Below are 131695 nucleotides of genomic sequence, written 5' to 3' on the forward strand. Positions count from 1 at the left end.
GATAACCAAAGTAAACAAGATGCATAAGTAATTAGATACCTAAATTTTTTGCTACCTAAGTAAATTATATTGGGTATAAAAACGCGGTTTGTAAGTCAAAAGGGGATGACTTTTATTAGCTCACAATTCTGAACAAGTTTTCTTCTGTAAATTTTGGAAAGCAAATCTGTACCGCGCATATTACTAACTAAAAACTTAAATATTTAGTTTAAATTTTAAATGAATTATATTTAAAAAAATAAACGACGTTTGGTGTCGGCATTTTGTATGTGGAACTATTTCATAGCTCGCCAGTGTATGTATGGCGTTAAGTAGTTAATTATAGGTCTGTACTCGTACTATTTTAGTTTAGGTTCACAATCACTGTTGCATTTAAAAAATACCATCCTTTAGTAGTTAACTAAGTAAAATATGAAAATTTGAATCATCTCATTAATTTAAATTTTGTTAAACACAGTGCATAATTTACAGTATAAAAGCTATAAACATATAACGTAACAAATTAACCTACCTAAAATTATCACAAATTCAAAAAAGCATTCAACTTAGCAGATTTCATAACTTCAATAATTTGCATGTTAATAAGTAATTCAATACAAAGTTCGGTAAGTACCTATGTATATTATACATTTGCACGTAAGCTATAGATTACAAATTGAAATGGATAGGTACAGCAGTAATTTTTAAAACATAAAACTTTAATGGATTTAACTGACATTAAATTAATGAGGGGTAACTTTTGTAGTCTCTCATACCATGTAACCCATGTTATATGTTGTAGGAAGTATTATCACATCAATACTTGTGTACTTATCTATTATTTAAAACTCATAAATTCATGAACGCTTTTTTTTATAAATTGTTTTTGTATCTAAGAATGCAACAATATAACCAATCATGCGGATATCGGTAGGGAATCTAACTGGCTAATCTAAATGTAGATATCTACTAATAATTAGAATTTAACAGCACTTTGTATACAGGATGTCGAGTGATTAACTGTAAAGATCAAGGTTCGAACTATAGTGGTCTTATCTTATGCGACTGCCTCTGTATATGTAGGTACTACATTTGTCATTGACCATCCATTACGTTAGTCAAATTATTAAATTCATTTAAGAATACCTATGGCAACTGTACATACCAAACCAAACAATACAAAACAGATTTTTTTATGGCAATGGCACAACCTATTTAAATGAAAAATTCGATAAAGTGTCCCGAAAAATTCCCTAAGGTTTCAAAGCTAGGTGGACACAAATAGATAAGTAGGTACATCACTACTTCAAACTTATAAGTACATATCATTAGGCCATTGGTGGTTAAAAAAGTCTAACCTACCGCAGTCTCCACTATGTAAGATCTGGCTAGCTCGCTAGGAAGTGACCTCTAGTCAATCAGATTAGCGCAGACAATGATGGGTGAATGTATAAGACCTTGACCCGTGCGGTTCGGGTCTCGTGCTGTCTGACCACTTGCCGTTTTTTTTTTTAATTTACCTGCATGTTATGTAGCTGCTAGGTACTCAGCACTCAGAGTCAAAATCATTCATTAACTATAGTTTAGCTTCAGTAAATATTTTAAAAATAAGTAAGTAGGTAACTCTTTCAGTTATTTACTACCAGAAACGTTATTTAAGCTAAGGAAGCCGCGCGTATGTGAGTGTGTGCGACGCAAAACTTTTGTCACATATTGGTGTGCGCTCCGTGCTAGGCCTTCAGGGGTAGGTACTTACTCAGTATACACTCGCGAGCAATACAAAAGTTCCAGTTACAAAAGGCCGACTCTAATAAAGGCCTCATTTGTTTTTAATTTGCTCTCGACGTTTATGTTTTTATTTCAGATGTCGTCATTATTAAGCTAGCCTTTTCAATATATGAGTTATTTAATTTTCTCACTGGAACTTTTTCATTGCTTGTGAGTGAGTGTAATTATTAAAACCCACATCTATGCTCTAAACGTGATTATCACCCGAAAATTTTCTTATTGGGTAATCCCTTCACTTTACAATATTAACTGTGGATGTGGATGTAGATTGTCGAGTGTGAAGCCATACCACTGAACGCTGAACTACGATATTTGACATAACACGATGAATACTTATTGCGTGCGCGAAGTTTAAAATTATGGTAGGTACTGTACCTACTATTAATGTCCAAATAATGATGATAGATGGGACTTGTCTATGAAATTGAGACTAAGATATAGGCAGGTAGGTAGTTACAAAATGCTCATAAACTATTTATGCGCCCACTCTTGTAAAGGGGTAACTAGGTAAGTATATTATTTTGTAGGTAAACTTCGTTACAATTTCGATCCAATATTATCTTTTCAAGTACTTACCTACACAATACTAAGTAACAATAGCTACACGTTACTAGCTAGATACTTATAGTTAACGTGTTCCTGAAAGCTGTAATAAATTAACCCTCCAGACATTAGAAGGCCCAGATTCTTTACGGGCTGTGTGTGTATAAAATTTTCACACTATTACTAACACCACCTAAACAATACTTATAATGTTTTTTAATCTTGTCCATTGATTAATAGATTAATCCATGATAAAGGCTTATAAAGGTAGGCAGGTATAATTAAATTTGAGTCACGTTATGATACCGCATGGTGGTCGAAGGTAACATTTTACTATTGTGCCTGACACTTGACCTTTATTAAACAAAAAGCGGTTTATTACTTTGACGAATTGTATTATTGGCACTGGAACACCCGAGTCCACGTTGCCGTTGTTCTATGAGCACTGGCAGTAGCTACACGAACTATGTTACTATCTGAGTGTGTGTGGTAGCGGTTGCAAATAAAAGGCTATGTCTATTGTCTAGGTCAGTAGACTACCACATGAATATGCATGCTCATAAATATGTATCCATAAAGAATGATTTTATAGCTGTAGGTAACTAAAGCTCATTCTGTACTCTCTACGAGATATTTTAAAATATAACTCGTCTAAACTATACTTAAAACTACTGGCCTTACCTACCGAATAGGGCAGTTCAGGCAGCGCGGAGGTACATAGTTTAGGATAGGAACTGTAGGTATGATATGAGTGGATGAATATCAAACTGCCATATGTCACGTCCACGCAAAATTTGGGAAATGGAGGTTTTTGTTTTCTCTATTATTTAATGGTCATAGAACTTGCCCCGTGATTTAATTAGTTGACTTGTGACCTTAAGAATGTATTTTAATAAACAAATCCATTATAACAGTCATAGAAAGGCGTAAAAGTTAATAAACAGTTTGGACTTATAGCAGTTTGATATGCCCATACAAGACTTATGCTGTTTTGATATGAGACATAAGGACTTATAGTTGTTTGAAAAATACTAATATCATGGGCCGGACTCAGTAAGACTAATATAGTCTATATTCTATTAAATACAATGAAGTTAATCAACCAAAATTTATCGGTAGAAAAGTACCTACCTATCGTATTATATTCTTCCCGATACGGCCCTGTGTTTACTACGAAAATGCTTTGTGATTGACACGTGGGTTGGAAAAAAGGGGTTTTAAACTTACTTCGCCATAGTTTTTTGTCGTTTTTTTGCTACACACTTCAATCTGTTCCTTTTCCGAGCTTTATCAGGGTCCACAATCACAATTTCCTCAACATTTTCATTCATATTCGTTATAAAACACTGGGAGCACACACCACAGGCTCGAAATTCTCACCAAGACTGACGCCATGTTGAAAAAATTATGCTCTGTGATTGGCCGGAATGGACTTGTGAAAATTTGTAATGCGAAACGGTTAGACTTAAAAGGATTTGAAAAAAACTTACTTTTTTAACGGCTTTTTTCTCATGGATGCCTTGCACTTATTGGAACTTGAAGGGCATAGGCAAACTGACATTTTAACGGGGAACACGACCAAATCAAAAAGTCAATTTTTCGGGTAGGTGGACATATGGCAGTTTGATATTCATCCACTCAGAGTGGATGAATATCAAACTGCCATATGTCACGTCCACGCAAAATTTGGGAAATGGAGGTTTTTGTTTTCTCTATTATTTAATGGTCATAGAACTTGCCCCGTGATTTAATTAGTTGACTTGTGACCTTAAGAATGTATTTTAATAAACAAATCCATTATAACAGTCATAGAAAGGCGTAAAAGTTAATAAACAGTTTGGACTTATAGCAGTTTGATATGCCCATACAAGACTTATGCTGTTTTGATATGAGACATAAGGACTTATAGTTGTTTGAAAAATACTAATATCATGGGCCGGACTCAGTAAGACTAATATAGTCTATATTCTATTAAATACAATGAAGTTAATCAACCAAAATTTATCGGTAGAAAAGTACCTACCTATCGTATTATATTCTTCCCGATACGGCCCTGTGTTTACTACGAAAATGCTTTGTGATTGACACGTGGGTTGGAAAAAAGGGGTTTTAAACTTACTTCGCCATAGTTTTTTGTCGTTTTTTTGCTACACACTTCAATCTGTTCCTTTTCCGAGCTTTATCAGGGTCCACAATCACAATTTCCTCAACATTTTCATTCATATTCGTTATAAAACACTGGGAGCACACACCACAGGCTCGAAATTCTCACCAAGACTGACGCCATGTTGAAAAAATTATGCTCTGTGATTGGCCGGAATGGACTTGTGAAAATTTGTAATGCGAAACGGTTAGACTTAAAAGGATTTGAAAAAAACTTACTTTTTTAACGGCTTTTTTCTCATGGATGCCTTGCACTTATTGGAACTTGAAGGGCATAGGCAAACTGACATTTTAACGGGGAACACGACCAAATCAAAAAGTCAATTTTTCGGGTAGGTGGACATATGGCAGTTTGATATTCATCCACTCATATAAACCATAGAATAACGAGACTAGTTGTACTTGTTATTCTATGATACAAACACAACACACGAACCTATCCCGTTTAATCGAAAATAGTATAGGTAGGTACCTCCTAACCTACATACCGATTGCGCCAATGAAATTATATCACACGTCCCCTAGACGCCTCGACGTTGAGTAATAAGAAAGCGATGTCCTTAGGTGGACTTAGCTGGACATGAGTCGAATTGATAAGGATAGATGTGTGTAATTGAGTGGCATTAGGTATTAGCAGGTAATGTCTATTGCGATGCCGCTAACTTGGCAACGAGTAAAAGATCTTTGATTTTTTCCGTAATTAATGAACCTAGTATGTGAATGAAGAGGAGAAATTACAAAGTATAACAATATTAGTTACTTATAAGTCCAACCACAATAGCTTAACAACAGAAATACTTAATTTTACAGCCCAAAAATGGCTCAACTATGCGAGCTAAGCTTAACTAACTTAGTTTAGCTGGCTATAATTGTTTCTGTTGCCTAGCTGTTGTGGCCGGACCTATATTATACTTACTTATTTTGTGCAGGGAAATAAAATAATTTGTTGCTGCCGTGTTTTATTTACATAAAAGATGAAACAAAAAAGTTGTTAAAGTTCTAAAAATAATAGTTAAGTCTAGGGAATGCTTACGTTTAAATTAAAATAAATAAAGTACAGTTACTGGTTAATCTCAGACTATAATAATATTAATATGATTATTTAATACAATCTCGATCTGCTGTTACACTCACTTACTCTCAAACTATAACCAATTTATGAAATTAATTAATTACAGTACTGTTTTAACAAACTTTTAGTTCATAATAAGTATTCATTAGTTGAGCAAATGTGTTGCACCTACAAACATTTCTAATTCATGCTGAAACTTATGTATAATTAGGTAGGTGTGTACATAGTTTGAATGGTTTCTGAAGTTAACATACATTGTACCTAATAACAAAGTAATCATACTGGACAGGGTTTGTCTGAACTTAAATGATAAAAACTGCAAGAGTGTATAATTTAACTAATGTATCAAATAGTGACAAGTTGCCATTCAGCAACAAACAAGCAATGCTATCTAGAAGGCTGTCATTTACCCTTATTCATTATTTTATACTTATTACACTACCTTACTTAGACCTATGATGACCTAGTAGAGAAACTTTGATATAAACTTTTACATGTCCCGCCAGCAGATTTAAACGCAATAACGGCAGTTGCTACAAGCACAATGTAACTCGGTACTATTGTGGCCACATAAACTTCTTTGCGGTTCAAAAGACTAAGACCAGAGACAAAGAAGTGTGAACCAATAACCCAAGTGATTTTTAATGAGTTCCTTTCATCTAGACCACTGAAGAAAATGATACTCCAAAAGGTGTTGAGCAGTATCATGCAAAGGGTCATCGCTGCACTACTGACAAAGAAGTATTCTGTACCAGACTGTAAGCCTAAAGATCCAGGTCCAACCTGAAAATATAGAAAAGGTTTAGATTATTAGTAAGAAAAGAGTCTATTACAGGTAAAATCTATATGAAATTTTATGAAACCAAAAGAATCTTATCAACAGTGACAAGAAAACATTACATTTATTTGCTGGTACAGAAATTCTTAGCATGTAAAAAAAAACATTTATTTCTAAAAAAAATAAAAAATTACCGAGTCAGCAAGCACATTGATGAGTGCAAATGCACCGCTCATAGCTCCAAACCCAAGTCCAGAAACGTAAGCCATCTCCATCTTGTTGCTGCCAATATCATGGTTTTCTGAGATCTCTTTTAATCCAGCTTCAGTGTTACGTAGAAGAAGATACATCCCATATCTAAATAGTTCCTGTAAAATGAAGAAAAGTGTCAGGTTATTTACCTATAAAATTGTGTAATAGTTAGTTTTTTAAATAGAACATGATTGTAGAGGATGATTTGCCATGTCTAGACTTGTAGAGTAGGTCAACAACAACAAGATAGGCTACAGTAAACAACAATACACAATATGAATGTGTTGAATGAAAGTGATTATCATCATTAGCCAACATTTAGAACAAAATGCAATGGTGGGTTAGTATTTTGGAAGGTTAGATGTTTAAAAACAATAACATCAAGGGTAGTTACCTGAAATATGATAGCAAATACCATCCCAAATGCTAAATAGGACCTCAAAGGCACAACAGCAAACCAAACCAGGGATGAGAGTAGAAATGCTAGTAGCCAGCCAAACGCAGCCGCTATCATGATGATGATGCGGACTGGGTCATGAGCTATCGTCAGAGCGAACATGATAACCGGCGCTCCGAAGGCCAGCAGTGAACAGCTGAAGAATTCTGCTAAAGTCATCTTGGTTTCACTATATTTGGCTTACTCCTGGATAACTGCCACTTTTCAGCTCCGAAATCCAGTCTATTAGCTAGATCGGTCTATAAAATCTCTTGCTTAATTTGGATAAACAATCTTTGCTAATTAATCATTGTAAATCGAAAAGAAATGATTCACAATAATCACAATTCACTCTCACTATACTTTTATGTAGGGATGGCGAAATAATATCGATGTATCGATATATCGATATATTTTTATAAATATATCGATATTTTCCGACGATATATTGTAAACCGATATATCGATACATCGATATAAATAATCAAGTATCGAAAAAGTATCAAAATCGATATTTTTTCATTAACAATACCCTTTTGTTGGCGTCACAACGTAATGCGGCGATACTAGCTCGCAACCGTGTACCGAGCGAGAGTGTAAATACACGACATTGGCACAAAGTGACAGTAAAAAAATAGTGTTTTTTAATAATTCCATATTATTTGATTTCATAAGAATTTATTCCTATAAAGCTACCGATATATCGATATATCGATATTTTTTTTTCGATATATCGATTTCAGTAACGATATAAAATAAAATATCGATATATCGAAATATCGATATTTTTTTGCACTCTCGACATCCCTACTTTTATGTTTTGTATATTATTAGTTACCTAACTAAAGATGCGATGTACAATGGCTGGCGTTGTATTTTGTTCTCTATCGCACCTCTTAAGTCTGGACAAGTGAAAGTGAAATAGAAATAGAATAATCACCATTTGGCCGATGACATCTTTATTTGACGGTATAGTATATTATTGACAGGAGAGCAGTCAGCACCATCACAGAATACTATAATCCTGACAGTGACAGTGATAGAGCAAACTATCTGAAAAAACTACTCTGTTTTGAAGCGGGTATGTATCCGCTTTACCCTCCAAGACACTGACTTCTTTATTAAGGTGCCGACACATTTGCGGACGCGGCTTACGGACCTAGGCTGTCAGCCGCAACTTAAAGGTTGCAACTTAAGGGTAAGTCGTGGACATAACCTTGGACTGACCTTCAGCTTTCAGACGTCCGAGAGCGATGGCATGAACTGTCCCAAAAGACAGTGCACACTATCAGTCGCGGCTGACAGCCGCGTCCGTAAGCCGCGTTCGCTAGTGGGTCGGCGCCTTCAGTGTGAGAACTGTCAGATGTCACACACACAATCATGTCATGTTCCAAAAGTCAAAACAAAAGGAAGCGTGAAAAATAACCTTAAAATTAAATCTTCTGATTGAGTTTTTTAAACTTTTTGCACCTATTTGATTCGGTCTATAGGCAATAATCATAACATTGTGCCTACATGTGATATGCTAAACTAAACATGCCACCGAAAACAAAGAAATGGGTAGAGTGTGAGGTGTGTAAATGTAGTGTTCTGGATTTGCAGCTTCACAAAGAGTTAAACTGCACTAATGATCAATCAAAATGTCCGTACATCAAGGATGGCGAGTTCTTTACTTGCGTGGAGACTATTCCCTACCCCATGGATGGTGTGCCAAGGGATTCCATTGTCATACACCCAGGGGCTAGTGGGGTTATAAATGCAGTTATAGGAGGACCCATAGAGATAAAAAAACACGGTGCTCCGCCGCTATTGAAACGAATGTGGCCATCAAGGACCCTTGCTCCTACAGCTGTTGTGTTGCCACTTAGCCGTAAGTTGAAAAATATCAGAAAATATAGGGTTAGCCATTTTATACTATGTAATATTCAATAATTTTGTTATTTATTGTTTTCAGATTTAACTGGGCTTTGGTGTGATGAAAGTGACAACAAAATTTCAGTTTCGGTTTACAATGGACCAATAACTACAGCAGCCATAGTAAAAGTAAAAATTCTAAACCACAAAGGAAAAGCAGATATTGCCCAACTTCTACAAGAACACTTCCTCAACACATTTGTTTCTGCTCAAAGCATCTTACCATACTACTACTTTGGTAAGCGATTAGAAATTGAAGTACTGGAGGTAATATCAGATAACACGGATGATCAAAGGTCTGGATGGTACAGCACTAATGATGAAACGAAATGGGATGTAGCTTCAAACAATGAAATTAAAGTTCCAAAAAAGAAACAAAGTCCTCTTGGTGGTGTGGATGACATATTGGAGGAAATTAATACTTTTATAAAGCTCTCTTTTAATAAAGATACATCAAATTTTCAACCTACAAGAGGTGTTTTACTGTATGGGTCATCTGGGGCAGGAAAAACAGCATTGTGCAAATATATAACAGAAACTACCAATTGCTACAGCACTGAAATCAATGGATCATCTATTTTCAGCAAATATATGGGAGAAACGGAATCTAGTGTGAAGGATGTGTTCATCAAAGCAAAAGAAAATGCTCCAAGCATCATAGTTGTTGATGAAATAGAGACAGTCTGCCCAAAAAGAACAGCAAACAGCCTGGAACAAGAAAAGAGGATATCATCTGCTTTTGTCAACCTCATTGATGAACTACACCAAGAAAATTGTAGAGTTTTTATATTGGCAACCACAAGAAAACCAGAAGCAGTTGAGCCATCTTTAAGAAGATTTGGGCGCTTGGATAAAGAGATTGAAATCCCAATACCAGATAGAATAAGACGAAGGGAAATTTTGTATTCCTTACTGAAAAAATTACCACACAGGATACCGGAAAAAGAAATAGAATCGGTTTCACAGTTAGCTCATGGCTATGTGGCTGCAGACCTTGTGAACTTATGCACTCAGGCATCTATGAAATGTATCAAAAGATCAGGAGAAATGATAGAGACAGAAGATATAGTTGCTGCCCTAACTGTTGTAAGGCCAAGTGCTATGAGAGAATTACTCATAGAAATTCCAAATGTCCGATGGTCAGATATTGGAGGTCAGGATAACCTAAAGTTAAAACTTCGACAGGCTGTGGAATGGCCTCTGAAGCATGCAGATAGTTTCCAGCGTTTAGGCATAAGACCACCAAGTGGTGTATTATTGTATGGCCCGCCAGGTTGTAGTAAAACCATGATAGCCAAAGCTTTGGCGACCGAAAGTGGACTCAATTTCCTATCGATTAAAGGTCCTGAGTTGCTTTCCAAGTATGTTGGCGAGTCTGAGAGAGCTGTGAGGAATTTGTTTACAAAAGCGCGTCAAGTGGCTCCATCTGTTATATTTTTTGATGAGGTTGACGCTTTGGGTGGGGAAAGAGGTGGGAAGCAAAGTAATAGTGAGATGGTGTTAGCACAACTGCTTACAGAGTTGGATGGAGTGGTTCCTCTGAATTCTGTAACTATTTTGGCGGCGACGAATCGACCTGACCGAATAGACCGTGCATTACTGCGGCCAGGACGGCTGGACCGACTGATCTATGTTCCGCTGCCGGATTTTGAAACGAGGTTGCAGATTGTCGAGCTGAAATTGAGCAAGATGAGCGTCAGTGATGACGTGAATTCCCACGTGATCGCCACTAAAACTGATGGGTTTTCTGGTGCTGAGCTGGAGGCAGTGTGTCACGAAGCCGCGCTGAATGCTCTAGAGACAGATATAAATTGTAAGGAAGTCACTATGCAATATTTTGAGAATGTCTTAAAAGATTTCAAGCCTAGAACACCTCATGATTTGCTAAAGATCTATGACGAATTTGCTTTAGGGCAGAAGTCAGGTTAGAGTTACTGATGACTTATGAATAAACGGAAAGCTAGCAGAGCTAGCACGGGGCGCAATTAAGACGTGACAAAAGTTCCGCGCTCGCTCACTCACATCGCGCAGTCACAAGAGCGAGCGCGACGCGACAGAGAACTTTTGTTACGTCTTAAGTGCGCCCCGTGCTTGCCCTTCTGCTGCAGGTAAGGTGAGCAATAAAATAGTAAAATTACAGAGGAATGTTACGTGAATATAACATTACTATTGATAAACTTTACCTACATAGTTTTAAGGGATTTATAAATCTATTCAAAATAAAACAAATATTTTATCACTATTTATACTGATATTTATTTTATTAAATACGTAAGAAACCTTATATACTCAGTGTGCGTAAACTATTTATATATCAGAGTTTAAGGAGATACCATCGCGTAACTGTACCTTCACTACCGTTGAATACTAAACGAATAGATAACTGCCCCGTACCAAACTACAAGAGTGTCTTTGCTAGACGACACTATACCTACACCTCACCTCGCATCTATAATAAACTAAATTTAAAATATAAAACCAAGAAATTAAGTAATTATCAAATTAAAACCAAAATAATTGAGTGGCTAAATAAGTTCGACTACGACACTACAGAAGATCTCTTAAAAGTAATAAAATAAATAACAAAAGGCATTATTTGGCTGCAATTCTTTAAAAAGTTAACAAGTTTAAAATCGTTTAAACAGATCGTCACATATCTCACACACAATACCTACATGGCTCGTATTTTTACTTTAATCAAAATTTATATCTATACCTAATTAAAATATTCAGTGCACTTTTCACTTAGTTAAGTATACCTATTCACTTTTATTCTTACTAACCAAATTAATATATTTTGTTTATCTAGTTATCACTATAAGCAGTTGAATATTTAACTATTGCAATTTTTGCCCTGACTGTACCACATACTGTTTAAGAAACTGTTCCATTTTATTTTACTACTACCTGCCATTCGAATTTCTTATAAATAAGTGATATGTTTATAGATTTTTGATAAGTAACTACATAACGTTAAGTAATTTTATTTTTTAATGTTTATACCTACTGTAACTCAATGTGAATTATCCACCAAATGGAAGGAACTGGTTCCTGACACACAGGTTACCCTAGTTTAGGAACCAGGGCTACATTAGATTAGATTGTACTATTTGTGTTGCAATAAAGAAATGTTTATGTTTATGTTTATGTTTATACTTAACTAATGTTTAAATAATAAATTATGCTAATTATTCTCTTATAAACAATCACATTTTGCGAGACAAAGTCATCTTGTCTTCGATCTTTCAATGTACAGTGATGGATAGTTTACACAGTGCAATCTGCTGAAAGCAGGCAGCATGGAAGTATCTAGAATATTTAAAGATCCATTGAAAGTAGTTTTCTTGCTCGTTCTAATGTACTGTCCAAAGCAGACCAGCTGTTGGCGGCTCGTTCTTATGCACTGTCAAAAGCATTTTATGTAACCAGTGAAGCCATACAATAAATAAAAGCAGACCAGTTGTTTGAAGTATGCAAGCGTCCTCGCCTCGCACATACACACATTTACTGTTCTACTCGCTTCCAGCGCAAGCACAGTTGCATTTTTGGTGTCTCTTGTCATATCCTCATAAGATGGCTCCTGACATTGTTAATATCTGCCTGCAACTACTTACACTGTGTAAACTAGCCATAAGGTTTTTGTTTAATGCAATTGGGTTTTGTATTACTATTGCTACACTATAGAGTGTATTTTTAATTAGTCACATTTGCACGCTACAGGGTTTGAAACACTCCTACAAACGGGGTCATTAGGGTAAATGCAGAGTATGCTATTATCGTACATAAATTATTGATATAAATAAGAAAGTTCCCAATCACATTACTTAAACTTCTACATCAGGGGTGGCCAACTGGATTAGACCGAAGATCGACTTTTTATTGATGCAACCCAATCATTATAAAAATCATAGATAAACAGATCAGCATAGATTAGTAAAAATAATGGTTCCTATGATCAACTGGACTAAACCCAGCGGTCAATCGGTTAGCCACCCTGTTCTAAATAATATTTGAGACTTCAATAAATTTAAATACACATCAAATTATTTATATTCAGGGTCCTCGCCTCCATAATATGAGAAAACAAATCAGTCAAACAACATTTTTTTACCGCTTTAACAGCATAGCATTATCTCCATTCTTAACTATCTTGCTGTTTGGTTTACAGACTTATTTTGTATGGGTTACCAAATAATGAAATCCATTTATCTGACCTGTTAGATCAGTTAAATAATATGGGAAATGCCGTTTTAATATAAATTTTCAGTCTTCCACAAAATATATACTTTTAAATTACACACAAGATTGTGTTTGTTTCCATAAATTTGCATTAGCTAGAAGATGAACGCAATAAGCGAACATATTTCTGCTATTTAGGTACAGAATAAAATTATGTTTCACCAGAGTTATGAAGTATGGTACAAATAACAAATCTCTACTTTGTGTTTGTAGTTTAGCTACAGATTACAAAAAATAAGTTACTAAGTTTGGCCATCTAATAGAAAACTTGGTAAAGAACAGAACAATCTATTCATTATGATACTCCTACGCAAAGAAAAGTGGTGTGACTACAGTATTCGTCCTATAAAAAAGAACAGATCAGTATGCAACTGTTTCGGCCAATGAGATGCTAGTCAAATAAATCTAGTCCAATTATGAGCCATAACAGCCAACAACTAAGCTAAGGAGTGCACTTATCTTAAAATTCATTCATTTATATATTTTTTCAGTTTTGAATGATGTCAACTACCAACTCAGTGAAAATTTAAACGTCCAATCGAATAAATTCGCTGAAGTCCAAATGTGAAAACGAAAAAATGGGGAGGAAACGCAAAGCTAATTCCAGATGTCGCCACTGTCGAGTGGGCCCAATTCCCCAGTTCTAATTGGTTGGTTCAGTCGCCATTTTTTCTTCCCTACAATGTAATTGGTCAGAACCTGAAAGGCCCACTCGATAGTGCTGCCAAAGTTTGGTTTTCTTCCCCATTTAAACCCTCAATATCTCCGTGTGCCTATTATAGCAGATCGCGATCCAGTCGGGCTGTGTAGCCCCCCACTGGATCTGGTTGACCTCGCCCTCGGCCGCGGTGTACGCCAGGATGGGGTCCTCGATGGCGCGCGGCATCTGCTGGATGTCCCAGATGAGGGCCTGGTGGTCGTCGCCGGCTGTGCAGATGTGGCATGAACTGGAATGGGGAGGTTTTGTTTGGTAGGTTGTTGTTGAAGGAAAGGTTGGATGTGAAGTGTGGTCATTAGTAGGTGTAATATTGTTTGTGGAGATCGGAGTGTTGATCGGAGATTCAATGGAAGGAGTAAATTTTATTAATGCATCTTCATAATATGGATTTATGGCTATCTAGAAATGGATAGGGCTTTAGCGTCTCCTTCTAGGCAACCTATTATGTACTTGATTAACAGTAACAAGTTCTATCACATCACACTTTACACTTATACAATGAAGGCGAAAGTTTGTGAGAAGGTGTGTGTATGTTTACTATTCTGTTACTCTCGTTTGAACTACCTAGGGATGACCTAAAAAAAACGAAAATCGGCTCGGCCGTTTGGTTTTTCAGATTTTTCAGTCGCCAGTTATCAACCCACCTGTGAAGTGCCCACGCGATGCCGTTAACGCAGGCGCGGTGGTTGTTGAGCCGCTTCTGGCGCGTCACGACACGACGTAAATATGTTTCTGCCTTTATTCTGTGTTGGGCGCATTCTCCTCAACATAATTATGACCAGCTAACCAAGATATATGAGTACCTATGATCGCTACTGTGGCCAGGTAGTCAGTAACAAACCTGTGCGGCGCCCAGGCGATGCCGTTGACGCAGGCGCGGTGGTTGTTGAGGCGCGCGACCGGCGTGCACGGCACGCGCACGTCCAGGATGATCACCTCGCACGCGTCCATCGCCACTGTCGCCAGGTAGTTGGGGTCTTGCTTGTTCCACGCGAGTCGGAGGAGCGGCGTGTGGGCTGGGTCCTGGAATGAGGTTAGGGAATGATTATTACGTATACCTAGTATACTTATGATACTAACATAACATAAAGTTTCGTTTTCAAAGCATCTGTTTTACAGGATACGGTAGGTATATTGTTAGAACTCCTTAATAAGGTATATACTCAATATATAATACGATAAAATTTATGCTATGTGAATGAACCGTAACATAATCCGGAAGCATGTAATAGTGGCTCTGTTATATTTATATTTATCAGAGAATGGGTAACGGTAGGGGTGGTGGACGAGTTCTCGAGTAGAAACTAATAATAGGCGCCACCCGCTGTACTAGGAGCCTTAGACAGAGAGCTGGATGATGAATTGAAGACCGATGACAGAGAGTTTGGAAGTTTCTTGGGAGAGCCTTATGTCCAGCAGTCGACTAGCTTACTAACTTATTTTGAAGATTTGGACTATCTAGTTGCTTTCACATTTTGTAGATAGTAGCAGTTACATTCAGAACTTTCGACTGGCATCAGACAACCTTTCCATAACAAAACTATAGGTGCAAAGAACTCACCTCATAAATGATGGTAGAGTGCTCCAGATGTCTCAGGTCGAACATGCGTACGGAACCATCGGCGCCCACCGACGCGAACATGTCGCGCCCGCCGCCCGCGCGGCTGAACGCAATGTCGTACACCTCCTGTAGACATAAAGAACTGTGTGTAAATAACTACACAGGTATAATAACTACACCCTACTGCAGATAGGTATAAAGTACCGAGTGTAAAGAACAAAAGACAACACAGAGTATGCGATAGTCTTATTGGTGGACGTAGGTCTAACACGCGCCTGCCGCCCGTGCGGTTGAACGCAATGTCGTACACCTCCTGTAGATACAACCAACCGAGTGTAAAGAACTACATCCCATGCCAATATACAGAAGTGTAAAGAACAAAACACAACACAGAGTATGCGATAGTCTTATTGTTGGGCGTCTCAACGCTATGTCGTACACCTCCTGAAGATATTTATTTTGGCTTCATACAGTCATAAATTATGAAGGTTATGAAAATACAAGTTTCGAGACTAAAATAAAGAACCTAGTGTAAATAACTTCACCTCATGCGAATATACAGAACTTGGTCCGATTTCGCTGATTGGCTGTCGTTTTACAGCCCGAGAAAGATCTAATAAGTGTTGTTAGCAAGATTAAAAAATAACAATGAATTACTCTTAATTTCCTAATAACTTCTCATTATAAGAGCTTAGTATAGTTGTAGTTACACCATGAGTTTACAACATAACAAAAATTACTGAGACCATACGAGGTTCGGCAAATTGGTATAAATCAAAAACCCACCTTATCATGAGCAATAAGCTGCGTCTTTACATGGCCAGACACTTCGTTGGCGCGCCCCAACACCTGCCCGGTCTCGAGGCCCCATATAGTGCACGTTGTGTCAATACTGGACGTCCCGATGAGGTTGGGGTCCACTTCGTTCCAGTCGAAGGAGGTTAGAGGAGCACAGAAGTCACTGTTCTTGTTGTTGTTTAGGACGCACTCGAAGAGAGTGTATGGCTCGCCTGCACGCCAGATTCTTAGGTAGTCACCTGGAAAATGAAGGCGTAAAGTCAGTGCTAGAAAACTCCACATGTAGGGTGTCCAGAGATGTGACTAAGTACAGTCAGCCACATAAGTAGATAAACAGTTTTGTACCGTGCCAAACTCACGATCTGCCTAGGTACAAAAGTGTTTAGTTATGAAGCTGTACTACATGAGGTAGAAATAGAGTGATTAGAGTGTTTGAGAGAGTTTTCTTGGGAAATTATTTGATTCAGCAGTGAAACTAAGAAATATTTTTTTTGGTCTAATCAACTTGATAGTTCTGAATTTGTAACTATTTATTGGCATATCCATCTACTATAAACGTGATTTTCTTTTCCCCGCTCCATACTTGCTGCTTCAATTCACATTTTTTTTAATATGATTTTGCAGACATGCGATCAGTACGTGTACTATGAGTAGTTGTGTTGAGAGATTTTGGCTTGGTAAGGTAGCCCTCCCACTGTCAGGCACCCTTTATTATTTGCTTCCCCTTTTTATAGGTTATCCCATGTGTGCAGCCTCTTCAGGTGTCTGGTCTTAGGTGTACATAATCACTAGAAGCAGGCTAAGAAATGCACAATGGTGTCCACTCAAAGAAGCCAAAGTGGAGAGCAACATTTCGTCCCCTAAAAATAGAATAATGCAAAATATACCACTAGTAGCGAGCAGGTCTGGGTACACCCCCTTGTTGTCAGGGATCCACATGATCTTGGTGGTGGGGTACGGGTGGTCGAAGGTGCTCTTGGCACTGAACTCGCTTGTCTCTTCATCTAAAGATATGATTTGAACCTGGAAATGTTATAATTTTAGTTTTCTACAACTCAAAAATAAATTATGGCTGAACTATGAACTGAATAAGTGTCATTATTATTTAAGTACAGTTCTCCCATATTAATAATGCGCATGCAAATCTTCGCAAACTGTCGTATTCCCGGAAACACCCGAATCAGTGCCTTAAACAAAGCACTTGCATTTTGATCCTTGTTCGAAAGAAATAGTAGTCAATATCATGTGACACATAATCGAAAACAATTTGGGCGGTCGGTGGCTGTCACCGATCAGTCAAGGGTCTCAAGGTCAAGATCAATATTACTTTTGTGGAATTATAAAGAGCTGCAATTACACATCGTTCTTGTTATTTTTTTCAAATGTGAATTTAATTTCAACTTTAATTATTTTTGACGATGCCATATCATGAGGCACATTTAAGAATAAAATATGCGTCACATTGATAGACTTCACTTTGCCAATAAAGCCACACCCAAAAGACCAAGTTTGTAATTGTAATATTATTGTGAATGATCAGCGCTGTAAATACTTTTGAACTGAGATTTTAATGTAAACATTTTTATTAATGTGAAATAATCAGTGCTGTAAATACTTTTGAACTGAGATTTCAATTTTTTTATATAAAGCTGTGTTTGAAATCCATTTCTCCTTATAATATAAACCTTGTGTTATTCAAACCTTCTTTCATCCATCTTTACATCAGCTTCAGTAAGACACTTGAAAAGTACCTACTGTAACATTTTCGAAGTAAATTTGAATATTATGGAATATTATGAATTATCGAATCAAATTTCGTTACTGATAAATCAATTATCTCTTTTAGCACCAATTACATAATTCTACTAAAATTTCATGAAGAAAATGCACTTAACCACTCTAAATACATAATAGTTTTCTAACGCTCGGGAATACGACCGTTGCCGAACAATGACGAAGATTTCTATGTGCATTATCAATTTTGGGGAACTGTACTTCCCTTCTTATTTTATTTTCCTTTATTAAAAGGATTTTTTTTGAGAAGTTAAAGAAGTGTATCCTTTATTTACCTTATTATTGTATTCTTCAACAAAACTGCCCAGAGCAAGACGAAATCTCTTATCAGGTCTCACAGACCAGTTCATGGAATAGAGCGGCCATGGCGCTTGATACCTGTTAACAAATATTTGTTTTCTAATAAAAATCAACATCTAAAAATATCAAGGGGTCATTCTGATTATTTATCATATCCACTACCTCTACAATAAGGGATGGGGGCTTCCCGGTTGTGGGTATGCATACTGGCTTATCTACAATGGCTGAGGGAACTAACACTTTAAGGTAAGCATTCACCTTTGGGCGTCATAATATGAAACAGACGCATCAAATTCTAGGTATAGAGATTCACACAAGTAAGCCCACTTCATTGGCATTGCGGTCACCGATACCCCACATTTTTGAAAGGCTGTTTCATCTAATACGAGAGGTGGTCACTTTCTTTTTATCTGCTCTATCTTTAGTCTGCTCAGTTAAAAATCTGTTGTACTCCAAAATTGCTCAAGTAATGTGTTTTATGAAATGCTACACTGTATGAGTAGAGTAATATCCAAATAGTAAGTTGCATCAAGCATACTATTATTATGTATTATTATGTGTAACATAACAACACTCTCATTAAGCCCTTTTTCCGCATGTTGATGCATCTTCAGGACTTGCCATATACAAAACACAGGCTTGCCGTAGACATACTAATCAGATCAAATTAGTGATACTTACTTGTATATTTCCTTCCTCTTGGTACTGGAGCTGGTTGTACTAGAGCTGCTGTGAGGCATCGACATCTTGTTGACTTTATAAATTTCAGCTTTTAGATGAAGAGTAGCTATAAAAAAATTAAGGCATTTTTTACAATTTATGTTTATAATTTAGTCCAAACTATTGGATTACACAATTTATCGGTTTAAAATTGTATTTTATACAAAGAAAGTAACATTTTAGATGTAAAATACCACTAAATAGGTGAAAAAATGCGTGCGTCCTTTTGTACCGAAATAACCTCAACTGACAAAAAATACATGAAAAGGCGTAAATTCTTATTCATTGAATGCATTTACTAATTATAAGAACGATATTACCTTGCTTTCTACTGTATCATTGGATAAAATAATTCACACGTAAAAATAAACACAGCTTTGACACAAACTTCTCTCGGTCTCGTAATTTGTCAATTTTCGTTGACAAATGACAACAAAATCAATGCTGTGCGTTCGGAACACGCTATCGTGGTAGATTTTCGCGTTGTTCTTAAGTACAAATAAATATTATAAGATACATTAAATTTGTGTTTTCAACGTATTATCAGTAAAATTTAATTTTAGTAATGAATGAATTTAAATTAATGCTTTCTTTCTTTTTAATATACTAAAACTAATCGTATCGTACTCGGGTTGCATCTATTGCATCTATGGATGCAATAAAAGATTGAGTACCTATTGAGTATTGAGTTGTACCTATACCTGGATCATTTATTCGACGGAATTCTGACTTTTCAAAAGTGATGCTACTTAAAAAGCTCTTAACCGAAAAAAGGAAAAATTTGGATCCATTTCTGGGCAATAAAAAAATAAAATGACAGATAATGTATAGAATTCATATTAATTACTTTATTTTATTCTTTAGCTGGCATCACTTCCTACTAAATACAGGGATAGTAAACCTTTTTAATCGATTTCAAAAAAAAATTCTTTATTCGGTACATACTTATGTAAGATTATTGGGACTGCACAACAAACAAATATACTTGCAAAATTTTATAGATGTATGTATGTTTATAAGTATTTACATACAGTGAAACAAATAGAACAAATAGACTCATTTCCATACAATTTACAGTTAATAAATACAAAACATAACTAAAACTAACAGGCAAAATAAAAATAACTAAGCTTACATACCTACTAAGTCAATAAACCGCCCCGAGACATAACCGACGAAAATGTGCCCATGATGCTAGCGGCATTACCTCGCTGCACAGCCAGGGAGATCCTCTGCATCAGGTATGCCCCGGAGCGGTTGTCATAGCCCCGACTCCTCAAGCGACGACCGATCGCCCTAACAAAGTCCCTTCCCTGTTCACCCCAGACCCCCGCCGTCTCCAACGCCAACGGGACAAAGATGTAGGTAGCCATCAACTGCCCATACTTAATGCACTTCTGCCTTGCAGCTGCCTCTGCAGCGGAACCAGCGGTTACTGCAGTTAGGCCTACATGGGATGGGGCAAATGTACAAACGCACGTCGCATCCCACAGCACGGACCGGCCCCGCTCCCACGGAATCAAAGTGAGACCGTCCGGGCGCTTCCCGTCACTACGGCATAAACCCGGCGGTTCTAAAACCGCTGGAACGCCAGCCGTGACGAGAGCTCTACGGACGATGTCATTAATTGCTTGATGCCGAGAGAGCCTCCCCGCGCTGCGAACACAATGAAGGCCATGTCGGCCTAGTCGGTCCACCATCGCTCCACAAACGCATGAGTGTAGCTCACAGATATCACAGCCGAGGCGCAGCGCCACCGCCACACGCAGGGAATCGTCATCCAGTAACGTCCCCATTTGCGGCGATGGCAATGCTTGCAGCCAAAGACCCGACTCCGGCTGCGACACCGCTCGCAGACGTGCGAGCTCCGCGCCTGTATTCTGTGCCAGAAGCGCAGCTACCGTGACCCGGCACATCTCCTCATCCCAATCCCGTTGGCGCTGCGGCAGCTCCGGCACCGTGCCGCTAGGACAACGTGCCCGCCACAATTCCAAGGCCTCGTCTGCGTAAGGAATGCATAGCTTGTCACCATTAAATGGTAGGATACGAGTGACTAGCTGTAACACTCCCGACGAAGAGGCCAAAAAAGCCGGCAACTCAGTGTCCTGCAAACGGCGGATGCCCAGACCACCGTGCCTAATTGGAAGCGCTGCCTGAGACCACTGAAGCTCTGTCATACTACTATTAATGATACCCCCCAAGAGATCATTCAGTGCTTCATCATACATCGCTGCCTCCACGCCACATAGCCATACAGGTGATGTTCGAAGGGTATAAGTTAGTCGTGGAATGGACAAACACGACCGCAGAATCGTCAGAGCCACATGCGCCGAGAGTTGACCTAGGAGTGGTTTAGTGTCCGCCAGTGCCGTCATTTTGGACAACAAGACACTCGGCACCCCCTCTGGGAACACGGGTGCACCCAAAAGGGTAAAATGGGCCTTGTCCAGTTGCACAAAACCCGGCACTAAAGCGTTGAAACGTCCACTCACATTTTGCGACAACTGCCCAGAACATGAGAACAGCTCACACTTTTGCGGATTTAATCTTAGGCCCAAAGCATTCAAATTCCGTATCAGAATCTCAATATCCTCCAAAACCTCCTCGGGACGCCCCCCCAAACAGCCATCATCCAAATACCAAGTATTTAGAGGGGAGCGCAACGATGACACGACATCCTGGATGGCCAGACTGAAAAGTAAAGGGCCCAAGGGATCCCCCTGTTGCACTCCCACCTGAGACTCTAAAAGGCTGCTCCTGTAAAAGAGGTTGCTGGGCATGGAGTAACATTGGTGTAGAAATGGATATAGCGAAGGCACTTGCTCTTTAACCTTGCGTAAAATCACATCTCTCTCGACCATGTTAAACGCGTTTTCAAGATCAACCTTAAAAATGACAGTCTCAGATCCATCCCTGTCAAAAGCAAAAGCCCGAGTAGCATGTATGGCGGCTTCGCAACCCAGCGGCACGCCAAAACCCAGCTGTCGCGGCTGTAATTGGGCGGACATTACGCCCCTTACCGCATTGCAACCAAGCTTGGCTACCAGACGACGAAGCGCGCTGCCCACAGCGATAGGCCGAATACCACCGTCCTTTTTCATCAATGCGCACAGAGATGCACCATACAAGAATGGCGTTACCTCCCTGTTCACCATTCCTTTGAGCATAAAGTTTGCCAAGCTACATATTGAGCCCAATAGAACGGCGCCATTATCCCCCGCCCCCGCCGACGTCTATAATGCCGACGCCGATGTTTATAATGTTTGTCCACGCATATCTCCGAAACGATTGAACCAATTGCCACTATTTTTTTTTAATGGCTTATATTGAACAGTCTAAGTATCATCATAATCGGTTAGTTTTAATAATGATTAGATATTCTATTCTATTCTCTTTGGGGATGTAAGTACCGGCACCTGGCTCTCTCGAGTGGAACCTTTGTGCATATCCCCAAGGTCTAAACTGCCTTCCTAAGCTTGGACCATTTCCCACCACGCTGGTCCACTGCGGGTTGGTGGGTTCACATATCTAGATGTGCTAAATCTAGATATGCAGGTTTCCTCACGATGTTTTCCTTCACCGTAAGAGCGATGGTATATATTGTACTTAAAGTTAAAAGAACTCATTGGTACATGTCAGCGCCTGGATTCGAACCCGCATCTCTTGCGTGAGAAGCGGGCGCTTACCCGACAGAGCTACCACCGCTCTTATTATTATTTAATAATCGATTAGATATTTTAATAATCAATTATATTTTTTCTTTATTTATTAATTTATACTTTAATTAAGTATATTATTTTTGTGATGTAAAGGGACGTAATTATTACTCAGCGTAGGTATATCCCCTTTTAATTTGGAGCGCCGCACTTAATGAAATGGATAGGTACATTCACTAACAAATAAAATGTATAGAGTAGTTTAGACTTAGTAGCTCAGGGGGGTCACTCTCTAAATCGACGAACGAACGAACAAGAATTGTCACGCAATCGGCACGCTTAATACAACGAGATAGAGCCGAGCTCTTGTTCGTTCGTTCGTTTGATTTTGGTAGTGGCCCTCCAGACTCGTATTGAAAAAAGGGCTCAGCTAAAAAAGGTTTGTGATCTCTGACATGTCAAAAGTAGATAACTGTCAGAATTCCGTCGAATAAAAGATCCAGGTATAGCTGCATCATTTTAAAGCATAGCAAATTTATGACAAATATTTCTATAATATTACGGTTGAATATTCCTTGCCATGCCGTCCCGGTCTGCGCAGACCAAAAAGCCATGAGTTGGATGGAACCCGGTCAGCCCCCGTATTATGTAACTCCGAGTGGGGTTGGTTGGTATAAAATGGCTGACAACTTAGAACATTATTAATTAATAACTTTTTACTGACTTATCTGATTTCACAAACGTTTATGTTGAATGAAGGATATATTGGTAGGCTTCTTGCATATTTCTTTCACTAAGATTTTTGGTGTTTTTGGTTAATAAGTCTCTAAGTTGATACCAATTATCACCGGTCGCTGAGCAGAAAGAGGCAATAGTGTCAGGAGCGGTGATAGCTCAGTCGGGGAAGCGCCTGCTTCTCACGCCAGAGATGCGGGTTCGAATCCCGGCGCTGACATGTAGCATCTAGATTTAGCATTATCTAGATAATGTGAACCCACTAATCCGCAGTTGTCCAGCGTGGTGGGAAATGGTCCAAGTTTAGGAAGGTAGTTAAGACCAAGGAGAATATCTCTCAGGTACAGGTGCAGGAGAGCCAGGTGCAGGTGCAGGAGAGCCAGGTGCAGGTACTTACACCCACAAAGAATAGAATAGAATAGAACTAGGACTAAACTAGCGAGGACTCGATCATCGATCGTGAAACCGAGCCGAATGGAGGAAGATACTGCTGCGAGCCCCAACGAATAACATCGAGCCCTAAGTCCCAGATTAGGGATAAGAGGATTAAAGCAGTACCTGGAACTAGTTATTATTCTGTGGTAGTACTTAGAAGGTAAGATTATATTAAGTACTTAACTATAAGTAATTAAAATTGTATTTAATTTAATCAAGGGAAAACCTAATCCTATGTGTATTAGGTATTTGATTAATTATTAGGTACTTACTTCTTTCCAAATTCAAATAGGTACCTATGTACCTATATGCATGTATGGTACCTAGTAGTAGAGGTGATGTCCTCTTCGTCGTATCCGACAACAGCGACTCTTGCTACACTCTGTTATGTGCTCTTATGTGGCTGGCAAGTCCGAACTTCGTCTTGAACACCATGCCACAAGCAACGAGGTGACGCTTGAGCACGTCTTTGTAGCGCAGGTACTGCCCGCCACGGTTCCGTTTCCCGCGACTGAGCCCTGAGTAGAGCACGGCTTTAGGTAGTCTGCAATCTTCCATACGCCTGACGTGTCCACACCATCTGAGCTGGCTTCATCAACATGGCCTCCATGCCAGGTATGTTAGTACGACAGAAAGAGCCCCCCCTTATCCGAACGGAGAGTAATTTGTAAAAATTGACGTTCATCAGAAAATTTTATATTTATACGATGAATAAATTTTTTTGACTTTGACGAAGAATGTCGGTATTCGGGATCTTGTCTTGACACTTGATGCGCAGAATACAGCGCAGACATCTCATATGGAATGTATTGGAATGTATCCAGTTTTCTTATGTCTGGTTTGTAGAGGCACCGTTTCTGCAGCGTTCAGTAAGATGGGAAGAATAAGCGCTTTGTACACTAAAAGTTTCGTCTGCAGTTTAAGGTCATGTGACTTCTAAACACGACCATTTAATTAGTAGAGATATGCGTAGACCTCACTCAATACTTAGGTTAGAATTTCAACTCGGTATTTCCACGCGCTCCCTAGACAAAGACTAATCTTGACACAGAGACTGAGCCATGAACAGACGGACAACAAAGTGATCTTAGGTATATGGGTTCCGTATACTTTTAAAGGCATGGAACCCAAACAATAGTTATGCGAGAGATGTCTCTCAAATAATTACACTTACTTATATGGAGCGGTGGTAGCTCAGTCAGGTAAGCTCCCGCTTCTCACGCCAGAGAGACGCGGCCGGGTTCGATTCCAGATTCCAGACCCTGTACCATTGAATTCTTTAAAATTTATGTGTGTGTTTACCATCGCTTTTACGGTACTTAAAAGAAAAACGTGAGGGATCCTACACATCTAAATGTATGAACCCACCATCCCGTAGTAGATCAACGTGGTGGCAAATGGTCCAAGCTTAGGATGGGAGTTTAAGCCTTGGGGATATACACAAACGTTCCATTCGACAGAGCCAGGAGCAGGTACTTACACTCCGACAGAGAATTCAATAGAATATACATATACCTACACACTTTGACACCATACCCTCTCTATCTAATCTCAATGAGATTGACTACCTAGAAAAGTTCATACCTAAGTACAGGAAGGAAATCCCTAATACCTTTGGTTGATAAGATACTTATGGTTTTTCCGATCCCAAGTTGATAAAGTTAATTCATAATTGGTATAAAATGGCACTACCCTTTCTAAATTGATCATTGTTCAGATTTTCTAACATAACAATGAAGTGCGCCATCATATTAACGGTGATCAGCGTCGCTTTTGGTAAGTGAGAAACTAGTCACGAACATAGTTAATTATATAAGTGAAAACTTGTAATTGGCTATCTATCACTATTTCAAAATTCTTATGTAAAACAAATTAGCTGTAAGTTTTCCTATAATAAATAAATAAATAAATATATCCCATAATCCAAAACCATTCAACTATCTACATAATAGGTATATTTATAAATTTATACACTTTATTGCATACCTAAAACACAAAAATATTTTACAAATAATAGATACAGAACATTAAAATGAGTTTGGGCAGAAAGGCAAACCTATCGCCTAAACGCAATTTCTTCCAGTCAACCTAAAAAAATGGAAGTCATAAAGAAAAAAATAGATACACGACAAAGCGAGTCCAACTACTAAAAGTGGCTTGCACGAAACATTTAAACGCATTTAAATCTATTGCTCGCTTGCTTTGTAGCATAGTGTCAGAGCAAAACAATGATAGATTTAAACATAGAACAACTCGGACTCGGATTAAATAATATATAGGTATTAGTTATGTTTAAATGTTTTGTGCAAGTCAGCCCTAATTAGTCACAAGTTCACAACCTTTTGTTTTAATTTCAGCGGCGTCAGTGCCGCAGCCGACGCAGCAGCGTATCATCGGCGGCAGCGCCACCACCATCAACAAGTACCCGTTTGCTGCGCACTTCCAACTACTCGACGGTTTAATTTGGGATCCCCATTGTGGTGGATCCTTGCTCAGTAATACTGTGGTGCTGTCCGCTGCGCATTGCTTCGATTTTGGGTAAATTACTTCTCTAGTATAGTATAGTAATAAGCTGGATACATCTGTCGTAGAACCGATAACCGATGGGGTAAACGTGTTCTGGAGTGGAGACCACTACTAGGCAAACGTAGTGTAGGACGCCCTCCGGCTAGATGGGTTGACGAATTGCGAAAGGTGGCTGGTTATGATTGGATGCGGAAAGCTATTAGATCGTATTCAGTGGCGTGCTTTGGATGCTGATGATGATGACTTCTATAGTAAATGCACCTTAATTATTGTGAGACACACTCACATGTTGTACTTTTATTTACTTACTGATTTACAACCTCGAAGTTCTGTTTATAATATTATTTTTACTGTTTTTCTAGTTTTGCGACGAGTCTCTATCGCGTAAGGCTTGGCAGCTCCTCCTCAATCAGCGGAGGAACCCTCTTCAGTGTAGCCTCTTACGTGAACCACCCTGAATACAATGAACTAGACAAAGATGTTGCAATTGTGCGGCTCGCAACACCGGCCGTCTACAGTGAAGTCATCAGAGCTGCTCGCATCCCATCCAATGCGTTCCCGATTGCAGATGACACTAAATTAACTGTGATTGGTTGGGGCGCTCTGTATGTAAGTATATTTTGTGAGTTTTCAACTGTGTGTTTTTTTTGTAAGTACCTACCAGGCTTATAGATATTCAATATCTTATTCCTTTTTACTTCGGACCCTGTCAGCGCCTTACCTTCTCCGTCAGTTGCCTTCACGCTACGTCTTTCTGTTTCCTAACTTCTTATATCAGGCTCAACTCAACGTAAATACTTAACTCTGTTACTTTCTGCAGGTTGGCGGTCCAGCTGCGGAGATCCTACAAGAAGTCCAGGTGAACAAAATCAACCAGGATATTTGCGCCGAACGCTACAGGCTCCTCAACGAGCAGCGGCCACCATGGTTCCAGTTGCCTGACGTCACCGACAACATGTTCTGCAGTGGAATCCTCGACGTGGGAGGCAAGGACGGTTGTCAAGGAGACTCCGGTGGTCCCGTCATATTGGATAACGACATCGTAGTTGGAATCACCTCGTGGGGAGAAGGGTGTGCAGAGGCTCTGTACCCTGGAGTGAACGCGGATGTCAGGGCCGTTAGCGACTGGATTGTTGCAAGTGCTAATTAATAACATGAGTGGTGTAATATTATACTCCATCTTCTGCAGAGATAATAAATATGATATTTATAAACTTTAACTGCGGTTTTTTATTCATAATGAGACATAATTTACCAATCAGCGAAGGTCGAGATACTTAATTAAGATAGACTTACACATGACACTCAATTTTTATACCTAATGCTCCTTATTGTATTTACTGGTTTAAATATGACCGTCATTGAAGTAACTGATTTAAAGTGGTTGTTTTCTGGTCGCTTCCGTGCTTCGTACAGCACGTTAAAACGTGGGTCCCGGTTGCTGTTTCGGCAGCAGTCGTTAAGCCTAATCACAGGCCTTCGGGCAGCTTGAGAATATCTGACAGTCGGGTTGCCTCTACAACCCACACAAGGCGTGCTGGACTAGGCCTAGAAACCCTTCCTTCATTGTTGGTTCATTACATTAAATTAAATTCAATTCAAATTCAAATTCAAATCATTTATTTCAGTTAAGTTTGATGGCTGGTATGTCATGTAGAAAGTTACCTCGGGCCTGAAACACCATGCATTCACTTTTTAACCGACTTCAAAAAAAGGAGGAGGTTCTCAATTCGTCGGGATCTTTTTTTTTTTTTTTTTATTTTTTTTTTATGTATGTTCACCGATTACTCCGCCGTTTATGGACCGATTTTAAAAATTCTTTTTTTGTTGTATTGCATTGAGCTCCCAGGTGGTCCCATTTTTTTTTCAGAATTTTATCTCACCCCCAAGGGTGGGTAAAGGGGTAAAAACAGGGTATGAATTTCCATTTTGGGCACATGTTAACCGATTCTAATGAAATGAAGAACGTAAATATAGTTCTTATAACAAAAAAATATGATGGTGACCTTGAGCTGATCTGATGATGGAAACGGAAGGCAGTCAGTGGAACTCCTCAACAGTATATAGCAACTACTTCGTGTTTAGGCTTGAATGATTCGTATTGATTAGTAGGACTTTTTGGTATCATTTGCACCTTACTTTTGATTGAAAATTATTGCAAATAAACTAAAAACTATAAAATAAAATAATAATTTAAAAAAATAAAAAACCGACTTCAAAAAACCACTATATATGCCATATTGGTGCACTATTGGTGCCATATTTCTTCAGATTACTTTGTCACTGCACCAACATCAAAAAAGAACAGTTCCTCCTTAGGTATATTTGTACTGTCACATACGAGTAGAATTTGTGTAAACCTTAAATTATTTCTTACATTTTAGTGGTTTTTTGAAGTCGGTTTTTTATTAACATTATAAAGTAAGCCGTGTTCGTGCGCGTACTGTTCGCAGATGCCAATCAGCTCCGACAACCCGCCCACTGAGGCGCTCAACAGTGCCATGTCGTCTGCGTAACTAATGTTGTTAAGGCAAACTCCGCCAATTTGGCAGCCAACTTGAGTACTGCTGAGCCTCTCAATCAGCGCGTTCATGTACAGGTTGAAGAGCTTTTGTGAGGTCAGCCCCCCTGCCCCACCCCGCACTCCAACCTGTACGGATTCGAGTAAGCGCCTGACCACCGGACGACGTTAACCTGGTTCAGGTACCAATATTTGAAAATGCTTATGAGTGCCTCTGGCATTGATGTTTTATGAAGCTTTTTCCATAGTGTGTAGTAATGAACCAGGTAAAATGCCTTCGACAGGTCAAGGAAACAAGCAAAAACAGGCGCTATCTGTCAGTGTAGTACTTAACAGTTTGCTTTAAATACAATGGTCTAATGGCGTAGTGGTTAGTGGCCCTGACTGCTATGCCGAAGGTCCCGGGTTCGATTCCCGGCTGGGGCAGATATTTGTTTAAAGACAAATATTTGTACTCGGGTCTTGGGTGTTGATATTTATATTTAATATCTATCTATCTATGTATTTGTGTAGATATATCAGCTGTCCGATACCCATAACACAGGCTCTGCCTAGCTTGGGGTCGGATGGCCGTGTGTGAGATGTCCCCACATATTATATTATATTATTATTAATGATCCAATGATCGCTGTTTCAGTGGATATACCTGACTTAAAATCATAGACATTAATATACTACGCTAGTATATTAATTAATGTCTATGCTTAAAACCAAACTGGTTGTCATGTTTTTGTAGGTATTTGTCCAGCTGAGTATTAAGCAAACTGTCAAGCACCTTAGCACTGATCGTGGCTAATGAGATAGGCCTATAATTGCCCTTATCACTTTTGTCGCAGTCTTGTTTTTCACAATCGGCACCACCACAGTCTTCATCATAGGCGATGGCAAGTACGAGTGCCCGACACACAAGGTGTAGAACATTGCCAGCACTCTGGGCAGATCTGGACCCGCGTACTTGAGGTGATCTATGCTCAGGTCGTCGTGGCCAGGTGACCTACCCCTCGACATTGATTTTATCACTTTTCGTATATCTATTGCCGAGAATCGGACACTATAGCCTCCTGGCCCCCACTACCCTCACATGAGTCCCACTGTGATGGTCCCAAATGTGAGTTTACAGTGAACTGCTCCTTAAAAATTTCCGCAATACCGGTTAAGTCACTGATGCCGTTGACACTCACAGGCAGTCCCGGCTAGCTATTCAGTTTATTGGTTGCCTTCCAAAAACCACGAAAGGCATTTGTAGAATGCAGCGACTCCAGATTATAATTAAAATTTTGTTTCATTTTATCAAGGAAAAACCTAATCTTATGTGAATTAGGCAATGATTTCAAAAGGAAGGATACGCCCTTCAGAACATTTTACTCAAACCTTCTTCATATAAGCAAAATAACTGCCATCTGTCATAATTTGTTGGAACTATGTCAGAGCCGAGCTACTTATCCTGACGACGCAACCTTGTACGTGCGTTCATATTTTACCGTCACCGGACAGTAGGTACATAATAATATGAGTGAGTTGCATGCGGACGTCCGTACAAGGTTACGTCGTGCGGCCATTGTAGACTTTGGTAGTAAAATAATTATCGCTTTAAAATGTGTTTATTTATTTATTAAGGATGGTAAGTATTCCATATTCCTTTTTGACTTTCGTATCATAGTTTTTGTAGCCTTTCACAACAAAAATAGGCATATTTTCACAAGAAACAAAGACTCTCTCTCCGTCACAGACAACTGTCGACTGAGAACCGTTGGCCCTAAAATGTCTATTTTAGGGCCAACGCGCGGGTGCCATTTTCTTCAGTGGTTGGGCCTGTCCTTACGCAGTAATATATATGTCAATGGAATTAGGTAAGTATTTTATTAATTATTAGGTATTTCCAAATTCAAATAGGTAGGTACTTACCTACCTATGTACATGTATGGTACGTAGTAGTAGAGATACGCGTAGACCTTACTCAATACTTAGGTTAGAATTAGTTACAACTCGGTATTTCCATGAACAGACGGCTTAGACATAGACGGACATCAAAGTGATCTTAGGTAATGGGTTCCGTATACTTTTAAAGGCACGGAACCCAAACATTAGTTATGCGAGAGATGTCTCTGAAATAATTACACTTAAGTATACCTACTTACAGAGTTTTTATTTTAATTATTTTAATTTTATAGGAAAACTTAAGGGTTATTCGTAAAAGTACACCTGATCCTTTCAGGAGGTGATAGAGGAAATCATTTCCACTTGATTGAACCCTATAATATAATGCATTATCCGAAACTTAACAATTTCTAAAATATTTAAGTACTTAAGTTTTTTTGAATTTTTTGCTAAAATGTTATACCTACATAAAACCGAAAAAAAACTAGCCATAAGTATTTTTTTTTTTTGGTTGTTTTACATAGTAACAGCCTAATAAACTAATTTAAATAATCAAATGTGCATTATTCGAAAAAAATGTCAATTACATTCTTTTTTATTATTTTTACAGTGCCACAAACTTATTTGTTCCGGTGGCAGCTTTCTTAATTCTATAAGATTTTTAGTTTGCTCGTATTGTTAATTCGCTCTTGCGGTGTTAATAAACTCATCTAATCTTTTACAATATACAATTCATTAGTAAGTAATGAGATATGGATCAATTTAGTTTGCTCTCACCGGAACAGATAAGTTTGTCGCACTGTACTAACTTATTTGATGAAAATTAAAAAAAAAACCTAATTATATGAAATATCTTAGAAATGGTTATGTTTCGGATTACCTATGTATTATAGGGTTCAATCGACTGGAAACGCATTCCTCTATCACCCCCTGAAAGGATCAGGGTCTACTTGCAAATTACCTTAGACAAGTAAACCACAAATTACCCTGTATAGAGCGGTGGTAGCTCAATCGAGTATCCTAACTATCCTAATCCTAACTAATATTATAAATGCAAAAGTAACTGTGTCTGTCTGTCTGTCTGTCTGTTACTCTTTCACGACAAAACTACTGAACGGATTTGAATGAAATTTGGTATACAGACGGTCTAGACTCTGGGAAAGAACATAGGCTACTTTTTATCCCGGAATTCCCACGGGGAAACTTTTTAAGGCGAAGTGAAGCTTGCGAGAACAGCTAGTAAGTAATAAGCGTCCGCTTCACACGCCAGAGAAATCTGATGCGGCTTCGATTCCAGACCCTGACATGTACCATGGAATTCTTTGAAATGTATGTAGGTATGTTGACCATAGCTTTTACGTGAGGGATCCTGCACGCTCATCTAGATGTCTGAACCCAACAGCCCGTAGTAGATCAGCGTGGTGGGAAATGGTCCCAGGTTAGGAGGGGACTTTTAGCCTTGGGGATATGCACAAAGGTTCCATTCGAGAGAGCCAGGAGCAGGTACTTACACTCAGACAGACAATAGAATTGACAAAACACACTTTGATACCATAACCCACTTTATCTACTAATCTCAATGAGATTGACTACCGCCATGATCGTAAATCACTTTGGACAATTAGTCTAGAAAAGTACCTACATAGGTACAGGAAGGAAATCCCTAATACCTTTGATTGATAAGATAGCTATGGTTTTTCCGATCCCAAGTTGATAAATTTAATTCATAATTGGTATAAAATGGCGCTACCGTTTCTAATTCATCATATTCAGAACTTTTAACATAGCAATGAAGTGCGCCATAATATTGACGGTGATCAGCGTCGCTTTTGGTAAGTGAGAAAATAAAGTCTGTTTTTAATCTCAGATACCTACCTACTTACTAAATAACTGACAAACTCTGAATGGTTCATTAACAGTCAATTGTCCCGTCCGTACTTACTTAATTCAAATAAACTTAAATAGTTAGTAAATTAATACCACATACTTAAGGCCGTGTCCCCAGTGGGCAGAATGTTAGCGCCAAGATACTGATTTACTGCCAGTTTCAATAACTCTATCTACCGATGAATGATAGTTACTTTCATACTATTTTGACACATTAAAAGGTACAACCTGTCAAAATCGTATGAAAGTAACTACCAGTCATCGGTAGAAAGAGTTATTGAAACTGGCAGTTAGTAACACTGTGGACCAGGTCTGAAAATAAATCTATTCTATTCTATAGTCAGCGCGCTTAACGCTGCAAACTGCGTACTAAACTAGCTTACTGTGGACACTCAAATGTATGGAAGAGCGTACTAAATCGACACGCCGCAAACTCAGTCGGTCGCTAACAGTCTGCCTACTGGGGACACGGCCTAATAAGTTATATATCAACTGTACCATTAGTTTAATTATTTATAGATTAAATTTAATATAAGTGTCAGTACCTACTTAGTTTTTAGTTTAGAACTAAGAGCGTCTGCCAACAAACTGTTACGCAGTTTGGCAGAAAAAAATTGTATAGCCTAAGTTTTTTATTATAAATAAATGTCTTTAAAAAAAAAACTTTCACAACCTTTATTTTTTTCAGCGGCGTCTGTGCCGGAGCCGACGCAGCAGCGTATCATCGGCGGCAGCGCCACCACCATCAGCAAGTACCCGTTTGCGGCGCATTTCCAACGGCTTAACAACAACAACGTTTGGCAGCCCCATTGTGGGGGATCCTTGCTCAGTAATACTGTGGTGCTGTCCGCTGCGCATTGCTTCGACGCTGGGTAAATTACTTAAATAGTTCATGCACCTTCATGTAACACATAAATAAGGCTTAAGTACTTACTTAAGCATGGGTATAAGGCAATATATGGGTATAAGGCAAACTGAATAGATAGATTTTAGTCAGTAACGTCAAATATCATCAGTCATCATGCAGCAACATTATCGTACCTAATATCGCGAATTTTCAAAATAAAACAATAGTTCAGAATGTTCCCTTGAATCACCCCCTTTCGGCTTATCTAGTAGGTATACCATTAGATTTACAACCTCAGAATTCTGTTTATAGGATATTTTTTATTTGTTTGTAGTTTATCGGCGAGTCGCTATCGCGTAAGGCTTGGAAGCTCCTCGTCAATCAGCGGGGGAACCCTCTTCAGTGTAGCCTCTTACTTGAACCACCCTGAATACAAAAGCCTTGACAAAGATGTAGCCCTCGTGAGGCTCGCAACACCGGCCGTCTACAGTGACGTCATTAAAGCTGCTCGCATACCCTCCAATTCGTTCTCGATTGCAGATGACACTAAATTGACTGTGATTGGTTGGGGCGCTCTGTATGTAAGTATACTTTGTGAATTTTTTATTTGTAAGTACCTGCTCATATGAAGTCTGTTTAGTATTAGCAAAAGATACAACGACAGCTTTTAACTGTTCAATATCTTATTCCTTTTTACTTCGGACCCTGTCAGTGCCTTACCTTCTCCGTCAATTACCTTCACGCTACGTCTTTCTCTTTCCTAACTTCTTATATCAGGCTCAACTCAACGTAAATACTTAATTCTGTTACTTTCTGCAGGTTGGCGGTCCAGCTGCGGAGATCCTACAAGAAGTACAGGTGAACAAAATCAACCAAGATATTTGTGCCGAACGCTACAGGCTCCTCAACGAGCAGCGGCCACCATGGTTCCAGTTGCCTGACGTCACCGACAACATGTTCTGCAGTGGAATCCTAGACGTGGGAGGCAAGGACGGTTGTCAAGGAGACTCCGGTGGTCCCGTCATAATTGATAACGACATCGTAGTTGGAATCACCTCGTGGGGAGAAGGGTGTGCAGAGGCTCTGTACCCTGGCGTTAACGCGGACGTCAGTGCCGTTAGCGACTGGATTGTTGCAAATGCTAATTAATAACATGAGAGGTGTAATAATATACTCCATCTTCTGCAGAGATAATAAATATGATATTTATAAACTTTAACTGCGGTTTTTTATTCATAATGAGACATAATTTACTAACCAGCGAAGGTGGAAATAATTTAAGATAGACTTACACATAACACGAAATTTTTATAGGTACCTATATTGTATTTACTAGTTTAAATATGACCGTCATTGAAATTCCTGATTTCAAGTGGTTGTTTTCGGGGCGCTTCCGTGCTTCGTACAGCACGTTAAGACGTGGGTTCCGATTGCTGTCTCGGCAGCAGTCGTTAAGCCTAGCTAGTCAGAGGCCTTTGGCCAACTTGAGAACATCTGACAGTCGGGTTGCCTCTCCAACCCAAACTAGGCCAGCGTGGTGGAGTAGGCCTAGAAACCCTTCATTAAAAGGAGACTCGTGCTCCAGCAGTGGAGACGTGATGGGTTGTGAGGAAATATGATCTGACTACACTACTACCTCTGGTCTTGGTTCGTACACAATGGGTAGCCTTATTGTTTACAGCAATTTCTTCAATATACATCTGCGGGTGTAAATAATTACCTTAACCTTACTGACAAGTTTCCTCAAGTTAACCTCATTTGAGTGAAACCTTTTATCCATATTATTACCAAAAAAAGGTCTAAACTGTTTTTCTAAGCATTCCCCTCCATACGGGGCTACATTATAGGTTGGTGGGTTCACGAGAGTCAGTAAAAAAAATGTAGAACATCAGTGTGGCTAATGAGTGTGGGTAATCGTACCTAGGTAGATTTAATGTTAACCCAGTTGTGGTTTCACGCAAGCTTCACCTTCAAGGAGGTCCCACTTACAAGGATTTACAATGCACCAGGGTAGCATTTTAGGTACGAATATACCTACATAAGATTTTGCGTCATAGATTGTAATAATAATCATGAACACAAAAATTATTACATATCAGATATTTATTAAGTATAAAAACCGTACATAATCACAATTTTAGTATCTAAGATGCATTTTCAACAATCCAGTCACTATAGGCACTGACGAGTGAGTTGACGCTAGGGTACGTCGGCTCGAAGCAATTAGGGTGTCCCCAGGAGACGATTCCAACTACAATATCGCCATTTATTAAGATGGGACCCCCCGAGTCTCCACTGCAAGTAGCCTTGCCGCCGTCGCCGCCAGCACATAACATTCTATCGGTGACTTCTCGTTTCTGAAGAGTTGTTTCAGCGAATAGAGTTCTGTAGCGTTCGGCGCAAATCGTCGTGTTAACTTTGTTCATCTGGACTTCTTGCAGGATCTCCGGTCCAGGACCACCAGACTGTAATAGAAGACAGAAGGGTTTATTATACATGGGTTCACAGATGTTTTACTAGACTGAGATCTTTGTATGGGAATATAATTAAGTATACCTTATTATGTCTAGTGCTTACCTACAACACACAAAATCTTAATAAAACTTAGAAAATATACTTACATACAAAATACCCCAACCAATCGCAGTCAACTCAGTCCCATCTGCTATCGGGTAAACACTGGCGGGGATGCGAGCAGGTCTTATGACGTCACTGAATATGACGGGCGTGGCAAGTTTCACTATGGCCACGTCACCTTCGTCTACAAAGGTCCAGTCAGGGTGGTGCACGTATGAAGCCACATTGTAGACGGTTCCTCCACTGCTAGCAGAAGCACTTCCAAGTCGAACGCCGTATGACCTGGCTGGAAAACTGAAAAAAAAACGGGTATGAAGACGGGTGAATATTTTTCATAGAACAAAAGAGGTTCAAAGTTGATAAAAGTAAAGGTGGGAGGATAACGCCTTGAGGTACGCCAGCAGACAAAACAGAGTAGTCTGATAATACCGAGGAGCGTCGAATCACCTACTGGAAAACGTAGCTGACAGCAGGTAGAGAGAACTTGGATTTTAATAAAACTAGGTTATAAGGAAGGTAGTAAGTTAGGGTCCACAGCGTTAAACGCATTACTAAAGGACAAGCACGGTCATAATTTTGGCTTATGTCCTCTGTGACTTTTGCAAGACAGTCGAAGAATCGAAGTCATATTCCCAGGTCAAATAGGTAATAAATTAAGACAACTTTCAAAGGAACGCGTTAATAAAAGTTGGCTGATGTTTGAGACGTAGGGGATAACTTAAACTTTCGGTATTATAATAATTATGTACCTGAAGCAATGAGCAGCGGACAATACAGCGGTGGCACTGATCAAGGAACCCCCACATGCGGAGTTCCAGACTATGCCGAACTCGTTGATTTGGATGTTCCCAGCAAACGGGTACTTGTCGACTGTGGTGGGTCGGCCGCCGACTATACGCTGCACTGGCGCAGGCACCGACGCCGCTGAAAGTGAATAGGTAACAAATTTTAAGTGATACTGAAATATGCTCTGCCTTTCTGCCTTTTTGTTAACCTCTTATTTAATTCTTCAATAAAAGGATGCATTTTTTTTTTATTTTTTTTATGTGACGGCTGGCTCAGCTCAGCAATCTGTGCAGTAGGTTTATCATGTAGGTACTAAACCAAGGATTTAATGAAAATTTAAAATATACTTATGCACTTTAGTAGAATTGCGATAACTACGAGTACCTACTTACCAAGAGCGACACTGATCACCGTTAAAAAAGTTATAGCACTATGCATTGCTAATTAACAATGATTTATTAGATACTAGATAGTGCTCTTTATACCATTATAAGAATCTTTATCAACTCCCTAAAAATCACAACTATCTTATCAATCCAGTGATTAGACAGTTTTTAAATACGTTTTACAGGTATGGTAGGTATAGGATCATGATTTTGTTTATGATGAGTATGTTTACATAATCATATAAGGTCAATGATATGGGTTCCGCTCATCTGGCATAATCTTTATTGACCAAAACTCATTTCGCATAACTCGTATGGTCTAAACTTTTTTGGCCGAACCATCACTTTGCCATGACTTATGTGGCATAAGGTTCGTTTCGTCTAAAACTCTTTAGGCACAATCTTTAAACACCTAAGTTTCGTTTGCTCAAATTTATGTTCGTCTATACCTATGTATAATCTTGTTTATCCTAATGTTATCTTAATAAATAATATATTAAGTATGTAGTAAATGTATAAATTGTGGTATTTTTCTCCTACATCCCGAAAATCACGATATTGTATGATCAAAAAATCGAAAGTTAACGACCAATATAATTATTACAAACCCCATGAGATCGAAACCTAAAAATAGGTGCGACGACGAGCAAAGCGAGGAGGAGCGTGTTAGGTGCACATGTTCATCAAAACCAAAGCGGAGCGCACCGAAGCGGAGCGGAGCGTTTTCCAAACAGCGGAAACAATACAAGGCACCAGTTTGCGCTATGTAGGGAGACGCTCCGTCAAAGTTAAAGCCAAACGAATATTATTACTTTGTATAAACCTATGCCATAGCATTATTAGGCTATTCAAGATTTGGCCATACCATTATTAGGCTAAACAATGTTATGCGAAATAACTTTTTACTAAACGAGATTTATGCCATACGATTTTCGGCGTAACGAGACTTTGACCAAACGTTACTATGCAATACGAGATTAGGCAAAAAAATCTTATGCCAAAAAAGGTAGAACCCAATGATATTGTTTTATCGACTCTTTATTTCAATTCCATGACCAAGACTATCCAATATTTGTTATATTGCATGCAGAATGTTGAATTGTATAAATTGTATTATAAAATAGGTAAGTACTTAAATACCTAATGATACTTAGAAAATTACACTTTTCAAAATAATTAGTTCTACTGCTTGCGCTATTCAATTCTGAGTGGGGGTGAACCTTCCAGTGCGTGGCCCTCTCGAGTAGAGCTTTCTATAATTTGCTTCACCTACACGGGTCTCTAGCCTCTATTATAATCACTAAGCGGACCCGGGCCGTCGAGATCTTGGCAGTGTCAAGTAAAGGCTAAAAGCTGTACCCATGAGCAGAAGATTTCGTCGACCGAAGTCCAAGATTACTTATCACTGCTGCTTCGCTAGTTGTATAATTATATTTTAGTTTGTAGGTAGGGTAACGTAACGTACCTAGGGACATTTTCGACTACCCCAACTTTGAATGAAGCTATCGCAGCGTACAACTAAGATATTAATGTGAAATTTTCTTTATTCGGTAGGATATATAATCTTTTATCACTAGTATTTGTGCTTAAGCTTTAGTATGGCCAGATTTTATCAAATTAAGATAAAAGTAAAAATGTTTGTTTTGACCCAAGGTACGTTACACGTTTGTACCTTGGGACACTGTTTCTTATAGCTTTGTACTATGGAAAATGCAAACTTCTAAATAACGCATTATATCTCTGTTCTTATTTATTTACTGCATCTCTCTTCTGTCTATTTTCACTCTGGCACTAATAAGAACAGAGATATAAGGCGTTATTTAGATGTTTGCATTTTCCATAGTACAAAGCCATAGGAAACAGTGTCCCAAGGTACAAATTTAATCGTGTTCCAAGGTACAAAAAAGCAATATAAAACCAAAATTAAAATATCTTTATTTTTAATTAATAGGAATCTTTCAGATAATTGCCATGTCATACAATTAAATAACTGAAAAGTTATACGTGACATCCATGTCTTTATTTTGAGCATGACTCAATGAGATAAAGCAACACAAAAAACTATACAAAAGCTACTTTTGACTCCAAAAAACTTTATACTGTCTTCACCACACACTAGATGCTGGTATGATCACGAGACTCACTAGTTTTGCCAAGCGAGTAAAATACTATGCCTAGGGTAGAATTTTAATGTGTTTATTTAGCCGGTTTTTAAAATACAATCAATGTCCCGAGGTACAAGCGTCCCAAGGTACGTTACGTTACCCTAATCTTTGACTTTGTCTTCTTGCTTGATAACAGTATCGACCCCGACACTGAATATGACGGGCGTGGCAAGTTTCACTATGGCCACGTCACCTTCGTCTACAAAGGTCCAGTCAGGGTGGTGCACGTATGAAGCCACATTGTAGACGGTTCCTCCACTGCTAGCAGAAGCACTTCCAAGTCGAACGCCGTATGACCTGGCTGGAAAACTGAAAAAAAAAACGGGTATGAAGACGGGTGAATATTTTTCATAGAACAAAAGAGGTTCAAAGTTGATAAAAGTAAAGGTGGGAAGATAACGCCTTGAGGTACGCCAGCAGACAAAACAGAGTAGTCAGATAATACCGAGGAGCGTCGAATCACCTACTGGCAATCCTAGCTGACAACAGGTAGAGAGAACTTGGATTTTAATAAAACTAGGTTATAAGGAAGGTAGTAAGTTAGGGTCCACAGCGTTAAACGCATTACTAAAGGACAAGCACGGTCATAATTTTGGCTTATGTCCTCTGTGACTTATGCAAGACAGTCGAAGAATCGAAGTCATATTCCCAGGTCAAATAGGTAATAAATTAAGACAACAAATTTCAAAGGAACGCGTTAATAAAAGTTGGCTGATGTTTGAGACGTAGGGGATAACTTAAACTTTCGGTATTATAATAATTATGTACCTGAAGCAATGAGCAGCGGACAGTACAGCGGTGGCACTGATCAAGGAACCCCCACATGCGGAGTTCCAGACTATGCCGAACTCGTTGATTTGGATGTTCCCAGCAAACGGGTACTTGTCGACTGTGGTGGGTCGGCCGCCGACTATACGCTGCTGCACTGGCGCAGGCACCGACGCCGCTGAAAGTGAATAGGTAACAAATTTTAAGTGATACTGAAATATGCTCTGCCTTTTTGTTAACCTCTAATTTAATTCTTCAATAAAAGGATGCATTTTTTTTTAATTTTTTTTATGTGACGGCTGGCTCAGCTCAGCAATCTGTGCAGTAGGTTTATCATGTAGGTACTAAACCAAGGATTTAATGAAAATTTAAAATATACTTATGCAATTTAGTGGAATTGCAATAACTACGAGTACTTACAAAGAGCGACACTGATCACCGTTAAAAAAGTTATAGCACTATGCATTGCTAATTAACAATGATTTATTAGATACTAGATAGTGCTCTTTATACCATTATAAGAATTTTTATCAACTCCCTAAAAATCACAACTATCTTATCAACCCAGTGATTAGACAGTTTTTAAATACGTTTTACAGGTATGGTAGGTATAGGATCATGATTTTGTTTATGATGAGTATGTTTACATAATCATAGAAGATAAATGATATTGTTTTATCGACTCTTTATTTCAATTCCATGACCAAGACTATCCAATATTTGTTATATTGCATGCAGAATGTTGAATTGTATAAATTGTATTACAAAATAGGTAAGTACTTGAATACCTAATGATACTTAGAAAATTACACTTTTCAAAATCATTAGTTCTACTGCTTGCGCTATTCAATTCTGAGTGGGGGTGAACTTCCAGTGCGTGGCCCTCTCGAGTAGAGCTTTCTTTAATTTGCTTCACCTACACGGGTCTCTAGCCTCTATTATAATCACTAAGCGGACCCGGGCCGTCGACATCTTGGCAGTGTCAAGTAAGGGCTAAAAGCTGTACCCATGAGCAGAAGTTTTCGTCGACCAAAGTCCAAGATTACTTATCATTGCTGCTTCGCTAGTTGTATAATTATATTGTAGTTTGTAGGTAGGTAATCTTTGACTTTGTCTTCTTGCTTGATCACAGTATCGAGCAGAATGTCGAGCAGTGGCTGTTGGAGTTTCAGGGACTACCCAGCAGAGTTGTTAAGTAAGAGATAACAGTGTAATATGTACCATTTTATGATAATTATTGTATCAGGTTTATAAACGTAGTTTAGGTTTAATGTTCACACCTGTCGTCCCATTCCCAAGGATTTATATACATGAAAACCCAGCAGGGTACTATTTTGAGATACGTCTATGTAGGATTGGGCGTCATAATATGGTTTGTAAAATTAAAACACCTTATCGTGAAATGATAAACATATTTAATTATCACGTATTTATTTGTATAACGCAGAAGATTCGTATCTAAGAAGCATTTTCAACGATCCAGTCACTAAAGGCACTGACGAGTGAGTTGACGCTAGGGTACATCGGCTCGAAGCAATTAGGGTGGCCCCAAGAGACGATTCCAACTACAATATCGCCATTTATTAAGATGGGACCCCCCGAGTCTCCACTGCAAGTAGCCTTGCCGCCGTCGCCGCCAGCGCATAACATTCTATCGGTGACTTTACGATTCTCAAGAGTTGTGTTAGCGTGTAGAGCTCTGTAGCGTTCGGCACAAACCGCCGTGTTGACTTTGTTAAACTGGACCTCTTGCAGGATTTCCGGCCCAGTACCTCCAGACTGTAAAAGCAGACAGAAAAAATATTTCACTGGTTCACAGGTGTTGAGCCTACTCCACAGAGTTATATACTGTGGAGAAGGCAGTTATTTAACACCATTTAACACGAAAGTTTCTGGTCAGGGAATGTATGTAAATGTATGAATGTTTTTTCGTAAGTATGGGAATAAAAAATGAATCTTTTTATTTATTAACTATTATTGGCACTTATAACCCAAAACATCTTAATAAAACTTGGAAAATATACTTACATTCAAAATTCCCCAACCAATCGCAGTCAATTCAGTCCCGTCTGCTATCGGGTATACACGTGCTGGGATGCTAGCAGCTCTTACTACGTCACCGAATATTGCAGGTCTGGCCAGTTTCAGTATCGCCACGTCATTCTCGACAAGATTGGTATATTCTGGGTGGCGCACGTATGAAGCCACATTGTAGACGGTTCCTCCGCTGATAGCGGAAGAGCTTCCAAGTCGAACGCCGTATGACCTGGCTGGAAAACTGTAAAAAATAAACGGGTACTTTACTTTTTCGGTCGTGTGACTTTTTACTATGGGGAGTTGAAAATTTGTCATAGAACAAAAGTATTTCAAAAAGACTAAGGTCGTCTTGCACAACAAAGTTAAACAAAATTAAATCTATGACCTTTTGCTCTGACATTATACTGTCAGAGCAAGAGACAAACTATTTAATTTTGATTAACTTTGTTGTGCAAGACGCCCTAAGTAAGTTACACTCTTTCGGGATACAAAATTAATAAAAGAATACAAAAGTAAAGGTGAGAGGATAGCGCCTTGAGGTACGCCAGCAGACAAAACAGTCAGTTAATACTGAGCTGCGCCGAATCACCTACTCATGACCCCGAAAATAAGAAGATAACCAGCTGACAGTAGGAAGAGATAACTTGGATTTTTATAAAACAGCTAATACTCGTAGGTAGTAAGTTAGGGTCCACATTGTTAAACGCATTTATTTCTCTCTCCATAGTGGCTTTCGCAAGACAGTCGTAGTCATTATTATACCCAGCTCGAAAACAAGACTAATAAGACAACAATTTGTTAGGAATGCAGTAAGCTGGCAGATGTTGGAGACGTAGGGGATTTCAGTCGTACTTAACCTAAACTTTCACTAGTATAAAAGGTATACATACCCGAAGCAATGAGCAGCGGACAGCACAGCGGTGGCACTGATCAAGGAACCTCCACATGCGGAGTCCCATACTATGCCGAACTCATTGATTTGGATGTTCGCAGCAAACGGGTACTTGTTGACTGTGGTGGGTCGGCCGCCGACTATACGCTGCTGCGCTGGCGCAGGCACCGACGCCGCTGAAAGTTAATAGGTACTTAACTAGGTAAATATTTTAAGTGATTCTGAAAAAGCCTTTTTCTTAACCTCTAATTTAATTATTCAGTAAAAGGATGCCATTTTCTTCTGCGATTACTTTTGAACATTTAAAATATAAGCAATTTAGTGGAATTGCGATAACTACGAGTACTTACCAAGGGCGACACTGATCACCGTAAAGAAAGTTATAGTGCTATGCATTGCTAATTAACAATGATTTATTAGATACTAGATAGGGCTCTTTATACCAATAAGAATCTTTATCAACTCCCTAAAAATTAAAAAAATAATCCCCTAAAATCTTATCAACCAAGTGATTAGGCGGTTTTTACATACTTACGTTATACGCTACAATAGGTAGGTATAGGATCATGATTTTGTTTATGATGAGGATCGGTCGATGATTCATAAGGTCGACGATATTTTTTGTTGACTCTTTATTTCATACCATGACTAAGACTATCCAATATTTTTGTCACATTACATGCAGAATGTTGAATCGTAGTGTTGAAAATAAGTTCCTAAGTACCTACCTTCAAAATCCCTTTTGAAAATAGTAAGTTCTACTTCTTGCGCTATCCAATTCAGAGAAGGAGCGAACTTCCTGTGAGTGGCTCTCTCGGGTGGCTTTGTACAATGTGATACACGGGTCTCTTTTAATAGTACTTATAGCGTCTTTATGGCATTGTGACAGACACAAGTGGACCTGGGCGTCAAGTACCTAACTACAAGGCTGCGGCCCTGATCAGAAGTTTTCGTAGACCAAAACCCAAGATTACTTATTAGCCTTATCATTATCACCGCTGCTTTGCCAGTTATAAGTATGTATAATTAATTTTATTGTAGTCTTTGGCATTACTTTCCTGATTGAGGAAAATATCGAGCTGTGGAAGATGGGAATTATTTTAAGGCGGCTGTTGGAGTTGACTCCCCCGGAAAGAAACTCTAGCTAGTACCCCGACTCTTCCTCGCAAACTGTTAAGAGGTACAGTAAAGGGCAGATAGACCTGACCCCTCTCAGAAACATTGTTACTATGAGAGGGAGGTCAGGTTTATCTGCACCTGACCGTACCAGTGTACTCGTACAATTATTATTTATTTTATGAAAGTGCGTGTGGGTTTATAAGCGTAGTTACATACGTTTACCCAATGATTTCAAAAGGAAGGATACGCCCGTCAGAACATTTGGTCGAAAGAAAATGGCACCCGCGCGCTGGCCCTAATTCATACATATTATGACAGATTTATGAGATTTTAGGGCCAACGCGACGGTGTCATTTTCTAGAGCGGTTGGGCCTGTCCTTCGGATAGTAATATATAAGTCAATGGGTTTACCTAATGTTCACACTTCAGTCGTACCACTCCCAAGGATTTAGTAAGTATAATAATATAGCACCAGGTTATCATTCTGAGGTACTCATATAGGCTTGAGCGTCATATGGTTTGTAAATAAAAACACAAATTACACATTATTCCGTGTTTATTTATATAGGGCAGAAGAATCGTATCTAAGAAGCATTTTCAACAATCCATTCACTATAGGCACTGACGAGTGAGTTGACACCGGGGTACGATGTATCAGGGCAGTAACCCCACGAGACGACACCAACTACGATGTCGTCATTCAATATGAGGGGACCTCCCGAGTCTCTGTTGCAAGTACCCTTGCCGCCGGTGTCGGTGCCAGCGCATATCATTCTATCAGTAACTGTAGGTAACGGGCTAGTTAATGTAGCGTTGAGGGCTGTGTAGCGTTCGGCGCAAACTGGCGTGTTCACTTTGTTGAGCTGGACTTCTTGCAGGATCTCCGGGGCAGGACCTCCAGCCTGTAAAAGAAGACAGACTTAGAATAAAAAGTAGAGTTGGTTGTTCAAAACTTTAAAATGAAGGTTTCTGGTCAGTGAATGAAGTGTAAAAAGGTTGGAATATTTAACTACACGGGAGAGGTATTTATGTTCACGTTTGTGATTTTGATACGAAAACTCTTTAAATTTAAACTCCTCCTCCTCCTTTGTATGAGAAGATATCTAATTATGTCTGCCTCTCAACCTCAGAACCGTAAAAAACTCTGGCAAAATAATATTATATACTTACATACAAATCGCCCCAACCAATCGCAGTCATTTCAGTCCCATCTGCTATCGGATACACACTGGCTGGGATGCTAACTAACTGCCAGTTACATACATGATGACAGAGATAAATTGAAAATGTAATAAAGTGGCTCAATGAATGAACTACTGCAAGCTTTTAAAATGTACGGAGGAAGATTGTCTGGTCCAATTGCACTACGAGGCTTTAACTGGTGTAATGCTCTTGCAATATTCTCTTTCGATATTTGACCTACATGTATTAAGCTGGCAGTCTTATCTGTGCATGAGCGATTTACAATATCAGCGTCAAGTGAGGGGGTGCTTTCTAAGAATACACTAGCAAAAAAGTCTGCAAATGCGTCTGCCGAGCCTTTGCCAGTGCACTCAATACCCTTATAAGAAACGCTAGTCTCAAAACCTCCTTTTGACCTTAACTCTGACATGTGTTTCCAAAAAGCGCGGGGATTCGACCTTAAATGGTTCTCGATCGAATAGGTATGAGCTGTATACGCTTTGGACAGTTTATGCTTAACATTCTTACGCAGTTCACTGTACGCTCTATATATGGTTGGATTTTTGCTAGCTTTCCATTTCCTGTGGAGGTTTGCTTTAAGATTCATATCCTTAAATAAATCACCAGAAAACCATACAGGATACGACCGAGATAATGACTTAGGCCTGTTCTTTCTGGGAACTGACTTATTGAAAATATCATATACAATGCTATAAAAAGACTCAACGGCCAAGTCGGCATTATTATGAACCAGTACCTGTGACCAATCGGCGTTGGATAGCAGATTGTTCAGCAAGGCAAAGTTAGCCTTTTTAAAATTCCAGTCCAAACTTGTATCAATGTGTTCTGTGGTACTTTGTTATGGTTTCCTGTCTGTTTGATACAACAGTGATAATAGCATTGTTAACTATCGTAATCGTAATATTCGAAAAGGAATGAAAAATTATATTGAAACTATGTCATTGAGGAGCGTCTCGAAGGACAAAAGTATATTTAAGTAGATATGTTTTTGTAGATATGTATGTATATAAGTAGATATGTTATGGCGGCCGAATGGCGTAGTGGTTAGTGACCCTGACTACTGAGCCGATGGTCCCGGGTTCGATTCCCGGCTGGGGCAGATATTTGTTTAAACACAGATATTTCGTCGCAGTCGTAGAACAGTGACGGATCTGATTTTTTTCGATTTTCGGATTATTGCAGATTCTTCTTTAAAATTTCATTATTTACCTATACAACAAAAGTTTTTTTAAAAATCTTTTATAATAAGCGAAATACAGAGTCGAACACTGACGGTTTTGATTTTTTCGCGTAGAACATGGGCGCTTGTGCCGTCCCGTCGATGTTCCGCGGTGACCCTCGCCCCCCGCGACCCGCTCCCGCGCGACGGTTTGTTTGTTCTGTCAGTGTTCTCTGTAGGAGCACATGGAACACGTAATGAGTACTTAAAATGTTTTTTTGCTATAATTATTATTTAAAAAGTTCTGTTTTCCATGTAAATATTTTTTTAATACTTCTCCCATAGAACATAGACGGTCTCTTAAATCCGTCGTTATTCTTGGAACTTTGTTTTAAAAAAATAAAAGCCCTAGTTTTCGCTAAAATCATTGAGAAGTTAGTTATAATTAGGCACGGTGTATTAAAAAAACAATATTGTTTGTTTGTTAAATTTAGTGACGGTATTTCAAATGCGACTATGTTCTTTGTCCTAACTATTGGTGTTTTGTATATACCGTCATTGTTTTATGGATAAGTGGTAGACGTATGTAGATAACCGTCGTTATTCTTTGGAATTATTTTAGGATACGTCGTTGTTCTTTCCTAATATTACGTATTTTCAATGAAAAATAAATAAATTTATGATTTTTCAGTATATTTTTGCTAATTTATTATGTTTTTAAAACTATGTGCTAAAAAACAATGTAAAATTATGTACTTAAGTACTTTTTTTGTTCATCAACTCTACTGCCAGAGGCAGGTGACGATGGGAGCACGGTACCATGCGGGTAGGTTTGGAATTATGTTTTTCCAGCCATTAGCATGAGTTACCAAACATACAAACGAAGTCAGCCGCAGAATCCACATCAAACATTAAATTTCTGCATTAACAGCTACCTCAACAGTTAAAAGTTACATTAACTGCAAAGGGAAAGTCCTAGCATCAACCGAATGCTGGTGATTGTCAAACAGCTGAGGATAATGACCATCGCGAAGCAGTTTGAGAGGATCCTTACATGGCTACGGATAAGATGACAGCAATTTCCTTCATTGACTGACCACAATCAGTAAATTCTCTAGTTCTAGGGGTGAATGGCATCGCGGGGGAGTCAACGTGATCGGACAGCAGTGAATTTACTGTTTGCGGGCAGTAAATAATTAAGTAAATTGGTATCATCTTATCCGTAGCTATGTAAGGATCATCTTGAACTGCTTGGGGATGATAATTTTCCTCAGCTGTTTCACAATCACCAGCACTCGATTCATACTGGGGCTTTTCCTCTTAAAAATAGGTGAGCCCACTTTATTCACGTTTTAATTTCAGGAAAAATTCCCCGTAAATTCTGTAATTCTCACATTATACTTACTTCTCCATAAAAAGGGTGAGAAATCCGACCTCGGAAACTATATACCCGTTAGCTTGACATCACACATGTATAAATAATTCACAATCGCATCCGTCCTCTGCTGAACTAACATCAACCACCAGAACAAGCCGGTTTCCGACCTAGATATTCTACCGCAAACCCTCTATACACGCTCAATCAGATTATTGAAAAGTTCATAGAGCTTAACACACCACTTTACCATGTATTTATTGACTATACAAAAGGTTTCGACAGTATCTACCATCAAGCAATTCACAAAATTCATCCAACTTACATCGAACTCGTTGGTACTATCTACATAAACAGCTCAGCCAACGTGAAATTGGAAAAACCTGGTACTGGTCCAATCCAACATTTCCGATTGAAAAGGGTGTCATACAAGGCGACCCTCGCTGTACACGCTTTACAATTTTCCTCAAAGAAGTCTTCAAGAAGTTGACACAGTCCTGGGAGGACAAGGACATCAATTTCGGAAGTAAAAAATAGTCAAACCTCGGTTTTGCGGACGATATTGCCCTATTCTCCCACTCAACGCCCGAGCTCCATCAAATGTTGCGAGAGCTATCCACGGCAAGCCTTGAAGTTGGACTAAAGGTGAACCGTTCGAAGACAACAGACATGACCAACAGCACGAAACGTAGGGTTGAGGTAGATAGGCAGGAAATACAATATGTCAATGAGTAATTTATTTGGGCGAGATAGCGTCCTTCGTCGTGGGTGCTAAGACCGCCAAACTGAAGTGAGTAGTATGTCGTATGCAGCCGGATAGGTAGGGTAAAAATGCTACCAAATGGGTAGCCGATAACGGCCGCGGCACAGGGGCAGACCCAGAAGAAGATAACGGGATGACCTAGACGTGTTTAGTAGGAACTGGAATGAAGAGGCCATGAACAGGGATAGCTGGAAGACCCAGGAAGAGACCTTTGCCCAGCAAAGGGTCACAAATGTCACGATTGAGTTGGGAAACTCCGTCACATATTCTCCTCGGCCATCCCTGATCAGAGAAGAAGACTTTTATCATTAGAGCCTGAAGACAAAAGTCTTCTTAAACCAGTGCATCTTGCTAGTGATGACGTATGGGGCAGATAGGTGGGCACTGACGGTAGTACTGGTCAACCGATTTAAAGTCGCTCAGCGTGCTATGCTTGGGGTTTCTCTGCTGGATCGTATCAGAAATGAGGGTATCCGACAGAGGACTAAGGTTACCGACATAGCTGTCAAAATGTGCAAGCTGATGTGGCAGTGGGCTGGCTATATCTGCCGAAGAACCGATAACCGTTGGGGTCGACGAATTCTCGAGTCACAAATAAGGACAACCGTAGGCTGGTAGCCAGTAGTGGCTGGATGAGGAAGCCCGAGGACCGAGTGTTGTGGAGCTCCTTGGGAGAGGCCTATGTTTAGCATTGGATGATTATTGACTGATGCTTGGACACAATGGGGTCTTCAAAAAACATTTTATTAAATAATTGTATTTTGTAAAAAAATTAGGACCTAAACAAAAAATAATATAGCGCAATCAGCACCCTCCTAAATAGGTTAATTAAAGATCCGTCTTTGAATTTTTCCATATATTCCCTAAAACAACGACGAAAAGTATAATACGCCATTAGATACACAATAAAAGTCCGTAAAAAAACGACGTATCATATAATGCGATATAGTAGGATACATAGAACAATGACCTATCTGATTTTTCAGGAAACCTAGACTTATTACAGACTAATTATACAGGCTATATTGCAAAAGTTCATTCGTATAATAATGTGACCAAATTTGAAATGAATTGCTTCAGCCGTTTTCATTTTATCGAACAAAACGTTGTTTAAAAACTTTAACTGGCTCTCCTGTAAAGTTGCTGTTTTGCAGATCCGTCATTGTTCTACGACTGCGACGATTTGTTCTCGGGTCTTGGATGTGCCCGTAAAATGGCTAACATACACTCTGGCGAAAAGTGGGTGCAGCAATGCACCTCTGCCTACCCCGCAAGGGAGTACATTAGTACAAGGCGTGAGTGCGTGTTTTTTTTTTTTTTTTTTTTTATATGTTTTTGTTAATAAAATCGGAATATTAAACAGTACGTTACCGTTATGCAAAGCCTAAATATATGAGAGTAGCGTTTGTTTCCGTTTCCGTACCAATTTACGTTCATTTCGGCTCAGTATCATGAAATCCGTCGTCGGTCTCAAATAATACTGTCAACTTCCGTCTGGTTTTTTAGCATTTCCGGTTACCGCCACCACCGAAGGCAGTTGAGTTTTGAGGCTCAATATTTTAATCATTAGGCGTTTGGATTTCAACCGAGACGGTTGTGGCTGCAGCCTATGCACGAGCACTGTCTCAATAGTACCAAGAAGTAAATATACCTATCGTTTTCAATTTTATACCTGAGGGTAAAAGTAAGTTTTTTCGAAAAGTGATTATTTTTCCACGACAAAAACTGTAAGTATACTTCGTTTATTAGTCAAAAATACTACCTATTTCTTTTCAAATCATCACCCTATGTTAATCGCATAGTACAAATTTTAATAACATTTAAAGCTTTTCTAGAATAGAAAACAGAAAAAACGACAGGTATAAGTATTAATAATGTTTAATGGATAAACGGTGTTACCGTTCGTAAGTTATTATTTGTTTATATCGAAGCAAATATTTTAAATATTTTCTAACGGTAATCAACTGCCGTTAGATATCAATTTCAGGAGTTATGGATAATCCCGGCCCATCTACAAGTACAGCGAGCATAGTGGAATGTCAGGAACCAGACAAGGATACAAGGAGGAAGAGAAGGAGAGAGTCTTCCAGCTCGGATTCGACGTCGAGCTCATCCTCGGAGTCAAGCTCGTCATCCAGTGATAATCGCAAGCGTAGTAAGAAACGCAAACGAAGCAAGAAGCGCAGCCGTAAGTTATTGAACAAATTGATTAAGGAGGTTAGCTTTCTGAAAAATCAAATGGCATGCACGAATACCACTGGATCTCGAGATCATATTGATTTAGACGTTAGTGGCGAGTTGTTCGAAAACGAATCTCTATCAGAACATTGTAACGAACCCGCAGAATTAAATTTTACAATGAGCACTAAAACTAAAGAACCATCTGTTCCACCAACATCACCCGAAATGCTGCAACTTTTGAAAGATTTACAAAGATTTGATAATCCTGAGTGGGTTAATGTCCGCTACGCTGACATTCAAAAACTGTACAGTCAATCGCCTGGTTTTGTAAATCTTGAAGCAAATGATGAAGTGCGACGATTAGATGTTTCAAAAAATACAGCTAATATGGAAAAGGCTTTCGCATCCATAACATTTGCCTTACTGAAACAGCGCGACGCGCTACAGAAGGATATGCAGGAACTTTTGAATTATGCTCACCAAAACCAACCCTTAGAGTACAAAGACTTGCATGCGAAGATTTCAGGTATCTTTTCAGATGGAAATTATTGCAAAACAACTGCTGATGCATTACAGTTGGTATGTGGTCACAGATCTGAATTAGTGCAACATAGAAGAGAAGCTATTCTGGCAGCTGTAAAAGACCCTTACCACAAAAGCGCTTTAAGGAAAATACCGCCATCTTGCAGCCATCTCTTTGATGCAGATAAATTCAGCGCTGTTCTAGAAAAATCTGGTGGAGTCAAAAAAGTATTCTGGTGCAATGAAAAAGATCGCTACCCTGCAGCGCAGAACGATCAAAAAAACCCAGTACAAATACAAAATAAAAATACGGGTAAGTCTGGCTACAAAGATCTCCGATCTGGCCCTAAAAATAATGTGAATTCGAATTTCCGTGGTAGAGGCACCAAGAGAAGACCACCAACACGAGAAGTTTCATACCGGAACACGGCAGACCGGCGCTCTCCCTCGTCCCACCGGGACAGGAGAGGACAAACCCGGCGCAAATATTGACTTGACCAGCAACTTCAGTGCAGGGAAACTCAGTCGGTTCTACGACCACTGGGTCAACCTGGGGGCCCCACCCCATATACTAAAAATGATCACCGGTTATCGAATACCGTTCAAGAAAAGGCCAATCCTGTTCTTACCAAACATCAATTCTCAGGAAACCACACACACAGAAGAGATGGATCATATCATAAACAAAATGCTGAAGCAGAAAATACTCGAAAAAGCATCACTTTCTCCAAGCTTCATTTCCACTATGTTTCTCCGTCCAAAACCAGACGGCACGTGGCGACCAATCTTCAACCTCAAGGCACTAAACAAATTTGTCGAAGTGGGAAAATTCAGATTGGTGAACATCCAACGAGTTCCAGACTTCCTGCAATCTCAGGACTGGATGGCCAAAATCGATATCCACCAGGCATATTTTCATCTAAATTTTTCGGTGAGTCACAGACGCTTTCTTCGCCTCATTTACAAAGGCCAGTTGCTACAAATGACTTGCTTACCCTTCGGGCTGAGTTCTGCACCAAAAACTTTCGCCACATTGACCAACTGGGTGGCCCAAATACTGAGAGACCAAGGAATACGTATATTAATATATTTGGACGACTTCCTTTTGGTTCACCAAAACCCAGCCACGCTAAAACATCAGATAAATATAGTAATAGAAACACTAAAATACCTGGGCTGGACAATAAACACAGAGAAGTCGATATCAACACCACAGCGATGCCTCGAATTTCTCGGCGTAGTATGGGATCCCTGGAAAAACAGGAAGTATCTACCAGAGCGAATAACATCGAAAGTACTCTCTCAAACATCAGCCATGCTCAAATCCAGCAAAGTCACACTAAAAGAGCTGCAACGGATTATTGGCGTCATGAATTTTGCAAGCTTCACAGTCCCAAGAGGCAGACTCCACTATCGTTTCCTGCCACGTCAACTAAACTCTCTTCTGAGGTCCGAACCGACGAAATCTGTATCACTAACGGTGAAGGCGATGAGAGAATTGAACTGGTGGCACAAGAACTGCACAAACTACTCCCAGTTGCACGAGCCAATACCAAATCACTACTTGACAACAGATGCCAGCGACGTGGGATGGGGAGCCAAGCTAGACGATCAGAGCATCCTTGGAACGTGGACAAATTCACAACAAAATTTACATTCCAATCAAAAGGAAATGATTGCGATATTCAACGTCCTACGAGGCCACGCTCCTGGCGTGCAAAAGTGTCCTAGTCCAGTCCGACAACAAAACTGTTGTCTCTTATCTTCGCAACGAAGGAGGGACAAAATCATTCAAACTCACAGAATTGGCAATGAAGATCTTTCTCATTTTGGACCAACACAAAATACACATGAGCATTTATCACATACCAGGTATATACAATTGCCATGCAGATCACCTTTCTCGACTAAAACTACGGCCAGAATGGCATCTGTTACCTCAAATAACTCGCATAATTTTCAAGAAATGGGGAGAGCCACGAATCGATCTATTCGCATCTCATCGCGCTCACGTAGTACCCACTTATTGCACTCTCGACAGACAGGACATGGGAGCTGCATGCTACGACGCACTAGGAGTAACTTGGGATTATTCACTGGCATGGGTGTTTCCTCCACCGCACCTAATACCGAAAGTTCTGTCACACCTGAACAAAGCAAGGGGACTGTATCTAATAGTGGCGCCTCGGTGGGAGCGAGCGTTCTGGCGACCAGACCTGAAGAGCCGAGCAACAGATGCACCTTTCACGATCAGGAACCTACCACAAGTTCTGGTAGACGTAACAACCGGTCTACCACCACCCAACGTGACAGAAATGATCCTGGAAGTGTGGAGATGTGGGGCTGGAACAAACACTTAACCAACTGGACACCTGAACAAAAGACTCTGCTTTCAGCAAGCTGGCGCGAGTCAACGCTTAAGACCTATAAATCTGCATGGAAGAAGTGGGTATCATGGACTTCAGAAAATCATGTAAATGCTGAAGAACCTACCGGGTCAGACCTAGCCAGATACTTAACTGATCTTTTTCAAAAGGATAACCTGGCGCTCAGCACAATAATGGTTCATAAATCTGCCGTGGCAACATTCTGTAACCCTAGTGACCGCGATAAACTAAGCTCACACTTATTAGTTAAACAGATCCTAAAGGCTATTTCATTAGCTAAATCAAAGCCATTAAGAGGAGAGTATAGCACTTGCTCGTCCATACAAAAAGAGAAAACGTTTTACTACCCATAAATATTATCCAATCTCCATGATTTTTTAGTATGTTATTGACACAAGGAATAACTAGGTTTATAGCTTTTTCTTTTTTCGTTTTTTTTTATAGATTCAAACTTATAGGCACCTCAAATAACGTAATTTTTATGTGTTGAATCAAGCCGTTTGTTGAACAATAACAATGTATTTTTTTTAAAAGCGAAACCTATAAACCTAGAATATATTATGCTGAAGCGATTGACACCAAAATCTAAGAAATTGGTTGATATTTAATTAGTGTAAAACGTTTTCTCCTGAACCAGAATTTCATTAAGAAAAGTACCTATTGTCAGTCGCGTGCTGCAGTGCATCTCTATCGCACCCGTGCCTGGGGCATGAGAGCGCAAGCGATAACAAATATTTTCCTAAATACCTATTTCGCTAGAATCGCGAAGCTATACTCTCCTCTTAAAACCACCCATATGGGATGTCGAAGTCTTGATACAACACATGACTAAAAGCGCAATTGACTCAGCAAAGCTTTTCGAAGTTGCTCGTCACACTGCAGCTATTTTACTGCTTTGTTCAAGTCGAAGAGTACATGATCTTACCTTACTCAAAATAAACTCTAAACACTGCATTATATCTGATGACCATATTACACTTTGGCCAGCTTTTGGATCTAAAACGGACACCTCTGACTATCGTCAATCCGGTTGGAGGTTACTGCATAATAAGAACAATAAACAATTGTGTCCCGTCCACTGGATAAAACACCTAATCCAGGTATCACAACCAAGAAGAGAACTTGCCAAATCTGATAATTTATTTATAACTACTGTCGGCGTTCCGAAACCAGCATCACGTACAATCATTGGAGGCTGGTTAAAAAAGCTTCTTGAGGAAGCTAACATTGATGCTACACCTGGCAGCTTTCGGTCAGCTGTGGCATCCAAAAATTGGATAGAGAATTATCAAATGGATGACATCCTGGCTAGAGGTAATTGGAAGTCAGCGAAGACATTCCAGAAATTCTACAGGCGCGAAATTAGTGCGCCTTCTAACAATAGGAGTTCTATCTCTTCATTATTTACGCCAATTAATGAATAACAAATTGATTTTGTTAAAATTTATTATAATTTTTAATTACACAATTATTTGTATGCCTGATACATAAATGTTTTGTAAGAAGATACTAATATCACAATAAATAGTTTTGATTACAAAATACACTATATTTTCTATTTTCCCTTACAATATAGTCAGATTGCCTGACCTATGTGTTTTCCTGATTATGTCTCATAATGCTGTTCGCCACCACCAGGCGATAATAAACACGTCTCTCATATATTTAGGCTTTGCATAACGGTAACGTACTGTTTAATAGATACATTTTACCTGAAAATAAAATGTTTATTAAACATACTTACCTTATGCAAAGCCTAACATTTTTATAACCTGCCTGGTGAAAAATCAGAGCCTAATGATTAAAATATTGAGCCTCAAAACTCAACTGCCTTCGGTGGTGGCGGTAACCGGAAATGCTAAAAAACCAGACGGAAGTTGACAGTATTATTTGAGACCGACGACGGATTTCATGATACTGGGCCGAAATGAACGTAAATTGGTACGGAAACGGAAACAAACGCTACTCTCATATATTTAGGCTTTGCATAAGGTAAGTATGTTTAATAAACATTTTATTTTCAGGTAAAATGTATCTATTTCGCTATTTTATTTTTTTATCAATCAAACATCTACCTACTAGAAGGACAATAACTCTAAATGTTTTTGGGATCAGCATCATTTTTAACCGACTTCAAAAAAGGAGGAGGTTCTCAATTCGTCGGGATATTTTTTTTTTTTTATGTATGTTCACCGATTACTCCGCCGTTTATGAACCGATTTTGAATATTCTTTTTTTGTTGTATTGGGTTGAGCTCCCAGGTAGTCCCATTTTTTTTCAGAATTTTATCTCACCCCCAAGGGTGGGTCATCATTGGCCACAGCATCTGTTGTAGATGGTAGTTGCAGCACTCGTAGGTTTATGGGTTGCCGCATCGCCGTTGATGGCTGTACAAGCCTATAGCGGCACGGCATTTCTTTCCGCATCGATCGCAAACAAAACATGAATGTATGGGAGGTGGTAGATCACGACGAAGTTTTTTCTGCTTAAGATTATCTAGCCAGTCTTCGTCGTGTTTTGACATTCCAACTTTAACGTCATGGCGCCACTCAGGTCTCATGTCAGCGCGTTCTTCCCAACCGTCTATCTGAATACCGAAGCTGTTCATGTCCCGCTTGCAAGCATCCTTAAATCTGAGAATTGGGCGCCCAACAGGTCTCTTTACATCAGCTATTTCACTCAACATGACTTGGCGTGGCAGTCTCTCAGGGGCCATCCGATGAACGTGACCAAGCCAACGAAGCCTTCTCTGCTTTAGCATGGCAGTTATGCTGCAGCAATGTGTCACTGTGAGAACTGCCTCGTTGCTCATTTTGTCCTTCCATGTGACTCCAAGAATAGTCCTCAGGCATCGCATATGAAAGGCGTTAAGTTTGCGTTCTTGTTTCGCATATGAAGTCCACGTTTCCGAAGCGTACAACAATATACTCAGGACGCAGGTCTGGTATACGAGGACTTTGGTGTTCGTAGTTAGCTTTCGGTTTCTCCAAACGCGTGCAAAGAGCCTTCCAAAAGTAGTTGACGCTTTGCCAATCCGAGTATCTATTTCTCTGTCGTTTGATAGCGAGGACGTGGTGGTTGAGCCAAGGTAGCAAAAATGATCCACAACTTCTAGGACAGCACCGTCGAGTGAAATTTTTGGAGGCTGGTCAACGCCCTGCACCATGATTACAGTCTTCTTGGTGTTGACACTCATAGAGAACATATGACATGCATTGCCGAATCTCGTCACTAATTCCTGGAGTTCGCTTTCCGAGTTAGCAACTAGTGCAGCATCATCTGCATAAAGGAGTTCTCTAGCAATCAAATCTTGACGCTTTCGTTTTGACTTTAGGAGACTGATGTTGAATAGCCTTCCGTCCTTTCTTGTATGCAGATGTACTCCGACGTCGCAGTTTTCAAAAGCAGTCAGAAGCAGTGCAGAGAAGAAGATCCCGAAGAGGGTAGGTGCTAGCACGCAGCCTTGTCTGACTCCACGGTTAACGGCGAAAGGTTCAGATTTTTCACCATCAAATATTACTGACCCATTCATGGTATCGTGGAAGGACCTGATGATGGATAGAAGTTTTGGAGGGCATCCAATCTTACTCAGCACTTCGTACAGCCCCTCTCTACTCACAGTGTCAAATGCCTTGTTGAGGTCGACAAAGGCCATGTAAAGAGGGAGACAATGTTCGCGACTCTTTTCTTGAAGTTGCCGAAGGGTAAATATCATGTCATTGGTCGAACGGCCTGCCCTAAACCCACATTGTGATTCCGGGTATATCTGGGAGGCCAAAGTTTCCAGCCTTCGTAAAACAACTTTCGCAAATGCCTTTCCTACAATACTTAACAGGGATATTCCTCTGTAGCTGTTACAATCGCCTCTATCTCCTTTACCTTTATACAAGGTGACTATGTCAGCGTCTCTCATTTCTTGAGGCACAGTTCCTTCATCCCAACAACGCAGTAAGAGTGCATACAGGGGCGAAGAAACACAGCCGAGCCTTATCAGTTCAGCGGGCAAATTGTCAGAACCCGTGCTTTTACCTAGTTTTAGGCTTTGGAGCGCTTTAATGAATTCATCACCTTTAGGGGGGACGTCAAGTTCCGTCGCCACGGTTCGAGGAGTTAGATTAGCTAGTGCATCGGGGCGTATAGCAACTTCTTGAGAGTACAGGTTCGTGTAGTGCTGTGCCCATCTTGAAAGCTCTTCTCTTTTGTCGGCAATCGGATTTCCATCAAGATCTTTGATTGCGGCACGTTTTCTTTTAGTCGGGCCGATTGCAGACTTTATTCCCTGGTACATACCCCTGAAGTCACCTACATCCTTACACTGTTGTATTGACTGGCACAGCTTTACCCAATATTCATTAGCGCAACTGCGACTGACGCGTTGTACTTCTGCTTTGGCTGCCTTGTATGCATGTGTCTTGGCAGGATCCCTGTGGTTGTTAAGGAGATTAGTGTGAGCTATTCGTTTTTTCTCAATAACAGGAAGCAGAATGTGTTCGTAGTCAGCGAACCAGTCACGAACAGTCCTTTCTTTTTTGCCGAATACCTTTTCAGCTGTTTGTGTTATTTCCTTCTTCACTAGCTGCCACATATCTTCGGCACTAGTGGTTTGTTCCAAAGATTCCTTGCTAAGTTTTTCCTCAATCAGCTTTTCCAGATCTTTATATAGAGCCTTATCCTGCATAGCTGCGGTGTTCAGTGCAACTTTTCGAGGAGCTTTTCTAGCAGAATGAATTTTCTTTGGTGTAAGGCGGGTTTTGGCCATGATTAAGGAATGGTCTGTGTTGCAGTCTGCGCTGTGATAGGTACGGGAATTTAGGATATCGCGTAGGTCAGTCCTCTTAGTTATAATAAAATCGATCTGGTGCCAATGACCTGAGCGTGGGTGTTTCCATGACACTTTGTGAATACTTTTGTTCTGAAAGTAGGTGTTCGTTATGCAAAGAGAGAGAGATGCACAAAGCTCCAGAAGGCGTTGACCGTTATCGTTAATGTTGCCAATTCCATGATGTCCTATGCATTCTGGCCAGTTGTCAGATTTGTTTCCCACCCTTGCATTAAAGTCGCCGAGTAGCAAAAGTTTATCAGATGCACGAACTTTTTCCAGGTATGAATTTCCATTTTGGGCACATATTAACCGATTCTAATGAAATTAAGAACGTAAATATAGTCCTTATAACAAAATTATATGATGGTGACCTTGAGCTGATCTGATGATGGAAACGGAAGGCAGTCAGGGGAACTCCTCAACGGTATATAGCAACTACTTCGTGTTTAGGCTTGAATGATTCGTATTGATTAGTAGGACTTTTTGGTATCATTTGCACCTTACTTTTGATTGAAAATTATTGCAAATAAACTAAAAACTATAAAATAAAATAATAATTCAAAAAATTAAAAAACCGACTTCAATAATCACTAAAATGTAAGAAATAATTTAAGGTTTACACAAATTCTACTCGTATTTGACAGTACAAATATACCTAAGCAGGAACTTTCTTTTTTGAAGTTGGTGCCATATTTCTTTAGATTACTTTGTCACCGCACCACGTGTTTTTATATTTTACTAACATACCGAATTCTGAGTGGGGGTGAACTTCCAGTGCGTGGCCCTCTCGAGTAGAGCTTTCTATAATTTGCTTCACCTACACGGGTCTCTAGCCTCTATTATAATCACTAGCGGACCTGGGCGTCGACATTTTGGCAGTGTCAAGTAAAGGCCTGTAGCCCTGAGCAGAAGTTTTCGTAGACCGAAGTCCAAGATTACTTATCACTGCTGCTTCGCTAGTTGTATAATTATATTGTAGTATGTAGGTAATCCTTGACTTTGTCTTCTTGCTTGATGACAGTATCGAGCAGAATGTCGAGCAGTGGCTGTTGGAGTTTCAGGGATTACCCAGAAAAGTTGTTTAGTAAGAGATAAAAGTGTAATATGTACCATTTTATGATAATTATAATGATAATTATTGTATCAGATTTATAGCCGTAGTTAGGTTTAATGTTCACACCTGTCGTCCCATTCCCAAGGATTTATGTACATGAAAACCCAGCAGGGTACTATTTTGAGATACGCCTATGGAGGATTGCGCGTCATATGGTTTGTAAAATTAAAGCACCTTATCGTGAAATGATACACATATTTAATTATCACGTATTTATTTATATAACGCAGAAGAATCGTATCTAAGAAGCATTTTCAACGATCCAGTCACTAAAGGCACTGACGAGTGAGTTGACGCTAGGGTACATCGGCTCGAAGCAATTAGGGTGTCCCCAGGAGACGATTCCAACTACAATATCGCCATTTATTAAGATGGGACCCCCCGAGTCTCCACTGCAAGTAGCCTTGCCGCCGTCGCCGCCAGCGCATAACATTCTATCGGTGACTTTACGATTCTCAAGAGTTGTGTTAGCGTGTAGAGCTCTGTAGCGTTCGGCACAAACCGCCGTGTTGACTTTGTTAAACTGGACTTCTTGCAGGATCTCCGGCTTAGTACTTCCAGACTGTAAAAGCAGACAGAAAAAAATATTTCACTGGTTCACAGGTGTTGAGGCTACTCCACAGAGTTATATACTGTGGAGAAGGTAGTTATTTAACACCATTTAACACGAAAGTTTCTGGTCAGGGAATGTATGTAAATGTATGAATGTTTTTTCGTAAGTATGGAAATAAAAAAATGAATCTTTTTATACATTAACTATTATTAGCACTTACAACCCAAAACATCTTAATAAAACTTGGAAAATATACTTACATTCAAAATTCCCCAACCAATCGCAGTCAATTCAGTCCCGTCTGCTATCGGGTATACACGTGCTGGGATGCTAGCAGCTTTTACTACGTCACTAAATATTGCAGGCCTGGCCAGTTTCAGTATCGCCACGTCATTCTCGACAAGATTGGTATATTCTGGGTGGCGCACGTATGAAGCCACATTGTAGACGGTTCCTCCGCTGATAGCGGAAGAGCTTCCAAGTCGAACGCCGTATGACCTGGCTGGAAAACTGTAAAAAATAAACGGGTACTTTACTTTTTCGGTCGTGTGACTTTTTACTATGGGGAGTTGAAAATTTGTCATAGAACAAAAGTATTTCAAAAAGACTAAGGTCGTCTTGCACAACAAAGTTAAACAAAATTAAATCTATGACCTCTTGTTCTGACATTATACTGTCAGAGCAAGAGACAAACTATTTAATTTTGATTAACTTTGTTGTGCAAGACGCCCTAAGTAAGTTACACTCTTTCGGGATACAAAATTAATAAAAGAATACAAAAGTAAAGGTGAGAGGATAGCGCCTTGAGGTACGCCAGCAGACAAAACAGTCAGTTAATACTGAGCTGCGCCGAATCACCTACTCATGACCCCGAAAATAAGAAGATAACCAGCTGACAGTAGGAAGAGATAACTTGGATTTTTATAAAACAGCTAATACTCGTAGGTAGTAAGTTAGGGTCCACATTGTTAAACGCATTTATTTCTCTCTCCATAGTGGCTTTCGCAAGACAGTCGTAGTCATTATTATACCCAGCTCGAAAACAAGACTAATAAGACAACAATTTGTTAGGAATGCAGTAAGCTGGCAGATGTTGGAGACGTAGGGGATTTCAGTCGTACTTAACCTAAACTTTCACTAGTATAAAAGGTATACATACCCGAAGCAATGAGCAGCGGACAGCACAGCGGTGGCACTGATCAAGGAACCTCCACATGCGGAGTCCCATACTATGCCGAACTCATTGATTTGGATGTTCGCAGCAAACGGGTACTTGTTGACTGTGGTGGGTCGGCCGCCGACTATACGCTGCTGCGCTGGCGCAGGCACCGACGCCGCTGAAAGTTAATAGGTACTTAACTAGGTAAATATTTTAAGTGATTCTGAAAAAGCCTTTTTCTTAACCTCTAATTTAATTATTCAGTAAAAGGATGCCATTTTCTTCTTCGATTACTTTGAACATTTAAAATATAAGCAATTTAGTGGATTTGCGATAACTACTTACCAAGAGCGACACTGATCACCGTAAAGAAAGTTATAGTGCTATGCATTGCTAATTAACAATGATTTATTAGATACTAGATAGGGCTCTTTATACCATTAAGAATCTTTATCAACTCCCTAAAAATTAAAAAATTAATCCCCTAAAATCTTATCAACCAAGTGATTAGGCGGTTTTTACATACTTACGTTATACGCTATAATAGGTAGGTATAGGATCATGATTTTGTTTATGATGAGGATCGGTCGATGATTCATAAGGTCGACGATATTTTTTGTCGACTCTTTATTTCATACCATGACTAAGACTATCCAATATTTTTGTCACATTGCATGCAGAATGTTGAATCGTAGTTTTGAAAATAAGTTCATAAGTACCTGCCTACCTTCAAAATCCCTTTTGAAAATAGTAAGTTCAGAGAAGGGTACGAACTTCCTGTGTGTGGCTCTCTCGGGTGGCAAATTTGTACAATGTGAAAACGGGTCTCTTTTAATAGTACTTATAGGATCTTAATGGCATTGTGACAGACACAAGTGGACCTGGGCGTCAAGTACCTAACTACAAGGCTGCGGCCCTGAGCAGAAGTTTTCATCGACCAAAGTCCAAGATTACTTATTAGGTAGCCTTATCATTATCACCGCTGCTTTGCCAATCAGGTATAAGTATAATTTTATTGTAGTCTTTGGCGTTCATTTCCTGCTTGAGGACAATATCGAGCGGTGGAAGTTCCGAATTATTTCTAGAGCTGCTGTTGGAGTTGACTCCCACGGAAGGTAACTCTAGCTAGTAAGTACCCCGACTCTTCCTCACAAACCGTTAAGAGGTACTAGTGTGCAATGATTTATCAAAGTGACTGTGGGTTTATGGGCGTAGATGACCTCTGTCGTCCCAATCCCGAGGATTTATGTAAGTACGTATAATAATATAGCACCAGGTTATCATTCTGAGGAACCTACTCATATAGACTTGAGCGTCATATCGTTTGTAAATAAAAACACAAATTACACATTATCCCGTATTTATTTATTTAGCGCAGAAGAATCGTATCTAAGAAGCATTTTCAACAATCCATTCACTATAGGCACTGACGAGTGAGTGGACACCGGGGTACGATGTATCAGGGCAGTAACCCCAAGAGACGACTCCAACTACGATGTCGTCATTCAGAATGATGGGACCTCCCGAGTCTCTGTTGCAAGTACCCTTGCCGCCGGCGTCGGTGCCAGCGCATATCATTCTATCAGTAACTGTAGGTAACGGGCTAGTTAATGTAGCGTTGAGGGCTGTGTAGCGTTCGGCGCAAACTGACGTGTTCACTTTGTTGAGCTGGACTTCTTGCAGGATCTCCGGGGCAGGACCTCCAGCCTGTAAAAGAAGACAGACTTAGAATAAAAAGTAGAGTTGGTTGTTCAAAACTTTAAAATGAATGTTTCTGGTCAGTGAATGAAGTGTAAAACGGTTGGGATATTTAACTACACGGGAGAGGTATTTATGTCCACTTTTGTGATTTTGGTACGTAAACTCTTAAAATTGCTCATTTTTGTATGGGAAGATATCTAAATATATGTCTGGCTCTCAACCACCGCACCGTAAAAAACTCTGGCAACCGTAATATACTCACATACAAATCGCCCCAACCAATCGCAGTCAATTCAGTCCCATCTGCTATCGGATACACACTGGCTGGGATGCGAGCAGCTCTTATGACGTCACTGAATATTACAGGCCTGGCCAGTTTCAGTATCGCCACGTCACCCTCGTCGAGTCCTGTCCAGTCAGGGTGGACCACGTATGAGGTTACATTGTAGACGGTTCCGCCACTGAATGGGTCAGAGCTTCCAAGTCTTACGGAATAATAGCTGGCTGGAAATCTGTAAAAAAATAAAAAACACAGTCATATTATTTATGTCCCGTTTAAGTATGGCTTGATAAACATGGGTGTAAACGAGCTCTCTAGTGGAGAACAAGCTCAGGGTGGGACCTCATCCAGCCCACTGGACTGACAATCTTAGATAGGTGTCTGGAAGTAGCTGGATGAGGAAGGCTTGGCAGAGGCACACATATAGCAGTGGGTGAAAACGAGCTACCGCCTTGGCGAACGCCATCAGAAAAATCAGACTGTCCTAGTCTGTACTGCGCTGTAAAAATCCACTGACACGCTGACTCAGTAAGGAATTCGGCAGTGCTATGCAGATGACAGGATGTTGACGTAGGGGATTTTAGTCGTGGTTACCTGAACTTTCGGTTTTATTTATTTATTTATTTGTAAGTTACAAAAACAGATTGTTATTAACACATTCTTATAAATTCATGCTTGTGGATCTTAATGTAAATAACAGTCCAAAACTATGTAACAAAAACATGCTAGAGTAGTTTGCTACACAAACATTTGTTTAGGTTAGTAATTATATTTTAAACTTAATTTTAAATCTATGAGGTAACTAGTTAAACTAAATCATTAATTAGGTTAGTTCTAATTCTAAGCCAGTACATATTGGCATACAAACAACGTAATTAGGTAGGTATATATTATAAGTAGTTTAATTATGTACTTAACAAGTGTTCATTCATTATTGTAAAGCAATTTTATTGCATAACGGAACCCAGGTAGTGATGACCCAAATATATCAATATGATTATGACTGCTGATTAAACTATTATATAGTTGACACATTCTGTGTACTGGTGTATTAACTGTGGAGTTTGTTCTGTGACCCGTTATAAAAAAAGGTTTTATATTACGAGGGGTTCGTCTAGGGCAATTAAAGTGTATATTCGGTAAAATATTTTATTAAAATAGGTTTTATTAAAGTCACAGCACATCCTTACTTCCTTACTATATTAATATTATAAATGCGAAAGTAACTGTGTCTGTCTGTCTGTCTGTCTGTCTGTCTGTTACTCTTTCACGTCAAAACTACTGAACGGATTTGAATGAAATTTGGTATACATATGGTATAGACCCTGAGAAAGAACATAAGCTACTTTTTATCCCGGAATTCCCACGGGAAAACTTTTTAAGGCGAAGCGAAGCTCGCGGGAACAGCTAGTAATATATAAACGTAACGTAAACGGATCAGCCTTCCTTTTCTTCTATCAACCAGGCGTTCGCGAGCTCGTGTCAGAAGAAAATAAAGGCCATCCGTTTACATTACGCTTATAATTATGTGCTGTGACCATAATACGTACGCAACACAATGAGCAGCGGTCAGTACAGCGGTGGCACTGATCAAGCTTCCCCCACATGTGGCGCTGAATGCTATGCCGAATGCATCGTATTGAATATTCGCAACAAACGGGTACTTGTTGACTGTGGTGGGTCGGCCGCCGACTATACGCTGCTGCGCTGCTGCAGGCACCGACGCCGCTAAAAGTTAGTATAACAAAAGTTATTTAAAAAAAATTTTGATTGTAAGTGATTTTGAAATAACCTTATTGTAAACTTAAAATTTACTTCACTCAAAGAAAGAGAAGGTGCTCAATTCTCACTTAAGTATGCTTTTTTATGTGACCTCTTTGAATGAAAAATTAAAGGTAATAAGACGATAATAATTAGTAGATGATGATAATTGTACTACTTACCAAGAGCGACACTGATCACCGCTAGTAAAATGATGAAGCTACGCATTGCTAATAAACAATGTTTTACTACACACCTGAAGTCCTCTTTATACTTACCATTACAAATCTTTATCAACTTCCGAAAAAACCAAAACTGTCTTATCAACTAATCATAATCAAATCAAATTTTGATTAGGCTATTAATAATTATGTATGGCTTATCTAAACTAAGTGATGATTTTGATAGTAATTTTGTTATGATAATATGCATATTTATTATGTAAGAACTTACGTGTAGGCGAGTAATGTATACCTACACTAATCATTTGTGTTTTTGAAAAAGATGTTTCATGGAAAAGTACCTACTAAGAATGTTTATTGAAATAAATAATGGTACCGATAAATAGGATTTCAGTCTTTAAAGGTATTTAGATAAATTTCACTTTTCTCCTCAACACCAAAGGTTAACTGGAAGAGAATGCTATCAGAATTAAGTTCATCTACCAATACGGAAATTTATCTTATGTGCAATAAGCAGGTTTGAACTTTGAACCTCCATAAACACCCGAAATAAAAAACAAATCTATCTTATCAACCAAGATTAGAGGGTAAAACCCAAAACATAGATTCTGATGTAGAATTTTAGATATACTTACACGTGTTTACAGGGTGGAAAAATAAATTGAGCCCTGGAGGAAAACTACCTTTAATCTTCACGTTAGCTTATTTATAAGTTTTATAACCCACGTATCTGGGGGCACGGCAGTGCCCCCACCAAGTCGAGCAAAAAAGCGGCGCGGCCGTACCAACCTTTTCTCGAAGCAATTCAGGCCATTTTCGACCCCCTGTAACTTCGTTGTGGATACAACTAGATGACTGAATTTTCACTAACCATGCAGGCATTGTATAAGTATTTCAAATTTCATTCAATTTGAACCAGTAGTTTAAGAATTATAACGGGTCAAAGTTTCTTAATTTTGTCACTGACTCACTCACTCACTCACCGATCATAAAAATTCTAAGGCACTTCTAGCAGACCTAGAAGCTTCAAATTTGGAATATAAGTAGTGTTTGGTGTATGAATCAAGGAAAAACTAAAATATTTAAAATATTGGGCACGGTAGTGCCCCCACCAACTCTAAAAAGTTGTGAGATCCATGTAATACCAAGTCTTATCGATTGAGAAGCGTGCGTGGATAAGACTTGGTATTACATGGATCTCACAACTTTTTACCGTAGAACAACTGAGTTACGAGACTTGGTTTTTTTGACAAGTATTGTTTTTGATGTCATTTTGTCTATAGATGCTTAAAGCCGGGTCAAGACATGTATCCTTTGCCCGATCCTATCACCGTATCCGATCACTGTACCGTATCTGCCTTTTGTATCAAGTGCCGTATCAAGTTCTGAACGCCTCTGATTTGCTCTATATCCGTATCTTCACAATAGTTATAATTTCTTTGATGTTCGGACAAAATCTGACACGACATGGGATGGGTCGTGTCATAACGGCGCCGGTGTATCGAGATCGCGTATAATCATACGCGTATCATTAACCGTCCCATTACGCAATCATGTTACGCGTCGACGATACGGACAAGGTGATCGGATCGGGCAAATGATACATGTCTGGACCCGGCTATAGCTACCAAACGGCTGAACCAATTTTCGTTTTGTTTTTAGGGTCGTAGGTAGCCCCGAGGTTTCCTTAGGTATACTTAACACATTATTTACTCTCTTCGCTACCTATACTTCATAAAATATAGCATGAGCCATATGAAAGCTATCAAATTCATACATTTTATTTTTCATGTGTCCGTTATAATAATATGCATGTTGCCACAGTTACATATACCCAAAGCTATCCAATGGGAAGCTGCCAGCCGAGACAAAAAACCCAGATTGGTGGGAGGATCTTCCTTATGCAGTGGGATGCCTTACCACCTTCGCAACTCCATAGGTGGTGACCCTGATGTGATCTACTATGGACGTGTGACGGTAGTATAGAGCATATGAATGATTGAGAGTTTGACTAACTGATATACTTTTAGTATCAAACAAATAAAAGACCTCGACTGTAAGCTAATGTGTATATTATAACCTTAAACGCTGAGTTACAACGTTTTACGTAAAGTTGATTAAAACACCTTAATAAAAATATCATATATTTATTACAACTGTTGCAGAAAAGAGCCACAATACTCGAATCTAAGACGCATTTTCAACAATCCAGTCACTATAGGCACTGACGAGTGAGTTGACGCCAGGGTACAGCGGCGCACCACAATTACGGTCAACCCAGGAGATGACTCCAACCACGATGTCATCATTCACTATGATAGGACCCCCCGAGTCTCCACTGCAAGTGCTTTTGCCGCCGGCGTCAATGCCACTGCACAACATTCTATCAGTGACGTCAGGGTAATGAAGAGATGGATCTAATTGTGCATTGAGGTCCCTGTAGCGTTCGGCACAAATCGACGTGTTGATTTTCTTCAGCTGGACTTCTTGGAGGCTCTCCGGTCCAGGACCTCCAGGCTGTAAAACGAAAGAAGGGTTTATTGGACGGGTTCTAGATTAGGTCCAATGTTTAGAGTAGAATAGTTATATAAAACTTTAACATTAATGTTTCTGGTAAAAGAGTAAAAACCGGTCGGGATATACATAGGTGGCTTTTAAGATCACATATTTATAATATGAATTAGGTGATTATATTCATAAAATTCAAACTCATCTTTGTATAAAAAGATTATCTAGTTATGTCTAGTGCTTAATGTACTTACATACAAAATTCCCCAACCAATCGCAGTCAATTCAGTCCCATCTGCTATCGGGTAAATACTGGCTGGGATGCGAGCAGCTCTTACGACGTCACTGAATATTACAGGCCTGGCCAGTTTCAGTATAGCCACGTCACCCTCGTCGACATAGGTCCAGTCAGGGTGGACCACGTATGAAGCCACATTGTAGACGGTTCCTCCACTGTTAGCGTAAGCACTTCCAAGTCGAACGCCGTATGCGCTGGCTGGAAAACTGTAAAATAACACGAGGATCTTTAAATGGCCGTAGTATTTCATCTATTTCAGGTATTCAGGGTTATGTGTATTATTTGATGGAGAATCAATAATCTTTGGGCAGGCTCTTGAGCGCTGGACCGATAGCTTTACATGCCCATCCGACAGCATGGATCATTTCACTGTTTCGCACATGAGGTGATCAGCCGTCTATGTCCTAAAAAAAACTTATAATACTTACCCAACACAATGAGCAGCGGTCAGTACAGCGGTGGCACTGATCAAACTGCCACCACATACGGAACTGGTAACTACGCCGAATAAATCACTCTGAATGTTCCCAGCAAACGGGTACTTGTCTACTGTGGTGGGTCGGCCGCCGACTATTCGCTGCTGCGCTGGCGCGGGCACCGACGCCGCTGAAAGTTATTAAAACAACCTTTTTATAAACCTTAAAACTGTAAAATAGTGTTTTTTGGAAAACTTTTAAAGTATGTGCCTTCCGAAACGGATTTTTTTCAGAGTATTGGAACATTATTATACCATTGACATCGTACTCAACTTTTAGGAACCGCTACACTGGAGGATTTATATGTAAGAGCGGCATGAAATTGGAAAGCGATATTATAATGAGATGAGATATGCGAGTGAATAATTTTATTAATGAATATGGCTATCAATAACAACAGGTGTAGAAAGTAATACGATAATAATTGGCAATTGCGATAAGTAATGTGTTTATTACTTACCAAGAGCGACACTGATTACGGCTAGTGAAATGATGGCGCTATGCATTGTTAGTTAACAATGTTTTATTACATACTTGAAGTCCTCTTTATACTTACCATTAAGAATCTTTATCTACTTCCGGAAAAAAGGAAAAACCAAAGCAATCTTATCGACCAATTAATTAGGTGATTAAACATATCTATTATTCAGATTTAACTATATTAGAGGTGTAGGTAGGTGACTGGCAAAATTAGCGTCCATAGTAAATCTTATTCCAATCATTGTAACATCATTGAAGTTAAGCAGCTCATGGCACGGCCCCATTGGATAGGTGACCGATTTCAAACGGTTGTTTTCTTGGCGATTCCGTGTTTCGGCACATTAAGCCGTGGGTCCCGCTAGTTGCTGACAGTCGGGTTGCCCACTTATACCCAGCAACTCGGTCAGCTCATGCTTATAAGTATTTATATATACCTAATATGTTAATATATTATGTAACTAGATGACGTATTTTTGAATGGAATAATACATATTATGTAGGTACGTAGATATTATCTATACCTAAGTATGTTTTAGTCTTAATAGGTATTTAGACTTTAAGTTCGCTTTTCAGCTTATCGAACTGCCTATAATTCTGTCCACAACATAGTCAGATCTCCTCATCCACTATTAAAAACAGCTCTCATTGTCAAACGCTTGAACCTTTTTTCATAAAACATGGCTATGAATCATCATCAGGTCCTGGGATCCCTAATCAGGGACATAGGGCTCGAAGTGTAGATTTCCACTCTGACCGGTCCTGTGCCATGCCTTCGACTTCGTGCCAGCTCATGCCGAGGGCGGCTGCCTATGAATAGTCAGGACAAACTCTTCTATGTTTTTTTTTGATGAACATTGTACTGTGGGTATAAATTTAATAAACACTCTTGAATAAGAAAATTAAAACACCTTAGCAACGTAGGTATATACAAATCATACATTTATTAAAATTTATGTTAACAGATATTAGTTACAATACACACAGTTAAGCAGCATTCGCAAGAATCCAGTCAGTGAAAGCACTGACGAGAGTGCTGACGCCAGGGTACGTGGGCTCGGCGCATTCAAGGTGACTCCAGGAGACGATTCCAACTACAATATCGTTATTCATGAAGACAGGACCCCCCGAGTCTCCTTGACAGAAACCTTTGCGGTCAACGTCCACGCCACTGCATAACATCGTGTCGGTGACTTCAGGGTACGGGTAAGATGATGAAGCATTGAGGGCTCTGTAGCGTTCGGCGCAGATTGTCGTGTTGACTTTGTTCACCTGCACTTCATGGAGCATCTCGGGGGCGGGGCCTGCGCTCTGTGAATGATAATAGAAGAGTTAGTAGGGCTCGAAATGTTTAGCTGGACTGAGCTTAATAATTATTTCACAGGCATGGTATAGTCAGGCAAATAAAAAGGTAAGAATGAAAGGAAAATAAAGCTCTTAATTTTTTTAACTTTCGAAAGTGGCATAGAAGTTTTGGACAGTCCATCCATCAAACGCAGTGAAAAAATACTTACATACAAATTGCCCCAACCGACCACAGTCAATTCAGTGTCATCAGCCACCACATACGCACTGGAAGGGATGCGAGCCGCTTTCATGACATCACTGAATACGATAGGCCTGAGCAGTTTTAGTATGGCCACGTCGTTCACTAGGGTTCGGTCGACATAGTCAGGGTGGTTCAGTAATGAGCGTAGATTGAAGATGGATCCTCCACTGGCAGAGTAGGAGCTTCCAAGACGCACGCGGTATGTCAGGAGTGGAGAACTGTAGAAATAATTAAAATAGCCCCGTATTAGTAGTTCCCTGAGTATAATATTTCAGAGATAAGATACATGTCATGATACACTCGCGTGCAATGAAATAGTTCCATCCGTCTTTGAGTTCCATTTTATGTCACTGGCACTTTTTCATTGCTCGTCGTGAGTGTATAATTATGTCTTTCTGCTCTGATATTTTTATGTCACTAGCTGTTGCCCTAGCATAAATGTGTCAGGATATCAGCTTACTGTATACCAAATTTCACGAAAACCCTTTTGAGTTATTCTAGATGAAAGAGCAACAAACTTCTATATTCACAAACTTTCCCGTTTCTTTAAGCCCATCGAAGACAGCAAAGACCATAGAGAAAAGTAAATTACCGATCTAGCTATAGAATACCGCTTGAGCAATCTCGCCTCATCATTCATAACAGTAGTCTGGGAGAGGCTTCCAGAAGCCTTCAAAGCATTACCTTCAGAAGATCGATGGCCTCACTACTATCACAACCGAAATCAAAATTTGTTAACTAACGCCCTGGAAGCAATGCCCGGCGGATATCACAACCGTAAAACTCGTTCTTTTTTCGCAGTCGGTTTAAAAGTGCGTTACCGATCTAGCTTTAGATCACAACAGAAATCAAAATTAGTTAACTAACCCCTGGAAGCAATGTGCTGCGGATATCACCACCATGTTACTGATTATGAAACCCCCACATAGAGGGCCGTACAGCACGCCTAGTAATCCGGTCTGTACATGAGCAGCGAACGGGTATTTGTTGATGGTGGTGGGTTGTCCGCCGACTATACGCTGCTGTGGTGCCGCTGACGCTGAAAATGTTAAGAATGGTTTACTCATTTACTCGTATTTTGTAATACACGCACCCCTATCTAGAATTAAAAATAAAATAGAGGTAACTCTTGAGATAGGTATGTCGTGGATTGAGATGATGTCTATTAAGTGAAATTTGAATCTGAATAAAATGAAATAAGAAACCGGAATGAATATTTGCAAGGAACAGTGATTATGTTTTGGGAATAACGGAAAATACTAGCTAATGAAGCCGTCAGCGGTATTGAAGATTATTTTGCAACGCATCAGAATAGTACCTACCAAATGAAATCATCATTTTGTAAGTTGAACTTTTTCATTAGTCGTGTGTTAATGAACATTTCACCAAACCATTCCTCTTATTTTTTTGTAATGCATGTAGCAACCGAAACTTACCTAATGCGACACTGAGCACCGCCAAAATGATGGCCCAACGCATTTTTATTAAAATTTGCTATTTTAAATTAGAAACACGTAGTGCCACCTTTTGTACTGTTACTCGTATGAATTAGCTTTATCAATTTGCATATTAAGTATTCCGGAAAGACCAAAACAATCTTATCGACCAAATGATTAAGGTCTGATTATTTATTGTTAATTCATTCCGTTATATTTGTATCTAATTTTGGCAGATTTTAAGTTATATTCGTATCGCATCGCATGACTGTAAAAACCCATTTCAAACCATTATGTAACTTTTCATGTTATTGTACTATTAGGAGACGGGCGCGCTCTGCATCGTCACTTCGTCGTTAATTATACTCTGTCCATTATATTATTGGATTTTGATATTCGAAATCCCATACATATTTGATGACTGCAAAGAAAAACTAACTTTACTTACCAGACATAAGGAAACGTCAAAAATACAATAACATAGTGGAAGCTCTATAATAGACATTTCATTTTCTTTACCCTATATTTTTATTAGCTATTCGGAAAGTTTATTCAAAATTAGAGGACCGTTAGGAGGAGAATTAGAGGAGAGAGAGGAGGAGTTTATTCAAATAAACAACAACATCACGATAAAACGTCAACGTCAATCAAAAATGAAAGTAACAGTTACTTTGTTTTTAAATTAAATCTATAGGCTTTGATCATCAAAATGCATCGCACCTGATGCATGACGTCATCACCACTTTTTTACTATTTTATGAATTTCTCGAAATTGATACATCCAAAAAATACAAAAACATTTTTTTTGTGGCCTTTAATCTCGAAATGGTTTTCGATTTATAGCAGCTTTAGTTTTTTGAGATGTTGTCCATTATTTTATCATCGTGTACCTTCAGTTTGTGGCAAAGAAATACGCATAATATCAGAGTGACAATTCTACCTGAGAGGTAAAGCCCCAGGTATTTTATATTGCAGTGTGTAGTGGATCTACGTATTGGAGACTCTACTAACTGCCAGTTTCAGTAACTCTATCTACCGATGACTGATAGTTACTCTCTACCTTTGTGACTGACAGTTACAATCCAGCCCTAATCTGTTACAGTTATGAGCTTTTTCAAAACCCTTCTTAGACTAAAATTATAAATTTCGGGTTATTGCACTCAAAACATGCGTATTGCTATAAAGAATACCTTTCATCAATTGAATAAAACAACTTAATATCAAATTGCAATAAATCACATATTTATTAGATAACACTCAAAGCTATGATGCATTTTCAACAATCCAGCTGCTAACGGAATTGACGCGAGTGTTGACGCCAGGGTACAGCGGCTCAGCGCAGTTGTAACCCCAAGACACGATTCCCACTACGATGTCGTCATTCAATATGACGGGGCCCCCCGAGTCCCCTTGACAAGCGTCCTTGCCTCCGACGTCGAGGATGCCACTGCAGAGCATGGTGTCTGTGACTTCAGGCACCTGATCGTCCTCTGGCAGTTGTTCATTGAGGGCCCTGTAGCGTTCGGCGCAAATTGTCGTGTTAATCTTGTTCACCTGCACTTCGTGGAGGATCTCAGGTCCAGGGTCTACGTTCTGTAAAAGATAATAGGTTAGCTTATTGAACGGGTTCAGAAGTGTTTAGCTGAGTGTAGTCTAATATGCTGAGATGAGGGTAAAAACTGATTAAAAATTAAGTACAAAGTGACCTTTGTGGAAAATTTAGAGCTTGATATTGTTATAATTAACATAAAACTCAAAAAATAATATAAAATCCTAAAAGCTAATAGATACTTAAATTGTGGACCAAATCCTCACATTACTAAATGCTAGAAAAATAACCATACTTACAGACAAAGCGCCCCAACCAATCACACTCAGTTCAGCACCATCAGCTATCGGGAACACACTGGCCGGAATACGAGCACTTTTCATAACATCGTTAAAGATGACAGGTCTTGCAAGCCTCATGACGGTCGCATCGTATTCGTTTGAAGCGAGGTTATAGTCGGGGTGGTTCACGTACGAAGATACATAGAAGATGGTTCCCCCACTGACAGAGGAAGCACTCCCAAGTCGAACGCGATATGATCTGGCTGGTAAACTGTAAAAAGAAACATATTTTATAGTCGTGGGTAGAAAAAAAAACGGTTTGCCTTTAATTATATTCTTGAAATAGTATGAATTGTATGAAGGGTACAAGCGGAAATCAATAGAATGAAAAAAATCTAGAACTATTTACTTGAATATGTAGCAATGAGCTGCGGAAATGACAGCAGTGCTACTGATCAAGAAACCCCCACATTGCAGGCCCCACAATATGCCGAAAGAACTGCTCTGTACTTGGGCAGCAAACGGGTACTTTTCAATAGTAGTAGGCCTACCACCGACTATTCGCTGGTGCCCGGGGTTCGGAACCGACGCCGCTGAAAATTTAGGTAAGTAAGTACCATATTTGTATGTAGTATGATATTTGTTCTCGGGTCTTGGATGTGCCTGTAAAATGGCAATAGGCCCGCCCCCTATTACATTGGGACTAACATAACACTCTGGCGAAAAGTGGGTGCAGCAAATTGCTGCCAGCAATGCACCTCTGCCTACCCCGCAAGGGAGTACATTAGCACAAGGCGTGAGTGCGTGTTTTTTTTTTTAAGTACCATTAGTTTGTTTTTCTATATATAATTTATTTAGGTACTTAGTAAAAACACTGGCACAGTAACAAAATTGAATCTAATATAATGTTTATATTTAAAATGTAGTGTGATTCGATATTTATATTTTTCACCACGTCTTACCAAAAGTGACACCGATTACCACCGTCAAAATGATGGCGTAACGCATTTTTATGTAGGAACTGATAACTGTAAGTGATCTATCATACATTATAATTAGAAGCAGCAGCTTTTTATACGATTTTGAATGAATTAAATTTATCAATGTTAAATTCTGAGAAGACCATAACAATCTTATCAACCTAGTGATTATATACGTTATTTTTAAGAAAGTTGATTAAGCACTGACTGATTTTTTGTCATAACATATTAATTTGATCATGACGGACTTTATGGAATATCTCATTAAGATCCTATGTATACATATTCCATTCCACGGGGAAAGACTGAACCCTTATAACGAATTCGAATAAGGGTAGTTTTTGTTTATATCTGATATCTTTCCCCTATATATGTAGGAAGTTTAGTTTGGTAATATTTTTTTAAGAATAAAATTTTAAATATAAGTCTATGTATACTGTATACTACATACTTAGCGCAAAATGGTGCCTACTGTGCCTAGGTCAAATAATATTTTATTTTTCCTGCGTCTCATACAGACGCTTTGCTATTGATGAACATCTTGCAAAGATGACTGAACTGCCACCTTGTCAGCTATGCAAAAAAAATAACAGTCTGGGCTCTAATCAATTTGGATTTCGCTCAGGTCTATCTGCAGCAGAATATGAATTGGCTTTCTTTTAACTTACTTACCTGAAATTTTGCTAAAACCAAATATATCGCATTTAGGCTAGCAAGAGCATTGAACTGGTTAAATTTCTAATTATAATGTATCATAGATTACTTACAGTTATCAGTTACTACATAAAAATGCGTTACGTCATAATTATAGTTTACAATAATTTATAAAAATCAATTAGGCTATACGGACGGCATGCTAAGCCGTGGGTCCCGGTTGCTGTTTCATTCAGCCGTTAAGCCTAGTCAGAGGCCTTCAGGCAGCTTGAAAACATCTTCAAATATTGGGTTACTTTTTACACCGACTCTCTCAGCACAAGTTTGTTTGTGTTAGGGTGCACCAACGTGCACTAGGGCGGCGTAGTGGACTGGAATAGGCCTAAACCCTTCCTTCATTGGTAGGAGACCTGTACCCTAGCAGTGGGGACGTGATGGATGGGCTATAAGAAAAAAAAACAACGAAAAATAACTTGGAAGTTTAAAAAAATATGAGTGATTATTAGTTTCTTAAGTTTAGATAGGTACTTAAATAGATATTATTTTACATAGAAGATGAAATAAAATGCAAATTTTCGCTTATTATCAAGTTTTAATTTCTTTAAACTCAAATCTAAGCATTCTGAACAATCCATTCACTGGCGGCACTGACGTCCGCGTTCACGCCAGGGTAGCGAGCCTGCGCACAGCCTTCTCCCCACGAGGTGATTCCAACCACGATGTCGCTGTCCAATATGACGGGACCGCCGGAGTCTCCTTGGCAACCGTCCTTGCCTCCCACGTCGAGGATTCCACTGCAGAACATGTTGGCGGTGACTTCAGGCAACTGGGACCATGGTGGCCGTTGCTCGTTGAGGAGCCTGTAGCGTTCAGCGCAAACTTCCTGGTTGATTTTGTCAACCTCGACTTCTTGGAGGATCTCAGGAGCCGGACCACCAGCCTGCAGGAAATGATAGTGGTAAGTATTCATGTGAGTTGAGCCTGATATTAGAAATTAGGTAAGAGAAAGACGTAGTTTGAAGGAACGGAGAAGTAAAGGCGTTGACAGGGACCGAAATAAAAAGGAATGAGATATTGAACAGTTATAAGCTGTCGTTGTATTTTTTTCAAATACTGAACAGACTTCATATGAGCAGGTACTTACAACAAAATTTCACAAAGTAAAAAACTCACAAAATATACTTACATACAGAGCACCCCAACCAATCACAGTCAATTTAGTGTCATCTGCAATCGAGAAAGAAGTGGACGGTATGCGGGCAGCTTTAATGACGTCACTGTAGACGGCCGGTGTTGCGAGCCTCACAAGGGCTACGTCTTTGTCAAGGTTTCTGTATTCAGGGTGGTTCAAGTAAGAGGCTACACTGAAGAGGGTTCCTCCGTTGGTGTTGGAGGAGCTGCCAAGACGAACGCGGTAGTCACTCGGCGCCAAACTAAAAAACAGAAAAAAACCTATAAACATCAAGTTGACTATTACAGTTTTAGATATTTTTAAGGATCAAGGATGAAATTTAGTTATTGTCAGAAGATATAGGGTTGGAAAGCAGGTTGTGAAGATGCAGAAACTATTGGAAGTGATAAGGTACCTAGGTAGGCTGTGTAGATGCATAAGTATTTTTACCCAGCGTCGAAGCAATGAGCAGCGGACAGCACCACAGTGGTGCTGATCAAGGAACCTCCACAATGGGCGCTCCATAGTATGTTCAACCAATTCCGTTGGAAGTGCGCAGCAAACGGGTACTTGTTGATGGTGGTGGCGCTGCCGCCGACGATACGCTGCTGCCTCGGCTCCGGCACAGACGCCGCTGGAATTAATCAAAGTTGACAAATTAGTAGGTACATATTATAAGACTTAAGGCTTAGTACACAAAACTGCGCTGCGACCTCACAACGCAAAAATCTGCGACTGTTTTGACAGTTTTCATGGCCTATGTTTAAGATTTTTGCGATGCGACGTCACAAGGCAGTTTTGTGTACAAGCCCTTAAATATAGTTTAGAAATATGAGATGAACGGGAAAAGGTTTATAATAATGGAGGCAGTAGGATTCAAACCCAAAATACGGTCGATTCTAGCGTAAATATGAAATTAACTTCTGGATTCTGGGCATAATGGAAGACGGTCTGGGCACTTTCGGTAGGTACATCGATTTTAAACAACAGTTTTTAAAAAAATTGGCGTATCTAATAAACCCTATAGTTAACGTCCCAGAATGCAGAAGTACCTACCAATACCAAAATTAAAAAAGAAAATATAGGTAAAACAACCAAAACTATAGGACTCGTATTTCGATAGACAGTGCTTTTTCATGATGCTGATTTGTTGAATTTTATAAGTATGTGAGTAGTTTAGTTCTACTAGTAACTTACCAAAAGCGACGCTGATCACCGTCAAAAGTATGGCGCACCTCATTGCTATGTGAAATGTGACTATAGTGAAGTAGAAAAAGAAGTGGCATTTTATACTAATTACGAATAACTTTATCAAATCAAATAAAAAAATAGGAAAAACCATAACTCGGTATCTTATCTCTATCAAGTTATCGGTATTCTCCTTCCTCTAATTATTGGTGATCAATCTCATTAAGTAGATTATAATGCCAAGAGTTGAGCCCTTTGATTATTTAAAATGGTCGAAGGTTGAGCCATGTCATCATAACTAAATAATAAAATAACATGGCTAAATAGCTATGACACGCGACCGGAGGGAGTTCTGATACAAGGTGGCCAATGTGGGTATTGATTTAAGCATATTATATTATTTATATTTACTACGGGAGTGGCCATCGCAGAACAGCTGATGCGCTTGGCGAAGAATAGAGAGGAGTATGCAGAGCTGACCGCCAACGTCTAGTAGTGGAGAGACACTTGAAGAAGAAGAATATTTACTACATGGTGGAAATTTTGGCTTAGGTTCTCGACATAGAGTTAGCGAGTTGCGTAGGTCAGTTTCATAAATTGCTACTTATTCATTTAGGTAGAGGTACCTACCTTGTGAAGATAATCAATCGTCAATGTTGTTGTTGACGACCGAAGTCCGCCTTTGTGTACATAGACTGTGAACTGTAATCATCTGTACCTATTTTAAATGTTTCTATGTGTATGCAATAAAACGTTAAATAAATAAAGGTGTAGTGGTTAGGGACCCTGACTGTTGGGGCAGTTATTTGTTTATACACAGATATTTGCACTCGGGTCATGGGTGTTGATGATGATGATTGGTCCGACCGATTTCGGCCATGGCGACCACTTCGACCCCTAGTTCTGTTGGCGCGCGTGCGCCCTAAGATGACTTATATAGCCGATCTTTGCAGCGAACCCCCTCGCACAATGTGGGCATGTGAGTACCCGCCGACATAATTATAGTTGATGGCGGCAGGTGGACGGGCTTTTAACTGGTCGCGTTTCGCGTCTAATTCAGCTTTACGCTGCTGCTCGAATTCGCGTACTCGCCTTGCCACCACCCTGCGCCATTCAGGCCGTTGTGCCGCCAAATCTTCCCAACGAGAGGGCTCAATGTTGCATCTTTTCATGTGCCGCTTCTGAACATCTTTATATCGAAGGAGTTGTCTTGGGTGTTACTATGTATATAATACAGGGTGGCCCAAAGAGTGACGTCCTAAGGAAAATGTTTGATTCCTTAGGTCAAGGGGTAGCCAAATCACCCCCATGTATGTTCAGCAATTTTTAGTAGTTTAGGAGTTATGATTTTTTTTCCAATTTTTCTACGAAAATCGACCTCAGTGGATTAATTATGGTTTTATTATTTTTTGGATAACTTTTTAAAGCATTTTTTATTTTTGTGTCATCCTTTTAAGTTGTTCTTTTAACCATAAAAGTTTCAGCTTCCTAGCTGTAATGTAAGATAGTTATTTTTTTATCGAAAGTTCGAATTATATCATCGAGCTAGACTGCTCTGAATTTTCTATTTGAAATTAAAAATTGAAAAAGATATTCTCATGGTGCCTTATTAATTTTTAAAACTCCGCAAGGTTCCAAAATTACATAAAAATAAAAATAAACTATTGCTTAATAGGGTATTATTTGCAGAAAAAAGCCTTCAAAGGTACCTGGGTGGAAATTACCTAATTAGTAAATTGTTTCAGAAAGTTGAAATATTCCTGTTATGTCATTACTAAGGACTAATTAAGTTAGAAAATGTATCAAATTAAAGGGAAAATTAAATTATTTACTTTTTTTTAAATTTACGTTACATTTTTGAATGTAAATTCTTAGAAAAATGTTTTAGTCTGAGTAGTAAGATTTATGAGATAATTTTTTTATTAATAATAAGTAAATAAACTCTAATAATTATTTTACACATTTACTCACAATAAATTTTCAAAATGGCGACCTCCCATAGCAATACACAACCTACATCTACGCAAGAAATTTTCTTTAAGTCGCCTATACGCTTCTCTGTTTCATTCAGATGTAACTTTTTGACAGATGTCACATTTTTGAGAAAAGGTACTTTTTTTACATGTTTAACCTTTTGACAAATGTCATATTTTTTACATTTGTCACTTTTTTGACTTAAAGAAAATTTCTTGCGTAGATGTAGGTTGTGTATTGCTATGGGAGGTCGCCATTTTGAAAATTTATTGTGAGTAAATGTGTAAAATAATTATTAGAGTTTATTTACTTATTATTAATAAAAAAATATCTCATAAATCTTACTACTCAGACTAAAACATTTTTCTAAGAATTTACATTCAAAAATGTAACGTAAATTAAAAAAAAAGTAAGTAATTTAATTTTCCCTTTAATTTGATACATTTTCTAACTTAATTAGACCTTAGTAATTATTTATTATTATTATTAAACATTTATTTCCAGATATATCATCCATAGTAAATCAGTAAAACATGTCAAAAAATTTGTTAGTCAAAATATAAAAATCATAAGTACATGCAAAAATTAAATTAAATCAGATCAGAAATAATAAATAAATATACTTCAATGTCATTTTAAATGTGAAATAAATTGGATTAAATAATATGAAATAATTAATTGAATAAATTAATTGAATTAACAAATAAATAGTTAAGTACATTCATTTCTTATTTCGGTCAAGGTGTACACCCACGCAATGCCTCACAATTGGACTATCCATCCTATCCGCCAACACACTGAGGATAGCATTCGAGCTGCTCCGCGTACGTGATAGTAAGGAGGCTGCTCGCTTACGCATGACGGCAAAGAAGTCATCCACTCTGGCTTCAGCGAACTTACCTGATGCGGAGCAGAATCTCGGCAACCCCAACACGATCCTCAGTGCGTTATTGTACTGGACGCGCAGCGCGCTGTAGGCCCGGCGCGTGTAGTTGACCCACAGGCTGCACGTGTAGAAGGACTGACAGTACGCTCGGAACAAGGTCAGCTTGACTTGTCGAGTACAGCGTGCAAACCGGCGAGCCAGCATGTTGCACCTGACCGCCAGCGCCCTGCGCTCCCGCTCCATGTCCAGGTCGTCTACGAGCGTCTCCGTGACCACGTGACCCAGGTACTTGAACTCGGTGACTCTGTTTAACTCTACTCCTCCTAAGTAGACTGAAGGAACCAGTCTCTTTTTTATATTTGGAGCCTGAAACACTAACAGTTCACTTTTTTTAGTATTGTACCTAAGTCCGTGTGTTTCCGCATACGACTCGCAGACTGCCAGAAGCCTCGTGAGACCGTTGATCGATGGGCTCAGCAGCACCATGTCATCTGCATAGCTTATGTTATTGATCATAACGCCATCTATTGAGCAACCAACTTTGGTGCTGCTGAGCTCACCTATCAGATCATTCATGTACAGGTTAAACAATTTAGGGGAAGACAAACCCCCCTGTCTTACCCCACAACCCAACCTATACTCGCCACTGCTGGAATTAGACCACCTAACTGTAAACTGTAATGACATAACAGGAATATTTCAACTTTCTGAAACAATTTACTAATTAGGTAATTTCCACCCAGGTACCTTTGAAGGCTTTTTTCTGCAAATAATACCCTATTAAGCAATAGTTTATTTTTATTTTTATGTAATTTTGGAACCTTGCGGAGTTTTTAAAATTAATAAGGGACCATGAGAATATCTTTTTCAATTTTTAATTTCAAGTAGAAAATTCAGAGCAGTCCAGCTCGATGATATAATTCGAACTTTCGATAAAAAAATAACTATCTTACATTACAGCTAGGAAGCTGAAACTTTTATGGTTAAAAGAACAACTTAAAAGGATGACACAAAAATAAAAAATGCTTTAAAAAAGTTATCCAAAAAATAATAAAACCATAATTAATCCACTGAGGTCGATTTTCGTAGAAAAATTGGAAAAAAAATCATAACTCCTAAACTACTAAAAATTGCTGAACATACATGGGGGTGATTTGGCTACCCCTTGACCTAAGGAATCAAACATTTTCCTTTGGACGTCACTCTTTGGGCCACCCTGTATATGTATATCTATGTACCTATATCTGTGTTGATGTATCAACTGTCCGATACCCATATTACAGGCTCTGCCTAGCTTGGGGTCTGACGGTCGTTTGTGGATGTTCCCACATATTATTATTCATAATGTTGTGGAATCTACATATTCAGTATAGCTATGCGTTTTGAGTATTTAATAAGGTACAACAAAAGAGTACAGCTTCTTATACTGACTGTAGCAAGCCTCGAATAAAAAGAAGTAAGTATAAGTATACGTATGTAGTACACACATCATTTATTTCTTGTTAACCTAAGCATTTGCAACAATCCAGTCACTAAAGGCGCTGACGAGCGTGTTGACGCCAGGGTACATCGGTTCACCGCAGTTCTGGTGACTCCAGGAGACGATTCCAACTACAATATCCTCATTCAACAAGACGGGACCTCCCGAGTCTCCGTGACAGGAACTCTTGCCGCCGGCATCGATGCCACTGCATAACATTGTGTCGATGACGTCAGGGTACGGTAGTAATTCTGCATTGAGGGTTCGGTAGCGTTCGGCGCAAATCTTCGTGTCAACTTTGTTCAGCTGGACTTCTTGGAGGATCTCCGGTGCTGGACCATCAGTCTGTAAAAGAGATGGATTTACCTATAACTAGATTGAGAACAATCTACAGAGTAGAGTAGGTATGTTATTTAAAACTTTATCAAGAAGGTTTCTGGTCAGGGTATGAAGTAAAATATGCTAAGGATTTATGATGACTTGACGAGACACGGAAGGCATATTATCATAACGTAAAATTTTGAGAATTTGGTGAGAAAAGATAACTAATTACACGTATGTCAGCCCTGACAAAGATTTCTTGACCTTCACACACCGCCGCGCCGTATGGCTCGCAAATATACTTACATACAAACTGCCCCAACCAATCACAGTCAATTCAGCGCCATCTGCTATCGGGAACACAGGGGCGGGGATGCGAGCATTTCTCTTGAGGTCATCGAATACGACAGGCGTGGCCAGTTTCAGAATGGTCACATCGTTGGCGTGATACGGAGTGTTGTATTCAGGATGGTTCACGTATGAAGCTAGATTGAAGACGGTTCCTCCGCTGCTAGGGTAAGAACTTCCAAGGCGAACGCCATAATATCTAGCTGGAAACCTGTAAAAAATAAAAATAAAAGTATATTAAAGTATATCAAAGGTATTGTATTAAACGTGAAGGCCTACATGCGCTTCCAGAAAAGAGCGTATAGTGACGAAAAATACACCAGTCTAAAACCGCTCCTAAAACACTTCTGTTCTACACCATCTTTTATTGTTTATCAAAGGTCATCATGGTAAAATAATTAGCGTGTCTGGAATTGAATTGCGTCAAGCAGCGCTGCTGGCTTTGTATAAATAACAATGTAATCAGGAGGAGGGGCCTCCTTTCATCTACCCACCTCTACTTTATTAAAAAACCACTAAGATACATATAATAATATAAGTACTTATATTTTTTACCCGAAATCGAAGCAGTGAGCTGCGGACAGTACAGCGGTGGTACTGATCAAGGTACCTCCACATTGAGAGAGCCATACTATGCCATTTTCAGAGATTTGCGTGTTCCCAGCAAACGGGTACTTGTCGACTGTGGTGGGTCGGCCGCCGACTATACGCTGCTGCGCCGGCGCAGGCACCGACGCCGCTGAAAGTTATTACACCAAAGTTTTTATTTTTTATCAGGTTTGTACCTTTTTACTTTACTTCTATGTCTAGCAATACTATTGATAGTACCTACGACGCTTGGATCAATAAAATCAAATTAACGATATTTAGTTCATTACGTAACAGCGTCGATACTCTCGATAGTATTTCTGTTTACCAAAAGTATCGAAACTATCGATAGACTAACCAATTATCGATATTTATTGACTATCTGTTATCGATGTTTCTTCAACTATCGGCTATCGATACTGGACTTTGAGGCTGCAACACTAATCCCATGTACGTGAAAAACTCCTAGTCACTTGGTTGATAAGATACTCTTGTTCTCGGAAGTCGATAAAGTAAACAATTTATTGTGATAAGTTTAAAAAGGATAGACTGATTATATTTTTTTTCATTTCAGTTGTTGTTCATACCAATATCCGATGGGGTGTTCTGGAATGGAGACCGCGACTAGGCAAACGTGGTGAAGGACGCCCTCTGGCTAGATGGGGTGACGACTTGCGGAAGGTAGCTGGTATTAATTGGGTGGGGATCGCTTCCAGTAACGTGCTTTGGGAGAGGCCTACGTCCAGCAGTAAACTGAAGAAGTTGTGTATACATGAAAGTGAAAGACTAGTGTCTCACTTACCTAATGCAACGCTGATCACCGTCAATATGATGGCACACCTCATTGTTATGTTATAAACTTTGGCACAGTAGTGTCATTTATACTAATTATGAATGAACTTTATCAACTTGGATTCGGAAAAACCATAACTATCTTATCAACCAAGTTATCAGAGATTTCCTTTCTGTACTTGTCCGAAGTGATTTACGACTACGGTGGTCAATATAATTGAAATCAGCAAATAGAGTTGATTATGGTGTCAAAGTGCGTATGTCTCTATTACAGAGAACATAAAAGAATATTAGAATTAGGTATGTTATAATAAAAATAATAAGAGAAAAAAAAAACAAATAATATTTTTAAATTATTCTTTAATTCCATTATGTTTGAAATTTTCCCTGTTGTTATTTTCTGTATCGTTGTTATTTTGATCCTTGGCGGTCCGTGGTCTTCTAGCCAATGTACCTGTTCAATAAAACAATGTTAAGTAAGGTATAATTACTTAATAGAAAAAAGTCTATTTTTTATGATGTCATATTCCACCGCAGGACAGAAGGTAATTTCTAGTAATCTCTACGATGATTAGGCGGATGAGAGTATTATCACATAACGAAACATTTAACATCAGAGAGTAAGAATCACTAATTCGATATATCGGGTGAGGATACTGTCTCACCACTCTACTCGGTAGGTGTAATCAGGGTATAACCACTGCCGTATCATCCAGCATACCATACATACCTAAAATAATTTTAGTGAAAACTCCAAATGGACCGTCAATGAGCAGAGTTCCCAGGAAACCCATCAGCAAAGCCAGAGATAAATCTCTTACGTATCTCAGTAACTAAAAAAAAACAAACAAAATAAATTAGCATATTCCTGAAGAACTTGCAATATTTAAGGTAACCGTCACCAGACATACCTTTACCTAAATTTATAACTAACTATACCCATACGTGTAAAAATTGTATGCTTTTATTAATATTTGAACCTAATATAAATAACTCGATATCACTATACCCATTACGGGCCTTGGACATTTATATTTATTTATTTATCAGTATGAATTCAAAGAAATTGAGGCAGTGACCACTACAATTTGTTTTATCAATACGAACAGTAGAAAATTGATTATTGAATCTCGATTTATTAATCTTACACAAATGAACAGATGTATATTGTGGCGTGTACGACCAAAAAATCTGAATTTTCGACTCACGAGCTATTATAAATTACGTCACTATTTTGGTCAAGTAACCTACAAGAACCGCAGTAAACTCACATAAGCGCCATCAGAGAAGTAGACAGGTCCAATTTCCGAGGCGCTGATCAGCTGTTGCACCTGGTAGTGGTAGATGTACATGCCGTACGATATCCTGGACGGCACCTTCCACGCGCGCAGGGATAAGAGCCAGTTCAGTGGACCTGAGGAGTAGATTTAGTAAGTAGGTAATAGGTTTTTGTTGTAAGTGTAACAGTCAGCTTAAGAGATATGTAGGCCATCCCAGCGATGATCCTCTAACGGGTGATAGGTGACATGAATAATACTTATCTAGGTATATTTATAATTAATCTTTGATTCATCTATCTTTCACCCGTGAGACTCTCAATCTTTTGCTGAGTGTACATGGTGTTGCATAATTGGTATTATAAACCAAAAGGGTTATTTTGTACCATAAATCACATCCTATCACGCTGTAAGGTTGGTTTGTTATAAGGGCTGGCTAGGTGGGTTCACAAATCTTCATGTGCAGGATTTACAACTTCATCAGCCACATCGTTTTCCTTCGCCGTAAAGTCGATGGTATACCGACGATATATCGACGGTCGAATGGCGTAGTGGTTAGTGGCCCTAACTGCTATGCCGAAGGTCCCGGGTTCGATTCCCGGCTGGGGCAGATATTTGTTTAAAGACAGATATTTGTACTCGGGTCTTGGGTGTTGATATTTATATTTAATAATTGTCCATCTATGTATTTGTGTAGATATATCAGCTGTCCGATACCCATAACACAGGCACTGCCTAGCTTGGGGTCGGTTGGCCGTGTGTGAGATGTCCCCACATATTTATTTATTTATACAATGCACCTAAATTCATTCTATCTTGATAAGTGGGTGCGTTACCAATAGAGGCTCTTTAAATCAATAGATGTATAAACCAACAGCAATAAAAAAAAACTTACCTCCATAACCATGATGGCAAGCCAGTACCATCCAGCCAAGGCCTAGAGCCCAGGCGGAGCGCTTGTAAGAGTTCAATATGACATTCACAGGCTGGTTGTCCCAATCAGACTGGTTTATCGGATAGTACACGTAGACTATTGTGCCCATCATCACTGCCCATGACGACCAAATCAGTGCTACTATACGCTAAAAATTAAACAAGTTTTGTTATCAGAAAGAGTGAGGAAAATAATGGAATGAAAGAATTCGTAGGTATAAAATTCTAAAAGCTCAGTGAGCCAAAGAGAGATTCGTATTATTGCTAGGATTTTTCCATAAGGCGCTACGAATATGAAACTCCGAGGATCTGTTTTTCAGACAATGCTGGTCAGTATTCTCCACGAGTTCTTTTTAACCTCCGACAATAAAGAGGCGTGTTATGAGTTTAACATAGTATCTGCGTGTAAGTATCTATCTGTGGTAGAGTAGCTGCCTAACGGATGAACCGATTTTTGTTTTATTAATTTAATTTGATATCATACTGTATTTTCTTCTTCAACTCATTAGGTACTTTCTTAAACTTACCGGTTTCAGTCTCAGCTTGGTTCCTCTGAAGCTGTATGCCATATACCCGAACATCATGCCGACGATGAAGGGCGCTGCTCTCGTGAGCGTGTTGACGTAGTACATGCGGTGGTAGCTCGGGATGCCGGGCTCGCCCGTGTTTCTGGGGATGTTGAGGGAAGATGGGATTGATTAGGATGCTAGGGAGCCTAGTTAACAAAATATACCCAGGGACACATCATAACCAGGGATCAGTTGTTGACTTTTGACACATCTGTAAAGAATTTAATATGCAGATGACGTGTAATTCGTGAACTAATCCCTTATTATGATCTAACCGAGTATGATTTTAATAATTCTTATATATTTTATATTCTATATACTATATATTTTTTATTTTTATATCTATTATATTATATAATTCTTTCGTCATTGCTAATAGGTACCTAGTTATGCTCTAACCGACTATGGAGAAATTGGCACAAAAAATTGTAAAAGTCATAAAACTGTAACTTTATGTTCAAAATTAATAAAAAATAACTCATTATGTTCTCATTTAAACATGATAAATGTAGGTAAATTGGGCTAATCATAATTCGAAGCTCTTTTGATACATAATATTTACCATGTACAGTTTATATTCATATACCTAGTAACGCGTGCACGCGTATTTGAACTAGACTTACTTTCATCATAAATGAGTACATTAGTAACGTTAGTATTCTTACCTCGTCCTAAATCCCATCAAAGCGTTGTAAATAGTAGCCGCGGTAGAGATGACGACGAATGCCGAAGACATGCTGATCCAAGCCGCCTTCCTACTAGTCAATACCCAGTACAGGATAATTGGAGATAGAATATGCAGCTGAATATCCACTGCCAGGTACCAGGTCTGCGATATGCACTGAAAAAACCAAAGCTAGGTATTAAAACAATGCTTTTTTAACGAATATTTTTGTAGTGGTTGACTAAGATAGGTACTGCTTACCACACTGTATCATACATACATATCATTGTACTCACTCCAAAGAACGATATGGCTCACAACCAATCAGTTATCACGTGAGTACCTACTTACATACACTAAAATTGTATAGCAAAAAGTGGATGTAGGTACCTATACAGTGTACCTTCGGGGGCTTCGGGGATTAGAGACGTGAACATAATACGCATTTTTATGCTAGGATCCGCAAGAAAGATCAATTACTTTTACGTTTTCAAAATAAACCCAAATATCTAGACTTCTCTAGTTGAAAGTTATCTTTAGTTAGTAAATACACACAAAAATGAAAACAAAACCAACGTACAATATTCGAAGGGTTCACATAGTTCTGCACATGCAGCAGCGTGGACCACCAGTACGTCCTGCAAGTGTCGACGCTCCACGTGAAGTCTTCACCCCAGTCTGGTCCGTCAGTGATCCAGTTGTACCAGGAGGCAGTGAGCAGCACGGCACTGGCCAGGATAGGGAACAGCCGGAGGAGGCGGTTCAGGTAGAATATGTGGAGGGACTTTAGCAGATCGTCTGGGGAAAAATATACATAGTCGGCCTTATTATAAAACAAAGGCTACAGATAGTTCTGGTTTTAACTCAGATTTAGACTACTTATTGGTATGAAATCTCTAGACTTTAACCGTTTCCCAACCAGATCTATCTTTATCAATAATATCACACATTTACGATTTATTATTTAAAAAAAGCGCAGACAACGCGTTGAACTCTTTTTTATGGAGAATTTGAATTTATTTATTGTGTGTGATGTGAAAGTTATTTTTATTTATTTATAGGAACACTTACTTGATTTACATATCAATTTTGAAATAGGGATAGAAAGCCCATTTCTATCCCTATTACATATGGATAACATTATGTTAGATTAAAATTTAGATTTTATCACTGCTATAATTTCTTAAAGTGATAGTTTTCAATTTTTTGATATATATATTATGGCAAAATATCATCGGAGTAAAGAGCTGAACCATCATTCCCTTTCCTTTTCCACTTTTGCAAAACAGTGAAGAGAAAAGAATAACGAGCAATACTGAAGATCATACATAATGCAGGTACCGGATAGAGCAAATGTGACAATTTTTTTTTCTCTCTATTAATTAGGTACTTATTCAAACTCACTTCGTTTAAGTTTTCCAGCAGTAGTGTAGACGACGAGCATTCCACTTATGAAGAAAAATGTATCCACTGAGATGGGCGCCGCTGTCACGAAGATCGAGTGCACTGAACTTTGCCACTGAAATTATTAATAAGAAAATTTGTAAATATATATTTAAAGGCACTGTATTTGTACGCCTATAAAAACCCTTCTTCATTTGATCATGTCATGTTAATCTTATGCCGTGGGATTGGAATTTATTTGGCTGATGATTATGATGGAACAAATCTTAATTAATCAATAAGTATTTCTTTTTACCTGTGTGTGTGTGGTAGTGAATTAGTGAAATGTTATTGACAGGTGAAAGTACATATCAAGCATACCTTTAAAATATCCAAGGGATTTATATTTTCTGGCGCCGACAGATAGGCGTGGCCAAGTATCACCCAACCAATAGAGAATGTTCTGATACCGTCCAGACATTCAATTGTTTTTGGAGACGAGGTGTATGTCACGAGCCTTTTGCAATTTGTGTAGACTGAGAACGATTGCAATATTATACTGGCGTCCTTAGGCTCTGAAAATAAGGTTAGTTCATAAAAATAAATAGTGTACATTTGGTAGCATTCCACTTCGTAAAGTTTTATTCTGATCTACAGTGATGAGTTTTCTTCACTTACCTTTTTTTTGGATGAATATGTGGTTTACATCATAGGCCGTACTTAGTATCGTGAGTAGGCCTATCAATCCAAAGATTGCACTGAAATAATATAAAGTTTTATTATTGGGTTGATGTATAAAATAATTAAGTTTTATTCCGTAGTTTTACCATGAAAATTTAACAGAATTTATGTAAGTAAGTAATAGTAGTAGTTTTTTTTGGAAAACGATAGTAAGGAAGGGTAAAAGTTATTATTCCATTAAGTACCTAGTTCCGTCGCGTCGTCTGTCTTAGAGCTAGTATTGCAAAAAAACATTCGCTTTATTTTTAGGGTGGAACTTATACTAATATTGTACTTACAAAGCTACATAGTCAGCCGCCACCAGTGGCTTATCATTAGGCAGTCGACAGTAGCGGTCAGTGTACTTCAGCCCAGCTGATGATAATGTGGGGTAGAGGGACTCCATGGCCTCCTTAGTTGTGCAAGTTTTAGGTATGCAGATGGCAAGAGTCAAAGTGCGGTTCGGTATTCCGAAGTCCGGTGATATTCTGAAATTATAGTAGTATTCGGTACTTCATTTATTGGTACAATGTTTGTCATTAGGTTGAACACAATGCAAACAGTTTTTGGCTTTGTTTTTGTATGTGCACACCATCTTGTTCAACAATAAATGAAGTTGATTATTTTTATTTTATTTTATTTTTAAACTAAACTAACATACGAAAACTTACAGCTAATTTGTTTTACATAAGAATTTTGAAATAGTGATGCATAGCCAATTACAAGTTTTCACTTATATTATGTTTTAGACATGTAAAAAGGGGTACACTACAGAATTTCGAATTACTTTTTTACGAATATGAAAATAACGATTTTCATAATTACGAATTTCATAGTTCCGAATAATTCACAATCCCGAATTTTAAGTTTCCGAATAGCGAAAATCACGAATAGTATAATAAACGAAATTTTAAACCACAGATTAATTAAAATGACGAAAGTCATATTTCCGAATATTATAATTTCGATGTTTCAAAAGTACGATTATTTATTATATCGAATTGTTAAAATTACGAATTCCGAATTTTTAATATTCCGAAAATACAAATTCCCGAATGTTTTTAGTGAACAAGAAATAGTCATATATTAGGAATAGTACGAGTATGTTTATTAACAGCATAATCCGTATACAAACAATATTTTTTAAGCTGTATTATATGAAACGCTCCGCTCCGCTTCGCTGCGCTCCGCTTTGTTTTTCGATATCTATGTGCACCTAACACGCTCCTCCTCGCTTTGCTCGTCGTCGCACCTATCTTTAGGTTTGGGTCCTAAGCTTTTTAAGGTTAACCACCGTAAAAATCCGAGCAATTGTATTGCTTTGTTCTGTAACTTAACAACAAATACTACAAATATTTTACTGTATAACAAAATTTTTACTCTATATTTGAAACGCTCCGCCCCGCTTCGCTGCGCTCCGCTCCGCTTCGCTGCGCTCCGCTTTGTATTTTGATTTTCTAAAATGCATTGGAGCTAACTTAAAAATATGATTTAATAACTTTTAAATGGTACAATCTTATTTTCTTTTCCCCAAATCAAAGCATAAACCAAACCATACCGCGATGTAGAATGGTGACGACAGCGCCATCTAGCAAAATCCATGGGAAACTAAATCTTTTACACAATATATTTTAAGCTATATTATGTGAAACGCTCCGCTCCGCTTCGCTGCGCTCCGCTTTGTTTTTCGATATCTATGTGCACCTAACACGCTCCTCCTCGCTTTGCTCGTCGTTGCACCTATCTTTTGGTTTTGGTTCTGAAGTTTTAAATACGTTTATGTATTTTTGTCAAATGTAATCAATTTAGTAAAATTAATAATGAAATTATCTTAATTTAAATTAATAATGTAATAAAAATAGAGTAAGTACTGATATTAATTGGTTAAATTAATAAATAATGTATACTTAGTTTTAGAAATGTAATCAATTTAGTAAAGTTAATAATTAATAATGCATCATAATGAATTTAAGCTAATTGATAAAATTTTGATATAGAATGTTAAATTGTAAAATGTATAACTATATAAAATTAATACTTAAGTCACTTTAGTTTGGAAATAAATGGCTTATTATATGATTAATTTTTGTCAAAATCACGAATTATCATATTTCCGATCGGGATTTTAATTTTTCGTGATTTTAATAAATCGGTATTTTATTTTTCGTATATTAAAGTATTCGTATTTTTTTACGTTCGTATATTTAATAATCGTAATAACAATATTCGTGATTATAATATTCGAAATTATAATTATCGTAATTTTTATAATTCGATATTTTAAAAAATCGGTATTGCAATATTTCGTAAATTACATATTCGGAATTATCAAATTCGGAAAAAAGTTTTTCGGAATATTTGGGTGTTCCCTTCTGCGGGGTATTGACAGATGCAGCATTTGATGTAGCTCCGGCCAGTCAATTTTGCTCTGGGTCTAGTAGAGGTTTGATAGTTTGGCGAAAACTATAAAAGTTTACGTATTCTCGCATACTAAGTGGCGCCTCTAGCGGAAACTATCATGGAACTTTTGACTGATAATGTATGCAGATGACAGGAGAAAACGTAAACTTTTTTAGTTTCAAAAAAAGCAAATCCCATACTAGAGGCCCTGAGCTGTGTAGCTAAGTACTCCCGTGTGCAATGAGCATTATATCGTCACTATACTGCGAAAAACTATCTCGCCATGTCGAGATGTTCTTATATTTTTTGGGTTTGGCGTGTCGACGCTATAATATTAGTACTCGTGTATTGTATTTATTGGAATTCTTATTTTTCAGTGAGATTATAATGAATCATCATAGTTTATATACTTTATATGATTGTATTCGAGATAGGTTAATTATACATTAGATATCTAGATAGTCAAATCAGGTTCTCGGAAAATAATTATTATTGCGTATTACGATAGTGTATCGATGTTTCCCAACATAGCGGAAGCACTCTACTCTACTCACATACCTTGTAGGTACCTACTATTTGTAGGTGGGTAGGTACTCTCTATTATGAAGTACACTTCTGCACCCCCTCTTTTCCAATTAAGTTAGCAAAAATAGGGGGATATAGAGTCTGCCGAGAATCGAAACAACCCAGTCGGAAAATTCTACTAATATTATAAAGGCGATAGTTTGTGAGTGTGTATGTTTGTTACTTCTTCATGTCAAAACGGCTAAACCAATTTTTATGGAATTAGGTAGATATGTAGTTAGCTGACACTCTGGATTAACAGATAGGCACTTTTAATCGCTGAATTTCCATGAGAAAACTTTTTAAGGCGAAGCATAGCTTGCGGGAAAGCTATTATAGTAATAATTATTTTATTTTAAACATACCTCGCTTGATCCTCACCCAACAACATTGGCGAGCGTTGAACTTTCATTCTCAAATCCTCATAAATATTAAGTTCTCTCATAGTATCTTTGCTCACAATACTTTCATCTGCAAAAATATCCTTCCAAATATTTTCATTAGTGTCTTGGTTAGTGGGCCATTGTAAGTCCTGTACTATGGGGGTACGGATAGAGCAGAATTTTCCTTCTATATTGGAGTCAGTAAATTTTTCATTGATTTCAAGGCATTGATGGAAGTTCCCGTAGTCGTATGTGTTGCCGGCTGCAATGCCTCTGGGCACTCTCAGGCCGGCATCCAGAACTGAAATATAAGTGAATTTATATTGTTAAGGTGTCAAGATAGTGCGTACAGTTTATACTTATACTTTATACAAGGGACCGGAGGGCTGGCAGCTATCTCAGCCAGCGCATCAGCCTGGCTATACAGAGAGGGAACGCTGCCAGCCTCCTCGGAACCATCCCGGGCGACGGCAGCGAACTAAAAGAAATATTCTACCTTTGATAAACTCCTGTTTATTAAGGGTAAAATATTTCCAGGCCAGGATGTTATGATAAGTATTTTATATTATTATCTTTTTTATTTGTAAAATATATAGATAGTTTAGTATAAGTACTTTACACATATTGAAGTATATCGTTATAATTAATTATACTTTGGTTTCAATTTATCAAAATTTATTAGGTTTTGACCAAAAAAAAAAAACTTATACCTTATAGTACATATACATACTCTGATGACGTGTTTTGGTAGTAATAGTTAAACAACAACACAACAACATACAACGTCCTGTTTATTTTCCCAGTCACTTATATTATGTATAACTCTACTTACCCTACAATTATCGGAAGTAAAAAGTGATCACAAAACATACAGTTAGCAAAATTAGGGCACTTACACTTTATCCTCAGTAAACTGTTGCGTTCTATGTATGCCAATTCACTGCGGCATAATTCTGGATCCAGTACTTTATCATAAAGTTCTTGGTCAAACGCATTAGGGTTGCCAAAACTAGGAAGAAGCACTGTATTCCCGTCACTTAAACCCACATTTAAAAATACACATAAGCAACTAAAATAGATTGAAAACCACATCTTAAATTAAAATTTAGTTTATGTTACATTTATTTTAATCTACTTAATTTGCGCTTGGTTTAATTTTCTTGCTGTTTGTACACATTTACATCGTAAAATGAATGGACTTGAGACTAAAAGATTTGTAGATTACAATCATTTAGATGTTATCTAAAATTATCATGGTATTAACTGTGGAATATTCTGATTATTATTAAAAAAGATTGGATTGATAAAGCTTTACACCGAATTTCTTAACAAAGATTATTTATGATAGAGGATTAATGAATCATTAATAATTTATATATTGATAGTGCGAAGATGATTGTACTGACATACATGATACAAGATATATCAATTAGTTGCACCTGCGCAAGTTTGATGTTTTCTACATGGTGTTTCTAAAGTGGTATAAAGACAAAAGGGGTGACCTTGCTCGTAATTATATAAAAAACTTTTATTAAAAAAATATAAAAAAGTTAAGCTACTAACAACATTCCTATCCAAAAACCGTTTTTAGGGTTCCGTAGCCAAAATGGCAAAAACGGAACCCTTATAGTTTCGTCATGTCCGTCTGTCCGTCTGTCCGTCTGTCCGTCTGTCACAGCCGATTTACTCGGAAACTATAAGTACTACAGTGATGAAATTTGATGGGAATATGTGTTGTATGAACCGCTACAAAAATATGACACTAAATAGTAAAAAAAAGAATTGGGGGTGGGGCCCCCCATACATGTAACTGAGGGATGAAATATTTTTTTTCGATGTACATACCCGTGTGGGGTATCAATGGAAAGGTCTTTTAAAATGATATAAAGTTTTCTAAAAAACATTTTTCTTAAAGTGAACGGTTTTTGAGATATCAGCTCTCAAAGTCGTAAAAAGTATGTCCCCCCCCCTCTATTTTTATAACTACGGGGTATAAAATTCTAAAAAAAATAGAGGTGATGCATGCTAATTAACTCTTTCAACGATTTTTGGTTTGATCAATCTTATAGTTTTTGAGATAGGTTGATTTAAGCTACGGAACCCTTTGTGCGCGAGCCCGACTCGCACTTGGCCGGTTTTTTAATAAATTTGTATGCTTTTTATTTATTTTTCTGAATGGTCATATCGACTTACTATACAATTTTTTCAACAATTTACAGTAATTACAAATTGCATTAAAATTCCATTAAAATTCCATCTTAATCCATGCACTCAACAGATAAAACATTCGATTGAAATCCCATGATTTTATTATAATAACCAGGCAATTTTACACCTGAGAGCGTAAATTTAAGTTAAACGTGAATGGAATGTAGAAATTATGATTGGATAAATTGTCCGCCTTAAGTTCATATTTTAAGGTAGATTTACACAAGTAAGAAACTGATAAATAGGTACACAGATAACGATGTCCTATATGTCATCTGTCTACTGATGCAGGGGACTAATCCAATCAAATTAGTACAGTAGCTAATCTTAATCTGTTTGGAGTCATCACACTTATCACACAAATAAGTAGGTAATGGTGAGTGTGTACATATTTTTTTATGTAATGTTTATTACGCTTTCAGGTAAAAACTGTTGAACATTGACATAATTATTATTTCCACAAGTAAAGTAACTGAAAATGGATAAAATACTTTTAAATAGAAACTTTGTTTGTCACGTAACTTTTCTATATAATTATGTTCAAATAATACTGGTATGTATATTCAGCCGAAAGTATTAACAGTAGGTACTTACCAGTCTTTCAACATCATGTATATTACTTACCGTGGGAAATTTAAAATGCGAACTGATCAACCAGATGCAATCATTTTTACACGCTAACTACAGAATATAATAAAATAAAACACAAAAAAAAACTATTAATTTTCTCAGTAATTTTTATTTTCGTCACGTTTATCCATAGAACAACGCGGACTCGGGTGTAGGCTCTTATCATTCGTTCCTTCATTGTTGGCATTGTTGTTTAGGTCCTTGTTACTTGAGTGAGGTTTTGATGCTTTTCCAAATTTATCTGAAACAAAATCAAAATAATGTAAGTAAATAGGTTCATTTTAATACTTCAATGAGTATCGTACCTACTTCCAGTCAGTCAGTTACTGACAGTCTTAATATTATCATAGACTAAATATGATATTATTATAAGTTTACTTGAAAGGTAAAAATATATTTTTTTAACGCCCACGATATTGAGCTGAGCTGTAGTTTGAAATTTCAGAGTTAGGGTGACTTGCGCGAAACATTTAAACGCATTTAGATTTAAATACGTTTAATGTTTCGTGCAAGCCAACCTTAGTCTGAGAGTACTGTCAAAACTTCACCCTGTATAATCTTACCTAAGCCCATTTTGATGAGAGTGGTGCACGGTGCGTCGATCAGCAGCACCCCGAGGAACGCCACCCACAGCGCCATACTGAAGTCCGTGATGAAACGGACGAACTAAAATTTGCAATAAAAGAATATATTTTATTATTCTTATCATGTTGGAGACAAAAAACAAAAGCTGGACTAGGGTTTTTCGCCGTAGGGAAAGATTTTGCCTTTGTTGCATTAGTGGATGTTGCTGGTGCGATGAACTGGAACTTATATGGTGTTGCAATTTGTTTTTATTGCAATGATAGTTTTGTCATTACTCTATGCTTTTTTCTTTATTCCATTCAGATTACGAATATTTTCCAAAAAATGTAGGTACTTATTTAAGTAAATCTAAATATTAAAGACAATAAAATAAAATGTTATATTATATAAGAATACGTACAAAGAAAGTATCAGAGAAGAAGATAGGCGCCAGAGCGGCCCCGCTGGAGACCTGCTGAATCTGCATGTGGTAGATGTACATGGCGTATGAGACGCGAGCCGGCACCTTCCACATTTGGAGGGATAATAGCCAGTTCAGGGGGCCTGCGGGAGAATGAGGGAATAATATTAGTGATAAGTCAGTCTATCTTTATTTTCTATGTGTGTCCAAAATGATAGGGCCCATGAGGATAAAGAAAGACTATGGTAAATGGAAACAAAATTAACAATATGCAACGGGCTAAAACTGTGCCTACCGGTATCCTACCATTATAAATTAGTCCACATCACACAGGCCTAGCGTGGAGCGCACTTGACACGCAAGTCTCGACACTGCGAGAGAGATAACGACGGAAACTTCTGTCACATCTTAACCTGCGTTACTTGCGCCCGTGCTAGGCTAGCAGATTTGCATAGATGTTAGCTGTGGTTTACGATACAAAAGTGTGCTCATCTTAAGCTGCGTACAGACCGGCCAAACGAACGCCTACGAACGGGTTTCGTTGACTTTCGTTGCCGCAATCTGCCATGTATTATCATAAATATCCATCGTTGGGCGTTCGTTGGGCCGGTCTGTACGCAGCTTTAGAAAAATAAAACCGGCCAAGTGCGAGTCGGGCTCGCGCACAAAGGGTTCCGTAGCAGCAATTACAGTTAAATCAACCTATCTCAAAAACTATAAGAGATACTTTGATCAAACCAAAAATCGTTGAAAGAGTTAATTAGCATGCATCACCTCTATTTTTTTTAGAATTTTATACCCCGTAGTTATAAAAATAGAGGGGGGGGGACATACTTTTTACGACTTTGAGAGCTGATATCTCAAAAACCGTTCACTTTAAGAAAAATGTTTTTTAAAAAACTTTATATCATTTTAAAAGACCTTTCTATTGATACCCCACACGGGTATGTACATCGAAAAAAAAAATTTCATCCCTCAGTTACATGTATGGGGGGCCCCACCCCCAATTCTTTTTTTTACTATTTAGTGTCATATTTTTGTAGCGGTTCATACAACACATATTCCCATCAAATTTCATCACTGTAGTACTTATAGTTTCCGAGTAAATCGGCTGTGACAGACGGACAGACGGACAGACGGACATGACGAAACTATAAGGGTTCCGTTTTTGCCATTTTGGCTACGGAACCCTAAAAAAGGGGAGAACCTACCTCCGTAACCTTGGTCGCAAGCGAATATCATCCAGCCAACCCCGACGGCCCAGGCGGGTCGCCAGAAGGAGTTCAGCACTATATCGACGATCGGGTTGTCCCACTCGCTCTGCTGTGTCGGGAAGTGCACGTAAATGCAGGTCGACATTAGCGCTAGCCATAGTGTCCATAGAAGTATGTTTACGTTCTGAAATTACACATAGGTACTAGTTATTAAAGATCAAAAAAGTCAGGTGAACTACAAAGATTCCAGGAGAAAAAAGTTGATCAGAATGATTAGCTGAGTCAAACCCTTTTGGCTTACTAAAAAAAATACTGTTTAACTTACTTATTTTAGCTAAGATTCTGTACTTATCTTAGGTCTATGGGATAGCATGTGTACCTATTGGAAAAATATACATGGAGAGATTGCGGAGGCGTTTTAACCGTTTTAACAGATTAAGTTAGTTGTACCTTTTTAATCTGAATTCTCCTCTGCCGGGAAATGTGAATGACGTATCCAAAAATCATTCCGACGAAGAATGGCGACGCTCTCGTGAGTGTATTTATGTAGTAATATCTGTGGTAGCTCGGAGCCTCGGGATGCTCGCTGGAATAATAAACGAGGCATAAAGAACTCTGGATTTCAATAGGTAATAGTAAATATAACATAATATATTATGTATTTATATCTTAGGGCTCACTTGCGAGTCACCTCTGACTACCCCTTCGTCGATTACAGTCGTGACCATAATATGTATACCGACATACATATTATGGTAAATACATAATTACCTATGTGTTTAATAATTGTTCCTTCGAATAAAAATATTTACTAAGGGCTGGTTTTTCAATAGTCAGATAAGTGTTATCTGAAGAATAAAATTGTTGCTGTCATTGTCTTATACAAACATTCAGATGTGACAGCAACAATTTTATTCCTCAGATAACACTTATCTGACTATTGAAAAACCAGCCCTAAACTGAGTAAAAACATTCTAAATCACTCAGTTTAAAAACCGGTGTCATCAACATTACATAAACTCCATAACTAATTAACTATTTCCTATTTCAAAGTTAAGGTAATATTCTTAAATACTCACAAAGTTCTAAACCCATTTATGGCATTGTACGTGGTGGCTGCCGTTAGGGAAGCCATCAGAGCCACCACTAGACTGAGCCAGGCGGAGCGCCGGTCCGACAGCACCCAGAACAGCACTATTGGACATAGCATGTGGAGTTGGATGTCAACCGAGAGGTACCAGGATTGATCTAGGCACTGCGGAAGGAAGGAAATTGTTAGTATTTCTATACAACATCATCGCTTTTATATATGTATCTATGTAAGTATATCAGCTGTCCGATACCCACATTACCGAGTAAGTAAGCGTGTTTGTAGCTCGACGAACTTTTTTAATTGTGAAGTACGTGAATTTAAGTTGACGAACGGGCCAAAAAGGTCGTTGAGCCACAAGTACGCTTACTTACACGCACGTCTATCTGGCCCTTTACAGGCTCTGTCAAGCTTGAGGTAAATAGTGAGTAATTGTTTTTATGAAAGGTTTTTTAAAAGGACCATCTTTGGTGGACCTTTTCCATTGCACTTGAGCATATTTTCATAAATTTAAAAGATGGAATAAACTTTAATCAACATAACTCGGCAATGTACGTCTACTAACCACTCTTTCTGGATTGATATAATTCTGCACATGCAGAAGCGTGGACCACCAATAAGTCCTGCAGTTGTCGACACTTCTCACTACTGACTGCCAGTTTGGTCCATCAGCCACCTGGTTGAACCACGACGCCATCAAGAGAACTCCACTCGCCAGTATTGGGAACATTCGGAGCAATCGGTTCAAATAGAACAGATGTATGTTTTTGATGAGAGTTGCTGCAAAAATGTGTAAGTATTATGCATTTATAATTTCTCAGTACAAATGGGTAGAGTCAGTTTAATTTCATAGCATAGTAGAGTGATACCTCATTTGGCAGCTGGGAGCTTGAGAAAATTACGGTTAACGCAACGAGATAGAGTCATTAAAATTTTCACATATAAGTTATTTGAAATCTACCAAATGTAGATGACTAGATAGTGAATATTGAAAGTACATTTGAGTAAAATTCAACTTACATGGTCCAATTTTTCCAGCTGTAGTATAAGCAATCAGTAAACCACTCAAGAAGAAAAATGTATCGACAGTTATCACTGCTCCTGTGATAAATACAGAATGTCCCGACGCAAACCACTGGAAATATAAATATTTGGTAACCAAAAATTATGATCAATGACCAAAAAAGAAAAAAATACACATAAGGGCAATAAGAGAGTTCCACCTCCATGAAACTTTTTCATTGCTCATCAGTGTACTTATAAGTATGTTTGGTCTTCTAAAAGCAACTCAACCATTCGAAATTAACTAAAGGACCTTAGTTAAAGTACACCCGCCCTTTGAATTACATTATTAACTATGTTTTAAAATGCTTTTGTGTAAAATTTGTTTTTTGTATATAAATAAATAAAATTATATATTTATAGTGACGGGAAATGGGTCATACGCCACAGACACTATACCGTAAGCCAGACAGAAGTGTGTCATCAGGGATCCATGGAGCAGTGGATCTAGCCGCTGAAGCTAATGCCGCAGGGCTCTAGGAGACTGGCCTCGGGGTCGTGAGACCCCTCCCTGATGTCCCGACAGATGCTGGAGCTGTTAATGGCACGCTCACTTCCCTTGTTAAAGTACAGTAGTAGCTAGTGGGTACCCGGTACCTAGTAGTATATTTACCGTAGCAATATCGACGACATTAATGACGGGTGGGCTCGTGATGTACGTGTGTCCGAGGATGACCCACGCCATGGCCAGCACCCTGATGCCATCCAGACACTCGATGCTTTTGGGGTTCTTCGAAACCGTGACGAGGCGACGGCAGTTGGTGTAGACTGAGAACGACTGGTACAGCTTGCTTATTTGCTTTTTATCTTGAAGTCAGAAAATTAGAAAATCAGAAAAGTAGAAAATTAGAAAATCATTTAAATCAGAAAATTAGAAAATTAGAAAATCATAACTTGTGATTAATGTAAAATAGAATTCTGGCCGGTTTTGTCCCAGGAAACTTGTAGTTATGGTGTTAAAATCTTGTTTATTGCAACCTCTAGAGACCCAGAGACCGCATACGTTGACATAATGGGGAGACCCACGACAGGGTTCAGACAAAGTTAAGTTTGTAGCCGCCGAAAATTGTGAAATTTTAGGTCTCTGGGCTTCCAGGGGTAAAAAATGCTTATTTACATAGTTTTCAGCTATTAAACCGCTGTGTCAGTTACAATATTCACTGTTTGACGAAATACGACGTATCGGTAACTTTAAATTTCTTTTATATTTATATAACGAGATATAGTCGTGGTTAGCGCAGAATCGCTCCGAAACTTCGTATTATGTCATGCAACAGTAACTCTCCTTATTTTAGTCATTGGCATTATATATCGTATAATTACTACCGCCAGTAGCTTTCATAAAATCCAAAACATAAGCCACAACTAACCTCTCTTTTGGATGATAGTAGAGTTGATATCATAAATTGTGCTGATTATTGTCAGTAATCCTATTGCTCCAAATACGGCACTGAAAATAAAATAAGGTTTTTTGTGACGGTGTACTTTGTGGTGTAGTTTCTTACGTAGTGATACATTAATTGTTAAATTTCTAGGAAGCTGCTGTGCACCCCATGATGACATTAGTACTACTCGTACAAATGAACTGTGCACCTGGCCAACAAGAACCAAGGGTCACGCCGGGTACGCTAAAGCTAGTTAATAGGACATCTAGTTTTTGTCAATCAGGTGCACAGTTAATTCGTTCGTGTAGTACCTCTACACGTATTTTTTTTAAATTACTTACAAGGCAACATAGTCAGCGGCAGCATAAGGCTTGTCGTTCGGCAGCCGGCAGTAGTTTTCCGTATACCGAAGTCCAGCGGAAGATACTATATTGAAGTAGTAGCCGTCCAACGCTTCTTTAGTGGTACAAGACTTAGGCACGCAGATAGATACTGATAGTGTGAGATCACTTAGCAAATTGTCTGATGGTAAGCTGGAAATAAAACATCATCGATATAAAAGCATGACTGGGAATGAGTTAGCATTTTTAGTTAACAGGAATAAAAAATGTGTAAGTAATAACGATAATAGATTTTAAAATTTGCCGGATAATTAGAGTTGCAAAATTTTATTTCATGAACGGCCTTTTTCATATAAGTATGTAGTATATATGTACCAAGTTTAATTTATGAAAATTATTGGTTACTAGCTGTTTCCGCGCGCTTCGCTTCGCCTTAAAAAGTTTTCCCGTGGGAATTCCGGGATAAAAAGTAGCCTATGTTCTTTCCCAGGGTCTAGACCGTATGTATACCAAATTTCATTCAAATCCGTTCAGTAGTTTTGGCGTGAAAGAGTAACAGACAGACAGACAGACAGACAGAAAGACAGACAGACAGACACAGTTACTTTCGCATTTATAATATTAGTTAGGAAGTTAGGATTTTACTTATGTACGTCATAGTTACGATATCGATTTAGGATAACAATGGTATTTTCCTTCAGATGGGCAAATTTTAGTAATCTCATTGTATCTAGTTTCATAATTATATTAATAAGATAAGATTGTTTTGGTTTTACACGTTTTGCTGTGATTTCGAGGTCTGACATACTGGACTTACACGAGGCAGGCCGATAAAGCAACCGACTGACATTGAATATTTGCTTGATGTGAGAATCATAGAAGTTATTCAATTCGTTAAACAATCACTTATGGATTTTTTACTACTACTTTAAGAATGGTTCATAATAATAATATATAATAACATATATTTCATATTTATTCAAATATTATTCAGATTTCAGTAGGTAACACTGACGCCTGAAATCCTTGACGGGGTAGGTTGGATTGCCTACTCTATTTTAGTAAATACAAATGTATTATATAATTATCATGAAAAGAAAACTTACCTTCTATCTCCTACGGCACCATCAATAACATTTTCTATTTTAGATCTTTCAGCATGGAACTTATTTATTTTTTCAATATAATCTTCTGTAAACAGCGATGTATTCGTTACCAATTCTCTCCAAGGATCCAACCTCGGTGATAGATGACTCGGTATGGTTTCCCATGGTATATCTAATTGTTGCCCAAGTGGTATAGATATAGAACAGTGTTTTCCTTCAATGATGCTATCTGGGGTTGGTTCTTTTATGCCAAGGCATTGGTAGTAGTTGCCTAATTCCACTGTATTGAATGTTAACAGGCCTTTAGGTACTCTTATACCAGCATCAAGGACTGTGGAAAATTAAGTCAGTGTTATATTTTTGATGATTTTAATAGTTAACCAGTCAAAATGTCTATACAAAGGCCATTATTTATACACTCACGAGCAATGAAAAAGTTTTGTTGGACAGTGGCAGTTGGACTACAAAACTTTTTGGCAGTTGGACTTTTGTATTGCTCAAAGTGTATTTTGGAGAAATTTAGTGAAACTTACATGTTGCTTGTAGCAGCGGGTTACCAGAAATATATTGTAGTTCCTTTTGGCATAGTTCTGAATCTAGAACTTGCTCGTATAGATCCAAATCAAATGCTGATGATCTGTCTTTTGTTTTTTCTGCATTAATATTTAAAATTATACACGAATATAATAAAAGCTTTGTGAAAGATCTCATTTTACAATTAAAATATATATTTTTATCGCATAATATTTAAACTTTTTTATATTAAATTACAATGCGAAACGTTGGAAGAACGCTAATTTAATTAAACTAAATGAATCACGCACGATCAAAACATTTAAATACTATCAAACACAAATAGATAATCATTATTATGATATTACAAAGTTAGGTCACACCTAATAATATTATCATAGCGTGATTGAAATGAAATCCTTCCTGTATGAGGTAAACTTTGGCGTTATCATTATGCACTGTTATGAATAATCAAGCACGGGTTGTAGTCTAAGATTAACATTCCAGTACAGCACAGGTGTTCCTAATCCAAAAAAATATAGATATCATTGCATCATAACAAGATGAGTAATAATTTTGATATGCGTAATGCAATGCATGTTATTTACAATAATAAAAGATACGCTTAATTATCGAAAAAGCTACCACTTACGGTCAAACAGAACTCTTGCCATGATCATAATTATTGTGAGTAGTAAAAAGACCTAAAAATTACGTACGTATGTAGTTTACTTTAGTTTAGCCATCTATTCCCCACCGTAAAAAAAGTTACTAATATAGTTGCTATGGCCATTTTATAATTTTTAAAGACGTTAAACAAAAGTTATCAAAAAATCCTGGGAATACATCTAGGTATTTGAAATTATTAGTCGCCAGTCATCCTACGAGTACCTACCTTACATTAATCAATTATCGAATTAGTTATTTGATAATAATTCTTGATTCTCTAATACGTAGGTATTAGAGAATCAAATTAGGTAGCTAAAGGGTAATCAAACTGAAGCCAATAACTTTTATCTTGGTACGGATATCTTCCTGTACCTCCCAACATACCTACCTATTATTCTACGTTTGAGATCTCTGAGAAAAAAACTATCATAATCAAATTTAATTGTTCCCATTTAGGTACTTTAAATTAGTTTTAAGTAGCGTTGAGTTAGAAAATAAAAATATAAATCCACTGAAAACTTTCTGTCTATGAAAAGTAATAATATTTAAATACCTACATACTATTATATTCTATTCTCTCTCGAATGGAACCTTTGTGCATATCCCCTTGGTCTAAACTGCATTCCTAAGTTTGGACCATTTCCCACCACGCTGATACAATGGGTTGCTGGACCAGTTGGATGGGTTCACAATCACATATCTAGATTGATGTGCTAAATCTAGATATGCAGGTTTTATTCACTGTAATAGTGATGGTACTTATACATAAAATAAAATAAAATAAATAAAATCTTAACTTATCCTAACTAATATTATAAATGCGAAAGTAACTGTGTCTGTCTGTCTGTTACTCTTTCACGCCAAAACTACTGAACGGATTTGAATGAAATTTGGTATACATATGATCTAGACCCTGAGAAAGAACATAGGCTACTTTTTATCCCTGAATTCTTACGGGAAATCTTTTTAAGGCGAAGCGAAGCGCGCGGGAACAGCTAGTATTTTATAAATGCGAAAGTAACTATGTCTGTTTGTCTGTTACTCTTTCACGCCAAAACTACTGAACGGATTTGAATGACATTTGGTATACAGATAGTCTAGACCCTGAGAAAGACCCGTTATTTCCACAGCTTATTGTCGTATGGCATTTTGCTTTGGGGTAGAGCCGCTGATATTGAAACTATATTTGTATTACAGAAAAGAGCCATCCGCTCTATATACAAACTTGGTTCCAGGGATTCATTGAGAGAACTATTTAAAGAAATTAACATCCTTACAGTTCCATGTCAGTTCATTTTTGCCAATTTAATGTATGTACGAAAGAATATTTCCACTTTTGATACAATTGGCAGTAATCATGACATTAATACTAGGAACAAGCATAAGCTGGCTTTTCCAGCGATGCGTCTGGCGAAAGTTAATAAATCGTTTTTAGGGTACTGTATTAGATTTTATAATAAGCTTCCAACAGAAGTTGCTCAAATGCCAGAGAATAAGTTTAAGTGTTACATTAAAGAGAAACTCAGTAAAAAAGCTTATTATAAAATAGATGATTACTTAGAGGACGTTAATGCATGGCTGTGATAAGTAGTTAGCTCTGCTCATATTATTATAATAATTATTATTAAGCTTATATGTATTGTATACCAACTAGTTTTAAGTCTTTTTTTGAAAAGATGGCTCAGGAGTTTCTTGCCTCCGTTCTTCTCCTTAGACAGAAAGAGCCCCCCCTTATCCGAACGGAGAGTAATTTGTAAAAATTGACGTTCATCAGAAAATTTTATATTTGTACGATGAATAAAAAATTTTGACTTTGACTTTGACTTTGAAAGAACATAGGCTACTTTTTATCCTGGAATTCCCACGGGATTTTTTTTAAGGCGAAGTGAAGCTCGCGGGTACAGCTAGTTGTATATAAATTCAAAGAAGTCATTGGTACATGTCAGCGCCGAGACTCGAACCCGCATCCAGCAAGCTATCTACTACCGCTCTCCTACCTACATACATATCTTTCATACGCAAATGTGTTTTTCAAATATAGGTGATGGAAAGAAAATAAAGACTGAAATTTCAGGTAGTTTTTCTATTTAAAATATCACATGTCGGGACGGATTCTACTGAGTGCTCCTCAGCATTGTTTTCCATTGGAGCCTTAATTGGTCTCTTGGAACCTGTAAATTAAAAAATATGTATTGTAAGGGAAGACAGACAGAAGACACTGTCAGATATATAAATTTCCTATAAAATACACTTAAGTATACCAAGCACAGTATTTATTATAATAAATGACTAGTAATTTGAATTTTACGTATATCTAAGACTATAATATAATGTAGGTACCTAAGACTTTATATTGGATTACCTGCTCCCATAGCAATTTTAATGAGTGTAGAACACGGAGCATCGATCAGGATTGTAGCTATCAATGAGGCTATAGCAGCCACCGTGAAGTCAGCGAAGAATTTGAAGATCTGTAAATAAAATAGGTATTTATTCAGAATGAATATATAATAGAATAGAATAGAATCTAGAGATCTCTAAAAGCTAGGTGTTTGATGTACTTACCAATATATTCTAGACTGTAATAATAATAACAAGTAGGTACCTGATAATAAATAGAAATGTAATAATGTATAGTTAATGCTAAATTGACAACAAATGAATGCATGTAATAACGTATAAGTTTTGACCTTATCAATAACTGATTTGAATTTGAATAAGAATAAATAATAACAAATCATATGAGTCTAATTTTCTCTCCTGTATAAAAATACGCTTACCATCGGAAAGAACACCAGTGACATCTTATTCAGCCTATAGCAGTCCACTGCTGGACGTTGGCCTTTCCCAGAGTACGCCACTAGATGCGATCTATAGATTTCTGCATCCATTAATTACCAGCCACCTTTCGAGACCCTATTAAGCCGGAGGGCATCCTACACTACGTTCGCCTAGTCGCAGTCTTAACTGCAGAACACCTTTACCCCAGCGGCAGCGGTTATCGGTTTTTCGTCAGACCACTGCCACTTACGCTTACTAACCACGTTTTCTTGTAGCCCCAGGATTTGAAAAGAAAGTACTTAAATTATCCAACAAAACTCCCTTATGCAACTCACAAAAGGTTCATCGGAGAAGTAGACGGGCGCGAGCGCGGTGCAGTTGACGACGAACAGCAGCGGGTAGTGCAGCACGTACGCGGCGTACGACAGACGGGACGGCGCCTTCCACGCGCGCAGGGACAGGAACCAGTTGATGGGACCTGGAGGAATTGTTGATAAAGATAATGAAACATTAATTATTTCATACACCAACCACAAAAAATACAGAATAAGTATAATAAAATACAAAACAACAACAAAATGTGAATTCATACAGAAAATAATACACAATGAAACAAACAATAACACAACAGGATGGTGATCAAAGCTTCAAAAAGGCACCATCTCAGCATGAGCCTCCTTGTAGCCTTTCTAATGTCTGTAGTAAATAGTAGCAATAGGGGTCAGGTTTCTGTGCAGGTCATTATACATATATGTACGGTGGCCTGCGCCTAAAAGTATACAGGCGGAGTTTTTAAAATAGCGATCCCGGATGATAAAGGGACCAGCTACATCTGTTATAAATCCGAGGACGTGTTGTGTGTGATGTGTGTAGCAGTGGTGTTTATGTGGATGTGCTTGAGCCGCATGTGAGCTTGAGATCGCTATTTTAAAAACTCCGCCTGTATACTTTTAGGCGCAGGCCACCGTACATAGGTCTGTTGTCTATACTCTGATGTTTTGCATCAATAGCTGTTATAAAAGTAGTGCTGTAAGCTGTTGCGGCCGCTACACGGGTTCGCTATCGACGTCGATAAACTCTTTTAAAGCGCATTACACCAATCTTAGCGCCGTATTTAAGGCGAATCGTGATAGGTATAATGGTTTATCTATGTCAATAACGAAGCCCGTGTAGCGGCAGTTGTTCATTCCATCCGTCAAAATCTGATAGTGATTTTGACGGATGAAATGAACAACTGCCGCTACACGGGCTTCGTTATTGACTATCAACGGATAGCTAATAGCTAGGTACTCTTACCTCCATAACCCTTCGCACAAGCGAAGATCATCCAGCCAATAGCGAGTCCCCACACCGGTCTCATGAAGCTATTGATGAACACATCCAGCACAGGGTGCTCCCACTCCGCCTGCTGCATGGGGTAGGTGAGGTACAGCACCGTCGAGACCACACCGAACCAGAGGGACCAGGTGAGAAGGAGAATAGGCTGAAAAAAAACTCATAATTACAAAAAGAAATAAGCGACATTCGAATGCAGCCAGCAGCAAAAAATATGACATTCGAATTTTTGGCAGTCAGCGACTGACTGACGCTAGTTCAGCCTAAAGTTAAGCATCCACCTATCGGTATCGTACGTATAGGACCAAACGGATTTTCATAAATGTATACAGAAACGGCGTCAGCTATGCCGATGAAGTGGACGCACTTGTTTGAATTTCTATAGAAAGAATACTGAATGTGATGCGTCCGTTACCTACCATGCCGAAAGGTGGACGATTACCTAAAAGTGTTTTCATCGACACTCGCAGAAGAAGTCTGAATCATTTTAAAACAATAATAATGTATTTATATCCATGATTACTCTCTTGATCCTTATTTGAGTGTCTTGCAACGAGTACAGCAAGTATCCGTAGATCATTCCCACGAAGAACGGCGGGGCTCGACACAGGGTGTTGATGTAGTAGTATCTGTTGTAGTTTAGGTCGTTTTCAATGCTGAAATATAAACTCTAGTTTTATTAAAGAACCACATAAATTGCTGTAGTAACTCGATAGTGCCACAAGGTTTTTTTTGTTTCGACGGCAATGGAACTTGGACCATTTTGATTGCGCGTGAGCTCGTGAGTGTATGTTTTTATTAATAGTAACATTGATTAAGTACATTGAAGTATAACGTAGTAATATTAGTTCAATGATGGATTATCATTATTAGTTGAGAAAGCATCAAATGTAGCGCATCCACAACAGAGTAAATTATACTTAGATCAACTATTCTTAAAATCCAATGTTGCAAACAGTAATTGTAACTTACGAAGCTTGAATCGCGCTAGACTTGAAACCCCAAGCTGCATTAAATATAGTAGCGGCAGTGAGCGAGGTCGCGAGGGCCGCAGTCAGTCCGTACCACGCAGCTCTCTTACTGGTCAGTACCCAGTACAGTACGAGCGGGGAGATGATGTGCAGTTGGACGTCCACTGCTATGTACCAGGTGTGGCCGAGGCACTGTGAAGATTCAAATTTAATGCACAAGTAGTTAATATTAAACCCACAAGCAATGAAAAAGTTCCAGTGACATATGGAACGGCCATGACAGGTGGAACTTGCTCACCAGTGTAAATAAAGTGTAATTAATATTAAATAGCTTGTTTGCAGCCGGAGAAAGTGTGCTTAGTGCGTACTCATACATCCATCACCGTTGACTTGTACTGTACAGTGACTTCGATATAATTTCATACTGTTGCCGCTATGACATCTCAAACACGCAATTATTCACTTCATTACGTACCATATAACTAGCATTCATATAATTCTGCACGTGCAGCAGCGTGGACCACCAGTAGGTGCGGCAGTTGTACACCTTCCTCACGAACAGCTGCCACTGCGGGCCGTCAGCAACGTGGTGGAACACCGAGGCCGTGGCCAGCACCGCCGTGGCCAGGATCGGGAACAGACGGAGGAGGCGGTTCAGGTAAAATAGATGGATGTTCTTGAGCAGGGTTTCTGGAAGAAAGGAGTTGTTAGATGAGTACCTAGTTTTGGTGGCGAATTTAGTTGTTAGTTGTAGCTGACACCCACAGATTTAAAAAAAAATACAAAAAGGCGGCCTGTTGCTTGTAGCTAATTTCTACAGAGAGTGAGTTTAAAAAGAGTTTGAGGTAGTTGTAACTACATCTAAATAAAGTCTGTTTTTAATCGCAGATAGGTACTAAATTGACAGATTTTTAACGGTTCATCAACAGTCGATTGTTCCGCCAATAGAACGAAACGTCACTTAACGTCAATTTAGTACAGTTACAGTTAGTTTAGTAGTAAGGTGCAGAGAAACCTGACCCCCCTCAGAAACATTGTTACTATGAGAAGGGGGTCAGGTCTTTCTGCACCTGACCGTACCTGAGATTAAAAAACAGACTTTAATCAAATCTCTACTACATAAAGAAGTACTGAAATTTACCTCGCCCCATTTTCCCCGCAACAGTGTAGACGAGCAATATCCCACTCAGGAGCAGGAACGTGTCCACTGTTATAGGCGCTGATGTCACGTAAATTGAATAAGGCTGCTTCACCCACTGAAAAATTAAGGTACGTTATTATCAGTTTTTATATGAATTGAAATATTGTAATAATACCTAATTGGCCTCCGAAAATCAGTTGTATCTGATCTGAACGAATCTTGGCCAAGGTTATTTTGTATTATGTTTTGGTGCCATGTGGTTGGTGGGTATATAATTATCTACTCTGGGATAAAAAATATACCTACGGGATAAAGTGAATCTGATACACAAGTAACACCCTTGTTACACCTACCGAGTAGAGTGGCGAGACAGTATCCTCAGCCTATCCTCGACCAATGAGCGGCTAGGATATGACCGAGTGCTCGGCTGCTCGGCCGAGGATGCTGTCTCGGCCACTGTTCTCGGTAGGTGTAATCAGGGTATAAGACTTTTATATCAAAACATGCTAACCTCAAGGGTATCCAAAGGGTTCACGACACCCCCAATAAGGTTGGTCGAGAAGCTGTGTCCAAGCACCACCCACGTCATGGCAATACTCCGAAGTCCATCGAGACATTCAATTGTTTTCGGAGTAGAAGAGTACGAGAATAGGCGGCGACAGTTCGTGAACACTGAGAATGACGTGTAAAGTGGACTTGCTAGTTTTGGATCTGGAAAGTGATTTAAGTCATTTTAAAGCAACAACAAGTGTAAAAATTAGTTATTAAAGTTTGTATAAAATATCAAAAACTGTAAATATAAAGTACCTATAGTAAAATGATCACGTAAGTTTTAAGTTGCTCTAGCATTTTTATTTGTTTAACAATGCATTTTGTAACAGGTTACCCGCCCTATTTTAGAGGAAAATGATTTACCTTTTTTCTGGATAACTGTATGATGTACGTCATAAGAGGTGCTGATAATTGTCAATAGGCCTACGAGTCCAAACACAGTACTGAAAAGAGTGTAAATCATCATTACTCATAAAACCAAAATAAAATAATTATGTGCACTTTAATAAAAAATAAAAAAATGTACACCTTTATACCCATACATCATTTACATTTTAATATTTATAACTTTTAAGCACCCGTAGTCCAGCTAGTTTCATACGAAGTTAAGTAACATATAGCACAGGTACTCTTTGACCGACCGATTTTATGTAGTTATTTTCTGAGCAGTTCTGTGCTTTGGACTGCACCTAAAGCCTAGTCAAAAGCCTTCGGGCAGCTCGAACTAGTCACATATTAAAGGCATTACGTACAAGGCAACATAGTCAGCTGCTACAAAAGGCTTGTCATTGGGAAGTCGGCAATAGTTCTCAGTATAGTCGAGGCCAGATGTAGTGATGTTGGAGAAGAACGAGTCCAATGCTTCCCCAGTTGTACAAGACTTAGGAATACATATAGCAAGGTTTAACGACAAATCTCCCATTGGACTATCTGGAGGTAATCTTTTGTGCTCCCTGGAAATAACAAAGTTTAATTATAATAAATTTAATTTAATAATTTTTACAGATAAATTTCTGTCCTTTGATCCTAGTCATAGAAAGACGCGGTGTCAATTTTCCTAGTAGTCATACGTTAGTTATACATAGTACGTTCGTGTCATGACTCGTGAGCATAAAACACCGAATACAATTTTAAATAAAGTTGCTTTAACCAATTTATAAATTATTTGGATTAATTACCCAGAGTCAGTCTTCTGCCACAAAAACCTTCTAAGACTGGACTCTCTATTCTGAAAATCTTTTAGTTTCCTCAACCAATTCTCAGACACATGAGTGACATTTGGAAACAGCTTTCCCCAAGGTAGATCATTCTTGGCAAGCACATCAGGGATCCACTGCCATTGGATATTCTCTTGAGATAAGGGCACGGTAATGGAGCAGTATTTGCCCCGTATGTGATCGTAGTCATCCTCGCCTCGGATGGACAGGCACTGGTGGTAGTTGCCTAGGTCAGCCAGGTTACCGATGAGGAAACCTCGCGGCAGTCTTATACCAGCATCGAGGACTGGAAAAAAGGTTAAATTAGATAATTATGTTAGTATTAAAAGTGTCGCAGAAGTGCCACATCCAGTAGGTATAATATATTATGTAGACCAGGAAGGCCAGACCGGGAAGTATGTGAGTTTGATTGGATATCATAATACGATAATTCATACATTCAACTGAATGAAATTATTATTAGGTTATAAATGCACTTATTTAAGACACACACACACACACACTCACGCCTTGTACTAATGTACTCCCTTGCGGGGTAGGCAGAGGTGCATTACTGCACCCACTTTTCGCCAGAGTGTTATGTTAGTCCCAATGTAATAGGGGGCGGGCCTATTGCCATTTTACGGGCACATCCAAGACCTGAGAACAAATATCTGTGTTTAAACAAATATCTGCCCCAGCCGGGAATCGAACCCGGGACCATCGGCTCAGTAGTCAGGGTCACTAACCACTAGGCCATTCGGTCATCCGTACTTAGTCCGTACTTATTTAAGAAAAAATCTAATTTAACTTACACTAACTACCTATAATATAGGTGAACTGGAGTTTATGTCCTGCAAATTAGTATAAAATATTACTTAATACATCGTTAGGTACTTACACTGTGCCCCCAAGTATGTATTACTTTGGAGATAAGCCAAATCACTTTGACACAATTCAGGATCCAACGCATTCTCGTACAAATCTAAATCAAAAGCGTTCGGCTTGTCATAACTTTCCAACTCCAAGTATCCAAAAACACAATTACTTAACGCACAAACAAAAAACAATTCAATAACAAAATTCATCATCAATTAAAATAAATTCTACAATAATTGTAAACACTGATTTAGTACTACGTTACAATTGTACCGGTTCAATGTATCGTAGAGTTTTATAATGTTTATTTAGTAATAAATTGTAAAACCGATAAGGAGTGATTATGAAAAAGATCGCATTGATTCACTTTCGATTATCGGAATAGTTAACACGGAAAATATGCGGCATTTGCTACCGTAATGAAGATTTACTATTATGGTTTTTATAAATGTACTCTTTAGACAGTGGCAAACATAATTATAAGTACCTTGTTGGTATTTATTGCACCCGATTTTTTCCAGTTTTGTAACGTGGCTTGGACAATAAAATGTATAGGTTCATTTTACTTCAAGTTAAATAACTATGTGGATTATGCCTATTTGGGGTATTTTCTAAAGCTAAACAAAATGGTTATAAAATTTATGCAATCTAGCTCTAAAAGTGATAGATAGACCTTTAGACGCGTTGTTTTTGCTAATGAGCTGATTTAATCGCTAATGTTTGATGTCTATCAAATAAAAGTATATACCTACCTATCTAGATAAAAAGTACGATATCGAGAAATGTACCCAATGTGACCTTCAGCGATATGTGTCAACGACTCACTAAACTCTATCATTTCATGGCCTGCAAACGTTTTCAACTGATAACATAAAATATCTATTATCTCAAATAACTACTAAAATACTCCGCGATATTCAATACCAAAGCTCTTTACACCACAATTAGTACTCAGCCATTTAAGCGTCCTATCGGGAGTCAATTAAAGCTCAACAGGTACATAATTTAAGGTACGCCCTCGGTACACTACAGAGCAGAGCAAATCGTCTCGGGTTGGGGTAATTATCGGCAGGTCTGGATAATGTATAATGCTTCATTGTTAATTGTTAAGGGGCTATATCGCGGGCGGATCTCTTTGGTGTTGTCGAAGCTTATCTTTCTGAGGCTGCGGACGCGGCCGTGCAAGGGACAGGGGAGGGGTAGGGTGACCATGTCAGGATCGATTTAGGGGTAAAGTGAAAGTGGGATGGAAATAAATTATACTTACTAAATTTCAATGACATACCTAACTAAGGAACGGCAATGGCAGATGGAATTTTTTCATTGCTAACGAGTATAGATTGAAAGTCGAACAATTTTGAATCTGCGTGACAGAGAGACAAACAGATACAAAATGTTATATTGTTACACAATTCTAAAGTATTTAACCATTTTGAGAGATCGTAAAAATAGGCCTTAGTATTCCAGTTCCATCGATTGCTACAAAGGCGGTAAGGTCACGTCCTAACCTAATAGAACTAATCATAGAACTGACAAAAAGTCTGAATTTTCACTTTAAATGTCCCAATTATTTCTCAACTAGTATGTACACCCTACAGCACGGTCATTATGCCTACAATTAGCACACGGTACACAGGAGCGAATTTACTAAAGATATCGCCATTATAAGACTCGATAAAAGCCCTACCGACTCCTAGGCCCTATCTAGGTATCCTAGGTTTTACCATTTCATTCCGTTGTTTATTGGTTCTACAGACATTCCTTATTCCATGCAGGAGAGAAGCTCCACTTAATAGGTATAAAAAGTTGAAATATTATACGTTTATAGAATAGAATAGATTTTTTTTATTTGTACACAAAAACATGGACAACATTACAAAAAAACTTAATTTAACACATGTTAACTTAATCAACAAATGGCGGCCTTATAACTTAAAGCAATTTCTCCCAGACAACCTTTGTTGACAAAATATTATAATTATTTTAAATATTATAAATCTTGATAGTATTGCTCATATAAAGGGGTTCATATATATCTGTTTGACTGTACAAATACAAAATATTTATTTTCAGTAACTTAGTCTATGTATAACAAAACATTGTTGGGGCTCTCCTATTAAGTAAAAAATACCTGTATTAGGAGACCCCGCTCTTCCTGGACCACTGTACGTACGTAGTAAGTTACATTCAATTACTGTAAGTTAATATTCATTTTAGGCTCATTATGTTGTCGAATCATAATTTATTCATACATTTTGACATATACGTTGTAGGTAGGCATAGAACAACGCGGACTCGATACTCAATGTAGATAGGTATTCAGCGATGAGCCTTACGATGTTTTTTTACAGAATCACTCAGGAGCAGCGGATTTTGAAATGAAACTTTAAAATATTATTTCAGGCGCTTTTTGAGAACCCTATCTTCTACCACACATATTCTACATAGACCTTTTATTCGTAGATCTAATTTTACCTGAACTCAATTTCGTGTCCACGTGCTTAATTAAATTCAAAATACATAGTCAATAAATTGGCTCAGTTTCACCAAACACATGTTCCTTTCTTCGTGACAAATGTTCTGCAACTGTCGAACGCAATTCAATGCTTTCATATACACAATGGTTCCTATTATAGGGTACCTGTAATTAGGTGACCATTTGTAGGTGTAGTTCGTCTAGTAAGCCCTAGGTCTGACTGGATCTAGGTAACGAACCCCAATCATGGATTGCTCCAGCATTCAACTCACTTCTTGTTGTGACTTTCAGTGTGTTGTTTGATGAGATATGGCGTTCTGCTTTTGTAATTTTCAGAATATATCTTTTCGAAAATCAATATGATGATTGGTTTAGCTAAGTCTTTGTCTTTGTATATGTTTAATGATATGACCAACAGTATTTCATCTTATGCACAAAGGAGTACCCGAAAAAATCGTTAACATCATAAAGGAGGCTTATGACGGGTTCAATTGCAGAGTCGTTCATAATGGCAAGCTCACAGAACCATTCAATGTGACAACCGGAGTCAGACAGGGATGCTTGCTGTCCCCGCTTATCTTTATAGTGGTCATGGATGCAATCATGCTGAAAATCACCCACGAGAAAAATAGAGGTATACCATGGACAGCGTCATCATCACTGGAAGACCTAGACTTCGCGGACGACATCTGCCTACTGAGTAACACCCATGATGATATGCAGCGCAAAATTACAGCCTTGGATAAAACCGCAAACATGGCTGGCCTCAAGATCAGTAGAAAAAAGACAGAAGAAATGCGCGTGTGCAGCGATAACAACCCACCGCTCCTATTGGAAAACCACCGCATCACCCAGGCTACCGATTTCTGCTATCTTGGAAGCATCATCACCCCTCAGGGAGGAACAGAATGGGATGTCGAAAGTCGCATCAACAAGGCAAGGGGAGCTTTCTCGCAGCTAAAAAGCCTATGGAGGTCGTCCAACATATCTCGCACCACGAAAATCCGCATCTTCAACACAAATGTGAAGACTGTGCTCCTATACGGATGCGAGACGTGGAAGGTCACCAAGGGCATATCACACAAACTCCAGGTCTTCGTCAACAACTGTCTACGAACCATCATACGTAGACACTGGCCGGACACCATCACCAATGTCGAGCTATGGAAGGTTACAAACCAAAAGCCTATAAACATAGACATCCAAGAGCGGAAATGGCGATGGCTGGGCCACACACTGCGAAGACCTGATGACCATATCCCGAAAGTGGCCCTACAATGGAAACCCCAGGGCGGTTCAAGACGACCCGGTCGACCAGCTCATACTTGGAAGCGGTCCATATACAGCGAGGCCCAAGAGAAAGGGAAGTCGTGGCCAGAGCTCAACTTGCTGGCCCACGACAGAGAAGGATGGAAGGGCCTGGTGTCAGCCCCAGACTCCTCGGAGGAGTAACGGGATTGAAGAAGAAGATTTCATCTTGCCCTATTTAACAGTGTCAGTAAAAAAATACTTAACGCAAAAAGCAAAAATGAGTTTATAACTTTTAAACAGCTTTGTAAATTGTCTTAGCATGAATTAAACATAATAGGAGATACATATACATACATATAGATAGTAGACTATACAGGATGTTGCACAAGTGGTGAACTAAGCTGGAAATGATTGATCAGTATGTTTTTTCACGAATTTCCAAAAGTCGTAGAGCAAAAGTTTCTCTAAATGACCTTTTGAGACAAAATTTATAAAAAAATGTAATATATTTATTTCATATTATGACGCTATGCATCAGTGGTTAAAATATATTTCATATTATGACGCTATGCATCTGTGGTGTGTACGCTGAAACTTCTGAACCATTACCATATCCATTTCCCCGAGCTCCGAGCCATGCCCTTTGAGAAGCCCTCATTCAAATAGGGCGCCGCAGTCCTTGATGAATACATCGATATATTTCCACTGCAATTACTGGAATTATTCACTGTTCAATTATTGAGATTTACAATACGAGTGATATCGGCCCGATCGCCATATTAGTCCCATAGTAGCTCGATCCGTAGCCCTGTAAAAGGGCGTTTTCGTAATTATATCCTGATTCCGATTTAGATTTTTGTCGTACAGGATTATAGTTTTGCGGATTAGGTAGAGATTTATTTGGTAGCTAAGTACTTACCTACTCTGTTACTTCTTTGAATATTGCAGGAGTTAATCTTTGAATGAACATGAACCAAATGGCAATGGGCGTTTTGGGACCTATGTCCAATAAAGACGAGACATACATCGTTGGATAGCTCTTTTCAAGTGAGCAAAATGTATTATGACGACAAATCCGTATAAGTTGTCCATTTTGAAATATATTCGTCGGAAGGAAGTATTTTTCTATGGCATTGCACTCTCTCTTCTGATGACAGTTAGGGCGTAATACACGTAAACACGTATTATTGAAATTGGAAAAATAACTTTCAACTGGTTTTATTTACTGAGATAATAAACAAATATAATATTATATGAAATATGATCATTTTGTTGTAAAAATTAAAAATGAATGTGAAAAACTAACTAAAACATTAAAATTACAGAAATAAAATATAAAAACTTTCAAGGTACGATTATTCTAATTGGACAGTAAATCAAGACTAGCGCTTCCGTTATTCATATTCTGCTAAAAAATACCTTTTCAACGACGTATCACTCATTTCTATTGGTGCTGGTCCCAGCTTCCATATATTTGTGCCCATCATCATTTGTGTATTATTTAAATAAGGTGAAGATAAAAAATATTTAGTCGGTGACCAGCATTTAATTAATAAATACTCTTTTTATACTAGTACGCGGGATTACTATTATGGAAGTAGGTAATACCGCAATCGTATTATAAAAATCCTCAACACATATGAATCCCAAATTTGAAGTTCTTTCAACAAAATAAACAACTGAGCTAATCACAGGAGAATGCTAATGGGCCCTCTCAAAACAAGGACTTATGATTCCTTGTGCTTAGTCGGTGGGATAGCCAGTTCTTTCTGTAGAATAGCCTTAGGTAGGGGAATGGCAGCTACCATTTACAAAACTGCGATGACTACCGTGGGCCGAAAGAATTTAGCGTTTAAATTGCCATTTCCAATTTCGGGTCGGTTTCACCGGCTCTAACGTGGATTAACCATTAACCCCGTTTAAGACAGACTTATCCGAGTAGTATAAGGATTGATAAAGATTAGTCATAGAAAAAAGAAATAAAGAATAAGTAGGCCAGTATTATGTTTTAAGTCACAAAAAGATGTACCTAGTAACAAAATATTGCACAAACTAAATACGTATATCTAGCAGCAAATCCATACTTTTCAGTTTCACTCCATCAAATGTATTATTTAGTGTCTATGTATTGGCTTGTAATCATGAGCTTTTGACTTTATAAAACCAAATAGGTATTTGGATCCATTTTGGAAATCCAAATATAAAGTTAATCTCAGTTTTAACTTAATGGTGAAACTAACCTCAGAGTTACACTCCGGAGTCGTATTATGTAAATTGTACAAAACGTTCTGTTCAGAATTCGGAATAGTTAATTTGCGTTCTTAGTTAGAAGATGAAATCGATAAAACGTGATATAGTTTTTTTCTTCGATTGGAACTGAACTGTCTGGCATTAGTAGAGATTATGTAAGTAGCTTGGATTGTCTTGGGGTTCCAAAATGTGGGTGCTGTTGTTTTAAAAATAATATATTTTGTTTTAGTTATTGTGACACTAGTTTAGTTTGCTTTTCAGTGAGTAGAAAGCAAACATTTGTTGGATATCATTCACCACCGGAGGGTTACTCTATACTGACGAAAAACAAACCAACGAGAGCTGTCGTGCAATCAGTACTTTTAATTCAACGAGATAGAGTCATGGATCTCGCTACAGCGCCTCGAAATGTAGTTTGGCGACCACCCAGCACCTACCTGTATAGTGTTCACAAGCCAATCAATAGATCGCCGTGATCCATCCAAAAAAATGGAACCGTCATCGTCAATCGATTGTTTTAGTTGGTAAAACTTTAATCGATTCTGGATTCAATCCTACCGTGATCCTACCATCGATCGTTACACCTTAAGATTGTTGGTCCAGCGGGCTGCATGACGTCCATTATATTAAGCTGGTTGTGCTGAATCTAGGTCTGGACTAGGCCTAAAACCCTTCCTTCATTGGAAAGAGACCCGTGCCCCCGCAGTGGGGTGATGGGTGATAAATGTGCTAAATCTACCCACCGCCACTTCTGACTAACAATTTAAAAGCTATGTCTACATTCGTACTGAACCCTAAATTTCAACCAATTCTTTCGTCCCTTGTGGGCAGCAACCATTTAGGATTTGTTAAAATATTTTTTCTGCTATAATTGCAGTTAGCGCGGTTGTTTGGATTCCATTTAGAAGCTTATGCTAGATATTTGCGCGAATTCGTGATATATTTGCATTATTATTGTTCCTTTTTAGCACCTATTAAAAGAGGTAGCGTATTACATATGCAATATGTAAATTGGATTAAACGCTCTCTAAAATGCGGCATATGAAAGGCAAGAGAGTCTGTTTCATAATTTTTTTTGAAATTTGAACTCGTCCTTATACTTAATCACAAAATTTTGAAAGGAATCTTGTTTCCTTTGTGGGGTTGTCAGTCTGAAATGCGGAGCGTATGAAATGAAGGACTGATAATCAATTTACTTTGTTATAATGTAGACCAAAACAAATTACAAGTATTTACAAAATTAACAATTTAACAATTGAGAAGAAAATTCTAAGCGGGGAAAAACAAGAGGCGGGCGAGTGTCTATGGCTACGTTCCAGGAGCCAGTTCCCGAGCGCCCGCCGGAAGTTCGTGTTTCTTCCTGCGACGACTTCGTGTGATTCACCAATATTGGTACCGCGGAGCGGAATCACAGTGTAGCGGGTTGTGCCACTACATATACTCCCCCGCCGAGACCGTGACTACGGTCGATGGTGTGTAGCCGCGACGGGAATCGTACTACTCGTCCACTCCTGGTCCTCTTCTCTGGCATCGTTGCTGTGGCTGGCTTGAGTGCCGGCTTGGTTGGCTGGATTGCAGGCTTGGTTGGCTGCATTGCAGGATTCATTGGTTGGAGTGGAGGCTTCGTTGGTTGGAGTGGAGGCTTCGTTGGTTGGAGTGGAGGCTTCGTTGGTTGGAGTGGAGGTTTGCTCTGATGGAGTGTGGTCTGAGACGTCTTGACATCTTCTTTCATGATGTATGCTGGCTTCAGACGGTCTATGGTGACGGTGAGCTCTCTTTCCTTCACGTCGAGCGTGTATTGTTTGGGACTCCTCTTCAGTACTCGGTATGGTCCCTGGTATGCAGCTTCAAGTGGTCGTCGCTCTGGACCCTGACGCAGGAACACATGGGATGCTGAGCTGAGATCCTTCGGGATGTAGAAGGGTCTTTTGTTGGAGTGCCAGGCTGTAGGTTGAGGTGCGAGCTTGTTCATATGTCTGCGGAGTCTGCATGCGAAGTCCGGGACGTCACAGGGCGCGTCGTCTGATGTGGAGTAGAACTGGCCGGGTAGTCGGAGTGGTTCCCCGTAGACCAGCTCGGCTGCTGAAGACTGGACGTCCTCCTTCCATGCGCTGCGGATGCCGAGGAGAACGAGAGGAAGAACTTCTGTCCAGCTTGGGTTGTCGTGGCAGACGATTGCAGCTTTCATCTGGCGGTGTAGCCTCTCGACGAGGCCGTTGGCTGCAGGATGGTATGCTGTGGTGGGTAGCGCCCACCAAGACTGCGATTTCCTTGAAGAGCCGGGACTCGAACTGGCGCCCTCTGTCGGTGGTGATGCGCTCAGGAACACCAAAGCGCGCGATCCACCCAGAGACGAAGGCTTCTGCGCAGGTGTCTGCAGTGATGTTAGCGAGGGGGTACGCCTCAGGCCAACGAGTAAAGCGGTCGACTATCGTGAGGCAGTACCTGTAACCATTCGAAAGAGTTAAGGGGCCAACAATATCCATATGGATATGCTGGAATCGTGCAGAAGGCAGTTTGAATTGAGACAGAGGTGCTGAAGTATGTCTTTGAATTTTGCTACGCTGGCATTGCAGACATTCTTTGGTCCACTGCCGGCAGTCTTTTCTTATGCCTGGCCATACGAATCGTTGTGTGACCAGCTTGACAGTTGCTTTGACACCAGGATGACTGAGGTTGTGGAGGGTGTCAAATGCGATGCGCCGGAAAGATGGTGTTAGGTACGGCCGCTGGTGATGATCATCCGTTGTAGTGTCGCAGTAGACAGGTAGATCTGCGTGTGGAGTTGTAACTTTGACTAGTTTTAGGGCCGAACCTTTCTGCAGCAGGTCTTGTAGCTCAGCGTCGCCTTCTTGGCTTTGAGCCAAGGACTGGTAATCTATGGAAGTTGATGATAGTTCCTCTATACGAGAGAGTGAGTCGGCTACTACGTTTTCTTTACCAGCTATGTATTTGATGTCCGTGCTGAACTGGCCGATGAAATCCAGGTATCTGAATTGGCGTGGCGAGCACTTGTCACGGCGTGTGCTGAACGCAAATGTGAGCGGTTTGTGATCTGTATATATTGTGAAGGTTCTGGCTTCTACCATGTACCTGAAGTATCGGATAGCCTCGTAGATTGCCAGCAGCTCGCGGTCATACGGGCTGTACTTCTTCTGTGCCGGGCTCAGCTTTCGTGAGAAGAAAGCGAGTGGTTGCCACCCGCTCTCGTTGCGTTGTTGGAGGACCGCTCCTATCGCCACGTCGGAGGCGTCGGTCTGTATGGCCAGCTCGGCTTTCATGTCCGGGTGAGCTAGAAGTGCAGCTTGGGATAGGCTCACCTTACATTCGTCAAATGCCGTTTGCAGCTCAGGTGTCATGGTGATGGGCTGCGATCCTTTTGAGTTGGGCCCTGCTAGGAGTGAATTGAGTGGACCCTGTATGGCTGCTGCTTCTTTGTTGAAACGTCGATAAAAGTTCATCATACCCAAGAATCGACGAAGCTCCTTGATGTTCCTGGGTGATGGGTAATCCTTTATTGCTTGGACCTTGAGATCAAGTGGTTTGATGCCGGCCGCAGATACAGTGTATCCTAAGAATTTCACTTCTGATTGGCCGAAGACGCATTTTGATGTGTTGATCAACATCCCATACTCCTTCAACTTCTGGAAGAGTAGGTGGAGATGCTGCTTGTGCTCTTCTTCTGTAGCTGAAGAGACCAGAATATCGTCGATATATCCGTAGCAGAAGTCTAGGTCTCGTAGGACTTCATCGATGAATCGTTGGAATGTTTGAGCTGCGTTTCGAAGTCCGAAGGTCATGTATGGAAACTCAAACATCCCGAACGGTGTGGTGATCGCTGTTTTGGGTATGTCGTCTTCAAAGACTGGTATTTGGTTGTACGCCTTGACCAAGTCTACCGTGCTGAAGATTGTCTTGCCTGACAGCTGATACGCGAAGTCATGAATGTGACGTACCGGATATCGGTCTGGTATGTTGCGAGCGTTTAGCGATCTGTAATCTCCGCATGGACGCCAACCATCATCCTTCTTGCGGACGAGGTGGAGAGGTGAAGACCATGGGCTGTCTGAGGTTCGAGCTGTACCGCTAGCGAGCAAGTCGTCAAACTCCTTCTTGGCTATTCGTAATCGCTCTGGGTCTAAGCGTCTTGGGCGGCTGGATACTGGTGGGCCGGGTGTTGTTCTTATGTGGTGTACTGTATTGTGCTTGGGAAAATCAGGTTTACCGGCTGGACGGGTAACTTCAGGATACTCTCTCAGGATATGGTGGTACGGTGTGCTGTCTATGAATGTGCGGACTGATGCGATACTTTCTGTACCTGATTGACGTGGGACTGCCACTCAGGGGCGTATTTACCCTAGGGCTAAAAGGGCTACAGCCCGGGGCGGCAGGCGGCCAAGGGCGGCCCAGGGGCGGCCGGCGGGCCGCCCTTGTGCTTTGGGTTGGAGGATTAAAAAAGTACAGAACAATATTTTAGGACGTAAGCCTAGAACGGCCCTGAGCCACCTTTCCATATGTCTGAAGAAATTTGATTTAAAGTATCAAAGCCGCCCTTTGTTCTTTTCTGAACCGGTGGAATAGTCTAATTTATTTCCGCCTTGGTTTTCTTTTGAAGGAAATCTAAAGAAACAAAAAAATTGTCTCACTCAGTCGCCCTGCGCAAGTTTATTTCTAAACGATCTTAAATGTACTCGTCTATACAGAAAAAAAATTTTTTTTGTTCGGAAGATATCATTATTTATGCAAATCTATCACAACAATGTTCTTATACACAATATTATGTAGGAACATACGAATTTTCTAATTCATAAGTCTTCCCCAGTGCATGTGGAAGGGCACAGGGGACAGGAGATTAAATGCTCCATAGTCTGGGGGGCGGTACCACAGTCGCATAGGTTGGTATCAACGGTCTATACCTTGTGTCTATCCCCACTTGCAAATATTGTCCTTGCAGCAGCCTACCTCTGCTCGCAACCGATTTAGAGTCTTCCAAATGTGCCAGGGGAGACTGTTACTGGGAGCAAGTTTTTCCTCAAGAGGTAGGAAAGGATCCTGGGGCTGCTTTTCCTCCCAGAGCTTTAGCCTTGCGTTTTGTGGGTTTTCATCCGTTAAGGACACCTCACTATTTAGAAACGCTTTGCGGCTTTTAAGGCAGGAAGGTGCGGCAGTGTGTGAGTAAAGAACATGCCACTTTTCGCCGTATGCTAGGGGGTGCTATCCCAGCCAGAGAGTAGACTTTGTAGATCATTATCGGTTTGAGGCATCCCGTTACTATACGAACTGTGTCGTAAGAGCAACATCTACCTACTTCTCCAGCATGCGCGGACCTTGCCCATTTGGGGCAGGCAAATTCGGCAGCTGAGAAGCAGAGTGCTAGGCTACTTGTTCGTAGAACTTGCGGAGAGGCGCCTCAGCTTGTAGACGTAACCCGTTGCAGAAGGTTGTTTCGGGAGAAGTTTCATTTATGGACCGATTTTGAAAATTCTTTTTTTTGATGTATTGGATTGAGCTCAGGGGTGGTCCCAATTTTTTCAGAATTTTATTTTACCCTCAAGGGTGGGTAAAGGGGTAAAAACAGGGTATGAATTTCCATTTTGGGTACCTATTAACCGATTCTAAAGAAATTTAAAACGTAAATATAGTTCTTATAACATAAAATATGATGGTGACCTTGAGCTGATCTGAAAATGGAAACGGAAGGCAGTCAAGGGAGAGTTCCTCAACGATATATAGCAACTACCTCGTGTTTAGACTTGAATGATTCGTATTGACTAGTAGGACTTATTGTTACGAGTATCATTTGCATCTTAATTTTGATTGACAAATATTGCAAATAAAATAAAAACAATAAAATAAAATAATAATTTTAAAAAATAACCTTAAATTATTTCTTACTTTTTAGTGGTTTTTATGAAGTCGGTTTTTTTTTAATTATTATTTTATCTAAAATGTACTCGTCTGTCCAGAAAAATCTTTTTTTTTTGTTCGGAAGTTATCCTTATGTATGCAAATCTATCACCACAATGTTCTTAAACATATGTAGGTCGGTAGGTACTCTACACTAACTGCTCTTTTTGTTTTCTTTCATTCCTTGATAGGGCGGAAAACTACAGGAGCCCAGGGCGCGCAATCTTTAAATACGCCCCTGCTGCCACTGTAAGTGATGTGAGTTCATCGATGAGACATTGCTTGCGGCAGTCGACGAGTAGGTTGTAGAAACCTAAAAAGTCGACTCCTATTATTGGCTTCGAGACGTCCGCTATTGTGAAGCGCCACTGGAAGGCGCGCCGTAGGCCAAGGTCTAGGTTGATATTAATGTATCCATATGTGGGTATTACTGTACCGTTAGCTGCGAATAGCTCGTACTTGGCTTTCTTGCGATGAGGCACCCGAACAGCTGACCGAGGGAAAACGCACAAGTCTGAACCCGTGTCTATAAGATAGCGTATCTTGGACTTCCGGTCGGTTATGAACAGGCGGCCTGTAGTGATAGGGCAGATGCTTGCCGCCTCTAGTGGCTGCCCGTCTCGTTTCCCGAGTTATAAGTGCACGGGTCTGAGCATTTCTTTGCCTTTGGCCCAAATTGGAAATGGTACCAGCAGTATGAGTGTCCTTCAGGGTACTCTCTGGATCGTGATCGCTGACGGTGTCGGGGTTGTGAGTTTGATCTGGATCGGTTACGCCTGTTGAAGTTTCTTTGGAAAGGACGATTCTGGGACTGTACCTTTACTAGCGCTTCCACTTGACGAGACAGTTCTTCGATTCTAGCTTCCCACGGAGCAACGCTGGCGGCTGGAACGCTGACTGAAGTGCTAGCGACGACGTGTGAGGGTTGCACCACGTCACATATCTGGTCTGCGAGTTCCGCCACCTCATCCAGGTCTACTCTACGCTGTGATGCTACGATAGGCTGCACGTGTGGGGGCAAGCGACTAGACCATACGGTTCTGATAAAATCATCCGGCATGTTGGGGCCTGCTAGGTGCCGGAGATGACGCAAGAATTCAGTCGGCTTTCTATCGCCGAGCTCTTCGTGTTGCATTAACTGAAGCGTCTTTTTCTCCCGTGATGCTGATATGCGCCTTATTAATTCTAATTTAAGCTTATCGTACCTGCCTGTGGGTGGCGGCTTGGCAATCACATCCTTGACGATCCGGGCGTACTCCTGTTCCAGTTGACACGACACGAAGTGGAATTTAGTTGAATCTTGAGTAATTCCAGACAATATGAACTGACTCTCAACTTGTGCAAACCATACCTCAGGATCATCGGGCCAAAATGGAGGAATGCGTACACTCACACGACAAACTTCACTTGAACCAGCGAGCACGTTACTTGCGTTTGCGTTTGTTATGGAATTTTCACTTGAACCACCGCCGAGTCCGCCGCCATTGCCGCTTGGAGATTTTTGCCATTTTCTTGTTTCTTGAAGGTTGATTTCTTGTCCAGGTCGTGGGTCACCAATGTGGGGTTGTCAGTCTGAAATGCGGAGCGTATGAAATGAAGGACTGATAATCAATTTACTTTGTTATAATGTAGACCAAAACAAATTACAAGTATTTACAAAATTAACAATTTAACAATTGAGAAGAAAATTCTAAGCGGGGAAAAACAAGAGGCGGGCGAGTGTCTATGGCTACGTTCCAGGAGCCAGTTCCCGAGCGCCCGCCGGAAGTTCGAGCGCCCGCCGGAAGTTCGTGTTTCTTCCTGCGACGACTTCGTGTGATTCACCAATATTGGTACCGCGGAGCGGAATCACAGTGTAGCGGGTTGTGCCACTACACCTTCAAAAACGTGTACATGTTTGAAATGCAGTGAGTTATAATGATATTATCAGATTTTTTGGAGTACCTACTATGACTGGACCAATGTTAACGCGATTGTATTTAAGTTATTGCAAGTTTTACGTGTGATACTTGTTTATGCAGCCCAGTGTAGCTAAACAAAATTGATAAGACTTGAGATAAGATATATTGAAATATGCGGTTTAATATCGCACACTGACCTTAATTACTTTTCTTATCTGATACCTGCTACTACGTCTACTACACTCACGAGAAATGAAAAAGTTCCAGTGACAATAGCAAAAATACTAGCTTAATGATGCCGTCTGCATTCAATAATGGTAGGTACCTACATTTTACAGCGCATCAAAATATTACGAACTACTTAAATATTTTGATCTAATTCTAAATTACCTAAATATATACTTAAGAAATGGAGTCACGTTGTGTTGACATTTTGTAAGTGGAACGTTGTTATTGCTCGTGGATGTATAGTGTGTATGTGTGTGTGCGTCGGTGTATAAATTACTAGCTGTTCCCGCGAGCTACGCTTCGCCTTAAAAAGTTTTCCCGTGGGAATTCCGGGATAAAAAGTAGCCTATGTCAGGGTCTAGACCATATGTATACCAAATTTCATTCAAATCCGTTCAGTAGTTTTGGCGTGAAAGAGTAACAGACAGACAGACAGACAGACAGACAGACACAGTAACTTTCGCATTTATAATATTAGTTAGGATTAGTTAGGATGTTGCGGTATTTTTTTATTTCTAAATTATATCATGTGCATCCCATGTTATGACTATTATAATAAAATGAATATCTTGCAATATTTTTAATAACTTACTAGTTTCATGAGTTTGAAAATTGGGGAATACCTTTACATCCGACGATTTTATCGTATGTTAACCTTACAACCAACTGGACAATAAGAGCATTATTTTCTTATTTTTTTGGCGCTCCAAAGTAAAAGCCACTCAAAAGAGAGGTACAATTTATTATTCTGAAGTTGGCGGTTTTGTTCTTCATTTACAACATGCTCCTTGATGGTTATTTAAAAACTCTATGTTAATGTTAGCCGCAGGGCAACCGCTTGGTTCTGGGGTCACTCTATATGACGAGAAACTATGTTTCGGAACGCTGCTGTGGGAGCCGACTCTATTTAGTTGTATTAAACGTGCCGACCGAATGGCGTAGTGGTTAGTGACCCTGACTACTGAGCCGATGGTCCCGGGTTCGATTCTCGGCTGGGGCAGATATTTGTTTAAACACAGATATTTGTTCTCGGGTCTTGGATGTGCCCGTAAAATGGCAATAGGCCCGCCCCCTATTACATTGGGACTAACATAACACTCTGGCGAAAAGTGGGTGCAGCAATGCACCTCTGCCTACCCCGCAAGGGAGTACATTAGTACAAGGCGTGAGAGCGTGTTTTTTTTTTTAAACGTGCCGATTGCACGACAGCTCTCGTTTGTAAATTTTTCGTCAATATGGAGTAACCCTCCCACTCACTCAAATATTTCATGCCTGCCAGTTGAAACCATAGCGTACGGCACAATGGTAGCTTTTTAATTACTCCGGATTAATTGTTGGTTGCGTTGAAATACAACAGGTTATTAATTGTTTCACTAGCCAGCCACTTGATGATTACGTACTATTACTGGAGAGGCTATGGTCTTTGTAAGGTTAAGCTTATGTTAGAGGACATCAATCATGTTGAAAGTGTATCAAAATGATTAGTACTTTCTACAGTGTCAACAATGGAGATGGATTTCAGCAAGAGTATCTTCTTAATCTAGTAACAATGTACCTATTAGGGAGTGCAATTGTTGTGTCCAGCATACATCAATAAAAAAATGTAAGACTATCTGCCTAATTGCTACTGATTAGGTACCCGTTCTATCAATAAACATAACTAAACATAATAAGATAATTGTTTACTTACGAACATTACCTTAAATATAACATAAAAGTTTAAGTTGTGTATTTTGATGTAAAAAGTCAAAATATAAAAAAAAAACTTAAAGAAGTCGTATATTTAATATAGTTTCACATTTTTCTGGACCGTGCTGAAACCAGTTGGATTCAGTTTAATCCCGTAAGAATCCAGTTGGATTGAAAACGCCGCTATATTAAAATCCCTAAATGACCTATCTAAAAATTGTAAACAGTACTATCTAAATACAAGGTACGTTCAAGTGTTATTAACAATAGTGTAAGTATAATAATTATAATGGTACGTATATTTGTCGCACCATGTTATTGTACCCGTGAGTGCTGTGCTGGGGAGGCGGGTAATGTCACAGTAACTCAGAGGGAATCATCACGGTGGCGTGCTGGTATGCGCTGGGCAGGGCTTGTTGCGTCTTGGGACTATTATTTTACCACCGACGACGCGACGACACGGGTATAGAGGGATAAGTTTAACCTGTCTAGTGTCTGTGTATCTGTCGGTAGCGTAGGTTCTAAAGGGCTTAACCGATTTTGGTTTTGTTTTTTTTACTCGAAACTCTGAATGGTTTGACTTTCAACGGACAGCTTTATGATTAGATTGTGATTCACTACCACCATCAAAGCGAACATCAGTTTCGGATACTTAATGCGAAAATCGTAATAAATGTGGGCTGTTAAACAGATTAGGAATGAATTGCTACAAAATAAAAACCCACTTATATCTCGTAACTAATTCACTATTCAAGATAATACTAGAAAGTCAAATTATGTATTTGACTTTCTAGTATTATCTTGAATAGCCATAAATATTTTTAGCATTTATCAATTCAGCACTACAAAGCCACAAGCCACTGTGATGGCACAAAATACAATTTAAATAAAATTCACCGGTCATCCAAATCACCCAAACGCAACATCCCTTAACACAACTCGCCCACACAGCCCCAGGCCCGGAAGCCTGCAGTAACAACATGGCGACCGAGTATGAAACGATCGCGTAATGGCAGGAGCGCGCCCCGCGGCCCGCGCACACGCACCGCATCCTTTATTTATGATTGAGGAGAATTTGCGTGCTCCTTTTGCAGAGTATGAATGGAAAGCGGTTTGATCTGGTTACTTGGTGGAGGTAACAATGGAGGTTTTGGTAATGGTTTGAAGTGTTTTTAAGTATGGTGTGTCGTTGTGGGTCTAACTTCTCGTTGTTATCATTTTAATAGAAATACCTAATGTGCTTTGTTAAATGTAATGTCCGTCGAAGAACAAAGTTTGGGTAGAGGACTGGTTAAATTGAGACCATAAACATGAAGAGATAGATGAAGAGTGGGGCCTGTAATGGATGAGGCAGACCGAGTTAGAGGCAGAGTTTAGTCGTCTACATAGTCATAGATTCCCTTTTTTCCCTAATCGGCTACAACTACTCTAAAAAAATAAGACACCTAGTTACCAATGAGCAACATACAAAATGTAGACACCAAATTTAATGACCCTAATATTTTAATTTAAAACATTTAGACCTGGTTTCTCATGATTCTGTTAGTTACAGTCTCAATCACGGATTTGCTGACGACGCGTTTAAGGATTAATACCCTTGTTAATTACATGAGTCCCATGACGAAATTCTAACAGACCATTCATAAATCAAGCATTATGTGAATCATTGACTCACACTTCATTCAATATTCTGTCATATTCATTGAAATTGGTGTCTATGTCTCTATAATGTCAAACAACCTCAAACAACCAAACTTTTTGGTTGCGAGGTTGCCATGGTTACTATTTCTATCGAGGTTGTTTTTTGACATCCGTCATTGAAAATAATATCATTGCGCGAACTAGATGGAGTGTCAGTGCAAAATAAAGGACTCAACAAATAACACCTCAATTTGTAAGTAAGGTCTTATTTTAAAATATTTTGTTAGAAGATTTTTCACTTAATTCAATAGTTCTCATTAAGTCATTAGGTTTAACTTCTTATATCTACCTCTGTGGTCTAGTGGTAGAAGCTCAGCTTCATCACCCAGGGATCCCCGGTTCGATTTCCAGGTAGGGCCATCAATTTGTGTCTCTATATTGTGGTCCTAAGTTAGGTTAGGACATTAAATTAAAACTTTTATCTCGGTTTGACAGTATATAAAACCCAGACAGTATTTCGCTTCATTTTTTATGTCACACAACATCTAGTTCGTATATTGTTTATCAAAGGCTCTGTTCATTTTTCCATCTTGAATTCTTGACAAATGTGTCAAAAGTCAACAACCCTTTGCCTGGTTACCGGTCTTAACCAAGTCTTAGCGGAACCCCACAGCAGTAATTAAGTTTATCACCCGATCAAGGGAGTTAACCCCTTGATTTTGCATGGTGGGACACTCACTAACCTTAACGGTCCATACAGTAACCAAACCGAGGTATTTTTAACCTAACCGAATGGTGTGAAATTAGGCCTTAATTTTAAAATTGATATTTTTTTTTGTTATATTCTAATACACTTCAATATTGCAGACGGCGTCATTAAGCTAGTCTTTCCCTTAGGAGTAATTTGGTGCTAAGGTCACTGGAATTTTTTCATTGCCTGTGTATGTATTTTTTTATAATACCTCTACAATCTACACCCATGCAGTTCCCTCTTTGATCTGATGCATTATCCG

The 131695-nt window shown here is 39.0% G+C and overlaps 19 protein-coding genes across 19 annotated transcripts; 3 read left to right on the forward strand and 16 right to left on the reverse strand.

The window, feature by feature from the left end:
- Positions 1-5419: 5419 nt before the first annotated feature.
- On the reverse strand, positions 5420-7376 carry LOC105382169 (gamma-secretase subunit Aph-1). Its single transcript, XM_011552012.3, has 3 exons — positions 6970-7376; positions 6518-6691; positions 5420-6328 (listed from the first exon to the last, which is right to left on the reverse strand). Exons 1-3 carry the CDS (start codon positions 7189-7191, stop codon positions 5999-6001), a joined length of 726 nt encoding a protein of 241 aa, XP_011550314.1. The 5' UTR covers positions 7192-7376; the 3' UTR covers positions 5420-5998.
- A 999-nt stretch (positions 7377-8375) lies between these two features.
- On the forward strand, positions 8376-11171 carry LOC105391089 (ATPase family protein 2 homolog). The gene is made up of 2 exons (XM_011562497.3): positions 8376-8881; positions 8966-11171. The coding sequence occupies exons 1-2, from the start codon at positions 8548-8550 to the stop codon at positions 10852-10854; spliced, it is 2223 nt and encodes a 740-aa protein (XP_011560799.3). The 5' UTR covers positions 8376-8547; the 3' UTR covers positions 10855-11171.
- Positions 11172-12615: 1444 nt separating this feature from the next.
- Positions 12616-19511, reverse strand: LOC105391088 (DDB1- and CUL4-associated factor 7). Its single transcript, XM_011562496.3, has 8 exons — positions 19376-19511; positions 19017-19122; positions 18311-18413; positions 17129-17264; positions 16230-16480; positions 15444-15569; positions 14724-14905; positions 12616-14111 (listed from the first exon to the last, which is right to left on the reverse strand). Exons 2-8 carry the CDS (start codon positions 19079-19081, stop codon positions 13913-13915), a joined length of 1062 nt encoding a protein of 353 aa, XP_011560798.3. The 5' UTR covers positions 19082-19122; positions 19376-19511; the 3' UTR covers positions 12616-13912.
- A 619-nt stretch (positions 19512-20130) lies between these two features.
- Positions 20131-22263, reverse strand: LOC119694031. The gene is made up of 2 exons (XM_038119427.2): positions 20703-22263; positions 20131-20327 (listed from the first exon to the last, which is right to left on the reverse strand). The coding sequence occupies exons 1-2, from the start codon at positions 22220-22222 to the stop codon at positions 20198-20200; spliced, it is 1650 nt and encodes a 549-aa protein (XP_037975355.2). The 5' UTR covers positions 22223-22263; the 3' UTR covers positions 20131-20197.
- A 3286-nt stretch (positions 22264-25549) lies between these two features.
- Positions 25550-27614, forward strand: LOC119694033 (trypsin CFT-1). Its single transcript, XM_048624517.1, has 4 exons — positions 25550-25657; positions 26239-26419; positions 26770-27016; positions 27228-27614. The coding sequence occupies exons 1-4, from the start codon at positions 25615-25617 to the stop codon at positions 27555-27557; spliced, it is 801 nt and encodes a 266-aa protein (XP_048480474.1). The 5' UTR covers positions 25550-25614; the 3' UTR covers positions 27558-27614.
- Positions 27615-32566: 4952 nt separating this feature from the next.
- On the forward strand, positions 32567-34759 carry LOC119694034 (trypsin CFT-1). Its single transcript, XM_048624516.1, has 4 exons — positions 32567-32638; positions 33382-33565; positions 33875-34121; positions 34360-34759. The coding sequence occupies exons 1-4, from the start codon at positions 32596-32598 to the stop codon at positions 34687-34689; spliced, it is 804 nt and encodes a 267-aa protein (XP_048480473.1). The 5' UTR covers positions 32567-32595; the 3' UTR covers positions 34690-34759.
- Positions 34760-35624: 865 nt separating this feature from the next.
- Positions 35625-37438, reverse strand: LOC119694035 (trypsin, alkaline C). The gene is made up of 4 exons (XM_048624518.1): positions 37296-37438; positions 36867-37041; positions 36162-36411; positions 35625-36005 (listed from the first exon to the last, which is right to left on the reverse strand). The coding sequence occupies exons 1-4, from the start codon at positions 37339-37341 to the stop codon at positions 35685-35687; spliced, it is 792 nt and encodes a 263-aa protein (XP_048480475.1). The 5' UTR covers positions 37342-37438; the 3' UTR covers positions 35625-35684.
- Positions 37439-39555: 2117 nt separating this feature from the next.
- LOC125489236 (trypsin CFT-1-like) lies at positions 39556-40760 on the reverse strand. Its single transcript, XM_048624434.1, has 3 exons — positions 40643-40760; positions 40223-40400; positions 39556-39763 (listed from the first exon to the last, which is right to left on the reverse strand). Exons 1-3 carry the CDS (start codon positions 40686-40688, stop codon positions 39556-39558), a joined length of 432 nt encoding a protein of 143 aa, XP_048480391.1. The 5' UTR covers positions 40689-40760.
- An 876-nt stretch (positions 40761-41636) lies between these two features.
- On the reverse strand, positions 41637-43331 carry LOC125489255 (trypsin CFT-1-like; the record flags this gene model as incomplete). Its single annotated transcript, XM_048624521.1, has 3 exons — positions 41637-42001; positions 42251-42500; positions 43150-43331. Coding segments are annotated over 3 exons (753 nt in total), but the record flags the coding sequence as incomplete, so codon positions are not given.
- Positions 43332-44808: 1477 nt separating this feature from the next.
- On the reverse strand, positions 44809-45509 carry LOC125489254 (vitellin-degrading protease-like). The gene is made up of 2 exons (XM_048624520.1): positions 45441-45509; positions 44809-45172 (listed from the first exon to the last, which is right to left on the reverse strand). The coding sequence occupies exons 1-2, from the start codon at positions 45468-45470 to the stop codon at positions 44855-44857; spliced, it is 348 nt and encodes a 115-aa protein (XP_048480477.1). The 5' UTR covers positions 45471-45509; the 3' UTR covers positions 44809-44854.
- Positions 45510-59993: 14484 nt separating this feature from the next.
- Positions 59994-65582, reverse strand: LOC105382198 (polyserase-2). The gene is made up of 8 exons (XM_048624435.1): positions 65433-65582; positions 65040-65217; positions 63472-63721; positions 62900-63215; positions 61854-61901; positions 61509-61686; positions 60610-60859; positions 59994-60358 (listed from the first exon to the last, which is right to left on the reverse strand). Exons 1-8 carry the CDS (start codon positions 65476-65478, stop codon positions 60038-60040), a joined length of 1587 nt encoding a protein of 528 aa, XP_048480392.1. The 5' UTR covers positions 65479-65582; the 3' UTR covers positions 59994-60037.
- A 1981-nt stretch (positions 65583-67563) lies between these two features.
- Positions 67564-69295, reverse strand: LOC105382174 (trypsin CFT-1). Its single transcript, XM_011552019.3, has 4 exons — positions 69175-69295; positions 68667-68844; positions 68195-68444; positions 67564-67949 (listed from the first exon to the last, which is right to left on the reverse strand). The coding sequence occupies exons 1-4, from the start codon at positions 69218-69220 to the stop codon at positions 67620-67622; spliced, it is 804 nt and encodes a 267-aa protein (XP_011550321.3). The 5' UTR covers positions 69221-69295; the 3' UTR covers positions 67564-67619.
- Positions 69296-70116: 821 nt separating this feature from the next.
- LOC105398249 (trypsin, alkaline B) lies at positions 70117-72334 on the reverse strand. Its single transcript, XM_048624519.1, has 4 exons — positions 72177-72334; positions 71608-71779; positions 70706-70958; positions 70117-70502 (listed from the first exon to the last, which is right to left on the reverse strand). The coding sequence occupies exons 1-4, from the start codon at positions 72217-72219 to the stop codon at positions 70179-70181; spliced, it is 792 nt and encodes a 263-aa protein (XP_048480476.1). The 5' UTR covers positions 72220-72334; the 3' UTR covers positions 70117-70178.
- Positions 72335-73396: 1062 nt separating this feature from the next.
- LOC125488428 (trypsin, alkaline C-like) lies at positions 73397-75115 on the reverse strand. The gene is made up of 4 exons (XM_048624515.1): positions 74969-75115; positions 74416-74599; positions 74025-74277; positions 73397-73769 (listed from the first exon to the last, which is right to left on the reverse strand). Exons 1-4 carry the CDS (start codon positions 75054-75056, stop codon positions 73440-73442), a joined length of 855 nt encoding a protein of 284 aa, XP_048480472.1. The 5' UTR covers positions 75057-75115; the 3' UTR covers positions 73397-73439.
- Positions 75116-76212: 1097 nt separating this feature from the next.
- LOC105398257 (trypsin CFT-1) lies at positions 76213-78161 on the reverse strand. The gene is made up of 4 exons (XM_038118981.2): positions 78009-78161; positions 77262-77445; positions 76827-77073; positions 76213-76580 (listed from the first exon to the last, which is right to left on the reverse strand). Exons 1-4 carry the CDS (start codon positions 78151-78153, stop codon positions 76254-76256), a joined length of 903 nt encoding a protein of 300 aa, XP_037974909.2. The 5' UTR covers positions 78154-78161; the 3' UTR covers positions 76213-76253.
- Positions 78162-80694: 2533 nt separating this feature from the next.
- On the reverse strand, positions 80695-81345 carry LOC119694132. Its single transcript, XM_048624436.1, has one exon. It carries the CDS (start codon positions 81343-81345, stop codon positions 80695-80697), a length of 651 nt encoding a protein of 216 aa, XP_048480393.1.
- Positions 81346-82337: 992 nt separating this feature from the next.
- On the reverse strand, positions 82338-84486 carry LOC105398265 (trypsin CFT-1-like). The gene is made up of 4 exons (XM_038119285.2): positions 84399-84486; positions 83564-83747; positions 82967-83219; positions 82338-82684 (listed from the first exon to the last, which is right to left on the reverse strand). Exons 1-4 carry the CDS (start codon positions 84439-84441, stop codon positions 82367-82369), a joined length of 798 nt encoding a protein of 265 aa, XP_037975213.2. The 5' UTR covers positions 84442-84486; the 3' UTR covers positions 82338-82366.
- Positions 84487-84731: 245 nt separating this feature from the next.
- On the reverse strand, positions 84732-94470 carry LOC105382176 (nose resistant to fluoxetine protein 6). Its single transcript, XM_048624507.1, has 13 exons — positions 94178-94470; positions 93264-93582; positions 90234-90422; positions 89893-89972; positions 89596-89789; positions 89236-89350; positions 88412-88629; positions 87833-88008; positions 87126-87267; positions 86561-86747; positions 85660-85802; positions 85119-85221; positions 84732-84842 (listed from the first exon to the last, which is right to left on the reverse strand). The coding sequence occupies exons 1-13, from the start codon at positions 94371-94373 to the stop codon at positions 84742-84744; spliced, it is 2163 nt and encodes a 720-aa protein (XP_048480464.1). The 5' UTR covers positions 94374-94470; the 3' UTR covers positions 84732-84741.
- A 1738-nt stretch (positions 94471-96208) lies between these two features.
- Positions 96209-113591, reverse strand: LOC105382199. The gene is made up of 26 exons (XM_048624437.1): positions 113362-113591; positions 112443-112767; positions 112017-112217; positions 111628-111707; positions 111224-111423; positions 110713-110827; positions 110047-110261; positions 109573-109763; positions 109124-109256; positions 108562-108748; positions 107601-107743; positions 106847-106955; positions 106603-106655; positions 103836-103995; positions 103303-103633; positions 102197-102388; positions 101841-101920; positions 101084-101277; positions 100429-100543; positions 99974-100188; positions 99398-99573; positions 98769-98904; positions 98316-98502; positions 97105-97247; positions 96683-96785; positions 96209-96360 (listed from the first exon to the last, which is right to left on the reverse strand). The coding sequence occupies exons 1-26, from the start codon at positions 113549-113551 to the stop codon at positions 96218-96220; spliced, it is 4317 nt and encodes a 1438-aa protein (XP_048480394.1). The 5' UTR covers positions 113552-113591; the 3' UTR covers positions 96209-96217.
- Between the last annotated feature and the right edge of the window lie 18104 nt (positions 113592-131695).

Source organism: Plutella xylostella, chromosome 12, assembly GCF_932276165.1.
Source record: "Plutella xylostella chromosome 12, ilPluXylo3.1, whole genome shotgun sequence".
Taxonomy (NCBI): Eukaryota; Metazoa; Arthropoda; class Insecta; order Lepidoptera; family Plutellidae; genus Plutella; species Plutella xylostella.

What these genes read in the sequence shown, in the direction of transcription:
- LOC119694035 (XM_048624518.1), bottom strand. Translation starts at nt 37,341, where the DNA reads ATGCATAGTGCTATAACTTTTTTAACGGTGATCAGTGTCGCTCTTG. An exon ending in GGTGATCAGTGTCGCTCTTG is followed by an intron (nt 37,042 to 37,295) that starts GTAAGTAGGTAC and finishes ATTCACTTTCAG; the next exon opens with CGGCGTCGGTGCCTGCGCCA. An exon ending in TCCGCTGCTCATTGCTTCAG is followed by an intron (nt 36,412 to 36,866) that starts GTACATAATTAT and finishes TTTTTTTTTCAG; the next exon opens with TTTTCCAGCCAGGTCATACG.
- LOC105398265 (XM_038119285.2), bottom strand. Translation starts at nt 84,441, where the DNA reads ATGAGGTGTGCCATCATATTGACGGTGATCAGCGTTGCATTAG. An exon ending in GCTCACTGCTTCGATTTCGG is followed by an intron (nt 83,220 to 83,563) that starts GTAAAAAATATA and finishes TATTTTTTACAG; the next exon opens with GTTTCCAGCTAGATATTATG. An exon ending in TTGGTTGGGGCAGTTTGTAT is followed by an intron (nt 82,685 to 82,966) that starts GTAAGTATATTT and finishes TCTCTTTTACAG; the next exon opens with ACTGATGGTCCAGCACCGGA.
- LOC119694033 (XM_048624517.1), top strand. Translation starts at nt 25,615, where the DNA reads ATGAAGTGCGCCATCATATTAACGGTGATCAGCGTCGCTTTTG. An exon ending in GGTGATCAGCGTCGCTTTTG is followed by an intron (nt 25,658 to 26,238) that starts GTAAGTGAGAAA and finishes TTTTAATTTCAG; the next exon opens with CGGCGTCAGTGCCGCAGCCG. An exon ending in TTGGTTGGGGCGCTCTGTAT is followed by an intron (nt 27,017 to 27,227) that starts GTAAGTATATTT and finishes TACTTTCTGCAG; the next exon opens with GTTGGCGGTCCAGCTGCGGA.
- LOC105382198 (XM_048624435.1), bottom strand. Translation starts at nt 65,478, where the DNA reads ATGCGTAGCTTCATCATTTTACTAGCGGTGATCAGTGTCGCTCTTG. An exon ending in ACCGCTGCTCATTGTGTTGC is followed by an intron (nt 63,722 to 65,039) that starts GTACGTATTATG and finishes ATTTTTTTACAG; the next exon opens with ATTTCCAGCCAGCTATTATT. An exon ending in TTGGTTGGGGCGATTTGTAT is followed by an intron (nt 63,216 to 63,471) that starts GTGAGTATATTA and finishes CTTCTTTTACAG; the next exon opens with GCTGGAGGTCCTGCCCCGGA.
- LOC119694034 (XM_048624516.1), top strand. Translation starts at nt 32,596, where the DNA reads ATGAAGTGCGCCATAATATTGACGGTGATCAGCGTCGCTTTTG. An exon ending in GCGCATTGCTTCGACGCTGG is followed by an intron (nt 33,566 to 33,874) that starts GTAAATTACTTA and finishes ATTTGTTTGTAG; the next exon opens with TTTATCGGCGAGTCGCTATC. An exon ending in TTGGTTGGGGCGCTCTGTAT is followed by an intron (nt 34,122 to 34,359) that starts GTAAGTATACTT and finishes TACTTTCTGCAG; the next exon opens with GTTGGCGGTCCAGCTGCGGA.
- LOC125489254 (XM_048624520.1), bottom strand. Translation starts at nt 45,470, where the DNA reads ATGACTGCGATTGGTTGGGGCGATTTGTAT. An exon ending in TTGGTTGGGGCGATTTGTAT is followed by an intron (nt 45,173 to 45,440) that starts GTAAGTATATAA and finishes CTTCTTTTACAG; the next exon opens with GCTGGAGGTCCTGCCCCGGA.
- LOC105391088 (XM_011562496.3), bottom strand. Translation starts at nt 19,081, where the DNA reads ATGTCGATGCCTCACAGCAGCTCTAGTACAACCAGCTCCAGTACCAAG. An exon ending in TTGAAGAATACAATAATAAG is followed by an intron (nt 17,265 to 18,310) that starts GTAAATAAAGGA and finishes TAACATTTCCAG; the next exon opens with GTTCAAATCATATCTTTAGA. An exon ending in AGCTTATTGCTCATGATAAG is followed by an intron (nt 15,570 to 16,229) that starts GTGGGTTTTTGA and finishes TTATGTCTACAG; the next exon opens with GAGGTGTACGACATTGCGTT.
- LOC105398257 (XM_038118981.2), bottom strand. Translation starts at nt 78,153, where the DNA reads ATGGTTTTTCCTATTTTTTTATTTGATTTGATAAAGTTATTCGTAATT. An exon ending in GGTGATCAGCGTCGCTTTTG is followed by an intron (nt 77,446 to 78,008) that starts GTAAGTTACTAG and finishes GATTAATTCCAG; the next exon opens with CGGCGTCTGTGCCGGAGCCG. An exon ending in TTGGTTGGGGTGCTCTGTAT is followed by an intron (nt 76,581 to 76,826) that starts GTAAGTATATTT and finishes CATTTCCTGCAG; the next exon opens with GCTGGTGGTCCGGCTCCTGA.
- LOC119694132 (XM_048624436.1), bottom strand. Translation starts at nt 81,345, where the DNA reads ATGGTGCTGCTGAGCCCATCGATCAACGGTCTCACGAGGCTTCTGGCA.
- LOC105382199 (XM_048624437.1), bottom strand. Translation starts at nt 113,551, where the DNA reads ATGATGAATTTTGTTATTGAATTGTTTTTTGTTTGTGCGTTAAGTAAT. An exon ending in AGCTGGAAAAATTGGACCAT is followed by an intron (nt 100,189 to 100,428) that starts GTAAGTTGAATT and finishes ACATTTTTGCAG; the next exon opens with CAACTCTCATCAAAAACATA. An exon ending in TCTTCTCTGATACTTTCTTT is followed by an intron (nt 96,786 to 97,104) that starts GTACGTATTCTT and finishes TGCAAATTTTAG; the next exon opens with TTCGTCCGTTTCATCACGGA.
- LOC125488428 (XM_048624515.1), bottom strand. Translation starts at nt 75,056, where the DNA reads ATGTATGATAGATCACTTACAGTTATCAGTTCCTACATAAAAATGCGT. An exon ending in GGTAATCGGTGTCACTTTTG is followed by an intron (nt 74,600 to 74,968) that starts GTAAGACGTGGT and finishes CTAAATTTTCAG; the next exon opens with CGGCGTCGGTTCCGAACCCC. An exon ending in TTGGTTGGGGCGCTTTGTCT is followed by an intron (nt 73,770 to 74,024) that starts GTAAGTATGGTT and finishes TATCTTTTACAG; the next exon opens with AACGTAGACCCTGGACCTGA.
- LOC105382176 (XM_048624507.1), bottom strand. Translation starts at nt 94,373, where the DNA reads ATGTGGTTTTCAATCTATTTTAGTTGCTTATGTGTATTTTTAAATGTG. An exon ending in ATCCCTTGGATATTTTAAAG is followed by an intron (nt 89,351 to 89,595) that starts GTATGCTTGATA and finishes TAATAATTTCAG; the next exon opens with TGGCAAAGTTCAGTGCACTC. An exon ending in CCAAGCTGAGACTGAAACCG is followed by an intron (nt 86,748 to 87,125) that starts GTAAGTTTAAGA and finishes TTTAATTTTTAG; the next exon opens with CGTATAGTAGCACTGATTTG.
- LOC105391089 (XM_011562497.3), top strand. Translation starts at nt 8,548, where the DNA reads ATGCCACCGAAAACAAAGAAATGGGTAGAGTGTGAGGTGTGTAAATGT. An exon ending in TGTTGTGTTGCCACTTAGCC is followed by an intron (nt 8,882 to 8,965) that starts GTAAGTTGAAAA and finishes TATTGTTTTCAG; the next exon opens with ATTTAACTGGGCTTTGGTGT.
- LOC119694031 (XM_038119427.2), bottom strand. Translation starts at nt 22,222, where the DNA reads ATGCTCAAAGGAATGGTGAACAGGGAGGTAACGCCATTCTTGTATGGT. An exon ending in TGTGTTCGCAGCGCGGGGAG is followed by an intron (nt 20,328 to 20,702) that starts GCTCTCTCGGCA and finishes TCGCTTGAGGAG; the next exon opens with TCGGGGCTATGACAACCGCT.
- LOC105382174 (XM_011552019.3), bottom strand. Translation starts at nt 69,220, where the DNA reads ATGCATAGCGCCATCATTTCACTAGCCGTAATCAGTGTCGCTCTTG. An exon ending in CGTAATCAGTGTCGCTCTTG is followed by an intron (nt 68,845 to 69,174) that starts GTAAGTAATAAA and finishes AATAACTTTCAG; the next exon opens with CGGCGTCGGTGCCCGCGCCA. An exon ending in ACCGCTGCTCATTGTGTTGG is followed by an intron (nt 68,445 to 68,666) that starts GTAAGTATTATA and finishes GTTATTTTACAG; the next exon opens with TTTTCCAGCCAGCGCATACG.
- LOC105382169 (XM_011552012.3), bottom strand. Translation starts at nt 7,191, where the DNA reads ATGACTTTAGCAGAATTCTTCAGCTGTTCACTGCTGGCCTTCGGAGCG. An exon ending in TATTTGCTATCATATTTCAG is followed by an intron (nt 6,692 to 6,969) that starts GTAACTACCCTT and finishes TTCATTTTACAG; the next exon opens with GAACTATTTAGATATGGGAT. An exon ending in TCAATGTGCTTGCTGACTCG is followed by an intron (nt 6,329 to 6,517) that starts GTAATTTTTTAT and finishes CTATATTTTCAG; the next exon opens with GTTGGACCTGGATCTTTAGG.
- LOC105398249 (XM_048624519.1), bottom strand. Translation starts at nt 72,219, where the DNA reads ATGCGTTGGGCCATCATTTTGGCGGTGCTCAGTGTCGCATTAG. An exon ending in GGTGCTCAGTGTCGCATTAG is followed by an intron (nt 71,780 to 72,176) that starts GTAAGTTTCGGT and finishes TAACATTTTCAG; the next exon opens with CGTCAGCGGCACCACAGCAG. An exon ending in TCGGTTGGGGCAATTTGTAT is followed by an intron (nt 70,503 to 70,705) that starts GTAAGTATTTTT and finishes TATCATTCACAG; the next exon opens with AGCGCAGGCCCCGCCCCCGA.
- LOC125489236 (XM_048624434.1), bottom strand. Translation starts at nt 40,688, where the DNA reads ATGCATAGTGCTATAACTTTTTTAACGGTGATCAGTGTCGCTCTTT. An exon ending in GGTGATCAGTGTCGCTCTTT is followed by an intron (nt 40,401 to 40,642) that starts GTAAGTACTCGT and finishes ATTCACTTTCAG; the next exon opens with CGGCGTCGGTGCCTGCGCCA. An exon ending in TCCGCTGCTCATTGCTTCAG is followed by an intron (nt 39,764 to 40,222) that starts GTACATAATTAT and finishes TTTTTTTTTCAG; the next exon opens with TTTTCCAGCCAGGTCATACG.